The following is a 144,179-nucleotide window of genomic DNA, read 5'->3' as shown; positions in this document are numbered from 1 at the left end:
CGTACATTACCCTGTTTCGTGAGGTCTGCTCCATTCAGGAGGTTTGGTTGTATTAATTATCTATATTTTTGTACTATTTGTGGTTTTGGGAGGAGTTCTCCATCTCACCTCTCACGCCACCATCTTGAATTTCTATCATGAAACAGTTTTAATATGATTTTAATGTTATTGTTGATTAATTTTATCATCTGAGTCATTTCTGCATCTGTTTCTATTTATTGATTTTTATCCTCATTGTGGGTCTTATTTTTCTGCTTCTTTGCAAGCAGACACTATGAATTTTACCTTGTTGGATACCAGATATTCTTAACATTCTTGAGTTTTTCTTATAAAAGTTATGAGGAAATTTTATCCCTTTGAGACCTGATTTTAGGCTTTATTAGGCAGGAAAAGTTTAGCCTTTGGTCCAGGACTAATTCTGTCCCACTTCTAAGGCATTACCCTTTTAAGTACTTTAACTAATACCTATGTATTTTTCTATTCTGGCTTGTAAAAGCAAACTCTCGACTCTGTGACTTTCAGATATTGTTCTACTAGCTCCTTTCCATTGATTCTTTTCCAGTGTTGGGTAATTTCCTCACACATATGCAATCCTCAGTACTCAGCTGAACACTAAAGGAGAGTAGGTCCCAGAATATATCTCTGTGCAACTCTCTCTGATACTCTATCATGTGAATTATAGCTGCCTTGATATCCTGCAATTTCTCAGTTTTGTTTCTTCAACTCAGAAATACCTCCAGGTTCTGTCTGCATTTACATTTCCTGCTTATATCCCATCAGAGGCAGCAATATGGAAAATCAAAGGCTCATCTAATTTGTTTATATTCCCTCAGAGATTAGTCTTTTGCTGCCTGTTATCCAGTGTAAAAATTGTCATTCTATATGTTTTTTTCCATTTTCAAAATTGTTTGAGGCAGAAAAACATATCTGGTTCCTGCTACTCCACCAAGCCTGAAAGCTAGAAGTGTGAGTACTATTTTACACCGAGATGTTTTTGAGATTTCTCTGTAGAGGATCAATTATCTTTGAGGACTGTTGGAAAACAATAGTTGTGTGATGGTAGAGTCTCTGCTAAAAACCAGAGCCACCTACACCTGCTTACCACAGTACAAGCTAAAACTTTAATATTATTTCATTAACACAGTATACTAGATTTGTGTCCTCAAATCTTAAAATTTAATCTCAAAAGAATATTTAATGTAAGAATTCAAGTGCTTTCACTCACAAGAGAATATTTTAAATAACAGACAAATATTTTGCAAATTTTGAAATCAACAGTTTCTGCCAATTATATCATCTATCAACAAAGCAGAATTATCCACTGATCTCCTGAAACTGATCATTTCAATGACTATTGATTGAAAAACCCATCTGTTTTTATTTTTTTTAAATAATAGCCTCAGTTTTTAATTTAAAAATATATTTATATGTTAGATATGATTGTATGTATATATAATTACATGAAATTTCATATTCAGCATTTTGACAAGTCACAGTAAATACAACCTTAGAAAGTAAAGAATTTTACAATGCTACAAATAATTATGCAAACTTTGAATAACTGGATTACAGAAAATATAAATATATCAGCTTACTTATAAAAATCTTTTTTTCAAAGCCAGACTTCAGGAGCTTGGAAAAGACTGCCTTTTCCAAAATATCTATACAGTGACCACAGATCCTTTGTGGGAAAAGGCATAAGTATAAATAAGAAAATAAAATTAAAATTTTACTTCACATTTGTATACTCAAGCACAGTCCATATATCTTATAGAACATTTATTTTTTCTTTCGTATTTATATTAGTATTCAGTAAATGTCCTTACTTGAAAGTTGAGGTCCCATACAAGAATCCTAAAGCCAAATGGGAAATGGGGCATTGCATGACAGTTCTGAATTCACTTATTTGGTGCACTTCTAAACAAGCATTCTGTTTTTTAAAAATAAGGAAGAGTATGGATCATTTAGCAAATAGCAATTGTATTCTACAAGACATACACTATGAGTATACTGAATATACTTGAGAGTTTATTTTGAAAACTGGCAATTCTCTTGCCCTGCTTTCCCTTTATAGTATCTTTAATTAAATCCTTTCACTCTCATATACAAAATCATCAATATTACATTGCACATCTTTATGTATTTCAGAGAAGCAAGTGAGTCTTCCCCACTTAAACATTGTCCTGTCCAACCTTATACCTAACTGCCTCGTGAGATGGATTCAATTCAATCTCAACAATTTTTTTTGCATGCCTACTTTTGCACAAGGTGCTTGACATTAATCAGACACGCTATCTTCCCTGGCAAATAATAATTGCAAAAATTCCTTGATCATACAGAGTATGCAACACACTATTAAGTGCTTTACTTTCATTAACTGCTTAATTCTCACAACTACTTCCATTATACAGATAAGGAAAGTGAAGCATCACAAAAAAAATGTAAGCAATTGACTAAGTTACATAGCTTGTGAGAGGTGTAAGTCTTCAATCCAAGCTGACTGCCTCTTGACCACTATGCATTCTGCACTCCCCCAGTAGAGACAGACCCACAGATACAAAAAAACTATGCCATAATGATATTCAATTTCCCAAAACACAGTAAAGGAAATTTCCATGAAAGCATCAAGGACTGTGTGATTCATTTCATCTAGGAACACTAAGAAAGCTTTACGTAAGAGATAATATTTGAGCTGAATAGTAAAGGCTGAGACTATCAGCAGAGAGGGAAAAAAAAGACCTTCCAAGCCAAAAATCTGTCTTGAGGTGATTGCCACAGAACCATCCTGTTCTGGTGGTTCTTGGACTCCAGGGTGCATAAGAATCACATTTGAGATTCTTCACAACCATGAAGATTCCTTAACATACACTCAGGCATTTTTCACTTTTCACTTTTCTAATTTGGGGGAATTAGAATCTCCAAAAGAGAGGAGAGAGAGAGGCCAGGGCAAAAAAAATATTTGTAGAAATAATGGCTGAAAATTTTACCAAAGTTGGTAAAATTATAAACCTACAGATTCAAGAATTCACCCAGCAAGTGTTAAATGATAGCCAACAAAGTCTGTCCTTATTGAGCCCTGAAAAGTTGAATCTGAAAATCCATATTTTTAATAAGTATTCAAAATGATTCAAATGCAGGTAATTTCAGTACTATGCTGAGAAACACACATCGAGTTGATTTTTCATCCCAGCATCTATCTTCCCACTTCCTCCTTCCTGAAGGCTGGAACCTCTCATCATCCTCCTCACCCCAAGCAGGAAATTCTAAAACTAATTCCAAACTCCAGCAGGTAGAATCTAAGAAACACCAATCCAATACTCAGGATTCAGTATCCATCACCCTCATTTCTGGTCCAGCCCTAATCTTATATTTGGAATCAAATAACTAGAGTACTCCCTTGTTTCCTTTTTCTGTCCCTTTAACTGCTTCAGACCAGTCTTTTCACAGGTATCAAATACTGAAAAGGCTCACCTCGTTTAAAGGTCTACATATTGAGTCAACTGGAATCCTTTATTCCGTAAAAACACTTAGAACAGCAACATCTCCAAAACCAGAGCCCTGAATATGTATTCTTACTAAGGTCCTTCCTATGAACTGGAGTTCTGGTCCTGACCTCTGCCCAGGGGTTGGAATCCATGGTACCAAATGAGTTTTGACACCAAAAGTCTCCTAGCTTGTATATCCAAGCATCAGCTGCTTCCTGATTGCCAAGCTATGCTCCACCTGTCAGCTAAGATGCCATCATTCATTCATCCATTCAATACACAGCTATACTCTACACCTGGCCCTGTTCCCCATCATCTCCCCTAACCATGGGGAAATTTGATATACCCCTATTAACTATGGGGCAAAAGTTTCATTTCTTTCACATTTTTAGTAAATTGGAGAAGGTAGTATACAAAAAGACAAAAGTAACCCTCGACAGAGACAAGCCAAGGATTACATAGAGCTTTTGGAGCTTTCAATAAATTAGGCAATATTTCCCTCCAATAAGAAAAGCCATTTTATACATGTAAAATATAAAATTCTAAGCTTTCACTGTCTCATTCAGGTATTAAGCAGGCTCCTTCAAAACCATGACATTTATACATAATTTCCTAACTGTGGCATAAATTAGGGCAGCATTCAAAGAAATAAGAACCGAGCAAGTTATAAAAAATGACTGATTCACTGCCAGATTTTAAAAGCCAAAAATATAAAAATATGTAAATGTAAAAATAGTTTAAATTATTAAAGTAATATAGTCAGAGAAATGGGAAAATAAATACAAGTTCAACACGCACACCAATATTGGTATTTTGAGGCATAGTGCTCCTGTTTTTGTGATATGTTTGCTAAAGCTGAATTTCAGTCAAGACCAAAACATGATTGATCTTTCTTACCACAGAGAAGGGCCATCCTCAAATGTATAATTTATCAATTTTTTTAATAAGTAGAAAGGGGAAGATTCTCCAAGGCTCTTAGAACTCTCCACCACATCAAGGATGCAACAGGAAACCCAAACTGGAAAGGGAGAAGACTTTCAAGGGAAGATGTAAGGAGAGAGCTGCTGAAATGCTGGGTGTCCCACTGATACTCAAGGCGGATGCACTGGGAATAGCTGCCCAGCTACCTGAAGCTTGACAGTGAGGAAGCAGGCCCCAACTTCAACAGAATTACTAAGAGTCTACTATGTGCCCCCGAGCTGGGGTGTGATGGCCTGGAGTCTGACATTCTCCTGAGGAAATCTAGACGGCAAGTCAGAGGAGCCAGTGCTGCCTGCAACTTGGCTGGAACTTTCATTTTCTTTCCTTATTTTATCTCACCAGTGACACTCCCCTTTTTAACTCAGCCAGATTTTTATATCCCTTTCTCTTCCTAGCTTCAGTTATTTTTAATCTTAAAGTTCTACAGATTCCCCATATCATATTTTAAATGTCAGTGTACCTTTATGTGCACATTTTTCTTGAAAAGGTTTTATGGGTCTCATCATGCTCCCAGAATAGTATGATTTCAGTCCTAGTTTTGGAAATTCCAGTAATAAACTCTCTTAAAATCCATTTCACAGAGGAAGAAATGTAACAGAAGCCTAAAGGACACCTCCCTAAATGTAGCAATTGAGTTTCCATAACAGAGACCAATTACAAGTTAATCTTTACAAGTAAGTCTACTGCATAGAGCTATTTACCTATTTAGAAGCAATTGTCACCCTGTTATCTACATGGCCAAACGTTGAACTCTGTGCAAGTGGTCACTTTTCTACTACCAAATGCTCATCTGGGTTAAAAATGCCTGTGACAATAGAAATTATACAGCTTTTAAATCTGATTTGATATATCAAGAATACGTGGAATCAAATAAACCAAAGATTCTTAATAAGAGCCTATATCTAAAGACTTTTCAGTACATATTTATTCATTCAATCTACATTTTGTTCAAATGCACTATGGTTCATGTTTAATTTCCCTTTCTTCTCTGAGAAGTTATAAAATTTAGCAAAAAATTAACAATTTAAAAGTCAGCAGAAATGAAATAACAATGAATTTAGCAGTCGGCTCAGCATATAGAAGAAATTATTAGAAAGGCAAAGATAACCACAAAATACCAAGGCCTTGAACTGTGGAAGAATACAGGTCAGTTTAATAAATACATTACAAAAGGGGATTTGAAATAGCATACAAGCCTATTCTAACAGGCCCTGAATAAGGACAGCACACAGACCAGATTCACTAGTCATTAATGGCATTCAATTATTCCCACAGCATCCAAACGAGACAATTTAATGCTTCATGATCAACTCATGGATTGAACTGTGCATCAGGGGAAATAAATGTAGTTATTTATGCTTTATTGATTGTTCATATTTTAAGTAAACAAGTTGAAATAACCCTCAACAGGTTTTCATCCTGCATTAAGACAATATGTAAAGTATCTGACAAAGAGCACTAGGCCCACAATTGATTAACAAATGATAATTTGCACTTTAACAAGATTCTGGGGCAGCCTGTATTATATACACACTGGAATTTAAGAGGCTTTGCTATAAGGAATGGTGAGGCAATAAGGTAGGGACACTTGCATCTCCCGCTACCTTGCAGAGCTGAGCTGCCATACAAGAAATAGGATACATGAGGAGCTGACCTGCCAAATATTGCACTGGTAGGGCTCTAATCAAGATAGTTTTTAAATATTATTCTTCAATTTCTCTCCCAAGGCAAAGAAACATTGGGCCACAGGATCTGAGGGGTGATTTCATTCGATGGAAGTAACATTCATGTTCATGTATCATTTCTACCCTATAAATATTTGGCAAGCACAGGCATTCATTCATCACTTCAGCAAAGGTTTATTGAATATTTATTTCATGTCAGACAAAATACCATATCCAATAGAACTAAAGCTATTGTTTAGATAAACTTGTTGGGGGAGGCTTTATTTCAATCAACTAGTGATGCCGGGGTTCTTGTTTGCGGAGCCGAAGAATGAGCTTCGCAAACAGTCAAGGTAGGTGAGCGAGGTACAGGCTTTTATTTAGAGATAAAGTGAAAGGACAGAGCTCCCGGCTCATGCCAGGAGGAGACAAGAGAGTCCGTCATTGGTGCGTGGTCTAGGGAGTTTTATAGGCAGTTGAGGATATTTTGAGAACATGAAAAAATTTAGGAGTGGGGACTTTTTAAGTGGTTCCTGAATATTAAAAATTAACTTAACTATAAGGAATTTCCTGCCTTGATTTCTCTCTGGGACACGGCACCTTGGCCTGGGAGCATATCAAAAGGCTGCCTGGCCAGCCCCAAGGTGGGCTGAGGTATTGTCTACTTGCTAAAGAATCTTGCCTCTTGAACTTCCTGGGTGTTAAAATGCAATCTTATCTTTAATATGGAATTCTTCCTGCCTTTTACCATGCCGTCTACAGCTGGGTCTGCATGCTAAGTCAGTTGCTCAGTTTGCAAAATCACCTCATCAGATCTGAAGGAGGAAAGACAGCACATAGGCCTGGGCCTTTTAGTATGCTAAAGTGAATCTTACACATGGTTACAAATGATTAGCAAATAAAACATGTGCTACTCTTCTTTATCTGAGGAACATTGACTGATTTCACTGAAGAATGATTCTAGAGCTCAATATTTAACATAGAGTTTTAGCGGGGAGGGGTTTCCTTGCATGTAGTTACATTGCTCTGACTACAGATATCCTGCCCTGCCCCCTCCGGAGGCTCTCACTCTACTCTGACTACTTCCATGGTCCCTGTCTCACTAGCATTGTCAGAAATCAAGGTAAATTACCCAAATGGTTGTATAATTGATCCTACAAGAAATAATAAAACCATACCAAAAAAATAAGGGAACCAAGCCTGTTTCCTTGCACTTATTATCATATTTTACAGGGTATTGAAAATATAAATTACTTAATTTTTTGGAAAATGTTTTGCTTTGAAAGCTGATAAAGTAATTGCAAGTGTTTCTGTAAGAGACAATTGCTAAGCAAGTTGGAGTCTTTATAAAATCATAAACAAAATAACTAGGTCCTTTCATTTATATGAATTATAAAATAATAGCATTCCTTGTATTTTATAAAATGTAAGTCAGGAATATTTTTATATTTGTACTCAGGAAATTACTAACGATAGATACATTAACAAATCTAAAATACAAAGCCCTGCTGAAAATATACAACAATATAATAAATGACACAGAAGGTACAGATTATTCATATAAGGCTAATTCTCATTCTAATCTTAAATGTAAATATTTGCTAATGGTTGTCATTCCTTCAGGTTATTAGAGATTTGATTTTTTGCATTTTTCTGGTACAATATGAATAATCTTCACAGAGCACTCTATGTACTTCCACAAAGGAATGACATACCTGCAAAATACTGACTGTAAGAAAATAGTAATTTATCCTCCATTTGCCCCATGGTCCCAAGCACATAAACTGGTGAGAATTATGCCTGGGGCTTGCTGGGCTTACCCCGCCTTATCTCTAAACATCCCGACCCAAAGCAACAGGCAGAGCGGATCCGCCACAATAAAAGACACCACGCTGCTGCCCTCTCTCCGTCTCTGTGTCTCTGTCTGTCTCTCTGCTGCTCTCTGCCTGTCTCTGTCTCTGTCTCTGTCTCTCTCTCTCTCTCTCTCTCTCTCTCTCTGCTGCTCTCTCTCTGCTCTCTGCTCTCTGTCCCGCTGCTCCCTCTCTCTCTCTCTCTCTCTCTCTCTCTCTTTCTCCATCCCCCCTCCCTCTGGGGCAGCCACTCTCTCTTTCAGATAATAAAGTCTCTTGCATGAGCCGTTTCTCCTGAGTCATTCTGGGTAAGGAGGGTCGCAGTGAGATACCCTTTCACTGGCTCCGTTTCTGTAAATAAGAATTATGTCCTCTGGATTCACAGGTTTTCAGTCTCCCCACTGATAGGCCTGATTACAGGCTAAGACAACAAAAGAGGATACCATCAATTTTTAAATTAAGTTTGTAAAGGAAGAACTAAATGTAAGTAAACATCTTTGAAACATAGATTTTTTAAATGTATATTTAAATAAAACAGATACAAGAGGCTTCAGCAGTGCATATAAAATGGACCCCAAACCCATAGAATAAAAATCAGGCAACATGCTGGGATAAGATGTGAATGATATCACAAAAGAAATTCTGCACCAAAACTTCTTCTGCTGGCTGCCATAATTCTCCCTCCTCTCTCCCTGATCCCTCAACCTCAAACCTTGAAGGAAGGTCTCTTTTTTATGTGCAGAATTATATATAAAAGACTTTTGGTAATCTGTACAAATTATCAGGGACGAACAGACATGCAGCACAATTTCATTCATCAACATTCATCAACTAACTGGCATGAATTTACCTCTTTGATACCTTGGAAATAAAAAATGAGAGCAGAAAAATGAAGGTTAAAAACATGGGATACCAATTCTCTACAGTCTCTTTCAGAAAATAGGAGCAGAGGAAATACTTCCTAACTCATTCTATAAGGCTAGCATTTCCCTAAAACCAGGGAAAGACATCACAAGAGAAGAAAACTACAGACCATATATCTCATGAATGTAAATGCAAAAATCCTCAACAAAAAAATGACGAAATTAAATCCAACAAAGTTTAAAAAAGAATTATACTCCATGACAAAGTAGAATTTATCCCAAGTTTGCAAGATAGGTTCATCAATTAATTATAACCCATCATACTAAATAATAATAAATAATACTTTATTTAATAATACTAAATAATAATAAATTATACTAAATAATAATAAATCATAATCCAACAGACTAAAATAGAAAAATCACATGACCATTATCAATAGATGCAGAAAATGCATTTGACAAAATCCAACATCCATTCATGAAAAAAACTCAGCAAACTAGGAATAGAAAGGAACTTTCTGAACTTGATAAAAAATATTCACAAAAAAACCTATAGCTAACATCATACTTAATTCTAAGAAACTTCTCCACTAAACTTTCTTACTAAGATCAGGTATACATAGGAACCTCCTCAACTTGATAAAAAATAGTCACAAAAAAATCTGTAACACCATACCTAATGCTAAGAAACTTCTCCACTAAACTTTCTTACTAAGATCAGGTACGAGATAAGGATGTCCCTGCTCACCAACTTTTAGCCCTTGCTAATGCAATCAGGCAAGAAAAGGAAATAAAAGGTATACAGATTGGGAAAGAAGTAATAAAACTGTCTTTACTCAGAGAAAATGTAACTGTTTATGTAAAATCCAAAAGAATCAAAAGAACTCCTAGAATGAATAGCAATTATAGCAAAGTTTGAGGATACAAGTCAATAATACAAAAGTCACAAAAGTCAATCACTTTACTATATACCAGTAATGAAAAAGTAGAATTTGAAATAAAAATCAATACATTTGCATTAGCACACAAAATTATGAAATACTTAGGTATAAATCTAACAAAGCATGTTCAAGATCTGTATAAGGAAAACCACAAATCTCTGATGAACAAAAACAAAGAACTAAATAAGTGGTGAGATATTTCATGTTCATGGATAGGAAGAAGGTAACATGAAGATATTCCATGTTCATGATAGGAAGAGTCAATATTATCAAGATGTTAGTTCTTCTCAACTTCATCTATAGATTTGAAACAATTCTAATCAAAACCCCAGCCAATTATTTTGTGGTCTTAGACAGATTCTAAAGTTTATATGGAAAGGCAAAAGACCAGAAGTAGCCAATACATTATTGAAGGAGAAGAATAATGTCAGAGGGTATAGAACATTACCCAATTTCAAGAATTACTATAAAACTACAGTAATCAAGACAGCATGGTATTGGCAAAAGAATAGACAAATGGATCAGTGGAACAGAATAGAGGGCCCAGAAATAGAACCACATAAATGTAGTTAACCAAACTTCAATAAAGGTCAAAAGCAATGCAATGGAGTGAAGATAGTCTTTTCAACAAATGGTGCTAGAACAAGTGGACATCCACATGCAAAATAACGAATCCAGACACAGACCTTACACCCTTCACAAAATTTAACTCATAGTGGATCACAGACTTAAATTTAAAATGCAAAACTATAAAATTCCCAGATGATAACATAGGAGAAAACCTAGATGACCTTGGGGATGGTAATCAGTTTTTTGTTACAACAACATACGCATGATCCATGAAAGAAATAAGTGACAGGCTGGACTTCATTAAAACTGAAAACTTCTACTCTGCAAAATACTGTCAAGACAATGAAAAAGCAAGCCATACAGGAGAAGAAAACATTCATCAAAGACTCATCTGATAAAAGACTGTTATCTAAAATATGCAAAGAACCCTTAAAATCAACCAAAAGAAAACAAACAACCCAACTTAAAAATGGGCCACAGGCACCTCACCGAAGAACATATGAGGATGACAAATAAACATATGAAGAAATGTTCCACATTGTATAGCACTTGGAAATGCAAATTAAAACAAGATACTATTACAGAACTATTAGAATGGCCAAAATCCAGAACACTGACACCACCAAAACTGGTGAAGTTGTGAAGCAACAAGAACTCTCATTCATTGATGATAAGAATACAAAATAGTACACCCACATTGGAAGACATTCTGGCTGTTTCCTATAAAACTAAACATACTCTTACCATATGATCCAGCAATTGTGCTCCTTGGTATCTACTGAAAGGAAATGAAAACTTGTGTCCACTCAAAAACCTATGCATGGTTGTTTACAGTATCTTTTTTCACAATTGCCAAAACTTGGAAGCAACCCATATGTCCTTCAGTAAGTGAATGGATAAATAAACTGTGGTCCATCAAGACAACTGAATATTAGTTATTGCTAAAAAGAAATTAAATCAAGCCATGAAAAAATATGGAAGAACCTTAAATGCACATTACTAAATGAAAGAAACCAATCTGAAAAGCCTATATATTACATGATTTCTATGTTACTGTATGCAACATTCTGGAAAAGGCAAAAATATGGAGACAGTAAAAAGATTAGTGGTTAACAAGGGTGGTGGTAGGGGATGGATGAATACACATTTTCAGGGCAGCAAAAATACTCTGCATGATATAATGATGCATGCATATCATTAGACAGTTGTCCAAACCCATAGGATGTACAATACTAAGAGTGAACCATGTTAACTATGGATTTTGGGTAATAATGACATGTCAATGTATATTCACCAATTTTTTAAAAAAAAAGAAAAAAATGAGTAATCAAGCAAGGAAATAAACTCAATCTACCCAGTGAGCTGAACAGAGACTGGGAGAAGTGGGTGTGGTACCAGAAACTGGATAAAAGGAAGTTACAAGGAGGTATATAGTATAACAACTACTCTCATAATTGAAATATTTCAAACACTTCATAATTTTTTAAATATCATCCATGCTCCATGTCACAGAAGACCCCCATGTTTTTCAACCATATTCTCTTTGGAGTTTAGGAACTTTGATATGGTAAAATAACATTTTCAAATATTCAATTATGTATTTTTCAGTCCTGGTTATTCATTTTATCCCATGATCCTTTTCTCACTCAAACAGAATTCCTATTATTTCAAGGCAAGGATTTCATCATAGAAAATAATAAAAAGGAATGGAATCATAGCTTTAGGGCTTCAAAATAACTTTCTGAAATTCATGGCAGAAAGAACAGTTTTGACAGCAAAGACTTTTTGAGGTTTCAAAAATTGAAATTTTTAGATACAAAACTCAAAACTGTATTGGATTCAGATACAACATTCATGCTACACTAACAAATTTTGAAAAAATAGAGACCACTGAAACACCACATTTCAAACTATGTAAGCACTCTTTTGAAAGATGGAATAGGGAAATCAGAAGTTGCCTAAAAAATACCTTTAACTTGCTCAGTCACTTCTAAGACAGTTTTTGTAGGAAGAGGCCCTGTATCTTAACCCCACTACTGGATTGTTTGAAATTGCAATGAATAAAGGATCTCAACAGAGAGAATTATATAGCCCTAGAAATTAAATAGAAATTCTGGAAATGAAAAGTACAATCAATAAAAGAAATAACTCAAAATATAATTTTTAAAAAAGGTATACAAATCAACTAATATTTCCAGAGGACCAATCATGTGTAAAACTTGATGCCAAATACTACAGCAGGCCAAAGCAAAACCCTTTGCTAGAATAGCTCATGGTCTAGTGCCATGGTTCCCAAACAGCAAGTAGTGGATTCCTGGGTACATAGACCTAGCATTAAGTCAACTAAGTTATACTTGTCAACAAATAATTAATCAACTAAGTATAATGAGTCAACTGAGTCATCACATCACATTTTGTTCAAATATAGGATGCTATTATGAGAACTGAAATGCAGAATTCTTAAATGCAGTAATGTCACTATATATCTTATCAAGAATAAAAACTATAAGCACAAATGTATGATATATGGGACCATGACATTCTTTATAGTAAAAGGAGATACTTCAAAACAGGAACTCTATAAAATTGAATATAAACTATTTTAGAGAACAATTTGAAAATATCAAATTTTCAATGTAATGAACTTCCAAAATTTTCACTTCTAGGAGTTTGTTCTTCAAATATACACACTTGACTAGAATACGGACATTCATTAAATATTCTTTGTAATAGTATACTTCAAGAAAAAGGTTGAAATCCATCAGATGGTAAGGGAAGAAAGTGGACTAGAGAATTTCTCCCAGATATATCAATCAGCGTCTGCTGAAGGGCCCAGTCAAGGACCTCAACCCTCAGCCAAGGCAATGAGTCCTCGATATCCCTGCCCAACATCATTTGGTCACTGTTATGAGCAGTGACAACTATGTATTTCCCTTTCTCCCCTTTCATGAGTGGTTGTATTGTAGTTATCTTTGTTTTTCTCACCAATGTAATTTGAGTGTACTGGGGGAAGATAACTTGCCTTGTGGTTTATAGGACATTGAATATCCTATAAATGGTAACAACACATTTGGGTCCATAGAGAGGACTGTGGGATTTGAACGGGATGTAGTGGCTGAATGAGACCATGGAGTTCTCTCTCTCTCTTCAGGAGAATGGGTGTTCCTTAATGGCAGGAAGAGTGTGTATGGATGAATATTAAGTAGCTGGAGAAGTTTAGGCTACCTGATATCAATTCTCAACCTCTCCATTATTAACAAACCCAGATTTTTTAAATTACATTATGGAACCACCCTTGCATCTAGGAACCAGGTAACATTGTTCTGGGTGATGAGATGTAAGCAGAAGTTGTAGGGTAGGGCTTTGTAAAAGACCCCTTTAAAGAAGACAAAATTAAGAGGGCACCTGTAATTTTACAATGCTCTGGGTTGATCAGCCATCTTGCAATCTCTGGGCTACCACAGAAAGCTGAGAAAGCCACAGAGACTTCATCCCTCACATTCTTGAACCCCAAAACCACTTCCAACAACTATCTACACCTAGACTCTTTGTTATATGACAAAAAATAAAACCCTTCTCTAGTACAGGCCCTTTTTATTTCTTATCAATTACTGAATAAAATCCCTAACTAATTCAGCTACTCTTTGGACACCATCTTCCTTCCAAACCAGCCCCCATACAGGCTTTCTTTTCTATCTAGTTTCAGCTTTTCCCATTTCCTGTATCTTTCCCAATCTCTCTATGTATCTACTTTTGCTTAAGCAGAATCAATTAAGTCTCCAACATTGTGTTTCACTCAAAAATGAGTCTGTTCTTAGTATCTATCTTACATAAATACTTCATGGATATTTATATGCAAATTGCTAATATTTAGTCAATACTTACTATATTCCAGGTCTCAAACATTATTCTAAGAGTTTTATTGTATTTTCACATTAATCATTACATCAGTCCTGAGTTTGTCCCTATAAAGTACAAAGGATAAGTCAATTTGACCAAGATTACACAACTAGTAGTGATGGAGCCAATATTTGGAACTGGAAAAATCTGGACCTGTGTGTGTGTGTGCGTGTGTGTTAGTGTGTGTGTGTACATGTGCATGTGTGTGCACTGGACACTTTGATACTCAGTGTAGAGGGTTTATTCCTTCTGTCATTATAGCTGAACTGTGAAGCTTTGTGCTGCCAAATCACAAATATTACATAAAATGGAAACTCTAGAGAAGAGTAAATGTAAATCCCATCCCTTCCAGCCAAGAGAGGAAGGATTGAAATAAAGTCAGTTGCTTAGGTTCTGTTTACACTTACCCTCAGGGCCACATCTTGGAGTAGGAAGCATAGAAACATGTAGGTGTGGGTGATCTTAAAAAGAGCAGGAATTAACAAACTGTTCTAGTCTAAGCCTCAGAGATTCTCCAGGTCTTAAAGACACTGTTTCTCAATTCTGGTCATGCTTCAGAAATACCTAAAGAGATTTTTTAAAATACTGACACCCTGGGTGACCCCCAGCATCTGCTCAGTATCATTTGACCACTGATTTCTAAATTATGCAGTTCTGCTGGATATCCACAACCACCTTGCTAGGAAAGGTCCTGCAATCAACTCGGCAGCTTATTCTAAAGGTATGACATAGGTGGGTCAGGGATGGGATTTAGCCTGCATCTGAGGGCCAGATGCCCAGGTGGTCTGCATGTAGAGTATAAGGGGACCAGAAACCAGGAGGCAGAGGTCCTGAGAATATGGCAGTAGGGGCACAAAGAGCTATTTGGGATTGATACAAAAAGACCACATAGTGTAGACACAGGACCTCAGGACTACAAACAGAGGCTTTGCTTTGGGTGTTCTCCACTTTCAGCCTGATGGAGACTCAGGAAGATTCATTTTTAAATAAATAAATATCTTTCATTTTCTTGGCACATCTGAATTATAGTGTGAAAATCTCAACCCCTTCCCAGAAGCATCTAAAAGAATACATGCCAATATGTTACAGAAGTAGGGCTTTGGACAACTGGGACCTGAGAGCTGCTCTATTACAACTACCTCCTATGAGCACCGGCATCTGAAAGTCTGCCTTTCTTCCTGTTAAAGTAGATGAAACATCTGTGCTCCTTTCACCTGCAATCCTGCTTCTTGGGCCCTAGACGTCATCCCCTCTCATTACTCAAACACATAAAATTTCCCTTATTCCTCCTATATCAGTAATTTTTCTGTCTATCCTGGATCATTCTTATCAACATACTGAATGCTGTTATTTTTCCTGCCTTAAAAACAAACATTAAAAACACTGTTGTGTGCCCTCTTCTCCCTTCAGTTACCATACATTTCTCTATATTCCTTACAGAAAATCTCCTTGAAGTTTGCCATACTTAGGAGACAGGGACCATGGGTGTAGTCAGAGTAGGGTGAGGCCCTCTGGAAAAAGCAAGGCAGGATATTTACAGTCAGAGCAATGTAACTACATGCAAGGAAACCCCCTAACAAAAGCCTGTGTTAAACATTAAGCTCTAGAGTCATTCTTCAGTGAGATCAGTTAATATTTCCCAGATAAAGGAAAGAAGCCCATGTTTATATTATTTGTTTGTAATCATGTGTGAGATTCACTTTAGCATGCTACAAGGCCCAGGCCTATGTGCTGTCTTTCCTCCTTCAGACCTGATGGGGTGATTTGCAAACTGGGCAACTCATTTAGCATGCAGGCCCAGATGTAAACAACATAGTAAAAGGCAGGAAAGATTCCATCTTAAAGATAAGATTGCATTTTAACACCCAGGAAGTTATGAAGTAAGATTCTTAACTTACTCTAGCAAACAGACACCTTGGGGGCTGAGCAGGCAGTGTTTGATACGCTCCCAGACCAAGACACCAGTAACTCAGAGAGAAATCAGAGCAGGAAGTTCCTTGTGTTAAGTTAATTCTAAATATTCAGGGACCACTTAACAAGTCCACACCCCTAAGCCCTTTATCACATTCCCAAAAATCCTCAAAATCCTCAACTGTCTATAAAATCCCTAGAAAACCCATAACTACAGGCTCTCTTATCCCCTCCTGGAGTGAGCTGGGAGCTCTGTCCTCCCACTGTATCTCTAACTAAAAGCCTCTGCCTGGCTCTCCTACCTTGGGTGTTCACTAAGTTCATTCTTTGACTCCACAAACAAGAACCCTGGCATCACTTACTGTTTCCAATTAATCTCTTCCTACACTCTATTTAATCACTACAGTCTGGGTCTCACCCACATCGCTTCACCAAATCTGCTTCTGTTACGTTACAAGTGGCCAGTACATTACTAAAACCAGGTCAGTGTTCAGTCCTCGTGCACCCTGACCTGTCAGCAGCATTTGTCTTAGGCCATTCCCTCCTCCTGGTAAGAATTTTTTCACTTGCCTTTCAAGACAGGACCCCCTTTCTTCTGTTTTCCTTCTCCCTCACAGGCCAGCTCCTCAGTCTCCTTTGTTTGTTGCTCTTTTTCAACCTCTTCAATCCATTTCCAGGTATTGGAATGCTCAGGGCCCAGCCCTCAGTCTTACTCTCCTCTCAATCTACACTTATTCTCTAAATCATCTTAGCCAGTGTCATGGCTTTAAATACAATGCCAACTTCATATCTCCACCTGACACATATATTTAAGCAATACAGTACCATTATCTCCATCTGGATGTCTAATGGACACCTCAGGCTGAAATTCCTGATCTTTCCCCTAAAGCCTGCTGGACTTGCATCTTCCCCCTTTCAGTTAATGGCAGCACCATACTGTAGTAGTTCAGGCCAAAAATATTAGTATCATGTTTGATACCTCACTTTCTCTCACATCCCACATCTCACCTACCTGGAAATTCTGTTGGCTGTCTCTTCAAAACACTGGTATATTCCAAATCCAGACACTTCTTACCACCTTCACTGTTACCACCCTGATTTTGGCCACTAGCATCTCTCACCTGGATGTTAGCAATAAATCTTCTAACCACTCTTTCTGCTTCTACTCATGTTCCCTACACTCTATTCTCAGCATAAATATAAGCACAGTACTCCTTTTAAACCTTATTTGAACACATCACTTACCTCCTCAAACCTCCCAATGGTTCCATGTTTCTCTCAGAAAAAACAGTCATGGTCACTGTAAGAACCCCCCAGGCTGCCCACCACCTTCCTCGTTCATCCCTGCTGTCACTCCTCTACTTAACCTCCCAGTCTCCCACTCATTCACTCTTCTGGAGCCGGAGCCAAGCTGACCTCATCACAGTTAATAAAGGTCATTTTTAAGGCCTTCACAGGTCCTGCTGCATTTCCCACCACCTCTGCTTCCTCAGATGTTTGGCACAGCTGTCATTTCTGCTCTTCTCCCTGCTAGCCACATACTCATCCTTGCGTCTCTTTTAAATCTTAGCTCAACTGTCAGTTCATCGGTGAGGGAACGCCTGACCAACTCATTTAAATTGTAACCTCTCCACCTGCCTTTGGGTTCCCAACTCTCCTTAGTTTGTTCTATTTTCTTCCAAAACCATCATCACTCCAAACAGCTTATATAATTTATTTACTATTTTATGTTCTATTATCTATCTGCCCCAATTACAAAGCTTTACAAAGTGAGGAATTTTTGTCAGTTATGTTCATGATGCACACACAGCTTCAGAACAGTGCCTGAAATATAGGAGGCACTCAACAAATATTTCTGAGTAAATTAATGATACACTTGAGAGTTATATAGGTTGACCTTTAAATTATGTAACACTTTTATAGTAATTTGTTTTGAACAAGATATTTTGATATCTTGTTGGAAACAACTATCAGAATATGAGTAATATTCCAGGCATAACAGTATATCTAGCAAGCCATTTCAACCTCTCTCAGCCCCAAATACCCCCCTGGAAAAGTGGAAATTATAATTCTTACTGTATGCATTTTCCTAGCCAGGGAAAGAAACAGTTCCGTGTAATAGACTAGAAAGTTAGCTCCAGTATTGTTGTATTGTGAATTGGGCATAGGCTTACCGCACCATGAATTTATGAGGCAAACACCTATTAAATGTTATGTAAATCCCTAGGCTCTCTGGCTACTTTTCCACCTCCAGCTATTCTAAATTCATAGCAAAAATAAAAACTATAAAGACCCTTGCTCAGATTCCTTCCTGCAAAATCTGAACAGTATTTCTTTCTGAAAAAAAAATCCTTTTATAATCAATTAGAAAACAATTAGACACAGTACATCAATTTAACACCCAAAGATTCAAACACTTCTCTGTTTCACTCACTTGTAACATCTAAATGGATGGTAGACTGTGTTGTTTTCAAAGCATGTTCCAGTCCCCAAATAGATTTTTCAAGGCCAAAATTTCCACATTTTTGTTAACGATAGGTATTATTTCATTTTGTTTTTTATATTACCTTCTATGTGAACCACTGTTGCCAAAACATCAAAAATACCTTTAAAGTTGCAACTCAGGAAAGTTTGAGAAACAATTCCTTCAACTGACCCTCAAAAATAAATTTAACACCACAAGCAGGAATTATCCATTTAAAGCAAAACATGAAATATGATAGATATAAAACCATAGGTCATGAAAACACCATGCTAATAAGAGTATTATCAGTCCTTTATATCAAAGTGCTGCTTGGGGAAACATAAGTAAAATACAATATACATAATATTGGTTTAAATAATCAAGAGAAAAAAATAGAAAAAGAAAATAAAACAATATGATAAATACAAAACAGAACCAGATTGAATAAGCTTATTTTACTTTCAGGAGCACTATATTTTGAAAGGTGGTGATGATTCTGGTATCTCTTTATTAAAAAAATCTCTTTCCCAAAATGAAAAAGCCTTAGTACGCAATGTCTTTATACTTAAGGCAAAAAATCTACTTATTAAATATATTCATATTCAAAACACTCAATTCACAACTACTCAATTACATTAAAATAATTTCCCAATATATTTTAAACAGATATGCCACTTGTAGAAAATTTATTGAGAGCTCTATTTTTCATATATACAGAAACACAGTAACTAGTGTTAATGTTTCCAATAAAATTAGACAGAGTATAAGGGGGGAAATAAAACTGTTGATTCTGAGTACCGTAGTGCCCCCTTATCTGCAGGGAATACGTCCCAAGATCCCTAGTGGATGCTTGAAACTGCAGATAGTACTGAACCCCATATATCTAGGTTGCTTTCCTATACATACATATCTATGAAAAAGTTTAATTTATCAATCAGGCACAGTAAGAGATTAACAACAATAACTAATAAAATAGCACAATTTTAATAATATACTGGAATAGAAGTTATGTGAATACGGTCTCTCAAAATATCTCATTGTATTGTACTCACCTGTCTTCTTGTGATGGTGTGAGATAGTAAGATGCCTATGTGATGAGATGAAGTGACGTGAATGACAGAGGCACTGTGATGTAGCATTAGATACTATTGATCCTCTGAAGATACATCTGAAGGAGAATAATCTGCTTCCAGACCATGGTTGACCCTGCGTATCTGAAACCTAGAAACTGAAACTGTGGAGAGTGAGGAACACATATACTTGGAAAAATAAAGACTTTGATGGAGAGACTGGGATTATTTTCTTAGGAGAACATTATTTTGTGCTTTCAAAATAAATCAAGAATTCAAAATTTTGAGCTTGAGCTCATGTAAATAAAACATCATAACACAATTAGATGGCAGATTCTTTCACTTAACATGAATGAACTAGAATGAATGAAAAATGTCTCTGCTACTACCCTGAAGGTACCCCCTGTCCCAGAACCAGTGAGATCATCTGATAATCCCAGTCAGATGATGTTGTCCTCCTGCTCAGAATCATGCAACAGCTTCCCATTCTTACAATAGACATCTAAACTCTTTACTGTGGCCAGGCTGTAAGGCTCTACATGAACTGGACCCTACCTCCTGCTCTTAGCTCACCACTTGGCTGTGCTGCACCACACAGCCTTCTGTATGTCTACCAAACATGCCAAGTACGTTCCTGACCTGCATAGTCATACCTGTTCTCCCTTCCTCCAGGTAACTGTCCTGAAATAGTTTTTGCCTGATTACTTTTTGGATTTAAATCTCAATTCAAAGCCTCATCAGAGTAATTTCCCTAAACATTTACTCACATGTTTTGGGGCACCTATTATGTGGTGTTCCAGGTACTGCAGGAACCTACAGCTCAGAATAAGACAGACTAGCTACCTTCCCTGATGAAGCTTGGGGCAGATCTACAATAAAACAAAAATACTGGGCAGTGTCTGGGTAGAATGTAAATACCACAAGTACCCTACAGCAAAACTAATGGAAGTAGTTATCTGGACCCAACAGACATTGCACAGGCAACATTCGCAAAGCAACATTTTCAGATAAGGATAAAGTGTGCCAGTAGTTAGTTCTTTTCTATATCCTATAATTTAAAGAATAGAGAATGATTTCTCAAGCAGTACTTCCTGGGTTCAAATTCCTCCTCTACCATTTACCTTGTGTGATCTTGGGCAAGTTACTGAACCTCTCTATGCTTGTTTTCTCATATATTAATTAGAAATCTTAGTAATATACCTCATAAGTTATTATAAAGAATAAATGAGTTAAATATATCTAAGTCTTCTAGAGTAATATCTAACACATAAGAAACTGTGTAAGGCTGTGTTCAAGATGTAAAACTTATCTAATTTCCAAGTTTTCCATGAAGCTTATCAACTCATTTCTAGTAGTACATGATCAACATACAACTGCTTTGTGTGAGGCTGCCTTACCATCCACTAGCTCCCATGTAGTAATCTTAAACTTCTACAAAATAATGATGCAGTCAGAAGTTGGGAATTTGGGTGGGTGGAGTCATATAAACCCACCCTGAATATTCAGAGTAATCATCTTTACTCCTAGCCGTTTTCCTCCAAATTTATTTCAATCCTTCATATGTAGTTCAATATCAATTCTTTTTGTCTCTGTTCAGCAGAAAATGGACAATTAGCACCACTTTCTGCTTAAAAGATTTTCTTATATTTGAAAACATTATTAAACTGTTCTCAGTCTTTGGTTTGATAAGAAAAACATAGTTTCCAGTAATTGTGCATATCACAAGATGGAATCATCGAAGAGGACCAAGTACTATTCAGCAGCTGCATTTTGGTATTTTTAATGCATGCACAGTCTACTGGCTTACCATATCCAGGCCACTGCTTACAAAAATCAACCAATCAGACCAAAGACCCAAATGTAAACAACAACAACATAAATAATATAATTGTTCTGTGCACACATTTTTTTTCTTCATGCTAAATGTCTTTTGTGTTACAGCTGAAAGACTCTTTAAAGTGAGTCTTCATATTTTATCACATTGAACTAAGAGGAAAACAACAGTGTCAAGTGTTGAGGGATAAAATTTAAAAAGAAGTAGCTAATTTTATAACTAGTAAATGATACTATGGTGATATTATCAAATCAAACTGATATTGGGGTAAATAGACCCAAAAGAACTCCTCTCTGCTAATGTTTACTATTATCTCTGTAGATCCAGGCTCTCAGAGCAATTACAGTTTTATTCTTAACCCACAAAAGAAGAATATTATTATTACACTTAAAATCATCTAAATACATTTTAAAGCTGCATAAACATAAAAAGAGAAGAATAAAAACTACAAGAATAACATGGAAACCCCAGAAGTCAGGCTAGAAGCAGCCTTGCTCCCCAGGCCTTCACCACCCAGGACCAACTTCCAGTTAAAGGAGATTCTTTTCAATTCAGTTTGCTTTACTAATTTTTACCTTAGCTTGGATTACTGTGGGAATTTTTGGTTTGTTGTTGTTTCAGGGGTGGAGAGATAATAAGCAATATAGTCAAACAAAACAAAGAAGCAAGAAGCTCACTACTTGGGCCCATTTGTTATTCCACAATGCATTGCTAAGAAATAACAGAATTAGGTCTCATGTTTTGCTTCCAACTTTGCTTTTAAGAAAATAATCTTCAAACAAAGAATGGATAAACTTTTTAAGAACACACAAAGACTCCAAATAGCCAAAGCAATATTAAGAAAGAAGAACAAAGCGGGAAGCATCACATTCCAATTTCAAACTCTGTCACAAAGCTATAGTAATTAAAACAGCATGAAATTGACATAAAAATAGACCCATAGATGAATGCAACAGACTAGAGAGCCCAGAAATAAACTCATGCATATATGATCGATTAATTTACAACTAAAAATCCAAGAATATACAATGCAGAAAAGCATTCTCTTCAATATATGGTGTTGGGAAAACTGGATAGCCACCTACAGAAGAATGAACTTGACTACTACCTTAAACCATACACAAAAATAACTCAAAGTAGATTAATGACAATCATAAGACCTAAAACCATAGTACTCCTAGAGGAAAATATAGTGGAAGCTCCTTGACATAGGTCTTGGTGATGACTTTTTGAATCTGACACCAAAAGAAAAAGCAACAAGAGCCAAAAAAAAACAAGGGGACTACATAAAACTAAAAATCTCCTGCACAGCAGAGGAAACCATCAACAAAATAAAAAGGCAACCTAGCCAAGATATGGAAGCAACCTAAGTGTCCATAAATAGATGAATGGATAAAGAAGATGTGGTACATATATACAATGGAATATTATTCAGCCATAAAAAGAAAAGAAATCCTCCCATTTGCAACAACACGGATGGACCTAGAGGGTATTATGCTCAGTGAAATAAGCCAGGCAGAGAAAGACAAATACCATATGATTTCACTTATTTGTGGAATATAAAAACAAAGCAAAACAGAACAAAATAGCAGCAGACTCATAGACACTGAGAAGTGACTAGTGATTACCAAAGGGGAGCGGTTGGGGTGGCAGGGGAGTGTGAAGGAAAGAAAGGGGCACAATAATTCACAATCACAATATAAGTTGGTCACAGGGATGGTAGTACAGCATGCAGGATACAGTTCATGATTCTGTAACATCTTTCTACATTGACAGATAATAAACACACTAGAGGGAGTGAGGATTTAATAATATAACTGCTGAACCATTGTGTTGCATATTTGAAACCAACATAAGATTGTATACTAATGATACTTCAATAAAAAATGTAAAAAAAAAGATTGTGTATCAATGATACTTCAATAAAAAAATAACAGAGTAAAGAAGCAACCCATGGAATGGGAGAAAATATTTGCCAATCACATATCTGACAAGGAGTTAATATCCAAAATACAGAAGAACTCATACAACTCAAAAGCATAAAGAACAAACAATCCAATTTAAAAATGGATGGAAGATCTAAGTAGACATTTTTCCAAAGAAGACATACAGATGGCCAACAGGTACATGAAAAGATGTTCAAATCATTGATCATCAGAGAAAAGCAAACCAAGACCAGAATAAGATATCACCTCACAACTGTTAGAATGGTTATTGTCAAAAAGATAAGAAATAACAAGCATTGATTAGAATGTGGGAAAAAGGAAACCCCTGTACACTGTTGGTGGAAATGCAAATTGGTGTAGCTACTATGAAGGTTCCTGAGAAAATTTAAAATAAAATGGCCATATGATCCAGCAGTTCTACCTCTGGGTATTTATTTGAAGATAAAGAAAACACTAACTGAGGAGGGATTAAAGATGGCGACATGAGAGGAGAGACAGAGGCTTATTCCTAAAACTGTATACAATTAGGAAATATAGTTGGCGCAACTAGTCCTGAGAGAGCAACAGGAAAGAGGACGGCGCCAGACTGCATACACCTGGAGAAAAGAGCAGACCATACGGAACAGGGTAACATACCAAAGCTGTGGCTCAGCAGGACCCAAGCCCTTCCCCCAACCCAGCTCACCAGCAGGGGCAAGAGAAATGGAGCAGGGAGGGAGTGAAAGACCTGGGACTGCTGAATACCTAGCTCAGGAGATCTGCACTGGGAGCACAAACCTATATTTCAGGATGCTTTCATGATACTCACATGATTACTGGGTTAGAAAGCTAATACAGGCAGAATTCCTGGAGAGACTGAGATTCCAGCCACTTGTGGAAAGCAGGGATCCATATCTGGCTGCTCTGGGACAAAAGCTTATACCTGCATGCTCGGCCCACTGGTTCAGGCAGTGGAGAAAGGCACAGCAGCCGGGAATCAGGGAACAGCTCTTTCCTCCCCCAAGGCATCAATACTGCTCCCCTGCAACCCCTGACATTGCTTCAGGGGCTGAGCAGCTCCAGAGTTGAGATTCTAGACAGTGGAGGGTGCCATATACAAACATGTAACGCCAAAGGAACCTGGCCCACAGTAAAATTAATATAATTCCAGAGAAAGATTTAAATTATATGGACCTTACAACTCTTCCTGAAAGGGAGTTCAAAATAAAAATCATCAACATGCTAATGGAGGTATGGAAAGATATCCAAGAACTCAGGAATGAATTCAGGTCAGAGATCCAATCACTGAAGAGCACGATGGAGGGTATTAAAAGCAGGTTGGACACAGTGGAGGAGATGATAAAAGAAATAGAAACTAGAGAAGAGGAATATAAAGAAGCTGAGGCACAGAGAGAAAAAAGGATCTCTAAGAATGAAAGAATATTGAGAGAACTGTGTGACCAATCCAAACAGAACAATATTCACATTATAGGGATAGCAGAAGAAGAAGAGAGAGAGAAAGGGATAGAAAGTGTCTTTGAGGAGGTAGTTGCTGAAAACTTCTCCAGTCTGGGGAAGGAGATAGTCTCTGAGGCCATGGAAATCCACAGATCTCCCAACACAAGGGACCCAAGGAAGACAACACCAAGACATATAGTAATAAAATTGGCAAAGATCAAGGATAAGGACAGACCATTAAAAGCAGCAAGAGGAAGAAATAAGATCACATACAAAGGAAAGTCCATCAGGCTAACATCAGACTTCTCAGCAGAAACCTTACAGGCCAGAAGGGAGTGGCATGATGTATTTAATGCCATGAAGCAGAAGGGCCTGGAACCAATATTACTTTATCTGGCAAGATTATCATTTAAATTTGAAGGAGGGATTAAACAATTTCCAGATAAGCAAAAGCTGAGAGAATTTACCTCCCACAAACCATCTCTACAGTCTGTTTTGGAGGGACAGCTATAGATGGAAGTGTTCCTAAGGTTGAACAGCTGTCACTGGAGGTAATAACCACAGTAAAGAAAGTAGAACAGCTAATTACTAAGCAAATGCAAAATTAAATTAACTATCCCCAAAGTCAATCAAGGGATAGACAAAGAATACAGAATATGATACCTAATATATAAAGAATGGAGGAGGAAGAAAAAAGAGGAGAAAAAGAAATGTGTTTGTAACAGCAACTTAAGTGAGTTAAGTTACACTCTTAGATAGTAAGGAAATTAATCTTGAACCTTTGGTAACCACAAATCTAAAGCCTGCAATGGCAATAAGTACATAACTATCAATAATCAACCTAAATGTAAATGGACTGAATGCACCAATCAAAAGACATAGAGTCACTGAATGGATAAAAAAACAAGATCCATCTATATACTGCCTGCTAGAGACTTAGTTTAAACCCAAAGACATACACAGACTAAAAGTAAAGGGATGGAAAAAGATATTTCATGCAACTAACAGAGAGAAAAAAGCAGGAGTTGCAGTACTTGTATCAGACAAAATAGACTTCAAAACACAGAAAGTAACAAGAGACAAAGAAGGACATTACCTAATGATAAAGGGGTCAATCCAAAAGAAGATATAACCACTATAAATATCTATGCTTCCAACACAGGAGCACCCACATATGTGAAACAAATACTAACAGAATTAAAAGAGGAAATGCAATGCAATGCATTCATTCTAGGAGACTTCAACATTCTACTCACTCTGAAGGACAGATCAACCAGACAGAAGATAAGTAAGGAGACAGAGGCACTGAACAACACAATAGAACAGATGGACCTAACAGACATCTACAGAACTCTACACCTAAAAGAAACAGAATACACATTCATCTGAAGTGCACATGGAACAGCTTCAAGAATAGACCATATACCGAGCCACAAAAAGAGCCACAGTAAATTCAAAAATATTGAAATTGTACCAACCAGTTTCTCAGATTACAAAGCTATGAAACTAGAAATAAATTACACAAAGAAAATGAAAAAGCACACAAACACATGGAGGCTTCACATCATGCTCCTAAATAACTCATGGATCAATGACCAAATAAAAACTGAGATCAAGCAATATATGGAGACAAATGACAACAATAATTCAACACAGCAAAATCTGTGGGACGCAGCCAAGGCTGTGCTAAGAGGAAAGTATATTGCAATACAGGCCTACCTCAAGAAAGAAGAACAATCCCATATAAGCAGTCTAAACTCACAATTAATGAAACTAGAAAAAGAACAACAAATGAGGCCCAAAGTCAGTAGAAGGCAGGACATAATAAAAATTAGAGCAGAAATAAATAAAATTGAGAAAGAATCAATGAAAGCAAGAGCTGGTTCCTTGAGAAAATAAACAAAATAGATAAACCCCTAGCCAGATTTATCAAGAAAAAAAGAGAATCTACACACATAAACAGAATCAGAAATGAGAAAGGAAAAATAACTATAGAAACCATAGAAATATAAAGAACTATGAGAGAATACTATGAAAAATTATATGTTAACAAACTGGATAACCTAGAAGAAATGGACAACTTCCTAGAAAAATACAACCTTCCAAGACTGACCAAGGAATAAACAGAAAATCTGAACAGACCAATTACCAGCAACGAAATTGAACTGGTAATCAAAAACCTACCTAAGAACAAAACTCCAGGACCAGATGGCTTCACTGCTGAATTTTATCAAACATTTAGTGAAGACCTAATACCCATTCTCCTTAAAGTTTTCCAAAAAATAAAAGAGGAGGGAATACTCCCAAACTCATTCTATGAGGCCAGCATCACTCTAATACCAAAAGCAGACAAAGACACCACAAAAAAAGAAAATTACAGACCAATATCCCTGATGAACATAAATGCAAAAATACTCAACAAAATATTAGCAAACTGAATTCAAAAATACATCAAAAAGATCATCCATCATGATCAAGATGGATTTATGCCACGGATGCAAGGACGGTACAACATCTGAAAATCCATCAACATCATCCACCACATTAACAGAAAGAAGCCCAAAAACCACATGATCATGTCCATAGATGCTGAAAAAGCATTTGAGAAAATTCAACATCCATTCATGATAAAAACTCTCAACAAAAGGGGTATAGAGGGCAAGTACCTCAACATAATAAAGGCCATATATGACAAACCCACAGCCAACATTATACTTAACAGCGAGAAGCAGAAAGCTTTTCCTTTAAGATCGGGAACAAGACAAGGATACCCAATCTCCCCACTTTTATTCAACATAGTACTGGAGGTCCTAGCCATGGCAATCAGACAGCACAAAGAAATACAAGGCATCCAGATTGGCAAGGAAGAAGTTAAACTGTCCCTGTTTGCAGATGACATTATATTGTACATAAAAAACCCTAAAGAATCCTCTCCAAAACTACTAGGTCTAATATCTGAATTCAACAAAGTTGTAGGATACAAAATTAATACACAGAAATCTGTGGCATTCCTATACACTAACAATGAACTAGTAGAGAGAGAAATCAGGAAAACAATTCCATTCATAATTGCCTCAAAAAGAATAAAATACCTAGGAATAAACCTAACCAAGGAAGTGAAAGACCTATACTCTGAAAACTACAAGACACTCACGAGATAAATTAAAGAAGATACCAATAAATGGAAAAACATCCCATGCTCATGGATAGGAAGAATTAATATTGTCAAAATGGCCATCCTACCTAAAGCAATCTATAGATTCAATGCAATTCCTATCTAAATACCAACAGCATTCTTCAATGAACTAGAGAAAATCATCCTAAAATTCATATGGAACCACAAAAGACCTCGAATAGCCAAAGCAATCCTGAAAAGGAAGAATAAAGCAGGGGGAATTACACTCCCCAACTTCCAGCTCTACTACAAAGCCACAGTAATCAAGACAATTTGGTACTGGCACAAGAACAGACCCATAGACCAGTGGAACAGACTAGAGAGCCCTGATATAAACCCAAGCATATATGGTCAATTAATACATGATAAAGTAGCCATGGACATACAATGAGGAAATGACAGCCTCTTCAACAGCTGGTGTTGGCAAAACTGAACAGGTACATGCAAGGGAATGAAACTGGATTATAGTTTAACCCCATACACAAAAGTAAACTCGAAATGGATTTAAGACTTGAATGTAAGTCATGAAACCATAAAACTCTTAGAAGACAACATAGGCAAACATCTCCTGAATATAAGCCTGGGCAAATTCTTCCTGAACCCATCTCCTCGAGAAAGGGCAACAAAAGCAAAAATGAACTCATGGGACTACATCAAACTAAAAAGTTTTTGTACAGCAAAGGACATCATCAACAAAACAAAAAGGCATCCTACAATATAGGAGAATATATTTGTAAATGACATATCCAACAAGGGGTTAACATCCAAAATATATAAAGAACTTACACACCTCAGCACCCAAAAAGCAAATAACCCAATTAACAAATGGGCAGAGGATATGCAGAGGTGGTTCTCCAAAGAAGAAATTCAGATGGCCAACAGACACATGAAAAGATGCTCCACATCACTAATCATTAAGGAAACGCAAATTAGAACCATAATGAGATATCACCTCACACCAGTACAGATGGCCAGCATCGAAAAGACTAAGAACAACAAATGTTGGCGAGGATGCGGAGAAAGGGGAACCCTCCTACACTGCTGGTGGGAGTGTAAGCTAGTTCAACCATTGTGGAAAGCAATATGGAGGTTCCTCAAAAAACTAAAAATAGCAATACTATTTGACCCCAAGGAATCTCACTCCTTGGAATATACCCAAAGAATACAACTTCTCAGATTCAAAAAGACATATGCACCCCTATGTTCATCACAGCACTTTTTACAATATCCAAGATATGGAAGCAACCTAAGTGTCCATCTGTAGATGAATGGATAAAGAAGATGTGGTACATATATACAATGGAATACTATTCAGCCATAAGAAAGAAACAAATCCTACCATTTGCAACAACATGGATGGAGCTGGAGGACATTATGCTCAATGAAATAAGCCAGGCGGAGAAAGACAAGTACCAAATGATTTCCCTCCTTTGTGGAGTATAACAATGAAGCAAAACTGAAGGAACAAAATGGCAGCAGACTCACAGACTCCAAGAATGAACTAGCAGTTACCAAAGGGGAGGGGTGTGGGAGGGCGGGTGGGGAGAGAGGGAGAAGGGGACTGAGAGGTATTATGTTTAGTACACATGGTGTGGGGGATCACTGGGAGAACAGTGTATCACAGAGAAGGGACATAGTGGATCTCTGGCAACTTGCTGCACTGATGGACAGTGACTACATTGGGGTATGGATGGGGACTTGATAATATGGGTAAATGTAGTAACCACATTGTTTTTTCATGTGAAACCTTCATAAGAGTGTATATCAATCATATCTTAATAAAAAAATTATTTTTAAACCTATAAAAAAAAAAAAGAAAACACTAACTATGAAAGATAATATGCATTCCCACGTTCACTGCAGCACTATTTGTAATAGCCAAGATGTGGAAACAACCTAAGTGTCCATCAGTGGATAAAGAAATTGTGGTGTGTGTGTGTGTGTGATATTATTCAGCCATAAAAAATTATGAAATCCTGCATTTGTAACAAGGGTGGACCTCATACTGAGTGGATTAAGTCAGACAGAGAAAGCAAATATGCTGTGCTGTATCTTATTTTTAAAAATTTAATAAATACATAGAACAGGTTAGTGGTTGCCAGAGGTGGGAGATGGAAAGTGGGAGAAATGAATGAATGGAGTCAAATGTTTAAATAAATAATTTAAAAAATGCAGAAGTTCCAAAATGTATTTCAAACCTATTTCAGGGTTGTAAAAGATAGATAATAATTAGCTTGCTATTATATTTCTATTCATTTATTAATTCCTCACGTAAGGTCACATGGCATATTGTAGCAAAAAGAGAGGGGGTTGGTATCAGGTGATGGGGTTTAGGCCGACACTCCCCCTCACTTATGGTTTTCCCAAGTGTAAGATGAGACAAGTAGCTCAGCATGAAGCTCCCTTAGCTCTTCAAACAATCTAATGTAAGACATTTCTTAGAAGTGTGAGTTTTAATAAGGTGCCCCTGTTGAAAAAAATTCATTTCTGTTTTCAGAATCTTTGTAAATATAAGGGTCTTTAAATAATTAGAACTTGCTAAACTTAAACATAATGCATGGACTTGCTAGTTACATTCCCTCACTCTGATGTTAGACAGTGTCCACTTATAGACAACTGCTGAGTCTAACAGGGAGTAATTTCAATTCTTACATGATTAAAAAAAAATGGACTGATATCCAAAAGTGGTGGGATAAGCGTTGAAAAGCTCCTTTCAGGTTCGTTTGGCTTTTTTGCTTATGTTAAGTTCGAGTGGATCTAACCAGGATGAATCTTATTCCTGAATAATAAGCAGACTTCCTACTACAATGCAGTCCAAACGTCAGCATTTAAGACATTATAGTGAATAAAGAGATGGCAGAAGACTAAAGGTTAGCAAGCAAATGTTGCATTTTCCAAATATATTTTCTGAAAACTAAAGACTTCTGTTTACTTCAACCACTGGCAAAATATTTCAACAAATCATTAATAGGGCATGTAAATATTTAAGTGTTAACCAAGCAGAAGCCAGCCTGGCCTTATGAAACATAAATCATGCAAGTTAACCTAGTGTCCTTATCTGATAGCCAGGCTTTCAGAAAATGTTTTATTTGGGTTGCAGCAAAGCAACTGAAATTTTTACTGATATACTTATAAAATAAATGGAGAGATGTAATCTGGAAAATATTTTAAATGAGTTAGTTAACAGTTGGGTGAATAATGAGAACCAAAGAGTATACAGTTAGGTGAATAATGAGAACCAAAGAATATAGCTAATAGGTCAAATTCAATCACAATAAATAATCTATTTTAATGCTTTCCCCAAACCTTGGATGAAAACTTTAACTATGTGCTCATAAATTTACAAATAAACAGAAATTAGAGAAATAATATGCTAAAGAGCATAATCAAGATTCAGAATGTGCAGTAGCCTATGCTAATAAACACATTAGGAGGATTAAATATGTTTAAAGGAAAAATCCAAAATACTACCTAGATTCCAAAATTCAAGTACACAAACGGAAAATTAGGGAACTGTGCCTTGAGCAGTTTCTTCCAATTCTGCTGAGATCCTTGCACACAACCTCAGGGAAATAGCAACTTTTTAATAACCCAGAGAGGTAAAAAGAGAGCACTCTAGATCTTTAACAAGATGCATGCAAATGACCAAAAGCAAATTATGCCCTTCATGCTGAGGAGTCAGCAAGAAACTTTGCTTAACCAGGGCAAGGAGCCTGAGGAAAGGAGTAATGAGAAAAGAGAAGTTAGACTGGAGGACGGAACTGATGGTAATAGTCAAAGTATTCAGGCAGGAAGCAGATAAACAGCAAGAGACTTGAGAAGAAGGGACCCAATCATCTCAATACCATTTTAAGTTTATGATTCTTCTTGCTGCTCTTTGTCTTAGAGACTGCATGGAAGAATGGTGGCTGAATCACGCTAAAAAGGTGAGCATTACCACCCAGGCAGAGACTGGGCCGTCTTAGTAAAGGTGAAAACATAAGGCAGACCCCTGTCATATTTGAAGAGGCATGAATAATTCTTCTCCCTACTGCCCTGTGGGGCTGGCCACTTCCAAAAAAGAAAACAAAAACTTTTAATAGAAAAAGTGGACTACAAAGCATTGTGCAAGGCATTGTGGAGGAAACAAATATAAACAAAACACCAACTCTGCTTTAGAAGCCAAAAATGTAATAGAGAGGTTTTCATGTACTCTGAATCCAAGGTGGTATCTACTGTGTTCAATAACACAGTACTAGAGACGTTCAGAAGATAGCAAGGCTCCTTCCACCTGGGCTTACGAGGAAACCTTTCTGGAAGAAATGGCATTTAGCAGAGCTAAAGTTAGTAGACCAGCCTACCCCTGGATATGAGATAGCCTATAACTTGGATAATGCTTGAACCCCTCAAAATACACAAAAAGAATATGTCTATAGCTTGATTTTCTCCTGTTTGCCCTCCAGATCCTCCCCCATGCTCCTCCGCCCTGGTCTCTTCCCTGAAGGGCTGGTCTGTGTGGACTACAGCAAGCTTCCAGCTGGATTCCGTCCACCGGAGGCACCAGCAGGACACCAGAAGCCAGAAGGAGAATGAGGTTCGGGTCTTCCTTGTTCCGGCTTCCTCCCTGCCAGCCACCCCGATTATCTGTGTCTCCCAAAAGGCAGCTCCCGTCAGGGACCCCACACAGTTTCACCAGGTTCAGCATGAGGTTCAGGCACAGGCCACTCTCTCCTCTCACCCCTTTTGCCTAGGAGGGCAAAGACTCCCAGCTGCTATCAGCCCAGAAGAGCTGCACTATTTCTGCACTGGTCTTCACTAAGCCCTGCCTACAGCTCTGTCAACTGCCCTTCATTAAGCTCTGCTCAGTCACCTAGTCTGAGTGTGCCATCTCTCGCTCAGCAAGACCATGCCACATTCAGTTCCTTTTTGGGTGTCACAGTCATACAGCTAAGCTGAAGACCTTTATCAAGGCTTGAAATATGAGCCTTTGCGTGTGAATGAGATATCAGAGATTTAGATATTAGAATTAGATATTAGAAATTTAAGACCCCAATCTGACTATATAAGACTTCTTAGGAGGGAGGTGAATTAGGCAGTTTGCCGAAGAAGGCACAAGGTTTTGTCATTTCTCACAGCATGCCTAATTTTGTATATGCATTTTCAGAATCAGAGGACAGATGTGAAATGTACCGCCTCAGTAAGACAAACAGCCCCTAACTTTGCACCATTGAACCAAGTTGAAGACAAATTCGGAACCGTTGCTCATCAACGCCCAAGGATGACCCCCATTACCCCTGTATCTGCCACCACAACCTGCTCCACTGACTCCCTGCTGCTCACAGTCCCAGAGGAGGCCTCCAACAACCAAACCAAAGCATAGGCCTCAGATAGGAGGAATGAAATAACGTAGGCTTGTAAATTTGGGCAATCTGCTGCTTGCTTTAGTAAAATGTCGCAAAGACAGCCTCAACATTAGTGGTAACACCATTCCTTAGTTCAGGTAGATTTGTGTTTATTGTATTTTACTTCTCTCCTCTTTTCCACTCCATGTGGCCGCACCTTGTGTCTCTCAGCAAAAACTCAAAGCTGTGCCTGCAGGAGACACCGCTGGAATTTGGAGAGAGCACACAAAGCTCACATCACTGCACAGCACTGCCAATGATTCACAATTTAGGATTAGACCCTCTTCTACCATTTCCATCTCAGAGGCATTTTCAATGGTTGTGTCTTTCCAGATCCAGCCTCCCATCAGTCTGCAGAATCTCCACCCTCCTCCCATCCCTTTCATCTCCCCAACTTTCCTCCCTAGATTGCTTAGCTCTGAACCCCCCAAATTTTTGTTTATTTCTTAGCAGAGAAATTTAGCAACCTTTGTGTTTCACTGAACTCCTGAGGGCCTCTTCTTGGTAACAAAACATCTATTAGTGTAGGTTCTCAAATAAAGTTCTCCTCTTGTAATAAAACCCTCCGTATTGGCTTAGAAAGTAATACACTGTTTTCTCTCTACCACAGCTATAAACATGTTTTGAAAATGGAATGGATTTTAATGTGCGTGCTTCAAGAATTTCTAATCACTTTCTGCTAACAGACACCATCACTGTCTAAACCACAGGTTTACAGAAAAAAATGGATTAAAGACACTTTTGGAGACTACCTCCCTACAATAATGACTTTTAATTTTAGGTCTTAAAAAAATACCTAACTCATACCTCTGTACTTCTGCCCTTTCACAGCACAAGGCAAAGGCCAGAGTTGTTTCACATGACAACGTGACCCTGGCTGATAGGCACAATCAAGACTTTAGAGCTGCAGACTTTAAAGCTCCTGGTGTAGCTTTCTATACAAAGTGGGTGCCTGACAAATATTGCTCACTGAGTGATTCAGGCTTAGTGATCCAGAACTTGCAGAAGCAACCAGTTGAAAAGGAAATTGTGTCTGAGTTGCAGATTAACAGGAAATGTGCAAGCAGATTCTGACTAGGGAAAATTTGTTCTAGAACAAATAAATGCAGTTTTCACTTTCTGATTTTTAATTTTCAAACTAGTGCTCTGTGTGGGCTGAACTGTTCCCCCAAAATTTAAATGTTGAAATCCCAACTCCCAATACTTCAGAAGCTAACTGTTTTTAGAAATAAGAGTCTTTAAAGAGGTAATTAAGTCAACATGAAGTCATTAGCATGGACCTAATCCAGTATGACTGGTGTCCTTACATGAAAAGGAGACTGGGACACAGACCTGCACAGAGGAAATAGCATGTGAGGGCAGAGGGAGAAGGAGCCACCTACAAGCCAAGGAGAAAAAGCCAACTCTGCCAACACCCTGACATCAGCCTTTCAGCCTCCACAATTGTGAGGAAATTATTCTCGCTGCTTAAATCACCCACTTTGTGGTATTTGTCACAGCAGCCCTAGCAAACTCATTATATCCTCCCATAACAAGTAACATAGCTCTTAACATCTAGGGGAGGGGAATTTACAGAACTCTCTAAAATCCTAATGAAAGTCTCTAGAATCTCTTTCCCTAAAATCTGCTCATAAGCGCAAAACCAACTTTTTGCATATAATCTCAAGGGATTCATAAACCCCTCTGATCCCAGACCCATGGTTAAGATTCCCTGTGGTTAGTATCAAACACCCTTGAGGAATATACATGAAAACTTTGCTGGACTAGAGCTGAGAGATCTCCCAGTGCTTTCCTTAAATCTCCAGTGACTGGCAGGAGAGGTATCATTACCTTCACAACCTAATGATAAATAACACATTAATTAAATGACTAATTATATAACATTACAAAATTTCACACAGAAAAGTAAGGGAGACCAAGGAAACCAACTTTGAGTATACCCTTGATTCAAAATTATAGTAGAATAATTGTGAATAAATGAAAGAAAAATTTAATGAGCAAGTCAAATATGTTTAAATGTTTCTCCAATATATCATTCAGGAAAATTTTGATAATTATGATCAGGATTTAAAAAGAAACAGGAAGAAAACATTCCAGCAGAATTAAAATAAAAGAAGAAAATGTATTCATTTTGAGCTAAAGTATTATATGACTGATTCAGTAAAGTAGCTTCAGATGAACAGAAGGGAAGGAACTCCGACCTCCCATGGCTGGAAGTATTGGAGCAGGGGCTAGACAACCAGTTGTTAGGAGAGATTGTGGGGAAAATTTCATTTGAAATTCTCTTAGAAGAGATTCTGATGGTGGGTAGTATTTTCAACCATACGCCCTCTAACAGCTACACTTCCCTAGTAGGGGAAATGATAAATGCAAATAAAACACTCCTGCAGAGTGTACTGTGTCATAAGAGGACAAACTGGGAGAGGAATTCAGAGTGCTACCTTTTGTAGGTGAATTTCTGACTATTAGTTCCCCGAGCTCCTTTCCTCTATTACTCAGCCAGTAATATAATCTGTGTTAACCACAGGTGAAAGGGCAACATAATTACTTGAAGGTTACATCTCAGGGCAGAGGAGAAGGTGGGTTGACAATAGAAAATAAACGTGTTGCCTCACAGCACAGGCCAGCCAAGAAAGCAACTGAAAATCTACATCAACATTAGAGGGAGGAGAGGAAACAAGGGTGAGAGCGCCTTGGCCAGTCATCAAAATAGGATGCATTTCCACACCCCTGCCTGTGTGTGACTGGAGACCTGCAACACCAAAGGACAGTTGTTCCGGATTTTTCCATTTTCTGTGAAATATTTATTGCTGACATTTAGTTTTAAGCTTCACTTTGTAAGAGAGTCTATTCCAGATTATTTTTAACACATATGCTATAAACCACTAAGAATTAGAAGATATCCTCCTTAAAGAAAATGAAATTTTCCCCACAAAAATCTAGGTCCCTGTAATAATTTGAATATTTTTAGACCAAAAACATTTAAGTCCTTACCACTAGATTAATTCCCACATTAAAAAGGCATTTATTTTTATTCTAAAATAGCAATTTTGGAGATAAATGTTACTTATAAGTTCCTACTAAATACCATAGAGTTTTCTTTCCTTTATTATTTTCCAGAAGTGGGAAGATATTTGTTAGTGGACTAATTAAACATGCAGTTAATAAGAGCTAACATTTATTGAGCCAGATAATGTGCTAAGCACTTTACATTCATTACCACATTTGTTCTTCACAACTCTATGAATATTAGAAACTCCATTTTATGTATGAGAGAACTAGAGCACAAAGCAATTAAGTAATTTACCCAGGACTCTATACCAAATTAAGTGGTAAACCTAGAATTCTCCCTCAGAATATCTGACTCCAAAGCCCGTGCCCATTGTGATGTTTTGCTTAATTCTCCCTGTTCTTGGGTTTGTTTTGTTTTTGTTTTCAGGAAGTGAGGCTCCAGGCACATATGGAATTTTTGAATAACCCTAATGAGCAGCTTTGAGGTGGAGAAATTCGTTATAGATAAGCAATATGCCCCCTAAAGATATACATAGAATAGAAAAAAGGGGATAGCTTTTATAGTACGAGATTCCCGTTACTTTGGGATCAGGCATCCTATTTTTTCAGCCTTCCTCAAGTACTAGCCACCTAGCTCCACTGCGCTCCTCACAGCGCGGCACCCGGGCAACCACCTCCATTGCCAGCACTGCAGAAGCTGCCCGGCCCATTTCTCACTGGCGGGTTACTGTGATACCATTACAAACTTAGAGGTATCTCAACTTCTCCACGATAACAAGGTAGTTCTCAGCTGCCTTCTTCGCTGCCCGCCCATCAGTCTAGGTGACACCATTCAGCGACAGCGAGCTCATCCCACTGCTTTGAGACCACACCGCTCATTTGACTTATGATCCTGATTCTTCACAGCATCCACCTCAAAGTACATATTCTGATCTCACAGTGGTCCCGCTGTACCCACGGGGTATGAGTTTAAAGACCCCTGGTCGCCTGAAACCGCGGATAGTATTGAGCCACACACACACTACGTTGTTTCCTACACACACACACACACACAAACACACCTATGATAAAGTTTGTAAGTTAGGCGCTGTGATTAGCAATAACCAATAAAATAACAATCTCTTGTAAATAAAAGTTATGTGAATGTGGCTTCTTCTCTCTCTCAAAATACCTCACTGCGTCCTACTCACCCCTTCCGGGACGACACCAAATGATAAAATGCCTCGGTGAGGTGATGCGATAGGGAGAATGACGTGACATTAGTTAGGCTGCTATTGACCTTCTGACGATTCGTCAAAAGGAGAATTATTTGCTTCCAGACTGCGGTTGACGACAAGTAACTAAAACTGTGGAAAATGAAACTGTGGATAAGAGGGACTATTGTATTTTTCATCCATGCATTGAACAAACCTTTAAGTATGTTTCTATCTTGAAGTTCTTCTTTACACCCTATTCCCAGGGGTCTTGAGGTCCAGCATAAAAATCCACTCCAACACTACATTTGCTTATGGGTTATTATGGTCCTGATACATAACTGTATGTTTAACTTGGCTCCTTCAATTATTTCTCAGATTGTTTTTTCGGCCTGTTCCTGAACCCATGCTCATATGCTTTCTCTCACTGTAGCCTATTGCAAAGTCCATTACCACATTCCAATTCTTATGAGATTATTGAACGAGTGTTTCTACTACACAGATTTCTAGTAGAATTAACCCATATAAATAAGCATGCAAACCAGTAAACTCTTGGCAAAATTAAAATTAAAATATCCAGTATATCCAGAAGGTGCCCTAGAGAAACCCAAAAACAGAGAAAACAACTGAACCTTTTCATATAAAAAATGGATACTGTCATTCATTCTAGACAATAACATTTTATTGGACATGTTGAAAAATGACATATGCTAGTTTTTCTAAAGGAAGCCTTCAGACTTTTTCCATTGTTTTGAGAAGTATATTTTAATGAGAGAAAAACTTTGTTAACCTAGGTTAGCCACTGAAGTCCAGAAATATGGCAGTCAGAGACAAAATGGGAACAGAAAGAATTATGGGCCAGTTAAGCAGTCATATAAAAATTTTCACACAATGATATAAAACACAATTGCAAAATGACAGACATTCTAAATCATCTTGCCTGAGTGCTCTGAGTTGCATGCAGCACTTAAATCCATGTTCCGTCACCAGTATGCCTTTTGCAAGCAGTGGCTAATACCTTCCATAAATTGTCGGGTACTCAGGCATATATGTGATGGCAACTGGCAAGAAGGGAAAAGTAAATATATTCATCAAGTCTACAAATCTGAGGTAAAGAGCAACAACAGCCTTATGCTGAGGCTCACTGAACATGAAGACATATTTCTCAATACCTCTGAATCTTACAATTACAAATTTATCAAGTGTAGTGTTATGATTTTCCAGTTGCTCAGGTCAAAAATTTTGGACTTGTATCTTTTATTTATCTCTTTTTTTCACACCCCCACATCCAATTCACCAGTAAATCCTTGGTCTCCACTTTCAAATCATATGTTGAATCCATTTCTCCTCACCTGCACCACTACCCATCCCCACCCCATTACAATTCACTCCCATCTCTTATCCAGATCAGTGTAATAACCTCCTTCCTAAATACTCTGCTTCCACTCTTACACCTGACAATCTGTTCTCAACTGAGCAGCCAGAACAGTCCTTTTAAACATGAGAAAGATGATGCCACTTTTTGTTCATAACTTTGAACAGCTTCCCATCCCATTCACAAGACCTACCATGACCTGTGCTGTCCCACATAACCTAACTTACCACCCTCTTCTGCATCGTAATTTCTCTTCTTTTATTACTCTCTTTCTTACTCCAGTCAAGCCACAATGGCCTTCTTACTATTCCTCCAAGACATTTAACTCCTTCCCACCTGTATCAGAGTTCTCCAGAGAACTAATAGGACATATATAGATATATATGAGGAGATTTATTATAGAAATTGCCTCATGTCATGAAGGTTATGAAGTTTCACAATCCGCTGTCTGAGGAACAGAGCACCAGGAAAGCCAGTGTCGGAAGACCTGAGAATGGGAAGCTAACGGTGTAAGTCCTCATCAGAGTCTGAAGGCTGAGAACCAGGAGCACTGATGTCTGAGGGCAGAAGACAGAGAGCCAACCTCAAGCAAAAAGCACAGTTGACCTTTCTTTATCGTTTTGTTCTATTCAGGCCTTCAGCAGATTGGATGATACACCCATTGGTGAGGGCAATCTTCGTTATTCAGTCTACTGATTCAGATGCTGATCTCTTTCAGAAACACCCTCACAGACACACCCAGAAATAATGTTTTACCCACTCTTTGGACATCTTTTAGCTCAGTCAAGTTGACACATAAAATGAACCATCATGCTACCTGACAGCATTTGCGGAAGATCTTGTCTCTACCTACAATTCAATTTCCCCAGATATTTTCAGGGCTTGCTCACTCCCACTTCCTTTTAGTCTAAGTTCTAATATCAACAAATCAAAATTACAGCTCACTTCAATCAGTCTATATAAAATAGCAGGTCACTCCCCCCAGTACTTCCTATCCCCTTTATGCTGATTGATGCTTCTCTATACTAATAAAGAATTACTGATATACTAATTACCATATTTCCTATATGTCTATATATTTTTCTCCCTCCCTCCACTACAAAATTAGCTCCATGAATGTAGAGACTTGCTTTATTCTAGATCCTCTAATCTTGAACCTAGAATCACACACAGAACATAGTACGATCTCAATAAATATTTGTTCAATTCATGAAAAATTTACTCATTAATAAGGGTATGATTTAAATCATTTATGACACTGTCTCTTTGTGATATCAGCTAACATCATTTCTTTTTGAAAAGGAATTCTCACCATTTTTAAATTTCTTTCTTCAGGAAACTACTGTGTAAGTTTTAGATTTTATTTTATCTATGTAATCTTGAAGTTATAAAGGACTTGAAAGTTTCTGTAGTTTAATTGTGTCTTCCCAAAACAGCATATCCCATCTTTGACATGTTTGATTGGAAAATTCTTTTTTGTGTTGAACTATAACTTGTCTATTTTTAACATTCATTCTTTAAACTTGTTCACTTGTGTCTTTACATGTTCAGAAAGAGGTTCTTAAAAAAAAAGAAACTTGAAACAAGGGCCCTAAAGTAGGATATAAGAACTTAAAGAAAAAAACGCTTCAGTTAAGGATATTATTTCCATGGTAATGTGTCACACATGACTTGTTTAGTATTGAGTGATGTTTGCATTGTTCTCTGAGTAAATGCCACCATATTAGAAAAAGGCCATTACAGTAGGAGATTTACATTCGAAATATCTGCCTTCTTACCAGTGGAGCCATATGAAAAATAACCTGGAATAACACAGAACTCTGAGAAATACTGCAAACAACAAAAAAGAAAAGATTCCTCTAGAAAAGCAGGATTAAACATGACAGGGAATTATTTTAAGGACAAAGATTTTCACTTATAAATAAGTCCTATATTTCTACAAATCTTAATATGTCTGGTGTATGTGTTATTTTATTATAATGAAGATTTTCTTTGAAGTACTATTATTTAAAAAGATATTTTTAAGGAAAAGCATTGTTTTAAGAATCATGTGCATCCTTGGTTAGCCACTTCAAGGAAAAGCTAAGAGTTTTCCATCTCTCACACCAGGATAGAACCCACATGAATGCATGCCTTCCTCCAATGATTAACTTTTTTAACATCTCATTTTGGAATAATTATTGATTCACAAAAATTTGCAAAAATAGTACAGAAAGATTGTTACCTTTCACTCATCTTCCTAAGTGGTTACATCTTACATAATTATGGTTCAATAGCAAAACTAGGAATTGGACATTGTGCATGAGTTACAATGTGAAAGATACAATGTGCAAGTTTAGTTCTGCATCATTTAATGGCATGTTTAGATTTGTGTAACTAGCAACACATTTCAAGAGGTTTTATAACTGGGACCATACAATATGTAACCTTTGAGATCACCTTTTTTTTTCAGTCAGCATTATGCAATTTTGCTTACAGGTTAGTTTCTTTCTGAAGGGGAAACAGGAGCATCTTACTGTTTTGTGTTTTGGGAATTTTTAACAAGACATTTGACAAAATATTTCATATTATTTTAACTACTCGCACAGGAAAATGTGATCTAGGTGAAACGACTACTTGGGTGAATTTGCAATAATTGAAAAATAACATCCCATCCAGAATGGTGTCCACAGTGTTCACTGGAATCTATGTGAATACACAGCCAGATTTGTGCACTGCACAGCCTGTGCAACTAAACACAGAGGCACTGAATTGTTTCTTCAGTTATAAATTTAAAGGGTTTTTACCATGATCAAAAGTTTGGCATCAAGCTAGAGGGAGTCTCTAATGAAATACTCTAGTTTCCAGCATTTGGCTCTTTCTTGCCTAACTTTTTTAAGTCAATTATTTGGATGAAAACATAAAAAACATTTTTAATGAATTTTCATAAGGACAGCACTGAGTAGCTAGTAAATCAAAAAAAAATCAAGATCCAAAAAGATTTGCATAGGCTTGAGTCATAGGTATGTAGCAATCAAGATGAAATTAGTAGTAAGTGTGGTATTTTGTATGCTGGTTTTCAAAAAATTGAGAAAACCCAGTTTGGCAGCAGTTCTTATGAAAAATACCTGAGGGTTTTAGTTGGCTTCAAGTTCAATATGAGATAGAAGCATAATGGGCTTTACAAAAGAGCTAATGCAATTGTAATAGTATTAATGAAAGCATATCGTGCAGGACTGAGTTGTTTACAGTAGCGTTGTAGTCTTCACTGGTCAGACTCCTCATGAAGTACCAGATGACATGATACACTAAATGTATGGAAAAGCACAAAATCAGGCTGACACAAAATTGCAGTCAATGATAACTTCACAGTTTGTGCTTTGAACAAGCTGTATACCATTATCTCCTTAACTTTTATCTTTACATCAACTAAATCACCACTTAACCTAAAAGTATTTTAAGAGGCAACTTTATTTCACTGACATGAATGGAAATCCAGCACGACTTCCCAAAACTAAAAAGTAACCATTTAAAAAAGATGAAAATGAAACTGTAATTAAATTTTAGCTCGTTAATTTCCTGCCAAAGTTCAGAGTTTGACACCTGTTCTCTCTTATAAAAAGTTACATTATGAAGTATATTAGTTATTGAATATATACTGCCATCACACTGAGATTTTTTCTTTGCTAATCAGAGGATTGTAAAAGTTCAAAAATCCGTGATTTGATGTTATCTAGGGCCATGACCCTTGGGTAATACTAAAATTTTCTCACTTACAAGTAGTATGTGCTTCCACTTTGGGAAGCTGAATTAAAATTAACAGTGTAGTGGAGTATAACAGTCTGGAGATTTAATCTGGAGAAGATTAGAAACACTACACAGCTTCTTACTCAAAAATATCTTCCCTGAATACTTAGAAAATTGTCTGAATATATGTGTCTGTTTGGTAATGGTGCTATCCCCTACCATGATTACTCTGCTCCTGACAATATCTATCACTGAGCTATGTCTCATGGAACAGAAGAGTATGTGTCCATGAAAGAACATAGGGGGAGGAGACGGGAGGGACACGGAGAAATAAAAATATGAAAAAGAAGATCCGTGACTTCCAGTCTGGTGATCCTCCTCCCTTGACTCCTCAGTTCTTGTTAGCATTAATAAGTGTTCTGAAGAGTCTGACACATCTTTGAAATTCATTGTCCTCAAATGCCCCAAAACAATTCATTTTCCAATATAAAGTAATATTTGCTCTATTATAATCCAAGAAGGATGTAGAATTTCTACATAACAAAATGTCCTAACTTCACAAATCCTTAACAGATTCATTAAGCTCCTAAATCTTCTCAGCTTAAAGTTCTATCACTTTGCAAGTTCAAAGGCTGAATTTTAAATAATCCTAATTGTCTAGTGGTCAATAGGTAAATCAAAATGCACAAAATATATGAAAACAACCCATCATGATTCTCAGGGAAGGCTTTATTTCACATTAAATATTCAGCACTAACACAGTATCATACACATAGTAAGTGTTCAATATGAATTATTAATTAACTTTTCAGTATCTTGTAAGGAACAGCAGTAGTTTGATTGAAAACAAGCCCAGGAAGGAAAAAAAAAAACATTTATTCAATGTCTAATAGCACTTAAGTAATCGGCACAAGGTCACAGAGTTAATAAGTATCAGGGTAGCAATTAAACCCAATCTGGTAATTCCCAGGGGCTAGAGGTAGTGGGCAAAATGGGGAGATGTCAGTCAAACCACACGAACTTCCAGAAAGAAGATGAATGAATTCTAGAAATTTAATGCAGAGCATGGTGACTATAGTTAACAATGCCATATTACATATTTGAAAGCTGCTGAGAGAGTAGATCTTAAATATTCTCACCACAAAACAAAACAAAAAAGATAACTATGTGATGTGTTACAGTAACTAATCTTATTGTGATAATCATTTTTCAATATATAAATTCATCAAATCATCACACTGTGCACCTTAAGCTTATTGTTATATGCCCACTATATCTTAATAAAGCTGGGAAAAGTACACTTGAAAAAAAAAGCTGAGGTGGCAACAGTCATCTGAGACTCAGCCATAACACGATTTATCCTAACAGTAAAAATCCTCATAGAATAACTTTATGATCAGATATCATCAAATTAGATTCCCAGCTTTCAGATTTCCAAACTTAGCTACCACATGTTTTTAAAGATCTAGCACCCCTAATAAGGAGAGCAGAGCAGTGTCTAACAGTTGTTTGTGTGAATGATTATGGATAAATATAATCCATAATATGAAAATTGTTGGCAATATCTACTGAAAATTCCTTAAGTAAGTTGTAATGGATATGCAAAAATATGAAAATACATTAGTATTCCAATGAATATTAACTTCTAGTGTTTTCATAGAAATATTGAAACAAGTACAGAACAATTATAATTAATAAGTATGATATGCTTTCTTGTACTTGCAAATTTCTTAACTAACATATACCACAAACCACATACAATACTGAACCTTTCAAATATTTCAAAGAAACCAGAAGCTATATTTAGGAAAACTACATGATAGGTGGAAAATTAAGTAGAAGTCAGGTTAAAATATGTTTTCTAAGAGATTAACTTCTTCCATACACATAACTGAGACTAGATATTCTGTGCTAGTAATAGGTTGTAACAAGAAAAAAAATAACATTTTTATTGTAGACAAGATCTAACCTCTCTAAACCATGAAGAAAGAAATACACATATTCTCTCTAGAATGATGTTATGAAATAACAGAGAAAAAAAAAGGTAAACTTTTCAAAAATAGTTGCCAGGCTATGCTTTCATGATTTTATTATTTCTGGTATTATGTTTATAAAGTATTTAAATGAGCTACCAAGAGCAATAAAGAATTGCTTGTCCATCCTTTCTGCAGCCACAGAGATAATGGATGAGAGATTATGTACCATCTCCTTTATCAGATCAGCAGTATTGAAAGCCAATAAAAATATTCATCACAGGATGCTGGAAAGGTTCACAAAAGAAGAGAGGAGTAAGGGAAACCTGAAACCATTTTCACATCTAAATCAACAAATATTAGTTATAAATCTAGTGAATCTCAATTGATAAGTGCTATTGAAAATATAAAAACTTTATGTGACACATAATCTCTGTACTCAATAATTTAAAATACAGAGAAGTTTTTAAAAACACATAAAAAATGAGTGAGCAATGCAAGCATGCAACTAATATCAAGTGTAAATATTGTGTTAGTGACCGTAAGCAAAGATCAGTGAACAAAACAGATACTAACTTCTTCTTGACAAAGAGAATTACCTCAAGACTTTATTTTGGTTTATCATGCACCAAAGATGAAAGAATTCCGAAAGACAGAGTAGAAATCTGTGAGGAATGATTTCAACAGAAGATAGACAAAGTCTTTGGACTCATCACTTCCTACAGGTGGTAGCCAGGAAGAGGTACAGAAGCACTTATCCTAAGCTGACTGATGGTCCAGAGCTTGGCAGACAACCGAAAACCTCAAGGAAAATAACTCCAAAATAGTATTAAACACATGCAAATTAAAGCCTGTGGATGAAATTGGGGTTGGAATAAGTAAGTAACAATAAGAATCAGGGGGGAGAGTACCAAATGTTATGGAAGTTTATATATCCTGTTTAAATACACTGTAAGAAATATCTCCCTTGCTATTTAACATTGCTGTTTACTGTGGTGTTTCATATTTTAAAGAAAAAGTTAATGTGTAATTTTAAGTAAAACACCAGATGAATGGGACTAAAATACCAGCTACTAGCAAGACAACTTGGTTTATTCAAGAAAAATCTTCAAAACTTTAAATGCTAGTACTGCAAAGCAAGAAGCTAAAATATGGCCACATGTACAAGACATAAATATTTGAGCGTAGACATCATATTAAAAAGATGGTTGACCTGTGTTTTATTTTTGCTAACATTTATCACCACAGTTTAATCCAACAAAGATTTAGTGAGCCCCCATTATGGGCTAGGCATTGTGACAGACACTGGGGCGGAGATGAATTCAGGAACACAGTGCTACCTCTCAATCCTCCTGCGTCGGATTTCTTCCCATGATGTTCCACACCCTCCTCGTTCCATCTCATTCCACCTAGGCTGAATTTTAACCCAATAGCAATTAACCTCATAAAAAGCATCTAGAGATGCTCATGTCATTTTGGATTTGACCCAGATATTTTCCAATTTCAGTGTAACAAGCCAAGTAACTAAATTATAACACTCAGGCTACTGCATAGTTCTACTTCCGTTTTGCATTTTTCAGAACTAGCCATCCTTTTCAAGTTTCCTTCTCTTAACTTCTCTTTCTCTTTCTCTCTCTGCCTTTCTCTCTCACGCACACATATACCTCAAACACACATACAACCTTAATCTACATTTCATCTTTTAGACTTCAACCATTCTGAACTAATTAGCTAACAACTTGAATGATTATAATTCCAACATTTCCACTGGTCGTGAATTATTTAAAACTTAAAATCATAATATATAAAACAGAGTGTTAGGGATCAGTTGAGACAATCCATTGATTTTACAGGTAAAAGAAGCCAAGGAACTTGTGCACATTCATGCAGCCAGCCATTGGCAGTCAATCTGTCCCCAGCTCTTGTTTTTCTTATCCCAATACTCTTTCCATTAGCTACAATGCCTCTCTATATACCTCTTTGTATATTTATATCCTCATGGGTTCCTCATTCTTAGAATCATTTCTGAAAACAGTGGCACATTTCCTAAAAACCATATGAAATGTTACGATACCAATTACTTTATGGTAACACTTCTTATAGAGAAACCAACAATACCATCAGACTTGAAACATATCATCTTGAATGACTTCTGTTTCCCAAAGATAAAGCTTATTTATTTTGCAAACAGCTTTTAACAGCAAAGTTCCTTTCTTCCAAATATCCCAAAAGTAGTGTGGCTGCAGTCTAGCACACTGTACACTGATGCTACCATCTGCAGTGCTTTCAGCCCAGAAATCTTAACCCATAAAAAATTATATCTGAAATGTTTGGATGAGAATGACAGGGATAAATTAACCACTCAACATAAAAAGCAAACCTTTTGAAATACTAGGAAAACAAGTATACTTTCTAAGTATGCAATATATTCACATTCTCCAATACACAAATGATCAAAATTCCACTCAATAAACACTTATTGAATATATACCTTTTATGTGTTATATTATGAATATTGAAGTTAAGCCCATGCATCAATAGTCATCTACTATATGCAGTTTAAGCATCCATTCAAAATTGATAAATAAGGAAGCAAAAAAAAAAAGTAAAGCCAAGATAAAAATAAAAGTTAGCACTTAGACAAAAAAAATTTTTTTTTGAGAGGGCATCTCTCATATTTATTGATCAAATGGTTGTTAACAACAATAAAATTCTGTATAGGGGACTCAATGCTCAATGCACAATCATTAATCCACCCCAAGCCTAATTCTCGTCAGTCTCCAATCTTCTAAAGCATGACGAACAAGTTCTTACATGGTGAACAAATTCTTACATAGTGAATAAGTTCTTACATGGTGAACAGTACAAGGGCAGTTATCACAGAAACTTTCGGTTTTGATCACGCATTATGAACTATAAACAATCAGGTCAAATATGAATATTTGTTTGATTTTTATACTTGATTTATATGTGAATCCCACATTTCTCCCTTATTATTATTATTTTTTTTTTTTAATAAAATGCTGAAGTGGTAGGTAGATGCAAGATAAAGGTAGAAAACATAGTTTAGTGTTGTAAGAGAGCAAATGTAGATGATCAGGTGTGTGCCTGTAGACTATGTGTTAATCCAAGCTATAAATATCCACAGATTAGACAAAATTTTTAAAAGTATTTTTTAACTACTAAATAACTTAGTAAAAATCAAGAGCATAAATACACAAAATAAGAGATAACAAGGACCAAATAACCATATAAATAGATGAAAAAAATTTAATCCCAAAACACACTTTGCATAATTATAAATAAACAAATTTTAAACTTGAATGAAATGGAAAATTTTCTAGTAAATTACAATTTAACACAACCAACAAAAATGTAAAACTCTAAACAAGCCAATTTCCATTTAAAAAAATAGGAAAAAAATACAAAAGAGCCTAATTAAGAGCACGAGATCCAAATATTTCAGAGGAGAATTCTACCAAATATTTTAAGATCATACAACTTCAAGCTACTAAAACTGTTTCAGAGGATATATAGGGATAATATTAATGTCTAAATTTACAAATTTACACAGGAAAAACTACAACAGACAAATCTCACTTATCATTATAAATGTAAAAACATTTTAAATAATGTGTTAGCAAATGAAACCCAGTAGTACACTAAAAGGAAAACACAGGATGACTAAGTGAGTTTGGTACCAGGAATGCAAAAATTTGTCAATACTAGAAAATTCTCTAATAGCTCAAAGGAGAGAAAAATCATACAATTATCCCCACAGGTGCTGAAAAGGCATTTAGCAAAACTTAACAGCAATTCTGGGTTTTAAAAAAGAAGAAAATAATTAATAAAACAAGACTCACAGGATTCTTCCTTAACAACTAATATATCAACAGTAAATAACACTAACTTATGGTTGCGTATGTACATAAGATGTTTAAGTACTTCTGCAAGTATTTTTTTCATTTGATATTAACAAAAATCCCAGATATCATTTTACTTTACAGAATTAGAGAAGTTTAATGTTATACTGGACAAGTCACACTGCTAATTCATGCTAGAGCCAGAAGTTAACGATACATATTTTGCCTGCCTGCTTACCTTTCTTTCTCTCTCTCTTTCTCTCTCTCTCTCTCTCTTCCTCCCTTCCTCCTTTCCTTCTCTCCTTCTTTCTTTCATGTTCTTTCTATTAAAATGTGCTGCTTTTCCATAACAGCATATGGAGTAAGGGCTATTAAAATTTCTAAACCAACTCAAAATTCTGACACAAGGAATTTGATGACCCTATTAGTTAGATTCCTGAGATACTACAGAATAAGTTTCATGATGGAGATGCAATAATCATTTTTTAAAATCTAATAGAGAGGAAATAGCTCTGAATTGAGTCAGGCAAAATACAAAACTCTTACTGGATGTGGACTCATTTCTGCTGATTTACTGTGAGAAACAACATACTCAAAAGGTAGTGAAATTTAACTTGAGCAGCCTTGAAGCCCTACTTAGGAAACAGAGCATTTGGGGGCACAGGTGGTACATCTCCTTTTGCTTCTGTTGAAGATCATGATTTTGGAAATGAAAACTGAACAGCAGCTACATAGATGTTGTACAAAGATAAGGTTTGTTAATTCATAAGCCCTACTATGCCAGTCTAGTGGAGAGCATTTAGATGGGAGAGAAATAAAGAGGTTACTACAGGTTCCCATTTAGAAGAAGGGGTAACCCTTTCCTGTCACAGGTTACAAATTCAGCACAAAGGCAAGAGAGAGCAGTGATGGAGAATTTCAATTATCTGGATTATCTGCTAAAAGTCAAATCCTTTAAAAGAATACCCTGTTTCAAAAATTCCCCTGCCTCCTTCTCTCCCTCTCCCCCGCCATTTCTTGCCTTTCTGATATCCTCATAAACAAAATTGAAGAAATATGTTAAATTGCTATTAACATTCTATTCTGGACTAGTTTGTGATATAGATATGACATAAATTAAGGTAGGAAAGGACCTCTTCATTTTGGAATAAAGAATAGCAGAGGATAGAAATACTGAACACAGTCAAACATAGTCAAACTGTAGATCTAAAATGTATTGAGAAAGAAAAGGAGAGAAAAATACTATGATCTCAAAGTTTTAAACACAAACATTACAGAAGTGACATAAAACCTTAAAATATTTCTAGAAAGGTTTAAGCCCAGATTTGGCTGAAATTGCGTGAAACATGATAACAAGTGGGATGATTCCAGCTAATTCCAGGGAAGCAATAAACAAGGCATGTTAATGGATAATAAAGGAAAGGCAGAAAGATTCACTAAGAGATATCATTTTCATCTTCTCCAAGTAGTCCTTATGATACATTACCCCTTAAGCTTATCTGAACTGTTCAGATAACAACTGCAAATTCTGAACAAATTCTGGAGAGCCAGTGAGGCAGGACTAAGTAGTCCTTTCCAATGGGGAGCAAACACCAGGTATTTCATTTCACCCATAAATATTTTAGAAGATATTCCTACAAGAAAAGTATTTTTTTAATTTAAAAAATCATTGAAACCCTTTTTAAAATTAAAAATAACATTTTTAATATTATCAAACATCTAGTCAATGTTCAAATGTCTCCAATTGTTTAATTACTGTTTTATTTAGAGATGATTTATATCAATCAAGAACTAAGCCAGGCCCACATGTTGCATTCAGTTGACAAATCTCTTTAATTCACACACTCCCTCTCCCTCTTTTTTTCCTTGCATTTTTTTAATTGAAGAAACAAGATTGTTATTTCTATAGAGTTTTCCACATTCTAGCTTCTGCTGATTGTATTCTACTGATGTTAGTCAACATATTACTCCATCTCCTTTATTTTCTGTAAGTGGGTAGCTAGATATAGAGATCTAGTCAGATTCAAGTGAATATTTTGTCAAGAATATGTCATAGCTGCTGTGTACTTCTACAAGGAGGTACATATTTGGTTGTCCATATTTTTTTTGTTTATGTGTTGCTGACCTAACTCTCCCTTTAAAATGTTTTTAGCAGCTATTGTTGATCTTTGCCTAGATCTGTTTTTTATTAGAAATTAGAAAATGATGAATATTCTAATATTTGATTTCTTCTTTCTTTATTACCTAGCAAAACATCCCCTCATCATTTATATGACTACCCTGGGGATCTTTGTACAGGAAAGAAAGATGCAAGTCTGATAGTTTCCCTTTATTTCCCAGGATTCAGGAAAATGAGTTGGTTCTATAACAGTCTCTAAAGATGATCAATGAGGCTTTTATATTTAAGTATCACTATGAAGTCATTAAGTTTAACATATTTGATGTACTTTAATCCAGTACAGTTATTATTCCATGTCTGGGGAAAGATCTTTAATTTGGCTTTGTGTCATTTTTTGTCATAACTTACAGGAGTTGGTAGCTTCCTCATTCTCTGGTATCACAAGATCTTTCAGACTCCTCTTGCACATTTTCTGCCCTTGACCTGGAAACACTCATTTTGGCAAAAAACTCTGGTTTCTTTTTATGGGGAAAAAAATGTAAAGACCATAGCTTGAGTACTATGAGGTATTATCTTAGCAGACAGGGCTAAGAAATACTTGTTTTAAGAAAAATATGTCATAAGCCCATTTAGTATTTCCAATCCAAATTTAGGATAAGATGCTTTTACTTAATTTTTGTTTATACTTTTATATGTCTCTTCTCTTATGCTAAAAACATTGGTTTCTAACAGGATTAACATAATCACTTATTAATTAATTTTTAATATTGTTAATATTATTAACACTGTAACTAAAAAAACAATTAAATATTTCTTTACAGTTCTTATTCTCCTTAGTTTATAGTCACTAGAGTTGTACAAATTATTATGTTTTAAAGTCACTTGAAATATCTACTCTGTGTAGTTAACCTACAACTCAATTTGTTTCATTTTGCTCCCAATAGGAACCGATTTTTATTTTGGATTAACTTATTATATAGTTACGTAAAACATGTACATTCTTCTAAAGCCAAATCTAAAAAAAAAAGTACGTTCTAAAAAGTGCAGCTTCCATTTCTCCTCCTTCACTCCATCCCTTCCATAATGAATGCAGTTCTCAAATGGAAACATAGTGTCCCCTAGAGGACATCTGACAATGTCTGGTTGTCAACTAAGTAGGTTCACCAGCGGCATCTGCAGATGGAGTCTAGGGAGGCGGCTAACACTCCTTCTACGCACACATTAGTCCTGTAACAAACTATTATTCAGTCCAAAGTTTCAGTAGCATTGCTGTTAAGAAACTCTGCTCCATAAGAACACTCATTCCTTTTGCTTTTGTGCTATTCTATTTTCCTAATACAAGCCCCCCAACCAATTACTTCTATAGATAAACAGTAAGCATAACATAAACAGTTTCCGCCTTGGCTTCGTAACTTAATGTTCTACCCTGCAGCTCATTTCAAAACAATGTATAGATATATTCTTTATTCTTTTATACAGGGACATAAGACTTCAGTGGATGCATAATAGTTTATTCAACTATTTTTTATTCATAGATATTTGACTTGAGTCTTTTCCCATTGAAAAAAGTTCTGCAATGAAATCTTTGTGTGTACATCCTTTTTGTACCTTTATGATGTCCATATATTTGAGATGAATTCCTAGAAATGAGGTTGCTGTGTCAAAGAGAAAATGCAAATATAACTCTACTAGATATTGCCAATTCCCTGCCATAGACACTTTTGGGATAACTTGGGTGTGTGAATCTACTTTTTCAATGGTGAATTTTATAAAATCTAAACCAGATCAAGAATTTCCAATCAGAAGTTAATGTCATAATTGAGACATGCTATAACTACAAAATACACTAAATTTTGAGAATTTCAAATGAAGAAAAGAACACAAAATATTCTGTTAATGCTTTTGTACATTGTTTACATTGTTTACATGTTGAAATGGTAATGTTGGGATATACTTGCTTAAATAAAGTGTTATTAAAGTTAATTTCACTTGCTTCTTTTCTTTTACTTTTAAATGTGGCTCATAGGTATCATATCTCACATTATATTTCTATTAGACATAGAGTATTTCAGAAAAGGAATAACCATGACTGTTGGGTGACAACTCTCCATGGATCTCATGTTTCTGTAGGTCTTGTAAGTAAAGCAGTGCATTCCTTTGTTACAAAACATCTTTTCAAACATATTTGTATAAGGAACCTTGGAAAATGAAGATAACATCTCATTGTGGAGCAAAGGGAAGGCATACTTGTTGTCCATTATAAAAGATTAAGATTTCCTAAACTCAGGGTTTTCTTGTAATTTAATCCACTCTGTATACAGATGTCACCTGGCACTGGGGTCAGAAAATTAGCACAAATATGCTGACACTCTGACTATTGCTAGTGCACTAGTAAGTAATAAACTTATATTTTTTTATGAGTAATAAACTATTCTTCATCCCTGACCCAAAGCCTTTTACCAGCATCTATGAAACTCTGGCATGCTAACTTGTTAGCTTATAAGAAGGGTAAAATCTCAGACATTCTACAGTTCTTGACAGTGACTATACCAGTCATATATTGCTATGTAACTAACTGCTCTAAATTTTAGTAGCTTTAAACAATAACAATTAAAGATAGACACATACATCAATGGAATGGAATAAAGATTCCAGAAACAGAACTACACAAATAAGATCAAATGACATTTTAGTAAGGTACAAAGGCAATTCAATGGAGTAAAGATAACCTTTTCAATGATGGTGTTGGAACAAATGATTATGCATATACCAAAAAATGAACACACACCAATACCTCACACCTTAAATAAAAGTTAACTTAATATAGAACATAGACATAATTTTAAATTAAGCCTATAAAACTTTTAGGAGTAAACATAGGAGAAAGTCATCATGACCCTGGGTAAGGCCAACGGTTTCTAGTATGATACCAAAAGCACAATTCATAAAAGAAAAAAATGATAAATGTAGCTTCATAAAAATTACAAATATTTGTTGTGTGAAAGACAGGTTAAAATAAATAGTAAACTGAGAGCATATGTAAATAACTTATCTCATAAAAGGTTGTGTCCAGAATATATAAAGAATTCTCAAGGCTCAAAAGTAAGAAAACAAACAAGCTAATTATTTTTAAGTGAGGAAATATTTGAGCAGATAAACAATCTACATGAAAAAGTATGAAAAACCAAATGACTAATACAAATGGAAAATTTTTTTAAATAAGATGTAAATATCACTGATAAGCAATGACAAGTTGCTCAATCCTATTTATAGTCAGGGAATTACAAATTAAAACAATAATAAAATATATTTTTCCCCAAAAATTGAAAAAAAAGAAATATTGATAATATCACATGATAGTGAGGGAATGAGGGAGTGGACTCTCGCATTCTCTTGGTTGCAGTATAATTGGTACAAATTATTTAGCAAGTAATTTGGTAATACTTGTTACAGTTCTAAACAAGCATATCGTCTGGGTCAACATTTCATCTTCTAGCAATTTAGTCCATGAAAATAGAAGCATGAGAGTGTAAAGATGTACATAGCTGGCTTTCTGTGTTATAAGCTACATTGAAAAATTGATAACAATCTAAATATCCGTAAAGGAATGGCTAAATAAACTACAACATAACCATACCATTGAATATTAGGCAGTCAGTAAAAACTAAGACAGATCTGTAATACTGATTTGTTAGCATAAAAAGCAAATTGCACATCAGTAAGTACAGAATGATTCTAGTCTTAAAAATATAAATGTGGCTACCGCTCAGTATAGATTTCTTGCATGTATTTAAAAAAAGGTTGGAAATAAACAATATAAGTCTTTAGGAGAAGATGAATTTTGATGAGTGGGTGGTATGGAACATTCACTTGGCGACTTTAGATAATATTTTTAGAGTAGTGGAATTATAGATGATTCTTCTTTTTGTTGTTTTCTAGCATTTTTCTGAAACAGAGAATACATGCTGGAGTAAGGTCCTGGAGGAGACTGGAGAAGAAAGAATTGAGAGCATAAATAGAATTAGCCAGTTCAGACATGACAGACACCTCATTCTCTGGAAGTACAGGGAAAGAGGCAAGCACTGGGGATGGGGGTGGGATGCAGACCAGTGGAGTGCAGGCTGCAGGGATGGGAGAAATGGGACTGAGGCATTTTGTCTGACAGCCATGGTTTCTCAGTAAGAGAGTGGGTGGGACACAGGCTTCAGTGGCCAAGGTTTGGAATAGTCAAAGAGGGAAGGAGGAAGCCTGTTCACCAAAGACAAAAGAGGAAACATGCCCCGTGAGGTTTATTTTCTAGGCCCAGATGGAGCAGCCTAAATACAAGATAGGCTGGGACTACAGTCTTGTTTCTGGCCAGAAAGAGGAGAATGGCTTTTGGTGGACTGCCGTCAGTGACTGCCTTAGATTTTTCTCTGAAACCAAATCCCTGTTTCCACTCTTCCCCACATCTGTATTCTAGTTGACACTCATCCATACTCACTTTTCACAGGTTTCTTTTTTTCTGTAAGTTGCATAGACTTATTGAAGCTGAAAGGAACCTTAGAAATAACTCTCATTCAATTTCCTCATTTTGTGGATGAGAAAATGCTGAATCACAGAGATAAATGCTTTTCTAATGTGGCAGAGCTTATAAATGGTGGATTTGAACTGACCTAGGTCAGTGCCATTTCCATGATGCCAGAAAAATCCTGTGTGACCGTGACAAAAGGAAAGGGACAGTATATCTGTGATCGTTACAAATCAGTATCACAAAATTGAAGACATGCCTTGTGCTTTGGAAATTAAACATTGTATCTATTAACAAAAATTACTCCTGTTGAAGGTGATAGCATGATATAAATACATATTGCAATTAATTTTATAAGAAATGCATAAAATCAGTGAGTGCAGATGATGAACGATTTGAATTGGTGTATATTTGTAATACCAGGAGTTTCTCTGAATCCTAAACGTTGCACCACATTCAAGAACTGCAAAACACCATCTAAGGCTATGCCATCCATGGTTTGGGAAGGATTGCAGTGCCCTCTGCAGCTTCAGGAGAAATAAACAGTTATGGAGGAAAAACAGTAATTTAAGCAATAACATGGAAGTCTGTGCAATTATCATGCCTCAGAAATTCACTTTACCTTCTTGAACTGAATGAGTTATTTATACAAAGATTAAGCAAAGTGTGCTATATCATGTACCTATTATATGAAAAGATATGCATTATAGAAAAAGGTACACATGTGCATATCCATAGATTAATTTTGAAGATAACACTCTAGGAAATGTCAAAGTGCCTTTGGAGAGACAAACTAGCACCATGGGGATCAGATACAGTAAGAAAATTTAATTTTCACTGTGATTCTTTTTGTACTACTTAAATTTTTTCACCACATACATGTATTAATCTGTCTCATAAGAAAACAAGTAATCAATGAAAAATTTAATTACCTTTTAGAGAAATGGTATGCATACAAATTTTAAGCCTCTCTCTCTCCAGAATCCCATAACTTCAGACAAGTTGTTTCATCTGTTAAAATCAAAACAGAACCAAAATGGAATCAAAATACATCTGCACATGTCACCAAATGGAGACTTGACTGCAGTTTTGGCTCTCCCAGAAACAAACAGAATCTTAAACTAGTCAATAAGGAAGTGTCTAATCAGCACTAGTTAGGTAATCCACCTAATAGATCCCCTGTTATTCCTGAAAGGAAAATGACTTTTCAATAACCAACCTGTTTTTTAGCCTAGTAAAATTTCCTTGTCCCCACTTCCTTATGCCAATAAAAATCTTTCATTTTGTACATCTCTTCAGGACTCCTTTCAATCTGCTAGATTGGAAACGGCCTGGTTCAAATTAATTTTTGCTCAAATAAACTCTTAAAAATTTTAACATGCCTTACGTTTTTCTCTTAACAAACTTCTTTGCCTTCCCTGACCTCTCAATTTAAATTAAAACACAGCTTCCTTAATTCTGTATTAGCCTATTAGATATAGACTAGAATCTTCACAATTAAGTCACAAAAAAAAATAGTCTATACTAGTTCACAGCGGGTTAAGCAAATCAAATCTTAATTGGGTAGAATATTTTATCTACAGTTCTTACCTATTATTTTCACAAGGTTGAGAGAAATGAACTAATATTCACTGATTAGGATATTAATAATCATGAAATAGTATACAATGAAAAGTAGGTCTATTTTCTACCACAGTCCTCCCCTCCAAAGGAAATCAAGCATGTTCCATGTATCTTCCTAGAAATTATGTCAGTTAGTATTTATTGTGCGAGTGAATAAGCAATTATTGTAATTGAATGATTATTCCAAATTTCTTTCTAAGTACAAGGAGTAAACAAAACTAAGTTGCTAACCTCATAAAGTGACACTCTAGTGGTAAGAGACAGATAACATAAATAGGTATAAATACACAATACATATTATGCCTGAAAGTTACAAGTAATACGCTATTTTCTACAGAGGAAGTGACATCTGAGCAGATACCAGAATTAAATGGAACAAGGAAAACATGGGTACCTGGGGTAAGAGCCTACCAGGCAGAGAACAGCCAGTGCAAAGGCCTTCAGAGGGATTCTGTCTGGTATCAAAAAACTGCCAAGAGGCCAGTGTGGCTGGAGTGGAGAGAGCCAAAGGGAGAGTGGTAGGGGGTAAGGCCAGAAGGGTTACCAGGAACAAGGTCATGTAAGCTTGGGAGAGAACTGAGACTATAACTTTAATTCTGAGAAAAATCAGGGTATAGCATGTCACTGGGGGTCTTGAGGGAGGATTAATATGACCTAACTTGTATTCTTACAGGATCACTCATATTGCTGTGTTGAGAATAGCCTGGCAGTGGAAGTGGGCAAAGGTAGACACACAGAGATGAGTTCGGATTAAAGATGGCATTTGGGACCAGATGGATAGCAGAAGTCTTGAATATTCCCAAAGTAGTCTTACAGAAATTCAGGCACATTGAATGTAGACTTTGAGAGAAAAGAAGTCAAGCATCATAAGTTCAATTTTTGTAGCCTGGATATCTTAAAGGGTGAACTTGCCCTCAACTAAGATGCAGAAAACTGGACGGAGGGGTTTTGAAGGGAAGGTCGTGAACTTGGCATTAGACACTTTAAGATATATCCAAGATGGTAGGAATTATGGCATATGTTCGCTGATGAGACTGGTTTATAGGAGCAGGGGAAATAATGACACCAGACAGAGAAGACTGTGTAGGAAGCAGCAGGATCTAGTGCACACGTGGAGAAATTTTCAGAGTGGAGGACAGACAGTAGTTCTTCTAGTTACAATCTGGAAGACAGGGTGAGTCGGCAGAGAAGTAGCTGGGTAGAGAGGGTGGCAGGAGTTAATGCAAAGTTTCTAATGGCTGCTTCAATTTTCGTAGTGAAACAGAAAACAAAGTCTTGTTTGAAGGGATTAGTGAATCCCTTTTCACTCCCTTGCTTAAAACTTTCTGTAGGCTTCCCCTCACCATTAGAATAACATCCAAACATTTTATCACGGCCTGGAAGACCCCACAGGACCTGGCCCCACATACCTCTCTCCATTACATAAATGCTCCAGCCACAGGGGACTTCCTTCTGTGCCTCCAACAGGTGACATGCTCACACAAGCCTTGGTTCTTTGACTGGTAAGCTCTTTCTCCTACCCTCCTAAGTCTGGCTAATTCTTATCCTACAGGTCCTGTGTCAAAGTTCGCCTCCCTAGGCCCTTCTTAAACATCCCATCTAAAGGGGTCCCTCTTCTCATCATAAGTTATTTTACTTACATGTTCATTCTGTATTTGCTGCTTCTTCCCCACAAGTGTTTCACAAGGAACTAACACGCCTACCTTACCACTCTCTCTCCCCTGACCTGGCTTTACTTTTCATCTCAGTACTCATCACCACCTCATACGGGTGATCTGTGCATAACTCATCTCCCCTAAAAGAATAATAGCTCTGTGAGAGCGAGTGCTTTTCTGCTCTATTCGCTGTGTGACTCCTTAGCCTAGAACCACATCTGACACATAGCAGGTGCTCAGTGAATGCTTTTGAGGAATTTATTTGGAAAACTAAATGAAACAAATAAATGTATAGCATATAACAGAGTGCCTGGAACATAGTAAATCTTCAGTAAATGTCAGCTGTTCTGCTGGTGACACCAAAGACAACCGTGGCACGGATCACGGCACAGCTAGGGAAGCTCATCCTCCTCTGTGTTCTCGCGCTGATCCCCCCTTCAGGCGGGCAGCGACTTTCTTTCACTGATTACGTGTCCCCTCTTCCTCTTCCTAAAGGCCCCTTCCTTTCAGCTAAGTATATGCAATATTTGCCCACCATTTAAAAACAAAACACTTTTCTTAACCCTGTATTGCCTTATTTGGGTAAAGTCAAGTATCTTCACAGTATAGCCACAGAAAAAGAGTAGTCTATTTTAGCTTACAGCTGGTTAACTAAAGCAAGTCTTGAATGAGCAAACTCCTTGTTATTCACTGTTTTTGTCTATTAACTAAGTTTTTAAAATTAAAACTATCTAATATTTGCATGGCCCAATTATTAGTAATTATAAAACAGTATATAATGAAAGGTAGATAGATCTGTTATCTAACTCAGTCATCCGTCTCCCAGGAAACTAGGTGTATTCTGTGTATCTTCCCAGAAGTTACGTGGGAATATCCAGACATATGAAAAACCATTGAAAATTTCAAATAGAACCATACTGTTCTGCACCTTGAGTTTCTTTCAGTTAATGAAATATCTTGGATGGCTTTCTAAAGTACATATAAAGAACTACATCATGCTTTTTACTGTCTACTGGTTTCATTGTATTAATAAAATGTCATTGGTTTAACTAGTACCATATTTACAGCTATACATAAATTCTTAAAAGCAGAATTGCTGGCACAGGTGCCTTCAGTTCTTTATTGATGTTACAAAATTGCCTTCCAAAGTAGTTTTATTAAATCAGTAGTGTTTTACTTCACTAAATAATGAACAATTATTAGTAACTGAGGGCATATTTTTGGTGAGGGTAAAGAGAGAAATTTCTGACGCTCCTTAAATCACCCAAGAAAAGAACTGGAATCTCTCCTAAAGAAACTGTTAATATCTCATTCTGATACATATTTAAAACAAAGGAAAACCAAGCATTGTTTCTGTGAAAGATTTAGAATCACTTTTCCATTTTTTAGTAATAACAGTTTCACCTCGTTTCTAAAAGAGTTTTTACTGTCTTCAGTAATTCTTTTCCTAAGTCATCCTCTTAGGAACTCACAGCAACGGAAATAGGGATTTAAAGTAAGAGGAAAAACCTAAAACTCAAGAGTTTCTAAGGAGCTCAACAAGATGCTTATGTCTCTGGACCGGGCAGTGACTTGCAAGTCTTGTAGTTCGAGGTTTTTTGAAACTGTTAATGTGATTCTTTCGGTACCGTAGTTCTCGTTTGCTGGTGAAAAAAAAAATTCTCTGCCTTGTTTTTTCTAGTTTGCAAACTCTTGAAGAGTGGGGTGGAGGCCTTTGTTTATAAATGTCTGCCTGTACTTCAGTGGCCTTTAGGAGGTAACAGCTATTTCTGTTACTGATGCCGGGGTTCTTGTTTGCGGAGCCGAAGAATGAGCTTCACAGCCAAGGTAGGAGAGCAAGATAGAGGCTTTTATTTAGAGATAAAGTGAAAGGACAGAGCTCCCGGCTCACGCCAGGAGGGGACAAGAGAGTCCGTCGTTGGTGCGTGGTCTAGGGAGTTTTATAGGCAGTTGAGGATATTTCTAGAATATGAAAAAACTAAGGGGTGGGGACTTGTTAAGTGGTTCCTGAATATTAAAAATTAACTTAGCTGTAAGGAATTTCCTGCCTTGATTTCTCTCTGGGACACCGGCGCCTTGGTCTGGGAGCATATCAAAAGGCTGCCTGCCCAGCCCCCAAGGTGGGTTGAGGTATTGTCTACTTGCTAAAGAATCTTGCCTCTTGAACTTCCTGGGTGTTAAAATGCAATTTTATCTTCAAGATGGAATTCTTCCTGCCCTTTACAATGCCGTTTACAGCTGGGTCTGCATGCTAAGTTAGTTGCTCAGTTTGCAAAATCACCTTGTCAGGTCTGAAGGAGGAATGACAGCACACAGGCCTGGGCCTTGATTAGCATAATAAAACATGTGCTACTCTTCATCTGGGGAACATTAACTGATCTCACTGAAGAATGATTCCAGAGCTCAATGTTTAACATAGAGTTTTAGTAGGTGGGTTTACTTGCATGTAGTTACATTGCTCTGACTGCAAATATCCCGTCCAGCCCCCTCCGGAGGCTCTTACTCTACTCTGACTACATCCATGGTCCCCGTCTCATTACCACCTGGAGGGTCGCTGGACGCGCGCTTCCCTGATCCTCTTCGCGACATCCTACCCAATTCTCCCCTTTAAACCTTCCCTCCACCTTCATCGGTGGACGCGCCGCCCGCCTCGCGACCCCCGCGCCGCGACGGAAGTGGAACGGCCCACGACGTCACGAGGCGGTGGCTCAATCAGACGCGGCGTTTGAGAAATTTTAAACTTAAAGGCGGGGCGGCCAGTGCGTTCGGAAGCGGCGCCGCGGAGTCTTCGCCCGTTCCCCGGGCTCTGGCCTGGCAGGATGGCCGAGGAAAGGGCCGTGGCGGTGTGTGTGCGGGTCCGGCCGCTCAACAGCAGGTAAGTGGGCTAAACGCACACCCAGGTCCCTGCAGCCGCCGAGCTGCAGCCTCGCTCCGTTGCGAGGAACGCGGCCTCTTGCCCGCTTCGTGCCGCGGTTCCTCTCTCGACAGGGACGCGGAAGGACAGGGCCTAGCAGATACTTTCCAGCTGCAGGGTTCTCCTAAGTCTGTAACGCAGACCCACGGCGTTCAGGCCGAAGCTGCTGCGCCGCGCTGCCTTCCCCAGCTGCGCCTACCGCCCCTCCCCACCGCACCCCACCCCAACCACTCCCTAGAGAAGTCGGGTCCGGAGAGCTTTACTGGCACTTCCCACGCTTGGTCATTTCACACTGAAGTCTCTCTACTCCTAATACTCCTTGGGAGCAAGGACTACTCTTGTTTTGTTGCATTGTATTCAGTCGACACCAAAGATTTTTTATAAATGGCCGAATTCAGATTTCAGAATGTTGAATGACATTTATCAATATATTTTTTTTCTGCTACAATGTACTGTTCTAAATGAATACTACCATCGTTCACCTGTGAACTTTAACATTCTGGGAGGGGAGTAAGCTAAATAAAAACTATAGAATGTTAAGTGGCGATACGGGAGTGATAAATGCTGTACAGTCAAAGCAGGAAGGGAAAGAAATGAAGTCTAGTCTCCAGTCCTGTCCCCAGGATGCTAACATATTTTGTGTTTGAGAAGCATTTGTTAAGTAGTACTGGGGGTTTAATAAATGAGAATATCAAGATAAGAAATTTACTTTTTTATGGCACTCATTAATGCACTAGAAGACAGCTGCTTAAAGAAACCATTACGATACATCGTGGCAAGTGTTGAAGTGTTGTGATTAGGCAGGTAGGGAATGTTTGTTTAGAGGAGTCATTAGCCCTTCAATGAGATGACAGTTTTGGGGAGGGGCAGAGCTGCTGTCCGGAAACTCCTGACACTTTTAAGCTACTTAATGGAAAGGTTAAGTCAGAGTATTCCAGACAGAAGGGTTGAATCTGTTATCTAGGGAGGGGCCTTCAGGTAGTTGATAACATAACGGAGTTTGGGGTATATAGGAATTCAGGAGAAAATAAGGCTAAAGAGAAAAATAAACACGATCCAGGTCTGTTGCGGTATATTAAGGACTCGAGATAGTTTTTAAAGGTTCTGAGCAAGAGGGACATACTCAGAGTTGCATTTGGAATGTATCTTTTCAAGACTAGGTAGAAGGGTGGGAGTGAAGAGCTTGCAAGGAAACTCCCTGAGAGGGCAAGTCACTGAAGCCCCTTTTGAAGGTGTTGACCCCTCAAAGGTGGTCGCATTTTTCTTATATATGATAGAAGTCATTACCATCTTTTAAAATATTCTTTACAAGATGAAATCTTTTAAATTATCTTTCACATAACATGACTTCTATGACCAGTTATAATAAAATGCAGTGTTTTTATTCTTTTAGAGAAGAAGCTCTTGGAGAAGATACTCAAGCTTACTGGAAAACTGACAATAATGCTATTTATCAAGTTGATGGGAGTAAATCCTTCAGTTTTGGTAAGCTTAAAATCATATCAAATGTTAACCTGTTATCCTTTTCCTATTAAGAGTACAAAAGCCTCATCACTAATACTGTATTTGTCCTTAAAGATCAAGCCTTCTGTTAACTGCTTCAGTGGAAACTAAAAAGTTGTTCATCCGTCATGTAGGATAAGTAAGATTATAAATTGATATTTATATGGTAATAATCATAGTGTCATCACTAAAATAAGCATTTTTTGTTATTTATTAGTGTATTTAGGGCCTAAAACTCCATAAGCCCAAAATATGCTGTTTAATGTCATCTTAAAGATCTTTCAGTTTAGTATATTGTTTCTACAATTATTTTCAAGAAAACTCTTTAAAGAATATATAGTGAAGGTATTCCTACATTGTCGGCTCTAATACAGCAGAGACCTAACCCAGCTTTTCTGAAACTAGTCATACGGTGGGTAGAAAGGCTTTAAACAAGTAATTACACTTAGGATGACATAAGCTTTGTGGGATGATAGCAGGGCATCTGACTAATCTGGATGTCTGAAATGGTACCATTTATACTGGTAACTACCGGCTGAGCGATAGCTAGCTCTGACAAAAGGACTTGAAGGTCCTAAAGGCTGGCTGGCTTTTTTGTGTATAGGCATACCTTGGAGATACTGGCGGATTCAATTCCAGACTCTTGCAATAAAGCAAATATCACAATTAAACAAGTCAAATGAATTTTTTAGTTTCCCAATGCATATGAAAGTTGTTTATGCTGTACTGTGATCTATAGAGTGTGCAATAGCATTAATGTCTAAGAAAAACATGTATTTACCTTAATTTAATAAAACTTTATTGCTAAAAAATGCTAACCATCATCTGAGCTTTTAGTGAATCATAATTACTGATGACAGATCATGATAACAAATATAATGTTTAAAAAGTTTGAAATATTGTCAGAATTACCAAAATGTGACAGAGATACAAAGTGAACAAATGCTACTGGAAAAATGGCCTGCTTAACACAGGGTTACCACAAACCTTATTTGTAAGAAACACAGTATCTGTGAAGTGCAATAAGCAAAGTGCTATAAAATAAGGTATTGATTTAACATGTGTGTAGTGCTGACAATGTGCCAGACACTGTTCTAAGTGCCTCATATATATTAACTCTTAATCTTCCTAATAAGGCTGTGTGGTAGGTGTTATTCAGTAGGAAGATGATTCCTGATAAAGGACAATTTGATTGTATTAATTAATTTTTAAAAAGGTAAAACAGTCTGTGCCAAGATTATAAAACTAAGACTAAGGAATACACAAGCTTTCAGTCTCAAGTGCTATAGGTTCTCAGTAACTATAAAAGCCCATAGAGGATTGGGGCTCATTCACCTGTCTGAAGCAGATGGCATTAGGATTTAAATCATCCTGCCATCTCTCCTTGCTCTGAAATGCCTCCTAAACAGCCTTCAGATGGCACTCTAGTTTTCCGCATAGTATTGTGGACAGGGCAGATGTGTGGTTGCGGTACAAGCAATGTTATCACTGACCTTCTCATTGTAAGTCTGTGTAGTTCCCTCCTGATAAACAAATCCATTTCTTGTGAGCTTTTTTAATGTGAGACCACCCCTGACAGTGTGGTCCATTTTTAAGGTGCTAACAGAAGCAGAGAACCATATCCTAGACTAGGGAATTCCTCAGTGCAAGTGCCTCCTTAAACCCAGCCTTAACAGCCAAGCAAACTGGTCATTCACAGTAACACTCAGCTGTGTTCAGTACTTTTCTTCGAATGTCTACAAGTTCTTGATTTATCTTGAGCTAGTCCTTCTTGCTAGATATGTTATAAAAAAAAATTTCACAAATAGTAATAGTTCACATTTTCTAAGTGTTAACCATATGCTCCCAATGATTCTATGAGGAAGATAGGGAACTGAGGCCCAAAGACATTACCATCTTGCCCAAAGTCCCAGAGCTTGTAAGTGGCAGAACCAGGATTTGCAAGCAGCCTGATTCCAGACCCCGTATTTGGCCACTACATTCTACTGCCTCTTGAGAGCACATAGCATAGTTGACTTGTATTTTTTCTATGTCAGGACCAACACATTTTACCTTATAGAGAAGTGTGTCTTTAGAGGACAAATAAGTTGAAAATACTATCTTAAATATTTTATCATACCACATCCTGATAATTTTTCTTTGGGCAACTACTAATTAGGAATGAAAACACAGTTGATTTGTTTGGTTTAACTTCTGTGTGTGTTTTGTTTTTTTCAGATCGTGTCTTTCATAGTAATGAAACTACTAAAAATGTGTATGAAGAAATAGCAGTACCAATCATAGATTCTGCCATACAAGGCTACAATGGTTTGTATTCACTCCAGAAGCCTTTCAGTCTTTGGTGTCTGTTTAACAAATATTGATAGTTTTACAAACTGTATATTAATTTTTAATCTCTGGGGCTATGTTTTGTTTTTGCAGGTACTATTTTTGCCTATGGGCAGACTGCTTCAGGAAAAACATACACTATGATGGGTTCAGAAGATTATTTGGGAGTTATACCCAGAGCAATTCATGACATTTTCCAGAAAATTAAGAAGGTGAATAACTTATTAAATTTCTAGTACATACAGGTAAAAGTAATCATAGGATAGCAATCTTTGTGTTCTCTTCAATGATCAAAGGATGCAGATGTACAGTTATCTCTTCATCACCCATGGGGAAAGAAGAAAGGCATAGCATAGATTCACTTTTTCCACAAGCTTACTTTGTAGAGCTTAAAGCTCTTTCATTCTTTCCCTTGAATCCTGAAATTAGCAATTGCTCACCAAAAAGTGGGCAATAAGGAACAGGAAAATCTTATCAGAATGATTAGCTTCTTGTTGTCTTTACTCATCTGTCAGTGATTAATAAGGAGCAGTTAAAAAGTAGATGTAGGTTAAAAAAAGAGAAACAGACGTCCAGAATAGCAACCTAACTTGTTAAAAGTTGGTTTTAAATTAGTTTTTCCATCATTATTATAATGCTTTTTAATCTTCTTATTTGAACATCTGTTGGTAGAGTTTGATTTTGAGCTCAGAGTTGGACTGGGTGCTCTTCTAATTCCATGATACTATACTTTTAATTGTTTCAGAAACTGCTTTTATATTACTGTGTTTATTTTTGTCAATATAGAATAATAGGGGTTTTTTTGTTTTTTGTTCATTTTAGAGAGATAAATTTTCAAGAGATATTTTAATGTTTAATGTTCATATATAACATTCAGTATTAGGTTTTCATAATTGGATAATCTCTAATGTTTTTACATACATTTTTCCTTCTAGTTTCCTGATAGGGAATTTCTCTTACGTGTGTCTTACATGGAAATATACAATGAAACCATTACAGACTTACTCTGTGACACTCAAAAAATGAAGCCTTTAATAATTCGGGAAGACTTCAATGTGAGTAACAGAGTTGAGGTGTCTCTAAAACTAGACTTACTTACTGAGGTTATTATTAAACATTTACCTTTAATTTCTGTATTTTTAAAGTGTCTTCTATTTCTATGGTTTGTTTTTATTTTCTTGAGTGCTTGTAGAGATCATCTTTTAAGTGACATGTAAAGTTTTTAAATATTGACAGTTGTAACGTTTTGGTGTAAGTGCCTAAGAAGAGCAAGATGAGGGCATCAAGTTAGAATTTGATGTGCTTTGGTATAAGAATTAAATTGTAAATATCATACATAGGTTACTTGCTATTTTCATATAGAATAATAGTCTCCATTTTCCACTTATAACTTTCACAAGTGAATATTCTGTAATAGTTTGCACCTTCTTTTTGAGATTCAAACTTAAGGTGACTTCTAATTCTCTATCCTTCCCATAATTAAACTTGTTTCAGAGGAATGTGTATGTGGCTGATCTCACAGAAGAAGTTGTTTATACATCCGAAATGGTTTTGAAGTGGATCACAAAGGGAGAAAGTAAGACTGTATACTATATTTCTTTAAAACGCTCATAAAAAAACATTCAGTTGAATGTATTTAGGCTTCAAATCACACTTTGCACTTTTAAGCTAAAATGAAAGAATGTTTTTGTTTGGATTTTAATATATGCAGCTAAAATTGACTTTTTTTTACAGAGAACAGACATTATGGAATTACAAAAATGAATCAAAGAAGCAGTCGTTCTCATACCATTTTTAGGATGGTAGGTAATTCTCTATTTGTTTTTTCCAATTAAGAATGCACTAATTTTTCAACAAGTTGCCTTTTTTGTCCAGATTTTGGAAAGTAGAGAGAAAGGTGAACCTTCTAATTGTGAAGGATCTGTCAAGGTGTCCCATTTGGTGAGTATTGATGAACTGTGATAATGTACCATGTGAGCCAAAGCAAAATTTAATTTGGCTGCTGAATATTTGGTTTTGAAAGAACCGTTAAGTGAACTAAATAGACAAAAACATCTAAAATTGGTAGCTTAACTAGTTTTGTTAGTAGCATGAGATTACTAGCTGAAATGTAGGAAGATTCCTGTTCTGTTCTGGCTGCCAGCTCCTAAACTTTAGATTTGAGGCTTTTCCTAACCAGTAATGAATGACAGTTTTTTGTGGGGGGTTTGGAGAAGGGGTAGAGGAGGGAAGTTTCCATACATGTTTAAGAGTTAAAGTAATCTTGAATTTGGTTTTTTTTTTTTTTCCTTAGTCTCAGACAATAGAATTGAGATTTGTGAGGTCAATAAAAACCTAGGTGAGATGGTTAAAAAAATCATATTCAAGTTCATTCTTAAGTATAATAAGAACATATATTTTATATTATAAACACATTGTTTTAGATTGTAAATCCCTTGAAGGGAGGAGTGCTACCTCATTCCTGGTTATAGCCCTAATACATTGTACTTACTTAGTATTCAGTACCTATTGGTTGAATAAGTGAACATAAGCATTATGCAAACATTCCTTTTTTCCACATAAGTAAAGCTTCCATTTTCTTCTCACTGCACTATATAATTTCTGTCTCTTTTTTTTCATGCTTCCTTCCTATTGCTTACTATTGTTTATTTATTCTCTGTCTTCAGGGCCTAAATTCTTAGCTTTATGTGGGATATGACTTAAGATTACTCTATTTGATTTGAAAACTGCAAGGAAAAATGTATTAAATCTCTAATAAGTAAATTCACTTAGATTTTGAAAAACAAGAGTCTTAACTATCTAATTCTAGCTTGCTTCAATTGTTCTACTGTACAAGAATGAAATTTATCTTAGTTCATTCTTGCTAAATGATGAATTTAGCAAGACCAGTCTTGCTTTAACAACAAAAACACAAAACTTAATTTCTGTTTGTGTTCCAAACCTGGCCTGTTATAGTTCCCTACAATTTTAATGTTTCTCTTAATACTCTTGACATATTCAGTGACCCATTGGGTGGTGACTTTTCTCATTCTTCAATGCTTTATCATCTAGGGACCATAGATACCATCTGGTCCAACCCTCCAGCCTTCCCACTTAACTCTCAATATCTTCTTAGAAAGATGTCTTCCCAAAGAAGTCATTTTTTGGCTCATTGGAGATAAAAATATCTAGGTTCTCTTAGCTCTGTTCCTTCTCTATTCCTTCTGTGGCATCTTTTCTCCTACACTTTTAACAAAAACACAGGAGAGTTCTGTGGCCTTTCTTACCTCCCATGCTTGCCCTCAGACATTCTGTTATTTCTGTGTTGACGGCCAAGTATTTATCTAAAATCTCTCAGTTGTGATTTATGTTTTCCTAAGAGTATTATAATTCTATGTCCCTCTGCTATCTCAAACTTCAGTATGTTTAAAGTCGAATTGGTTTCTTCCTGTCATAGTGAGCATTCCTTTATTCCAGTAGTACCAGTGTCATCCTGTTCACTGGAGCTGAACCCCAGTCAGTCTCACTCACCATCATCCGCCTTCCCTTTTGTCTGGTCATCGCCATTTGTTAATGATCCTGCTTTTCAGCATTCTCAAGAGCGTCAGGCTTCTGTAGGGTCTCATCTCTCTTAAAGTACTGTATCATTGTGGACCTGGCCTCCTATTGGTCTTTAACTTAGGAACTTCCAGATGTACTCTGAAACCTATTCCATACATGGAGGGCAGGGAGAGGGCAAAGAAGGAGGCAGGCCACTCCAGGTTGGTCGGTGCAGGTTTCATAAGCAAGGGAACTTACATGTGAGTCTTGTCTTGGGCAGCCATAGGACAAGTAGATCTCACCCACCTACCAAATTCTAAGTTTTATAGAAGCCTTTACTGGGTTCAGTCACCTATGCAGTCCAGATGGTCTCAAAACCACATCACTACCTCCAGTTTATATCCTTGAGGCAGTCTCTGGGAGTGGGGAAAGCAGGCAGAACCCACATTCTAAGGATAAGGGGTAGGGTGAGGAGCCTCTGATTGCCAGGGTCCAGCTCCCAGGTCCACTGGGGGCTGCTTCTCTTCGAGAACATTCCCCAACAATTCCTTGGTGCTGGTCTTCCTTTCTTCAGTCTGCTATGCAGATTTCTAGTGTTACCAAGCTCTGCTTTTGTTGTATCACTTCCTTGGACAAGATCTGGCCGCTGTTAACCAATCTTAACTTTACTTCTTTCTACTCCACGTGAGCTCCTCTCTTACGGATAGATTGGGCCTCTTACTCTTTGAACACTAGGACTTGTTCACCCCTTTATATCTTAATTCATGCTGTCTTCATCACCACTTTGCCCTCTTACTATATATCTAGGTCATCTGTAGTAAATACTATATAGGAAAGATCAGACGTTAAGTATATTTTAGAGAAAGAATTATCTGAGATAGGACTATAAAGGTGTATGTAGTTACCTGCCCATCTCTGAAAGTGTCCATGGAGAGAAACAGTTTAAATCTCTGTGTGTCAATGCACTGAGAATATTTATGGAGCTGTTGGCAAGTTCTGAGCACAGTACTGGTTGTACATCCACTCCACTGCTTGGTCTCTCCACTTCTCCATCCCTTGCCCAAGCTGCCACCATCTCTCGCCTCCCTTCTGGGCTTCCGGTTGTCACTCTTGCCCCTCTCTACTCCTTTCTTCACACAGGGGCCACAGTTGATCTTTTCAAAAGTTGAATCAAGATATGTCAATCTCTAGCTTAAAGTCCTCTAATGGCTTCCCATTTTATTTTGAAAATTCAGGGTTCTTACCCTTGCTTACAAAACCCCGCATAATGTGACCCCTACTACTTCTCTTACCCTGTTATGTCCCATCTTCACCTTACCAACTCTATGCTGTCCTTTTTATTTTTTGAGCACACCAAGCTCATTCCTGCTTTGTGACTGGGTGTACTGGCCATTCTTTCTATCTGCAAATGGTTCCCAAGTCTTTGCATGGCTGGCTCTCTCTTCTCTGTCATTCCAAATCCTCACTTAATGGAAGGCCTTCCCCTCCACCCAACCCAAATAACCTGCTCTGTGCCTTCCTCTTCCCTCTTCCAGGACTCTGTATAAATTATCTGTATTACACCTACCATCATCTGTTTCTTATCTGGTTGTCTTTTTGTCTCCACCAACTTCATCCTCTCCTCATCCCATGCCCTGAAGAATACAAGCTCGATGAGAGCAGGGACCTTATTTGTCTGGTTCACTGCCATATCCCAATCATCTAACACACTGCTTGGAGCATGACAAGCAGTCACCTCTTTTCAGCAATATGAAATGAAAGAGAGGGCCAGGCTCAGTGTATTCAGAGACACAAATGACTAACTCAACACAATAATCTTAAATATGAAAATTTCTGGGTGCACCGTTGAAAGAGCAGTTCATTCAAGGTGTGGGAGAGAAAGGATAAAGTTGGCAGAACTACTCTGAGAAGGTAACATTTGCCTTTGGTCCTGAATAAAGAGGAGGGTGGACTGGAACATTTGAACTAACTAAAAAATGAGAATGACAAAGGTGGCGGCTAGCACCGCAGACGTACATAAGGGTGAGGGCATGGTGAGTAGTTCAGCCAGAGGTCAGAGCACGTAATGTGTAGACATAAGGCTGGAGCAGCAGCAGTGCCAGGTGATGAAGAACAGGATCCCCATCCTGTACAATTTTGAACTTGGTATAGGATGTGGAGAACTTATTCTTGCCACATTATGGAAGATATATGACAAAGAAAGAACAAGGTATAGATATGAGTTTGATTCAGGAAAGGGAAGGCCTAACCAGTGGGGTGAGAGACAAGCATACACACACATTATTCAGATAAACCATGTGTTAAAAATGTATTCTCAGTAGTTTGGCTTTTATTATTTCAAGTTAACCTTCCTAAAGGTTATTCCTGCCTATCTTACAGAATTTGGTTGATCTTGCAGGCAGTGAAAGAGCTGCTCAAACTGGCACTGAAGGTAATGAAAACTCATGGAATACATTGGTTTGAATGTCTTCCTGTTCTTTTACAGAATGAAAAGTGTCACCATGCATACCATGCATAGAAACCCCTAGAGTATTGATAATAGTTCTGTGACTAAAATCTTTAGCACAAAAAGCAGCTTCTGCATCTGGCTAATTATCCACTTTCGGCTCCTTTGGCAACATTAAAAAACAAACTGTGGAAACCACCTACATTTTCATAATTGGTGAGGAAAGGCAATGGGGTCCAAAATTAATATGCAGACATGAATAACTCTCATCTCATAATATAAACAACAACCAATTCGAATATTTTGTGTACAAAAAGACTCCATTTTCACTAATGACTTAAAAAATATAATACCTAGAAAGGAATTCAACAAAAATTATACAAGACCAAAGCAAAACTTTAAAACAGACCTAAAAGACATAACCAAATACTTGAACAAATAGAAAAGCACACTTCGATGGGAAGGTTCAAACTCACAAGATGTCAAGCCTCCTTGTGTTAATTTCCTGTAGCCTGACATAGACACTCAGCTGAGCATGGCCTGTACCCACTGAACCAGTGAGTCCTCACACCTCTGAACAAGAAATAAATGCTTATTGTTAAGCAGCCAAATGACAGCAGTAACTGGATAATACACCTATGAAAACAGCTGTTCAAAATTATTTGGTGCAATAGATTGAAAACCTACCTATCCCTCAACAGAGTGCTGGGTAAATAAATTCTGATATATCCATACAATGGAATTCTTTGCTACAGAAAACAATGAAAAAGATATGATATATAGCAAATTGCCAAGTGAAAAAAAAGCAAGGTGCAAAATAGTGTATAAGGTATGTTATTTGTGTAAAAGGGATAGATGAATATGTGTATGTGTGTGTATGTATGCACACACACACACATGTATTTATGTGGACTTGTATTTCTAAAACTCAAGAAGAGTAAGGACTAATAAAAGTGGTTTCCTTGTAGGACAAGAGCTGGTTGAATGGAGCATAAAAAATAGGAGAGCTTTTCCCATGTATTTTTTTTTTTTGATTGAGCCATGTAAGCATGTTAACAATGTAAAGATAAGAACTTTTTGCTTGAGAGCCTATAGGAATTAATTTTGTTGTAAATCTATAGTTGCCTATATTTGGAGGTTAGAAAAAATGGATTTGAACTGAGAGGGGCTTTTTCAAAAAACAGGCTCTTCCTCTTCCTCTTAGTTATCTTTCTCTTTTTTGCTATTTCAGGTGATAAACTTTCTGATTCACTTGGCTCATAGAACAGGTGGGAGAAGTAGGGAGAGAGCTCCTTCTACCAGTGGTATTAAAGATGGGCTCAGGTCTAATCTAAAGCATAGACTTTAGCATCTGATCCTTTAATTTCTAATATCTCTCGTAACTTACTGATACATAAGTTCATCAACTAATACAAGAGTCAGTTTTAGTTTCCATATTTGTTTAATAAATGCAGGTATGCGGCTTAAAGAAGGCTGTAATATAAATCGAAGCTTATTTATATTGGGACAAGTGATCAAGAAACTTAGTGATGGACAAGTTGGGTAAGTTTATCCCGTTGTACATTTACCTATTAATGCTTATGTTTTTCATTAGGTTGAAAGTTGTAATTTTTCGGTGACACTCAAGTAACTACTAATTTCTTCCATATATTCAAGAGCTTTTGTGATTCTGTGAGCATGCATAGCTTCTTAAACATATGGCTGTGACCTACTAAATTTACTCTTGTATTTAAAAAATTTTTCAGTTTTGATCTCTCATGTAACCTGTAAAGAATTAATTTTTAAAATTGTAGCTAATTTAAGGTTCTGCATTTAAAACCAACCAGTTTTGTTATGTAAAAATTCTTACTCTTTTTCTTCCCAAACTCATTTATCACTAAGTGGTTTCATAAATTATCGAGATAGCAAATTAACACGAATTCTTCAGAATTCATTGGGAGGAAATGCAAAAACCCGTATTATCTGCACAATTACTCCAGTGTCTTTTGATGAAACTCTTACTACTCTGCAGGTGAGTTTGATTTTTATCTTAGCTTAATATGGAGGGAAATCACCTTTCAAAAGAAAAAAATGATGTACTGAAATTAGGTAGTTTTTTTAGTTGATGTGTTGTCTACTAAATGGCATTCCTTAATTGTCCTAAGTTTCAATCATTCACATCCCACCTCTTGCTGTATCCAACACTATTACTGAAATTGACTTGATATTTTTCTTTAAATAACTCACCTTTTTTACTAAATTTATTGTAAAAGGAAACTTCAAATCAGTTCCATAAATAGAAAACTAGTATCACTTGCAAAAAATAGAAGGTAACCAAAAAAGTGTGTGTGTGTGTATTGTTTTTAACAAGATAATTCTTAAATTCCTCATAGCTGATTGTGCCTGCCCTTGCTTTCAGCCTAAGGACTTCATTTTCTGGGGTTTTTGTTTGTTTTTTTAAAGGAGAAATGTCAGTGTAATAACTAAGTGAAGGATTCAGTGTTATTTAATGGGCACCTTCATAGACCCACTTAAATTTACCTCTGATGTTCAGACTCTTAAGAAACATTTTTAAATAGCTACTGAGCACTGGACCCAAGGTAGAGTGAGAGAAACAAAGATAGAAAATAGAGTTCCTGACTTCACAGAATTTATGGTTTTATAGGGAACATAGTCCTGTCTTCCAACATGATTGCCTTCTATTAACAGCTAGTGAGTAGGATAGAGCTTGAAGGAAGGAGCAATGCTCTTGACTGGAGGCAAAGCTTCAGAGTAGCGGGAGAATTTGTACTGGACTTTGAGGGATAGATGGAATTCCAGTAAGCCTGTGTGTGTAGGTTCTTTGATGGCCCCTGTCTTTGAGATATTTCTTTGACTGCCCTGAAGACTGGCAGCCAGGGTAAGTTAGACATAGAATGTTCACTGTGTTCAAAAGTATTAAACTACCTGGGAAGAATACTGATTTTTCTTCACAGAATTCATTATAAGAAACCTAAATATTATTAAATTTTTTTAATGTTGAACACTTAACACTTGTATTTTTTCCCAGTTTGCCAGCACTGCTAAATATATGAAGAATACTCCTTATGTTAATGAGGTATCAAGTGATGAAGCTCTCCTGAAAAGGTATAGGAAAGAAATAACGGATCTTAAAAAACAATTAGAGGAGGTATGTATGAACCATGTATTTCAGTAAAAAATAGGGACAGGTTTAGAATTGAGATCTGCCCAAATGCCCAGCTACTCTTAATTCATCAATAGCTGAGTTCTACAACCTAAATTTTAAAGTTTTCAATGAAGAAGAAATCAACTCATAGAAATGTTATTTTAATTAACTGTAAACTGAAAGAGTTGGTTTCTTGAAATTATTTTAGATCTTTTTTCATTTCCAAAGGGAAAAATTTGAGATTTTCAAATGGGCCTAGTAGAGATACTTTTTAAAAATTGTCACAAATACATAGGGACTTAGGTTAAAAAGTAAGACCATGTATAGTTTTTCTGTATTTTCACATTGTCTTGAATTCCTCATCTGACCTAAGATAGCAATCTAATAAGATTGCATAATTACTTGTCATTGTAATTTGTTTTAACTATCATGAGCCTCTTACATTTTATTGATCTTTTTAAAAATGAGCTAAAATATCAAGTGGTAGTCTTATGAGAATACCTCTTCCTTTGCTGTAGTATTCAAGTCTGCTTTTATGACTTCCTGTGCATATATGTACTTTTAGACAATTAACAGAATTGCTTCAACAGCACTGCTATACTCTTATATGGCACGTAGAATAGTGACATGAGAATAAATGTATTCTCATTATAAGTTTAAGACATTGATTATGGTAACTGCATATTGGTGTTCTGCAGGGAGGGTATATTTTATTTCAATAAAGTTTAAATTCTCATAGTTCATGTTCATATTTAATATTACATTCTATAGGTTTCTTTAGAGACTCGGGCCCAGGCAATGGAAAAAGACCAATTGGCCCAACTTTTGGAAGAAAAAGATTTGCTTCAAAAAGTACAGATTGAGAAAATTCAAAACTTGACACGAATGCTGGTGACGTCTTCTTCCCTCACATCACAACAGGAATTAAAGGTAAAATTTTAAAGATAATAGCCTAAACTTAAATAGAGAGAATAGAATTAATATTCTTATATGATTTTCTTTTATAGTTATACATTTCTAATGCTTTGGTATAATATATTCAAGAAACCCAGAACATTTTGTGTGTTTGCCTATATGTCAACAACACCTAAGAAGTTCATTAAAAATATAGGTCTCTGATTCCCACATGAAGAGATACTAATTCAAGAAGTATAGAGTATAGTCAAGGAATGTATTTGCAATATGCTTCTTAAGATACTCTAATGAAATTGATTAGGTGATTGGGAACCACAGATACTTAGTCTGTGTGGGAATATCTTCTATTTAAAGGAAGAGAAAGAATTATTAATCTCTGGAAAACTGATCAGGAGTATAAATCAACATAGTGATCAAAATTCTGGCTTTCAGTTTGTATGCTTTTTATTTTCACTAGAGTCAGGTTTTTTTAATCCAACACATATTTTTTGGGTATAATGGTGTGTCATGGTTAATAGAATGGCCTCTGGAGCTTGATTGTTCCAGGATTTGAATCCTGGTTCTGTCATTTCCTAATTCTTGACCGTGGACAATTTCTTAAATACACTTTGCTACTGTGTCCTTATCTGTGGAATAGCTTGATCCCCCACCTCATAGGATTGTTGTGTGAATTAAGTGAAATGATAGATAGAATGTGTATAACAGTATACTTTCTGCATAGAAAATCCTCAAAATGTATGCTATTAAGACATAATGTTCAAGTCACCATACTAAGTACACAGAAGACACTTAAGAACTATTTGCTGACTGAGTGATGAGTAGGAGGTAGCCCAGTAGGGAAATAGGCCAAGAGAAGGTATAGAGAAGTGTTTCAGCAAGAGATCTACATGCACAAAAGCTTGGAGTTGTGAAAAAACAATACAGTATATTCCTTGGATTGAAAATGTTAAAGAGGCATGGGCATTTTAAACCACAGTGAAAGATTTGAGCACTGCATTATGCTAAAGACAAGGAAAAGCCTTGTGTACACATGATTGGAATTGCATTTTAGGAAAAGGTGTAGCTGCTGTGTGATCAGCTTGGTTGGGTCTCTACAGATTGTGGCTCTGGAGATGGAAAAAAATTGGAAAAAACTGGAGACATATTTGGGAGGTAGACTCACAGGAGTCTGCTTGTTTAGGTGTGGGGTAGGAGGGGCACGAAAGGGGAAATGGAGGTATCCAGAACGACTTGCAAGCATTGCTAGGTTTGCCTGGCCACTGGCAGGAGTGTTCACTGAGCTGAGGGACACTTAATGAAGGGCAGTGGAGCTGCTCAGGGTTTCTCATTTGAGACATTGCCAGTTTAAGGTGTCATGCAGTTAAAAATGCTAATATATGAAAATCAGGTGAAAGATCTGAGATGGAGATAGCAGTTTGGACACTAACTACTACAAGTCCAAAATAAAGTCATGGGAATGGGTGATCTTGCTCTGGGAACATACTGAGAACGAAAAGAATAGAGGGCCAAAGACAAAACCCCAAGAACAACTTTTCAGATAAAGGCAGGAGAGAATTCCTAAAGGAGTCCAGGTTTAGCTCTCGAGTTAAGAAACCAGATGAATGTGACAACTAAGGGAAGGGAATATTTCCAAGAGGTAGTGGTCAGTGGTGTCACATTCTGCTAAGAAGTTAAATAAGATGAATATAGACAAAAATTCTTTGGATTTAGAAACAAGAAGCTCGTTTACTAAAGCAATTTGGATTATGTGGTGGGAGTGAAAAGCTGCCTTGCAGTGGGTTGAGATGACCCAAAGGGATGGGATCTTGAATATAGCAGAAGGGGTTAGCCTCAGATATAAGAAGAATCCTTTATAGATCAGCTTATCTATAAAAAGGATGCAGTAATAGGATTGTAGAGGGGATCAAATAGATGAGGTAATGCTTCTACCTGGTAGAGGGGCAAGAGACAAATGGTAGCTATGAAATGGAAAAACACAAGCAGAGGAAGAGAAGCCAGCAAAGCAGAGTTAGTGATGAGGACAGCTGGCTGGGTGGGATCAGAGTCAGGAAATGAAGAAGGAGTACATGATGAGAGAGAAGGCAATATAAAAACAAAAAGAAAATGGTAGCTACAGAGAAGCAAGGAGTCAAGAGTTTGTTTGAAAAAACTCAAAAGGATACAACAAAAGACATGATCGGTAGAACAAAAAGGCATTCTACAGTATGGAAGAATATATTAATAAATGACATATTCGATAAGGGGTTGACATCCTAATATACAAAGAGTTCACACACCTCAACAAACAAAAAGCAAATAATCCAATTAAAAAATGGGCAGAGGATCTGAACAGACACTTCTCCAAAGAAGAAATTCAGATGGCCAGCAGACCCATGAAAAGATGCTCCACATTGCTAATCATCAGAGAATGCAAATTAAAACCACAATGAGATATGATCTCACACCAGTTAGGATGGCCATCATCCAAAAGACAAACAACAACAAATGCTGGCGAGGATGTGGAGAAAGAGGTACCCTCCTACACTGCTGGTGGGAGTGTAAACTAGTTCAACCATTGTGGAAAGCAGTATGGAGGTTCCTCAAAAAACTAAAAATAGAAATACCATTTGACCCAAGAATTCCACCTAGGAATTTACCCTAAGAATGCAGGAGCCCAGTTTGAAAAAGACATACGCTCCCCTATGTTTATCACAGCACTATTTACAATAGCCAAGAAATGGAAGCAACCTAAGTGTCCATCAGTAAATGAATGGATAAAGAAGAGGTGGTACATATACACAATGGAATATTATTCAGCCATAAGAAAACAAATCCTACCATTTGCAACAACATGGATGGAGCTAGAGGGTATTACGCTCAGTGAAATAAGCCAAGCGGAGAAAAACAAATACCAAATGATTTCAATCATCTGTGGAGTATAAAAACAGCAAAAACTGAAGGAACAAAAGAGCAGCAGACTCACAGAACCCAAGAATGGACTAACAGTTACCAGAGGGAAAGGGACTGGGGAGTGTGGGTGGGAAGGGAGGGATAAGAGGCAATACGATTAGCACACATAATGTAGGGGGGGCATGGGGAAGGCAGTATAGCGCAGAGAAGACAAGTAGTGACTGTACAGCATCTTACTGCGCTGATGGACAGTGACTGTAATGGGGTATGTGGTGGGGACTTGATAATGGGAGGACTCTAGTAACCAGTGTTGCTCATGTAATTGTATATTGATGATAACAAAATTAAAAAATCTAATCAAAATAAATAAATCAATCAATCAAAAGGAAACAGGCTTGAGCTGAGTAAAGCTGAGGGGAAAGAGCTAGTGAAGGTGACATGAACAGGTGACTGAGGAAGCAAGGCCCCAGCAGAGGAAGGAGCACAGCTGGGGGCATCAGCTTCACCCTGCTAAAGGGGATTGGCATTGTGAAGGGCCCCGCGAAAGAAGCTTTACTTGCTGAAGGAAACTGGGATGAGCTACCTGGGATTCTGCCGCCTGTCTGTTCCTTCCCACTTGGGGCTGGCCAACCTCTATTTTGGTAGCTATGGTGGTGACAGCTGCTCTGTATAACACCAGATTAAACTAGGTTTAATAAGAATTCTATCAAGTCAGTGGTTTTAAAAAATGGAAACTAGTTCCCTTGTTTTATAATGTTTGACCCCAGATCTACATGAAATACTTTGGATTTTTTCCTCTTTAGGCCAAAAGAAAACGAAGAGTCACTTGGTGCCCTGGCAAAATTAACAAAATGAAAACCTCAAACTATGTAAATGAATTTGATGTGCCCTCGAATATAACAACAAAAATGCATAAGACAGTAGGAGAAATTGATGAATGTGAGTGCTGTTTCTATTCCTGTTAATTATAAAAGCATCCCTTAAAGAGAGATGTTATTTATAACTCAGTTAATGTAATAAACACATTTAGTAAAATGTATTTTAGATGTGAATACAATGGAGATGCTAAAAATAAGTAAATTCAAGAAAGTGAACTTTCATGAAGTTCTCTATTCTTTCCATATCTCAAGAATGATGCACTGTGAGTGAAGCACATGAGTTCTAATTGTTATTCAGTTTAGTATTCACATAGCATCTGCCTTAACCATTGCTAACCTTGAAAGGGTGGCATTTATACAGGAATCTTTCAAAACTATGTCTCCAACATTAAAAGTATTTTTTTAGGAGCATTTTAGGAAACTTTGTTAACATGTTTACAGATAAATTTCTTTTTCCTCTAATTATAGCTCTCTGTTCAGAGTCTGATGTTTTCAGTAATACTCTTGATACGTTAACTGAGATAGAGTGGAATCCAGCAACAAAGCTACTAAGTCAGGTAAATTAAATGTATTTTGCACAACATTATCCTTTAATCTTTCTTTAAATTAATTTGTTTACTGTTTACTGTTTAATTGTTATGTGTTTACTGTTGTAGCAAACACACCACTAGCTGTGACTACTTCAGTTGCAGTTTTGGTTCTAATTAAGACTTCCCCCACTTGTTCTACTCCTAGTTGATAACTGCAGCATCCAAGAGGGCAGCTAAAAATTTCATAAAGCAAGTGTATGATAATAATAGGTAAACCTTTGCTTCTGGCTCTTTACCAACAGATCTTGTATCTGTGATTTTTTTTTTTTTTTAAGTTTCTCTGTTTTGCCCCAAGCAATTCCATGAGGGTAAAAAAGAGCCAATTTTAAAAGTGTCAAAATTCTCCAGCATATAGTAGACGAATGATCCATCAGGGAGGGGTAATATTGCCAAATAATACTGAAAAATAAAAGTAAATGTATTAAATATGGTCTTAACAAAATCTTTAAGAAATAATATAATGAATACTTTGGTAAATATAGATCCAGTGTTTCCTTTCTAGGCTGCTAAGGTTTAAGAAATGTAGTTTTAAAAATGTATTTGTTAAGGAAAATTTCATTTTAATTCTGGAATTAAAATTTCATTTTAATTTTGCAGTGATTTTTTGGAATTAAATTAGTTAACTATTATAATTATTATAATTAGTTAAATATTATAGGTAAAGTACTTTCATGTCTCTAGAAGTTTGTTGGTTTTAGAAAACCCCTTGTGTTAGTTTTTTAACTCATAGCTTATGTCTTTTCTCATAATAGTATACAATGCAGAAACAAGCCCCTTTTAAGTATGGTAAAATGTTAGCAGCCATTAGAGTTTGAGAAGTCAAAAAAATAATACTTCTGTTCTTCGTAAATTCAGAGCCATCTGAGAAATAAAACAGCAGTCAGACAGGTGGAGAATTAAATTATGAGTTTTATTGCTAAGGAGCTTATGGATCTGTGTTCAGAAGGACTTTGCAGTATACGCCCTGCCTCTGCTACTGCCAACTCCTGACAACTTTTCTAGTCAGGCAGAGACAGAACATCTGCTTATGTGATTTTTTTTTCTACTCCTTTCAAAATAGTCTTCTATTCTAAGTTAGCTAGTTTACCAAAATGAACAATCTTTATTTTACTCTGGATCAAGCTAGAGCATTAAAAAGATAATGAAGATGAGGACGGCCTAAACTACCAAATGACTCAGGATTAAATTAATTATTGAATAAATCCAAATTTTAGTTAAGGAAACTATGTAATTGAATTCTGACTTGAAACTCTGGTTTTGTTTACAATAGGAAAATTTAGAAAGTGAGTTGAATGCACTTCGTGCTAACTATGATAATCTGGTATTAGACTATGAACAACTAAGAAGAGAAAATGCAGAAATGGAATTGAAATTAAAAGAAAAGAATGATTTGGATGAATTTGAGGCTCTAGAAAGAAAAACAGAAAAAGATCAAGAGGTAAGAGGTAATGGAAGCATGAAACTAAAATCAAACCACACTTTTAAAAGAAATGTCATTATTCTAGACATATATATTTCTAAGGGTGATGTAGTAAGGATCCAGCCATTTTCATATGTATACACAGGTACAGAATTCAATAAATTATTTATTTATATTGTTTTAAAAATTGTTAAATCATCTGTTTCACTTGTATTTATACACAAGAAGAAAGAATTAAAAACATCTTTGGAAAGATTTGGTGAATCTGCCTATTGATTTGTTCTGAAGAAATTACTTATAATTTGTAACTATCAATATTTAATTTATAAGCATACCAGAAATGCTACTTAGAACCTAGCCATTTCCAATGTGAATTTTACTGTTTAGCTGAACGTTGTATGTATGGATACCTTTTATGGATTTTATTTTCTTTAGAAAGTATATTCCTAAATAGTTAGGACATTATTAGAATTGCTGGGGAAGCTGATTTTGCACATTTCTTTTCCCATATGAGAGAGTTACTGTGACAATTAGTAAAACTACTGCTAAATAATTTTAAGGAATTTTTAGGAATGAAACAGATCCCTTCCATTTTATAACTATATAATATTAGGCGGCATGATGATAGAACCTAATCTAGAAACCATCAGACTTCGGGGATTCTGAAATTATCCAGAGGTTCAAAAGGTTTCTTAGTGCGGAGAGTCCTTAAGCTAGAGTTAAACACAGTGAAATTGTTCTGCAGACTTTTTGAATGCACATTTATTTTTCTGGAACAAGAATCCATAGCTGTTTTCAGATTTGTGAAATGATCCATGTACCTCCCCCCAAAAAAAGAGCCAGGGTTTTGATGTAGCTAAAAATATGTGTTAATTCACAGCTCTGGTTTCTGTGTGATTAGCCCAAAGGAGCACAGTCCTTTCACCTCAATCTCACTGTTTAGTTTCTCATAGTCTTTTCCTTCGTGAAAGGAAAAAAGAATTCTGTTGCAAAACTATTGGGTCCTTTCTACCTATAAATTAAAGTTACTACTACTTTTCATAGGTATTATATATTGAAAAGTCTGTACTAACAAAGTTTCATTTAACTCATTTTAAAATTTGCATATTAACAAAATGAGAAACGTCATGAAAAGAACAGTGCACTTCAATCATTAAAAGTGGGTTTCATTGAGAGGGTGATCTAGTGTTGTGGTTAAGGGCATGGTCTCTGGAGCCAAACTATCTGGTTTAAAGCCCCAGTTTTGCTCCTTTCTAACTGCAGATTTGAGCCTGGCTTGAATTGGCAAGTCCTTGAGTAAGTCATTGAATCTCTCAGGACTTAATTTACTGTCTATCTCCACCCTTCAGGTTAGGGTAAAATTTCATTTGAAATCTGCAGTATTTTCTTAGGTAGTAACAGATTAACTTTTTGGCATATCACACATTGTCTTTTTATGCTCAGCATCTTAAACGATACATCAATAGGAGGGCTTGCACAGACCTTTACAGAAGTCACTTAATCTTTTTCTGATGATGAGAGTTAATACCTGAAATGCTGTGTCAAATGAAAAGTCAGAGAGTTTTCTTTCTAAATGTTTTCAGAATTTGATTATTTAGTTCTTCCTTACTTGTAAAATAACATCCTTACTGGTAATTGTGATTTTCTTGCACAAAAGTTAGAAACAAGCAAAGTTAGTTTCTTGCACAAAAGTTAGAAACAGGGAAGAAAAATAAAGGATGGAACCAGTTTAAGTCAAAATTACTACAAATGTCTAAAACTTTGCTGAGCTATTGGGTAGCCAATAACCACATGTGCCAATTGAGCCCATGAAATGGGGCCAGTCTGAATTGACTGAAGTGTGAAAAAAGAATATAAAATATTTATTTTTTATATTGATTACATGACAAAATGACATTTTTGATAGATTAGGTTGAAATTAATTCTACTTGTTATTTTTTACTTTTGTTTTTAATGTGGCTACTCAAAAATTTTTAATTACAAATTTGACTCACATTTTATTTCTGTTGAATGATGCTGACCTAAAATAAGAATGTCAACACTCACACTAAACTGAAGTCTGAAACAAGTTAGGACTGAATTAAATATCCAGAGAGTATTAATGTATAAATAAGATGCTATTTACGTAAGTCCCTATGTTCTACTAGAATTTACTTTTACTTTTAAGGACTCATCTGATTATGAAAATTAAGTAATTCTAAGGGAAATTTTGTTTATCTTTAGGAAATTTTAGTTGTTTTGAACACAAGTGTGTTGTTAGTATTCAAATTTATTTGATGCTACTTTGGATAGAAAGGAAAATTTAATAGAAATATTTGTATCTTTAAGTATTCTTTATACTTTTAGACAGTTGACCAATATAAAGCAATGGCATCATTGCTATAAATCTTTCCAATATTTCCTGTAGAATAAACCAACAAGGTAATAGTTGAGAATCCCACACATTATCTGTAGCTTTGATGAACAGCAATAATACTGTAAGGACACCACGTGAAACTACGCTAATCCAAACCTAAAGTCCAAATCACAGCTCATTAAAAAGTGTGCCAATTGTAAAGCTAGGTGAATATTTTATGTGAAGAAAAGAAATCTTATAAAAGTAAATACATTTCTGCACTCGCCTTACCCAAAATAAAAATCTATTGAAAGTGTTTTTTAAGTTTGATTACTACTTTATCTCTTCCAAATGGTACATATTAATTTGCTATGATGTTGTTACTGCTTTATTAACAGATGACATAACTACTGAGTTATGCTGAGATTTTTTTTTTCCTTCCTGTTTCTGGTTTTGTGGGGCTTTGGGAATTCTTCATTTCATTGGTTGGTTTGGAGGTTTTTGTTTTTGTCTTTTAATAATGAGATGCTCTGTTTCAGTAGCTTGAACAGATGATCTCTCAGTCCCTTCTTTACTGTGCTGGGTGATTCTGAGGATTAGTGCATTTTTTTTTTTTTTTTTTGCTTTATTAACTATTGGTTTGCTCTGTTGCCTGTTCACATGCTCTTACAGATGCAACTAATACATGAAATTTCCAACTTAAAGAATTTAGTTAAGCATGCAGAAGTGTATAATCAAGATCTTGAGGTGAGCATTTATGTTGGTATTTCTACTGATAAAGAACTAGAACAATAAAATATAAAATATACATAATTTCAGAAGGGATATTTTTTAAATACTAATTTTGTTTTATTTAACTGTGTACCAGTTTAAACTCTTAAATAGTAAGTTCTTTTTAATCCCTTATAACTTAAATTCAATTAAGTTCTGTTTTACTTTCCTTTGATTCTTCAGAATGAATTAAGTTCAAAAGTAGAGTTGCTTAACAAAAAGGAAGACCAGATTAAGAAGCTACAGAAACACCTAGACTCTCAGAAGTCAGAAAATATGAAAGTGGACTTGTGCTCATTGGTAAAAATCAGGTTTATTTTGTTGTATAATCATCATCATAGTAAATGTGTATATTGAGTCTACTATGTTCTGGGCATTGATATAATTATTTTATATATAGTATATTATTTAGTCCTATCAATAACCCTGTTAGAGAGGGTCATAGCAAATTGAAGTATCATTCTTTAAGTGAATGTAACTTAGGGATGAGCTTCCATTAAAAATAAGTAATTAAAAAATATTTTTACTTTTTTCAACTGTTTTATACAAATTGCATGTCAAATTGTATAGTCAATATCTTCAGGTAAGCACTTATATTGATATTGATTTCATTGATCATTTCATTAATAAATATTAATGAATTCTCATTATAATTTAAATAACTTTTACCAGTTTGCCAAGTATTTTTCAGAAACCTATAGCTCTAGATGGTGTTAGTTGGTATAGATTATTGCATTAAATAACATTGAATCTCATGGTGAAATTTTGTTCTTATTTGCTTTCAATCCACCTGATTATTTCAAGAAAATAGTTTGACTCCAGTTTTTAATACCCTTTTTAAAAAGGCAACAGTTTCTAGCTAGAAATTTTTAATATTAGTTTCTGTTGCTTTTTCATTTGAGTTCCTTAGAGGATTTTTTGTTACCTTCAATTAGTATTCTTCTGTTGTCTTCTACTGGGAAAAAAGGCACTTTCATATAATCCTGAAGTATCTATTGATAGAGTGGCAAGCAGAATTACCCACTTTTTAAGAATTGTTTATTTCTCTTTATTCATTCATTTGATTCATTCAGTCCTTCATTTATGCATTACTGTTTTGCCGAGGGCATATGGTTGAATTTCTGTAAGCTAAAGGCATGATAAAATGGGACTTCTCTCTAAAACTGAGACTGGATCTTTTCCTGTGTTCATCATTCATTTGCATTTTCTCTTCTGTGAGTTGCCAGTTACATCTTCTCTCTTTTGCTACTGGATTGTCTTTTTCTTTTCAATTAGTGATTTTGTATCTGTAATTATAACTATCAACTAACTGTCATGTTTTGGAGAAAATAACTTAAAAATATATAGGAATGTAACCTTAACAGGCCACCTGAACAACTGTTTCAACCTTTTTAAAACAGTAACATTTCTTAAACTACGGTACTTCTATACAATGCTTTTATAATTTGGAAAAATATAGTCAGATTTTTTAAAACATGTTTACTATGAAAAACATCCTTTCTTTTCATCTATCCTAAAAATACATTTGGTAATTAGTATACACTCACTATTTTTTATTTGTTAGGAATAACATCTATGTATACCTTCTCTGAAGCCTTTTCCAACTTTAACAAAGTTAGAGTTCACTAAATCCTTTTTGTCATGTGTATAGGAAAACACTGAAGACTTCAAACAAATAAAACAGACTCTGCTTGATACTGAAACTGTAATTCTTGATGCCAAGAAAGAATCAGCCTTTCTTAGAAGTGAAAATCAGGAGCTGAAAGAGAAAATGGTAGGTGATTTTTGTAATATTCATAACAAAATAGTTGTAATAAAAGTACATTTTTTTGTGAATTTGCAATGCTTTCCCCAATAGGAAGAACTTGCAAGTACATGCAAGCAAATGAAAAATGATATTCAGTTATATCAAAACCAGTTGGAGACCAAAAAAAAAATGCAAGTTGATCTGGAGAAAGAATTACAATCCTCTTTTAATGAAATAACAAAACTCACCTCTCTTATAGATGGCAAAGTTCCAAAAGGTACTTTATAATTTCATGCTTTACCCCTTTGCAGATCTGACTCACTCTAGAAATGTAACTGCATTCCATTGATTAAAAATCTTTTTTTCTTTGATATTTTTAATAGCCCAATATTAAGTTTCAATATCATTTAGTATCAGTATTTATAAATGCTTCCATGGACTTCAAATCATAAAGGTTTAAGAATTATTTTTCAAATAAGTTATACCTGATCTTTAAAAATATTAATCAAGAACTACTAATAATTAAAATATCAGCTACTAACAATTATTAACCAACAGTGTCTCTTTATTTAATAAATGTTATATAATCTAATTAATCTGAACTTCCTATATGAGTACATTGTCCCAATACCTACTAGTTGTTTTAATTTACTGAAAATTTCCTAGATTTTCTCTGTAATTTGGAATTGGAAAGAAAGATTACTGATCTCCAGAAAGAGCTGAATAAAGAAGTCGAAGAAAATGAAGCTTTACGTAAAGAAGTTAATTTGCTCTCAGAATTGAAATGTTTACCCTTAGAAGTAGAAATGCTGAGGAAAGAGGTACACACGTTTTTAAGCAAATAACTCTTGTTTTGAAATATAAACTTCTGCAATAGTGCCTTAAATATTTGCCATAGTATATTTTAAAGTAGCAGGCAAGAGACTATAAACGTTCCACTCAGCTTGTTAGGAATAGAAATGAATACTGTGCCTCTTCTAATTTGTTTTTATACTACTAGATGAGAAAAAAATGTATTTCCAAACTATATTTAGCAGTGTATACTTACTAACATGCTCCACACATCAGCTATTTCTGTCGTCCTCAACTATGGCATTTAAGTAGCATTCTGTGGCCTACTCTTAGTCTTTATCTGACTTTGTTTTGTTCTAGTCATATCACGATACTGAGGAAAAGAGTAGTGGGATAAAGTGGGTGGCACTGATAAAGTTTTAGAGGTCAGCATGAATCCTGGAGGCTAGTGAGCAATTCTGCGAGCTCATCTGCCAGCCTTGCCTTTCTACCTTTCTAAAAGAAAAATGACAAGAATTTGAGTGCTTACCATCACAGTGAAGAACTTAATATATGGCAAACATCATGCTAAAGAACTCTAGCAACATTATGTTATTTAATCATCACTTTTTAAAGTAGATGCTCGTGTTTAGCCCAACAAAAAGTTAACTAAGAGCTGAGCTGCATAGGTCTGCCTCCTATCCTAAGCCTGTGATTGTAGCAATTCTGCTGTATGACGCTTGCTTCCTTTGTCTCTCCTTTAGCTCTTCTTTTTTCCACCTCCTACCTTATCTTTCATAATGATTAAACTGTTTAGAAGCTGGATATGGTTTGTTTAAATTAGTTATTTAAATATGTTAAATAAACCTTAATTATTTAAATTATTCATGGATTAAGTTCTTGGAAATAAGCTACATTCAAAACCTTTAGAAAGAAAATATAGGGCAAATTCTAAGAAAAACCATGAAATGCCTGACACCACAAATTTAGAAAACACTTTAAAATGATAGATAAGGAAATAAAGATGGTATTTACCCTGATGTGGATGCTAAGTGTTCTCCATGAAATCTTTACTAGAATTCAGAGAGATTAGTAAATAAAATTTTGAAGGTAAAGTTAAACAGGATATATAATATATTGTTACAGAGATGTGATAATAAAAATATTTCCCTTCCAGTCAATCCTTGCTTAATTTCAATGCAGAGAAATAGATTTTTTCCTAAAAATTGCTTCAGTAAATCATACATTGCTAACATAGCTAAATTTTATTTCTTTTCCATAGATACATGATAAATCTGAAGAGCTCTGTATAATAACATCAGAAAAAGATCAATTATTTTCTGAAGTAGTTCATAAGAAGAATAGAATTCAAGATTTACTTGAAGAAATTGGGAAAACTAAAAACGAACTAGCAACTATGCATTTGAATTATGAAAGTGCTAATCAAGAAATCCAAGATTTTAAAAATCAACATACTGAATTTGAGCAGAAGTATAAGATGGCCCTTGAGGAGAATGCAAGAATGAACCAGGAAATAGGAAATCTCTCTAAAGCTCAAAAACTTGGTTTAAGCTTGGATGCTTTGCACACAGAGGTTGGTACCTGACATTCCCTAAGGAAATGATCTATAGTCTTCTAGGGTTTAGCTTCCATATATATGCCATAGAATGCTCTTCTTTTCACATTTACTTTTTCTTATTTTAAAGCTTTCTCACAAAACCGAAGAACTTAAGCAGAAAACAACTGAGAGTCAAGAAAGATTAAATGAAGTGGAAGAGCTGAAGGAACAATTAGAAAGTAGAGATTCTAGGCTACAAACCATAGAAAGGGAGAAAACAGTGATTACTGCGAAACTTCAACAAACCTTAGTTGAAGTAAGAACCTTAACCCAAGAAAAAGGTGACCTAACACAACTCCAGGAGAACCTACAAACCGAGAGGGACCAACTCAGAAGGGACATTCAGGACACTGTAAATATGGTGAGGCTTTGACTGATTCAACTTGAAAATTCAGAGCCTCTTTAAAAACATTATAGGAGCCATCATTTATTATTTATAATCAAGTAGTAACTGTAAAATAATTTTCATTCCGTCACAGTACTCTAATGGAAATTGTTTTCTATTTATCTCTGACAAAGAACATAGATACCCAAGAACAATTACGAACTGCTCTTGAGTCTTTGAAACAATACCAAGAAACAATTGACACACTAAAAATGAAAATTTCTGAGGAAAGTTCCATGAATTTGCATACAGAGGAAACCTTAGGAGAAAATAAGGATGAATTTCAGGAAAAGGTAAAGGGTGTTTCTTTTCAGTTTTCATATACTTGTGTGTGAGCTTTCTCCCTAACCTGAAACACCTAAGTACATATAATGGTACTCTCAGTCTTACTTATTATTCACCATGGTAATAACTAACAATAACTTACAAGCTTAACCCTAATGTCTTTGAAATAACTTCAAATGTAACTGTCTGTAATCAATTTGAAAAGGCAAAGGCAAAAAAAATTAGTTCAGACTTTGACCTGATACTTTCTGAGGCCTGATACTTATTTTAACCATCTTTAAGAGCCCCTGTGAATTCTAAGAAAGTAAGAAAGATTGTGTGCTTATTATTAATTATGGATTAAAATATGTTTCATACTGAATTTTGTGTACTAAACTTGTTTAGATTTCACAGTAAAATCAGTGCATGTTTTGTATATTTATGTCTGTTTCTAGGGCTCGGGCTGTATTTTTGCCCTTTGGTGCTTAAATCTCACCTTAATTCATTTTAGATGGTGCAGTTTGTTTTGTCCTCAGAACTTAGGAGAATAACTGCTTTATTACTTAATTGTGTAATTAAGTAATAAATTACTTAATTGTGACTGATTACTTAATTGTGTACTAGAAAGGTTAGGATCCTAATGATGGCTTTTTAAAAAGGAGATGTATTCATCTAAGGGACTGCCATCACAATGTATCACAGACAGAGTGGCTTAAACAGTAGAAATACACTTTCTCTCAGTTGTGGATGCTAGAAGTCCAAGTTTAAGGTGCTGGAAAATCTGGTTTCTGGAGAAGCCTTGCTTCTTGGATTGCAGATGTTATCTTCCTTCTGTGTCCTCACGTGGCCTTTCTTCTGTATGCAAGCTGAGAAAGAGCTCTGGTGTCTCTTCTTAAAGGATTAGGGCCCCAGCTTTATGGAGTCATTTAACCATAATTATCCTCCTTAAATGTCCCAACTCTAAATAGACTCACACTGGGAGTTTGGGCTTCAACATGAATTTTGGGAGAACACAGTTCCATCTATAATGGGGGATTGCCTGTAATTTTATACAATGGATTCATTTACCATACTTTTCTTCTTTTCAAAAATACCTTTAATATACATTATTAACAGAGTTTTTTATACTATCTTTCATTTTTATTATACTTAATGTTATTTACTACTAGGAATAAACATGTATGTTTATTTTTGTTTTCTATTTTTAATTGTAGTAAAATATATGTAGCATGAAATTTTCCATCTTTACCATGTTTAAGTAAACAGTTCAGTAGTGTTAAGTACATGCACATTGCTGTGGCACCGATCTCCAGAATTTTTGATCTTGCAAAACTAAAACTCTATACCCATGAAACAACTCCTCGTTCCTCCCTTCCCCCAACCCCTAGCAACCACCATTCTACCTCCTGTCTCTATTAATTTTACTACTCAAGGTACCTCACCTAATACAGGATTGTGTGTATTTTACCTTTTTTTGTGATTGGCTTATTTCATTTAGCATAATATCATGAAGGTTCATCCATGTTGTAGCATACATCAGGAATTCCTTCCTTTTTAAAGCTGAATAATGTTCCCCTGTATATGTGTGCCACATTTTGTTTACCCATTCACCTATCAGTGGACACTAGATTGCTTCCACCTTTTGGCTATTGGAAATAAGGCTACTTGAACACGGGTGTACAAATATCTCTTGAGACTTTGCTTTCAATTATTTTGGCTATATATCCAAAAGTGAAATTCCTGGATCATGTGATAATTCTATTTTTTATTTTTTGAAGAACTTAATGCTGTTTTCTGTAGTGGTTGCACCATTTTACATTCATACCAACAGTGCACAAGGATTCCAATGCCCAAATCCTCACCATAACGTATTGTTTTCTGGTGTTTTGATAGTAGCCATTCTAATGAGTAGGAGGCCATATGTCATGATTTTGATTTGACTTTCTCTAATAATTAGTAATGTTGAGCATCTTTTTATGTGCTTGAGGCCTATTTGTATATCTTCTTTACAGAAATATCTGTTAAAGTCTTGCCCACTTTTAAATTGGGTTGCTTATATCTTATTGATGAAGGAGTTATTTATATATCATGGACATGACAGTAGTTTGACTTGCAAATATTCTCGCCCATTCCATAGATTGCCTTTTCAGTCTATTACTTACGTACTTTGATGAACAGAAGTTTTTAATTTTGATATAGTCCAGTTTATCTATTTCACTTTTGCTGCCTGTGGTTTTGGTATCATATCCAAGAAATCATTGTCCTATGTCATGAAACTTCTCCCCTATGCTTCTTCTAAAAGTCTTATCATTTTAGCTCTTACAGTTACATCTTTGGTCCATTTTTGGTTAATTTTTTTAAATTCATTTATTGTCATTAATCTACAATTACATGAAGAACATTATGGTTACTAGACTCCCCCCTTCACCAAGTCCTCCCTGACAAACCCCATTACAGTCACTGTCCATCAGCACAGTAAGATGCTGTAGACTCACTATTTGTCTTCTCTGTGTTGCACATCCCTCCCTATGCCCCCCTACACATTATACATGCTAATTGTAAGGCCCCCTTTCTTTTTCCCCGCCCTTATCCCTCCCTTCCCACCCAGCCTCCCCAGTCCCTTTCCCTTTGGTAACCATTAGTCCATTCTTGGGTTCTGTGATTCTTCTGCTGTTTTGTTCCTTCAGTTGTTCTTTGTTCTTATACTCCACATATGAGTGAAATCATTTGGGACTTGTCTTTCTCCGCCTGGCTTATTTCACTGAGCGTAATACCCTCTAGCTCCATCCATGTTGTTGCAACTGGTAGGATCTGTTTTTTTCTTATGGCTGAGTAGTATTCCATTGAGTATATGTACCACATCTTCTTTATCCATTCATCTATTGATGGACATTTAGGTTGCTTCCATTTCGTGGCTATTGTAAATAGTGCTGCAGTAAACATAGGGGTCCACCTGTCTTTTTCAAACTGGAGTGCTGCATTCTTAACGGTAAATTCCTAGAAGTGGAATTCCTGGTTCAAATGGTATTTCTATTTTGATCTTTTTGAGGAACCTCCATACTGCTTTCCACAATGGTTGAACTAATTTGCATTCCCACCAGCAGTATAGGAGGGTTCCCCTTACTCTGCAACCTCACCAACATTTGTTGTTGTTTGTCTTTTGGATGGTGACGATCCTTACTGGTGTGAGGTGATATCTCATTGTGGTTTTAATTTGCATTCCTGATGACAAGCGATGTGGAGCATCTTTTCATGTGTCTGTTGGCCATCTGAATTTCTTCTTTGGAGAACTGTCTGTTCAGCTCCTCTGCCCATTTTTTAATTGGGTTATTTGCTTTTTGTTGGTTGAGGTGCATGAGCTCTTTATATATTTTGGATGTCAACCCGTTATCAGATCTGTCATTTATGAAAGTATTCTCCCATACTGTAGGGTACCTTTTTGTTCTATTGATGGTGTCCTTTGCTGTACAGAAGCTTTTCAGCTTGACTTAGTCCCACTTGTTCATTTTTGCTTTTGTTTCCCTTGCCCAGGGAGATATGTTCATGAAAAAGTTGCTCATGTTTTATGTCCAAGAGATTTTTGCCTATGTTTTTTTCTAAGAGTTTTATGGCTTCATGATTTATATTCAGGTCTTTGATCCATTTCGAATTTACTTTTGTGTATGGGGTTAGACAGTGATCCAGTTTCATTCTCTTACATGTAGCTGTCCAGTTTTGCCAGCACCATCTGTTGAAGAGATTGTTGTTTCCCCATTGTATGTCCATGGCTCCTTTATCATATATTAATTGACCATAAATGTTTGAGTTAATATCTGGGGTCTCTATTCTGTTCTGTTCCACTGGTCTGTGGCTCTGTTCTTGTGCCAGTACCAAACTGTCTTGATTACTGTGGCTTTGTAGTAGAGCTTGAAGTTGGGGAGCGAGATCCACCCAACTTTATTCTTCCTTCTCAGGATTGCTTTGGCTATTCGGGGTCTTTGGTGTTTCCATATGAATTTTTGAACTATTTGTTCTAGTTCATTGAAGAATGCTGATGGTAATTTGATAGGGATAGCATCGAATCTGTATATTGCTTTGGGCAGGATGGCCATTTTGATGATATTAAGTTAATTCTTCCTAGCCAAGGGCATGGGATGAGTTTCCATTTGTTAGTGTCCTCTTTAATTTCTCTTAAGAGTGTCTTATAGTTTTCACGGTATAGGTCTTTCACTTCCTTGGTAAGGTTTATTACTAAGTATTTTATTATTTTTGATGCAATTGTGAATGGAATTGTTTTCCTGATTTGTCTTTCTATTAGTTCATTGCTAGTGTATAGGAAAGCCACAGATTTCTGTGTGTTAATTTTGTATCCTGCAACTTTGCTGTATTCCAAAATCAGTTCTAGTAGTTTTGGAGTAGAATCTTTAGGATTTTTTATGTACAATATCATGTCATCTGCAAATAGTGACAGTTTGACTTCTTCATTACCAATCTGGATTCCTTGTATTTCTTTGTTTTGTCTAATAGCTGTGGCTAGGACCTCCAGTACTATGTTGAATAACAGTGGGGAGAGTGGGCATCCCTGTCTTGTTCCCGATCTCAGAGGAAAAGCTTTCAGCTTTTCACTGTTCAGTATGATGTTGGCTGTGGGTTTATCATATATGGCCTTTATTATGTTGAGGTACCTGCCCTCTATACCCATTTTGTTGAGAGTTTTTATCATGAATGGATGTTGAATTTTGTCAAATGCTTTTTCAGCATCTATGGAGATGATCATGTGGTTTTTGTCCTTCTGTTTGTTGATGTGGTGGATGATGTTGGTGGATTTTCGGATGTTGTACCATCCTTGCATCCCTGGGATGAATCCCACTTGGCCATGGTGTATGATCCTTTTGATATATTTTTGAATTCGGTTTGCTAATATTTTATTGAGTATTTTTGCATCTACGTTCATCAGGGATATTGGTCTGTAATTTTTTTTTTTTGGTGGGGTCTTTGCCTGGTTTTGGTATTAGGGTGATGTTGGCTTCATAGAATGAGTTTGGGAGAATTCCCTCCTCTTCTATTTTTTGGAAAACTTTAAGGAGAATGGGAATTATATCTTCTCTGTATGTCTGATAAAATTCCAAGGTAGATCCATCTGGCCTGGAGGTTTTGTTCTTGGGTAGTTTTTTGATTACCGCTTCAGTTTCTTTGCTGGTAATTGATTTGTTTAGATTTTGTGTTTCTTCCTTGGTCAGTCTTGGAAGGTTGTATTTTTCTAGGACGTTGTCCATTTCTTCTATGTTTTCCATCTTCTTAGCATATAGGTTTTCATAGTAGTCTCCAATAATTCTTTGTATTTCTGTGGGGTCCATCGTCATGTTCCCTTTCTCGTTTCTGATTCTGTTGATGTGTGTTGATTCTCTTTTTCTCTTAATAAGTCTGGCTAGAGGCTTATCTATTTTGTTTATTTTTTCAAAGAACCAGCTCTTGGTTTCATTGATTTTTTTCTATTGTTTTATTCTCCTCAATTTTGTTTATTTCTTCTCTGATCTTTATTATGTCCCTCCTTCTGCTGGCCTTAGGCCTCATTTGTTCCTTTTCCAATTTTGATAATTGTGACGTTAGACTATTCATTTGGGTTTGTACTTCCTTCTTTAAATATGCCTGGATTGCTGTATACTTTCCTCTTAAGACTGCTTTCGCTGTGTCTCACAGAAGTTGGGCCTTTGTGTTGTTGCTGTCATTTATTTCCATATATTGCTGAATCTCCATTTTAATTTGGTCGTTGATCCATTGACTATTTAGGAGCATGTTGTTAAGCCTCCATGTGTTTGTGAGCCTTTTTGCTTTCTTTGTACAATTTATTTCTAGTTTTATACCTTTGTGGTCTGAAAAGTTGGTTGGTAGAATTTCAATGTTTTTGAATTTACTGAGGCTCTTTTTGTGGCTGGAGAATATTCCATGTGCACTTGAGGAAAATGTGTATCCTGTTGCTTTTTTATGTAGAGTTCTATAGATGTCTATTAGGTCCATCTGTTCTAGTGTGTGGTTCAGTGCCTCTGTGTCCTTACTTAATTTCTGTCTGGTGGATCTGTCCTTTGGAGTGAAAGGTGTGTTGAAGTTTCCTAAAATGAATGCATTGCATTCTATTTCCTCCTTTAGTTCTGTTAGTATTTGTTTCACATATGCTGGTGCTCCTGTGTTGGGTGCATATATATTTATAATGTTTATATTCTCTTGTTGGACTGAGCCCTTTATCCTTATATAATGTCCTTCTTTATCTCTTGTTACTTCCTTTGTTTTGAAGTCTATTTTGTCTGATACTAGTACTGCAACACCTGCTTTTTTCTCCTTGTTGTTTGCATGAAATATCTTTTTCCATCCTTTGACTTTTAGTCTGTGCATGTCTTTGGGTTTAAGGTGAGTCTCTTGTAAGCAGCATATAGATGGGTCTTGTTTTTTTATCCATTCAGTGACTCTGTGTCTTTTGAGTGGTGCATTCAGTCCATTTACATTTAGGGTGATTATCGATAGGTATGTACTTATTGCCATTTCAGGCTTTAGATTCGTGGTTACCAAAGGTTCCAGGTTACTTTCCTTACTATCTAAGGTCTAACTTAAGTCACTTAGTATGCTGTTACCAACACAATCTAAAGGTTCTTTTCTATTTCTCCTTCTTTTTCTTCCTCCTTCATTCTTCATATATTAGGTATCAGATTCTGTACTTTTTGTCTTTCCCTTGATTGACTTTGAGGATAGTTAATTTAATTTTGCATTTGCTTCGTAATTAGCTGTTCTACTTTCTTTACTGTGGTTATTACCTCCAGTGACAGCTGTTCAACCTTAGGAACACTTCCATCTATAGCAGTCCCTCCAAAATAGACTGTAGAGATGGGTTGTGGGAGGTAAATTCTCTCAGCTTTTGCTTATCTGGAAATTGTTTAATCCCTCCTTCAAATTTAAATGATAATCTCGCCGGATAAAGTAATATTGGTTCCAGGCCCTTCTGCTTCATGGCATTAAATACATCATGCCACTCCCTTCTGGCCTGTAAGGTTTCTGCTGAGAAGTCTGATGTTAGCCTGATGTGCTTTCCTTTGTATGTGATCTTATTTCTCTCTCTGGCTGCTTTTAACAATCTGTCCTTATCCTTGATCTTTCCCATTTTAATTACTATGTGTCTTGCTGTTGTCTTCCTTGGGTCCCTTGTGTAGGGGGATCTGTGGATCTCCATGGCCTGAGAGACTATCTCCTTCCCCAAATTGGGGAAGTTTTCAGCAACTACCTCCTCAAAGACACTTTCTATCCCTTTCTCTCTCTCTTCTTCTTCTTCTGGTATCCCTAAAATGCAAATATTGTTCCGCTTGAATTGGTCACACAGTTCTCTCAATATTCTTTCTTACTTAGAGATCCTTTTTCTCTCTGTGCCTCAGCTTCTTTGTATTCATCTTCTCTAGTTTCTATTTCATTTATTGTCTCCTCCCCCTGTATCCAGCCTGCTTTTAATACCCTCCATCGTGCTCTTCAACGACTGGATCTCCAACCTGAATTCATTCCTGAGTTCTTGGATATCTTTCCGTACCTCCATTAGAATGTTGATGATTTTTATTTTGAACTCCCTTTCAGGAAGAGTCACGAGGTCCATATCATTTAAATCTTTCTCAGAAGTTGTATTAATAATTTTACTCTGGACAAGGTTCCTTTGGTGTTTCATGTTTGTATATGGCGCCCTCTAGTGTCCAGATGCTGTAGTCTCTGGAGCTGCTCAGCCCCTGAAGCAATGTCGGGGGTTGCAGGGGAGCGGTACTGGTGCCTGGGGGTAGGAAAGAGCTGTTCCCGGCCTCCTGGCTGCTGTGCCTGTCTCCACTGCCTGAGCCAGTGGGCTGGTCACGCAGGTATAAGTTTTTGTCCCAGAGCAGCCGGATATGGATCCCTGCTTTCCACAAGCAGCAGGAATCCCAGTCTCCCCAGGCACTCTGCCTGTGTTAACTTTCCAAACCGATAGTCATGCGAGTCTCATGAAAACACCATGAAATATAGGTTTGTGCTCCCAGAGCAGATCTCCGGAGCTAGGTATTCAGCAGTCCCAAGCCTTCCACTCCCTCCCTGCTCTATTTCTCTTCCTCCCACCAGTGAGCTGGGGTGGGGGAAGGGCTCGGGTCCCAGGAAGCCACAGCTCTGGTACGTTACCCTGTTCCGTATGGTCTGCTCTTTTCTCCAGGTGTGTGCAGTCTGGCGCCATCCTCTTTCCTGTTGCTCTCTCAGGATTAGTTTCGCCAATTAAATTTTCTAATTGTATCCAGTTTTAGGAGGAAGCCGCTGTCTCTCTCCCACTGCCATCTTTCCATTTTTGGTTAATTTTTGTATGTGTTGTAAAGTTAGGGCCTAACTTCATTCTTCTGCATGAGATACCCAGTTTTCCCAATACTATTTGTTGAGGACACTGCCCATTCCCCATTGAATAATCTTGGCATACTAGTCAAAGGTCATTTGACCATAAATGTTTCTGGGTTCTCTATCCCATTGGTCTACGTGTCTGTCTTTGTACCAGTACTACACTGTTTTGATTACTGTAACTTTGTAGTAACTTTGTAAATCAGGAAGACCTCCAACTTTCTTCTTTTCAAGATGGTTTTGGCTCTGTGGAGTCCCTTGAGTCTCCATATGAATTTTAGTGTAGATTTTGCATTTATTTGCATCTGTGAAAAATGCCTTTAGAATTTTATAAGGATTGCATTAAATTTATAGATCTCTTTGGTTAGTATTAGAATCTTAAAATAATAAGTATTCCAATCCATGAACACAAGATGTCTTTCTATTTATTTGCATCTTTAATTTATTTCAGATGCATTTTGTAGTTTTCAAGTCTTTACCTTCTTGTTTAAGTTTATTCCTTAGTGTTTCATTTGTTCTGATGCTATTGTAAAAGGATTTTTTTCTCAATTTCGTCTTTTACTAGTTCGTTGTTAATGTATATAAATGATATTGTTTTACACAGTCATATGATTTTTTTAAAGCGGACATTATGTACTGCAGAAAAATCTCCACAATGTATTATTAAGTAAAAACAAATGTATACTACAGAATAATTCAGTAAGATTTAACTTATATAAATAAATCTCTATATACACTTATATATTATTACTCCACATAATGAGGTGGTTCTTCTCCCATTTTCTCGGGGATGCAATAGTCCTGCCTTGGAAAAGGAGCTTTCTCTTCCTTTCTCCCTATACTTCATCTCTTCTCTCATAGAAAAACATTTTTCACTTGCTCTATATCTTGTGTTCTCAGCTTATCTATTACTTGGATCAACCATGAAGCAAAGGAACTTGACCTTAATTTGAAATTTTTAACTTTCACTTTAGAGGGGAAGGTTTTTTTAAATAAATTTTTGAAAATAAGATGCAGTGATCAATAGTTGCTTTTAAACAAACGCAAAATACAATCATAGGGCTGCATGAGAAATGGGCAGTAACAGAGGCATGAGGGAAAAGGACAATTATACTCACTGAAACCAGCTGGTTTTAAGTTCATGCAAGAATCATCTACGTTGATAAAAGGTCTGACTAGGGATTCTTGGGGGCCATTCTTTCCATTAGGGTTTCTGAAATCTGGGATGGAAGGCTGAAATCAGCTTGGTCTTGTGATGTCATGCTCATGCTGAAATCACTCATGTGGATAACAGAGTGGGTCTGGGAATTCCCAGGGGCTCATGTGGGCACCAGAGTGCTACCTTAGTAGGTCTGTCATGAATCCCCTAGGATTGCCCATTATCAGTCCTGCTTGATATGTCTCTCTCTGGAAATACAGTTTCTCTGGTGTCTCAATGGAAAATTTTAACCTTATAATTAGGAATCTAATTCTCATATAAAGGATATAATTGTTTTTCTTTATTTAAATAAATAATCAGATGTATTAGATATTGCCCATGACCATGTTAGCTGAAATGCTTTCTAGAATGAGTTCAGTTTTGAAAGGTACCGTGGGTATCATTACAGAATACTTTTGTCTCAGTCTGCTTTGTGTTGGTGTATATTCCTATATTTAGGAGTAAGAGGCAAGATTCTGAATTACAGTATCTCAAGTCCCAATGACTACACATTCCCCATGCAGCTTAATTTCTCATGTAATTTGCTCTGTGCTCATTATTGTTAGAAACTCATGCATATTGCCAACAAAAAAAAAGGGTAGTTAAAGTATGGTTTGCCTGTATCCACTCTAAGGAATCAAGCAACCACTGAAAATAATAATTTGATGATTACATAACAGCATGGGAAATGCATATGATCTAAATGGAAATGAAGAGCTAAAAAGAATCCTATAAATATAAATTAATCATAATTGCTATGTTTAAAAAAACATCTTAGTGGAAAAATCTCTAGAAGGAATATTCCAGAATTCTAATAGGGTTGTGTGAAGTTTGTGACATTGGATGATTTTTTTTCTCTTTAATTTTTTTTTCTTTTTTCTAATGTAATTTTATGTTATTATAAAAACTTTTTAAAACATATGTGGCCAATATAGAGCTGAATGTGTTTACTGGGCTAGGGCAAGACTATACACTGATACTGTAATCTCCTGCCAACAATTATGATGTCAGTCTTTGTCTCCCCTCATCAAAGAGTTCGTACAATTGATTACCTTTGGCTAAGACTTATTTATGGATAAATATTATATAACATGCTTTTCTTAAGTATATAGAAAGGATATATTTAAAAAGATTAATTAAACTGCTATAATACGAAATACATTTATCAAAATTATTTTGCCCTCACATATAATAAAATGTCAGTCTTTTGTGCATATAACTGCCTCTGAAAACAAACATTTGTTGATATTGGAAATGAGGGAATGATTTCCCATTTTTACAGACAAAAAATTAAGTGTAGAGTTCAAGGTGGTTTACTCTCTCATAAAGTTAGGGTAACCCATCAAACATGAAGCTTACTGTTAATTATCTGTAGCTGTTCAGATAGTTCTTAAAATTGAACAGGCACAAGAGCTCAAATTCTGGAGCCAGATCATTTGGGTTCAAAAACCTTGGCTGTACCTCTCTGAGTGACCTTGTGCAAGTCACCTATCCTCTCAGAGACTTAATTTCCTTGTCTGTCAAATAGAGATAATAACAGTACCTACCTACAAAGGCAATAGTGAAGGTTTCGTGTGTCAATAGATGAAAATAGTGCTGGACCCATAATAAGTAATATCAGTATTGGCGATTTTTATTATTATTAAAGTTGTTATTAACTAAGGAATTCTCCTTTAATGTATTTATATTTTAGATGGTTGACGTAGATAAAAAACAGAATTTGGAAGCCAAAAGAACCCAATTGTTGATTGCAAATGTTGAGGATAATGAACTAGTTGAGGAACAGAAGAAGATAATTTCTTTAATACAGGAGAAAAATGAACTGCAAGAAATGCTAGAGACTGTCACAGCAGAAAAGGAGCAACTAAAGACTGACCTAATGGAAAACATTGAAATGGTAGGATTTAGCATGGTATACTTGGCAATGTGTTTTTATCTTTGTATGTTTAGATGTTTATAACTTTTTGAGTTCTAATTTACATGCAATAAATGTATCTGATGCAAGTGTATAGTCAGGTGACTTTTGACAGATGTCTCTATTTTGTATTCTCCACCGCAGTTAAGATATAAAACATTTCCATTCCTGCAGAAAGCTCCCTCATTTCCCAACCCAGTCAGTCCTCTGCCCCCTATAGTCACTGTCCTGTTGTTTTTCACCTTAGGTCATTTTGTCTCTTCTAGAACTTTATACAAATAGAATTGTACAGCATGTGCTCTTTTGTGTCTTATTTATTCTGCCCTCCTTTTTATTGTTGTGTAGTATTCCATTGTACACACATAAGCCACAGTGTGTTTAGCCTCTCTCCTGTTGATAGAAAGTTATCTCCATTATTTTGCTATTTTGAATAAAACTGCTGTAAACATTCTTCTAGAAATCCTTTTATGAACACATAATTTTTATTTCTCTAGAGTGAGTATCTGAATGGAATTGCTGGGCCTTAGAGAGGTGTATATTTAACTTAATAAGAATTTTCTAGATTGATTTCCAAAGTAGATGTACCATTTTACATTCTCAGCAAATTAAGAGAATTCTGATGGCTCCACATCTTCAACATTTCATATTATTGGTGTTTTTAATTTTAGTTTTTCTTTGGGTATGTACTTCATCATCAGAAATCATCATAGCATTAAAAAAGCAGATTCTTGGCATCTGTGATTAAAGACTCACTTTCTTTTTAAACTAGTCTTTTCCAATACAGTTTGTCATAATTTCTTCATTCTTGGACTGAGGTAAATGCTGATTATTTTTACCTGATTTCATAAATGTAAGCTAGTATCATTTATTTTAATCTCAACTTTTTAAAAATTTCTAGACCATTGAAAACCAGGAAGAATTAAGAATTCTTGGTGATGAACTTAAAAAGCAGCAAGAGATAGTTGCCCAAGGAAAGAACCTTACCAGAAAAAAAGAGGAGGAGCTTTCTAGGACCTGTGAGAAACTGGCAGAAGTTGAAGAAAAGCTAAAGGAAAAGGTGAATTTTTAAAGTTATCCTCCAAGCCATATTTCCTGAGTACACCTTTTTTTGTGTGTAATAAATTTTGATTTCAGTAGATCTAAATTCCAGAAATAGCACATACCCGCAAGTGAACAGATTTTAATGCTAATATTTTGGACAGTTTCAGCTCATACTGAGATCTTAACTAATAAACTTTACAAGGATTATATTATCCTAGTCTTTAGAAGAAAGTGGGGGCCCTTGATTCATCTAATCATGATATATTCATTCATCAAATACCTCTTGAGCTCTACCATGGGCCAGGTACTGTTCTAGGCACTGGAGATACATTAGTCAATAAAACAAAGATCCTGCCCTTGTAGAAATGTATTAGTCACTCTCTATAATATAAGATTTATTACAGTTACCATCTCTTTGATGTTTGCAGTTTCCCAAATCATTTCTTTCGTAGAAGTAAGGTGCTATTGTAATATTTGTTTAAGAGCTAAAACTTGTAACAATTATTCTACCCAAGTAATTCTAAAGTGCATCCACTGAGATCTTTCTATTTATTCTAAGGACAGTGTCTTATTTAATATAAATAATATATTGTGGCTTCTTTTGTGCTTCTGTGGAGTCTTTTTCCCCAGTATGTGTTCTCTTAATTCTCATTCCTTTCACTATGATGTAACTGAATTTATTGAAGTCTGATGTCTATTTCTTAGTCCGCCTAAGGAACTGAAGTCAATAGGCTTATGTAAAAGTTAAGGCCTTAATGTTGGTTTGGGCCACCTCATAAGGACCTTATTGGAAGTAAAAGTAATTTATCCAAAAAATTTTTATGAAACGAGGAATTATAGTTAATTTGGCAGCTAAACTTCTATATTTAATTAGTTTCTTTTGCTATTTTTCTCATTTTCACTTTACCTCCTTGGTTAACCTGGTGGCACTATTTTAGTTTCCTAGGGCTTCTTTATCAAATTATCAAAACTTGGTGGCTTAAAAACAACAGAAATTTATTCTGTCACATTTCTGCATACTAAAAGTCCAAAATCTATGTGTTAACAGCACCATGCTCCTTCTTCAGGCTCTAGGGAAGAATCGGTCCCTGCCTCTAGCTATCCTTGGTTCCCAGCTCACCTTGGTGGTCCTTGTCTTATAGCTGCATCACTCCAGTCTCTGCCTCCATCTTCACATGAACTTCTCTGTGTTGCTGTGTACCCTTTTCTGTCTCTTACAACGACACTCTTAATGGATTTAAAGCTCACCTTAACCGAGAATTTCTTCTCAACCCTTAACTGATTACATTGCAAAAACCCTATTTCCAAATAAGGTCATATTCTGAGGTTCTGGGTAGACTTGAATTTTGGATAGAACACTATTCAACCCACTACACTATGCCTGCAACATTACTTTATTTTTAATACTATTTTGTCTGTTTACCTTGGAGTAGTAGGCAGGGCTGTGATAATGATTTACTCAGTTTGGCAAAGTACGTTTTACATATGAATTTTAAGAGAATCAAAATAGTAATTTTAAGTTTTATTTCTTAAGAGCCAACAACTCCAAGAGAAAGAGCTACAACTTCTTAGTGTACATGAAGAGATGAGTGAGATGCAGAAAAAGATGAATGAAATGGAGAATTTAAAGAATGAATTGAGAAACCAAGAATTAACATTGGAACAAATAGAAATGGAGAGGCTAGATTTGGCCCAGAAACTTCATGAAAATTATGAGGAAATGAAATCCATAACCAAAGAAAGAAATGACCTAAAAGAATTACAGGGGTCATTTGAAATAGAGATAAATAAACTTAAAAGATACATAAGAGAAATTGAAGTTACAGTAAGTTATACCCTTTTCTTTCGTGTATTAAATGTTTCTTTAAAACTGAACCAATTGCGGTGGTAGGGGTGGGGGTGGGAGGTAAGGTTGGGAATATGTTATAATATTCTTAAACTTTCACTTGCTCACAAAGGGTCTAGAAACAAAAAAAGAGCTAAAAATTGCTCACTTGCATCTAAAAGAACACCAAGAAATTATTGATGAACTAAAAAAAGACATTTCTGAGAAGACAGCTCAAATAATAAATATTCAGAAGGACTTAGAAAAACCCAATATTGAGATACAGGAAAAGGTTTGTCTTGTGTTCCTTCCCTCCTTTTTCCCTTCCTCCTTTGTCCCTTCCTTTCTCCTTTGAAGGAAAGAGAAACAGTAAGTACTGACTTAGTGGCAGTTCATTCATTTAGTGCATAGTAGTTGTTGAGTGCCTAATATGGCAGGCACAGTCCTGGATTATAAAAATAAAAAGGGATAACGAGGACAAACTCTCTGTGATCATAGAGCATATTTTATAATAGAAAGAGGTAACTGATAAATAAGCCAACAAATTAACAAGGTAATTTGAGATACTGGCAAATGCTATGGAGAAAATGTAACATTGGGATAACTGGACCAACCTGTGCTAAAAGCCTGCTGCATGCCAGGCACTGAGACTACAGGTATGAATAAGACATTGCTCTTTTTGCCCAATATAAGCATATAAAAAAATCCCTCAATTCCAGTGTGATAAATGTGAAATATATGGGCAAAGTTACAGGAAACCAATAATGATCATGGGAAAAGTTAATCTGTATATATAAAAAATACTGAGAAATAACATTGGAACTCATCTGAGATTGGGCACCATTCATTTATTGGAACATAATCTGCTCAACTGTGATTTTTCTCCTTTGGCATTTGGAACTAGTGTAGAAATGAAGTAACATGCAACTGACTGAATGAAGTTTGTTGGTAAAGTGTAATGATTAGTTCACTTTGGAGAAAAAGTAAATTATGACAATATGACTAACAAGTCTTGAGTAACATTGGTAGGAAATGAGAAAATTAATCGGATTTGTGATCCACAGTAGGCCATGAGGATTCAAGATCCCTTTCATTGCTATGGAAAGTATCCTCATCTTTTCCCTTTTAAAATAAGGATGATCTCCAGGTAGTAACATTGGTATTTTATGATTATCATAAGATCCCAGTGCTTCATGAGGGACAGGAGCCACTTGTTAATGTAACAGAAGTCAGCGATACTCAGGAAACACTGTGTGAACCGGAGCTATTAGAAAAACAATCCAAAACCAAGGAATCAGCATCAGCAAACATAGAAACAGAGAGGCTCAGGCTGACTGAAAACCTTCAGGAAAGTCGTGGAGAAATGAAATCTCTAGCTAAGGAAGGAGACAACCATAAAGTGATAAAAGGAGCACTTCAAGTTGAATGTGACCTGCTGAAAGAAGACATTAAAGAAACTTCGGATAAAGTAAGTTTCATCCTTTCCTCCTATTTAGTAAGTGTTTAGTAAGAATCAAGTCTTTGAGGAAAGAGGCCTTTGTGTTATGTAATGTCTCTTAGTTATGAAATGACTGGAAACAGAACTGAAAATTGCTCATAAATACTACTAAACTGGAAAATGTTTCAGAGAACTGTTTTAAATACAACTCTCAAAATGACTTAGAAAAAGCAATGGAAAGGACAAAGCCAATTTTTTTTTTCTTTCCATCTTTAAACCTGTTCCTTCAATGTCTAACAAGGCACTACCTTCTTCTCCAATACTCCTGTCAGAAATCTGGGAACCATCCTACTAGTATCCCTTTCTCCCTGTTCACTCTCTAATCCTAGTGCCAAACCTTGTTGATTTTAAAGTGTGTGTACATGAAATTCTCCCACTTTTCTCTCCATGTTGCAAACACCCTAATCCAAGTCACCATTATTTCTTTCCCTGGCTTTCTGCAGGAGCCTCCTAACTCGTTTCCCACATTCATTCGTATACTTCTCTAATTCATTCCCGTTCTGAGCCCAAGTGATCATTTCTTCTTACAACTCTTTAATAGCTGTTGTTACTCCTGAAATAGAGACCAGAAGTCCTCACATGACCTATGAGGCCCTGGATCTCCACCCTGCAGGTCTCTAGCTTTATTGTAACTTCTCTTCCTCCTGCTTGTTGTGCTCCAGCAGCTCTAGTCCACTACCCTTCCTCATCTCCCAGCTCTCAAGTTCTGGTCTCTCTGCCTGCAGTATTTACATTACCCCCCTTTGCCTAACTAATGTGCTTATCCTTCAGATCTCCACTGAAGCTTTCTCTCCCCAAGGAAGCCTCCCTCACCACTCACAGTAGGTTAGGCTTGCCACTAATACCCTGGGAGAACCCCACACCCGTATGATATGGCATAATGCCAGTCTTTCTCCCTAAAGTGTGTATTTCAAAAAGGAAGAGGTCATTTGAGTCTCATTTGCCATTTTATCTCCAACCTCTCATAGGATACTAACAACAGAATGAGCCCTCAGTAAATGGGTGTTAAGTACCTGAATAGTGGGTGGAAGATTGCTCTGTAAATGAGGCAGATGCATCCTGACTTACTTGTTTTAGAAAGTATCCTGATTTCTTTTCCTCTAAAATAAAATAAGGTATCTTTGGATATCAGCTGAATTATTTCATGATTCTCTTAAGATCCAAGAGGCTGAAAACAAGCAAGAACAGTCATTCAGTATGAAAGAAAAAGACAAAGAGACTGAGAAAATAATGAGTGAGGGGGCACAATTGAAGGGGCAGCTCAAAGCCCAAGAGGCATCTCTGCTAGGACTGGGGATGGAGGAGCTCAAGCTGTCTGGAAGGCTTCAGGAAAGTCATGGTGAAGTGGAGTTTGCAGCTGAAGAGGGAGATGGCCTACGGAGGCTACATGTTCTTCAGTCTGGGAGCAACCAACTCCAAGAAGGCACGTCAGGAATCACAGCTAACGTAGGTGTCTCTTTTCCCCCCTCACCGTGTGTGTGTGTGTGTAGCTTTTTAATGTTTAGTAAGCAAATATTTTTGTAAAAACTAAACCGTTGGGAAAAGAAGTTAGAATGTAATGGTTATAATGTTTCTATGAGTTTCTTACGATTTTCCCTCCTAATAAAGCACCTAGAAACTGAAGAGGAACTTAAAGTTGCTTGCTGTCAAGAAGAACAAGAAGAAACTATTCGTAAGCTGAGAGTGAACCTTTCAGAGAGGCAAGCTGAACTACCAGGCTTTCAAAAGGAACTAGAAATAACCAATGATGAATTACAGAATAAGGTGAACTGGGGGTGAAGGAAAGTTTATTCATTGAGCCAGAAAGTCCAAGTTGTAGCTATTTATCCTGCAGACATTAGCACAACTGTACAAAGATATGTGTGGAAGGATATTCATTTTAGCAAATTACAGAACAAAATAAGGCAAACAAAAAAGAAAGGAAAAATTCTGTTAATAGGGGACTGGTTAAGTAAGGGGTACTAGGCCACAGATGAAGAATGAGGTAGAGCTAATGGTGCTGGTTTGAAAGTATATCCTCTTAGGGAAAGGGTAAGTGGTAGAGTAGCAACTTCAAGGATGAAAACTGGAAGGTGTAAGGAGGGAGGATAATTTTTACCTCTTACCCTCTATCTTTCTACATACTATTTGAATTGAATCTACAAACTATTTGAATATCTGAATATATTGCTTTTCTTTCTCTATCTCTAATAATAAAGGACCTGGAAAAACAACAGGAACTAAAAATTGCTCACATACATCTGAAAGAACACCAAGAAACTATTGATAAACTCAGAGAAATTGTTTCAGAGAAAACAGATGAAATATCAAATATGCAAACAGATTTAGGAAACACAAATACTGCCTTAAAAGCACAGGTATTTTTTAAGTTGTTATCTAGATAACTGAAAGTTTGAATCACATCTTTTGTGTAGTGTATCAGGATATGAATAACCCTAAATTGATGAAGAGTAAAGATTTGCCTACTTAATCTAGTAGAAACTATTATTTAGCTTTTTATCAATATATTTCTTTATTTATTTTATGATTATCTCAAGATCCAAGAACTTAAGGAGAAAGAACATCAACTTCTTAAGGTAAAAAATGATCTCAGGGAAAATATGTATCAAACAGAGCAACTGAAGAAGCAATTACAGGCCCAGAATTCAATCCTGGAAACTGTAGAAACAGAGAAGTTAAGATTGGCTCAGAAACTTCATGAAAATCTTGAAGAAATAAAATTTGTTACTGAGGAAAGAGATGGCCTAAGAAGAATGGAGGAAACCATCAAAATGGAGCAAGACCAGCTGAAAGAATGCCTCAGAGAAACCAAAGCTAAAGTAAGTTACACTCATTCCTCTTCTAGTAAGTGTGTTTTTCTGACAGCAGTGAACCATCCTTTGACATTAGTGTGAGAGAGCTGATACAACCTTTTATGTAGGTAATTTGGATTTTTTCTTGAAAATCTTTCTTTATGGACTTTACCCCACATGTGTACTTAATCAGTTGTTAAGGTAAAAAAAGAATACACACACACACACACACACACCCCACACAAGGTTGTTCTTTATAGCAATTTGTAATAAAAAAATGGAAAACAATCTAAATGTCTGTCAGAAGAAAATGGGGTAAATATAAGCAATATATCAGAATACTATGCAACATGTAAAAAAAAAAAAGAAAGAAAGAAAGAAAATTTAATGTCCTTATTTGGAAGCCCAAAATGACTCTCAGAGGGAAAAGCAAGCTGTAGAGTAGTGAGTAGTATGTGTATAATGTGTTTGCTTCTACAAAGTAGTAGTAGACTATGGGGAGGTGAAGACGGGGGAAAGGAAAGCTTTTAACTGGCTAACGACAAAGATGTAAGGTAAGAAGTAATAGTTTTATTGGATTATTTTTACTAAGAAAATATGTCACTTTCATAATTTAAAAAACTAGCTAACATTGAGAAATGTCACTTTTTTTAAAAATTTCTCAATGATAAAGGATCTGGAAAAACAAGAGAATCTAAGAATTGCACACTTACATCTAAAAGAGCACCAGGAAATTATCGATAAACTCAAAGAAATTATTTCTGAGAAGAAAGATGAAATAGCAAATATGCAAATGGATTTAGAAAATTCAAATGCTAAATTACAAGAAAAGGTACAGGGTTGGGGGGCTTGTTTGATTGGATATCTGATTTATTTATGCCTAAAATCCTTTGAAGTTGTAAAATGGTTGAGCAACATTTTCTTGGCAGTTTTTACTAATGCTGAACATATACCTGCCTACGGTCCAACGTTTCTGCTCCTTGGATATGTACCTAAGAGAAAAGAATGCATACTACCACATAAAAATACATACAAGAATGTTCATAGCAGCTTTTATCATAATAGCAAAAAACTGAAAATAACCCAAGTGCTCATCAGAAGGAGAATGGATAAATGCATTGTAATTTATAAGTTGAGAAGCAGGCAAAACCCATCTATGAAGATGAAAGTCTGAGTAGTGGTTAGCACTAGGAAGGGGCACACAGGAACCTTATGGGGTACTAAAAATGTTCTATATTTTAATCTGGGTTGTAATTGCATAGATGTATATATGTCAAGAATAATTGAGCTATACACTTGATATCAGTGCATTTATGTGTATTATATTGCAAAAGAAAAGAAATTCTATAGAATTTTACAAATAGTAATAAGTGTGATATGGGAAAACTATTATCTTAATAAACTTATAAGCTATTCTTTATCCTTCCCTTAAAAGCCATCTCTATACTAACATGTTATTTTATGATTATCTTAAGATCCAAGAACTTAAGGCAAGTGAGCATCAAGTTTTCAAGTTAAAAGAGGATGTTGGTGAGGCACAGAAAAAAATGTCTGAAGTAGAGCGATTGAAGAAACAACTGAAGGCCCAAAGTTTAACTCTGGATAAAATAGAAATGGAGAACTTAAATTTGGCTCAGAAACTTCATGAAAACCTTGAAGAATTGAAATCTGTAATGGAAGAGAGAGATAATCTCAGAAGAGTAGAAGAGACTCTCAGGCTGGAGAGAGACCGACTCAAGGCAAACCTGCAAGCAGCCGTAGCCAGGGTGAGGTGTGCTCTTCTTCCTGTCCAGTAATCACGTGTGTCATACAAGAAGCTTCCATCTTTGAAAATAAATGATACTGTTGGTGAAAATGTAATGTAACAACCTTATAGGGAGATAGTTTGACAGATTCTTATTAGAAATGTATCAATATATACATCTGCTATGACAACTCCACTTACAGGAATTTATCCTACCAATACAGTTACACAGTTGGGCAGAAATACAGTAGTGTTCATTGCAGTGTTATTTGTGGTAAACAAAATCAAGAAGCAATCCAAGTGTCTGCCAAAAAGGTACAGGCTAAGTAGGATTCATCTCTACAATGGAATACTCAGCCTAAGAATGGGACATCTTTATGTGATCTTGATTTAGAAAGATGTCCAGGTAGAATGAAAGGACAAAGGTGAATAGCAGTATTAAACAGTTGCAGGCTAGGATGGGTGAGGCAAAGGACAGGAACATTTACTTTATATCCTTCTGTCCTGTTCTAATTTGGGGGTGGTGTGATAGTTGTCTTTTCTATGAGCCTGCATTATTTTAAGATTTTATTTAAGTAGTTCATCATTAAGAAAAGGTAATGTGCCTTTATAATATCATAATATTTACTTCCTAATAATTAAAGGATCTGGAAACACAACAGGAACTAAAAATTGCTCATGTGCATTTGAAAGAACACCAAGAAACTATTGATAGATTCAGAGAGAAGGTTTCACAAAAGACAACTGAGATTTCAAATATTCAAAAGGATTTAAATAAATCAAAAGATGAATTACAGGAAAAGGTACGTGTTGTTTCATTCTTTTGGGAATAACTGTGTCCAAAATGGTGAAATGAGGAAGCAATACAGATATATAGATGTGTGGATATAAAAATATATATAGACATATAACAAATTGACACTATTTTTCTTCTTTGAAGTAATTGTTTACATTCTAACTTGTTTTGTAATTATCTCAAGATCCAAGAACTTCAGAAAAAAGAGCTTCAACTTCTTAAAATGAAAGAAGATGTCAATAAAAGTCATAAAAAAATGCATGACATGGAACAATTGAAGCAGCAATTTGAGGCCCAAAATTTATCTATGCAAAGTGCGGAAGTGGAGAACTTTTACTTGACTAAGAAACTTCATGATAGCCTTGAAGAAATAAGAATTTTAGCAAAAGAAAGTGATGAGCTAAGGAGGATAAAAGAGTCTCTCAAAATGGAAAGAGACCAATTCAGAGAAACCTTAAGAGAAATGATAGCTAGAGTGAGTTCAGAATCTTCCCGTCTAATAACTATAAGAATCAAGCTTTTTTTTTTAAGTATCATTGATATACACTCTTACGAAGGTTTCATAAGAAAAACAATGTGGTTACTACATTCACCCTTATTGAGTGCCCCACCCCCCCATATCCCATTGCAGTCACTGTCCCTCAGTGTAGTAAGATGCCACAGAGTCCCTACTTGTTTTCTCTGTGCTACACTGTCTTTCCCCGTAACCCCCAACACACCATGTATACTAATCATGATACCCCTCAATCTCCTTCTCCCTCCCTCCCAACCCCTCCCCTTTGGTAACCCCTAGTCCCTTCTTGGAGTCTGTGAGTCTGCTGCTATTTTCTTCCTTCAGTTTTGCTTCATTGTTATAAGAATCAAGCTTTTTTGAAAAGATTAACAATGAGGTTTATTTGTTTTTCTTTTGGAAATTCCACAAACAGTAAAGGTTAGCAGGAAAACGGTTATGATAATTTTTCACACAAGTAAGAAATAGTTTTAAAAGAAGCCAAAATGTTTTTCAAAAAGTACCATTTTATTTTTAAGAAAATATTTGTTAAACTATTTTAACATAATTTTTAAAGGGTTTTTAAAACCAAGAAATAGCATTCTCAATGGAGAAATATCAAAGATTAGATTTATAAAAGATTAAATACCCCATTTCTCTGCCTCTGCATGGTAGCATTTTAGACCTGGGTTCTTGTTGGTGAAGTTAGAAGAGAAAAAGTCAAGATAAATATAAATATAAGAAAGGCAATGTAAATATTGAAAAGGTAGTATGACTTTATAGATATTCAGAGTCCTATATCTTTAAAAACCTAATTAAGTCCTCTAAAAAGTAACATAAAATTCAGACAAATAAATTGTATGGAATCTATAAAAATCAATTTTTCTTTCTCATATTTCAATAATAAAAGAAATAATGAATTGGAAAACTATCATTTCCAGTCTCAATAGAAACTTCAGACACTTGGGAGTCATCTTTATGTGGCTTCTAACTACATTTATAGATTCATTCAACAAATATTTACTAAACAGTCATTCTTCTAGGTACTATAGTAAACAATATAAACAAATAGGTAATGTGTTTTTTTTTGTACTTCTAATCAGTAATACAAAATGTAAATAGGATACGAATTTTCTGTTCCAAGGCGCTGAGAAAAGTATATGACCAGGACCTAGAACACTAGAGATAGTACAGGTGATTGTGCTAGTATATTTAGTTATCATCAATAATTATAATGCAGAGACTTGGAACAGTGGGAACCAGAGAGAAATCTCAAATCTAATTTGCAACTATGAAGGTTACAGAAACAAATACTGTCTCCAAAAATTATGTGGTTCTCCCACATATCTTCCCAATTATGCATTTTTCTGTTTTTAACATTGTTTTTGAGTTACAGGTGGAATACTTAATTCCATTATTAAAAATGCTGTAAAACTGTAGTTGAAAAAGTACATGATTAGACATTATACTTGAACAAAGTTATAGCTGAATTCTTATGTATTTCTTTGTATCAAAGCAGGACCAACAGAGCCACAAAGAGGTAACAAAATATAAAAAAAAATTACTATGTGATGAAAAACACCACCTTCAAGAAAGCCTTAGAGAAAAGTGCTTTAGGATACAAGTAAGTGTCCCCTGTTAAAATTACAAATAAGTATTGGTACCCTTCCAAAGGTCTACAATGGAATCAAAGGAACCTCCGTGGAATGAAGAGATAGTACTTAATGTTTTTCTAAGCTTTATAATCTGGTACAGGTATGTATGTGTGTGTGCATATATACATCCATGGACACACAAACAAAAGAGTAGGGGTTTATGATTTTAAGCCCTCACTGGACAGGTGATGTTTGAGCAAATACCTGAAAGAGCTAACAGATTAGGCCATGTAAGTACCTGGGGTAAAGAGCAGTATAGGCAGAGGGAACAGGAACAGCAAGTACGAATCTCCTGAGACAGAGCCTGCTTGGTAGGTTCCACAAACATCAAATATTGGAAAAGCTTATAGGAAATGGGGTCAGAGAGTTAATGGGGAAGACACAGTCTGTGAGGCCTTAAAAGGACTTTGAGTTTTACTCTGAGTGAAATGGAGACAGATTTTTGTCCACAAGAGAGACATGACCTGACTTAACATTTTAAAGGGATGACTCCGATTGTTGTGTTAAAAACAGGTGTAGTGGAAGCAGGAAGATCATTTGAAGGGTTAATTTAATAACCCAGGCAAAGATGAGGGTATCAGTGAAAGTAGTGAGAAGTGTTTGGATTCAGAATATATACTGAGAGTAAAGCCAGCAGGATTTACTGTCACCACTATTAGAATGCAAGATCCATAAGGATTTTTTTGTGTTGTTTGAGGCTATCACTTAGCACATTACAGACAGAAGTCAGCATTCAATATGTATTTATCAAAAGTACAAATGATCGACTCTACAGTGCTGCTCCATACCATAATTTGTTTCATCCTAAGACCAAAGGCAGGAATCCCCTCTCTGGTGTCCCAGATTAATGAACACCTAGCTTTTCTTTAAATTACTTTTAAAAAGAGAAAGCCTCATTATTATAAAAAGCCCTTGTTTTATTGGTTAGCACCCTGAGTTAAGTGTGGTGTTAATGACTGTAGCAACTTGAACTTAACTTGTTCTTTCACCTATACTCTGACCAGTGTGCCACCTACCTGGTCTCTAGTCATATGAGCTTATGGATTCAGGCTTACTGAGTGTCTGCCACATGCCGTGTGCTATACTGGGTGCTTTATTGCATCAGAGAGGTTTTATTGCTCTGTTTATAAATGAACTGAGGCTGAGAGAAGAAGTTCATTAGTTGCCCAAGGTCACATAGCTAATAAGATGGTAGAATCAGGACTTGAAGCCAAGTCTAAGTTTAAAACTTAGATATAGAAGCCCTTTTATTTGTATGATTGTATTTACTTTAAGGGATAATGTCTATTTATTTTATAGATTACATAGCTACAGATATTATGTAATATTTGATCCCCTAGAAAACTTTATAGTAATTATTGTAGTCTTCTTTTTGAAGTTGGGAAAATGGCCCAATGATTTCCCCAGTCAGGAAGTGGCAAAGCTAAAACATGACCTCTTAACTATGATAGAACTCTCAGATTCTAGGCAGATAATATAAATGCGTGAAGCAGATACACCAAGATAGCAAATAGCTAGTTTGATTCTTAGTCACTTGTTTTATCTGCTAACTCCTAAAGCCTATTATAAGCCAGAAGTCAGGCTTGAGCTACAATTACATACAAGACTGAATTCACTCCAGTTTCCCTTGACTTTGTAAATGCTTGTTCAAATCATGGATGTTCAAAAGACTGAAAGTATCAAAATAATAACAATGGTTGTTTCTGGTTTTCTTTGTTATATTTCTTTAACTTTCTTCAAATTTCCACAATAATTATATATTCTATACTAAAATCAACAATAACAATTTCCTTTTGTTTTTAAACACAAAGGTCTGTATTTCTGCCATACAAAAAGTGTTAAAGCATATGTTTTGTTACAATTCTAGGGCTAGGACTATTTATTGTTAAATTAGAATAAATTATTAAATTGAATGAATTCTGATTTTCTTTAGGAGCTGCTGAAGAGATACGCAGAGATGGATAATAGTTACGAATGCTTAAATAAACTATCCTTTGACTTGGAGAAGGAAATTGAAACCCAAAAAGAGCTTTCAATTAGAATAAAAACAAACCTTTCACTTCCATATCCACAAGCCAAACAGATTCAAAAACTTCTCAGTGCAAACCAAAGATGTTCCATGGAATTCCACAGAGTCATGCAGAAACTTAAGGTACCATCTTTTTTAAGTAATATGGTTATAAATATTACTAAATATTTTCCATTAGGAATAGGGAGTTTAAGTCCTACTTTGGGAATTGGCATATTTGCTGTTTAGTGGATTTACTACTGAATTTTTAAAGATTATTTGAGTCTGAGAATAGTATGTGCAAGATCCTCAATGTATCTAGGACCTATTCATTCAGCAAAACCTGAGCTCAGTCCATGGGCCTAGACACTGTATCAGGGTGCTTGGAAAACAGGTATAAATAACATCTCAAATATCTTGTAGTCTAGTGGGTGAGGCAGAACTATAAACGCGTAATAAGTGCAGTGGTATGTAAGAATGTGCAACTTGTGTGATATAGCAAATGAAGAGTCACAGACAGTAAGACTAGTGGAAGCCTGACTGAAGCAAGAAAGCTTGATGTGGAGCCACCGGACAGTTATTCTAAGTGGCAACAGGAGCAACAGATTACGTTTGATGTTTCACTACAAAGAAGTGCATCCGCGGGGGATAAGCTTAGTGGCAGGCAGGAGACCAAAGGCAGGTGCAGTGGTCCAGGTGAGATAATTGGGGGTGACGGTACTATTAGAGATTCACGGGGATGGGGAGGATGAAAGAAATACTTAGCAACTTAAAAATGTGGGTCCATGGGATTGTCTGATAGGGGAGGTAAGGGAGAGATGTTAAGACTGCATCCAGGATTTGAGCTTAGCCAGATTTGTGGTCAGTGGTACCATTATCTGGCATGAAGAAAAAAGGAAGAGGAGCAAGACAGATGAGGTAGGAGAAGCAATCTGGTGCTTAGTTTGAGATGTTTTGAATGGAAATACATATGACAGAACATCCAAGAAGAGAAACCAAGTAGGCATTTAATTGTGAATCTGAGGTTTGTCAGAAGTAAAGTCAGAACTAAAAGTAAAGATTTGGGATTCAAATAGATGATAGATAATGCAACATGTGCGAGTAAGGTCACCCAGAATGCATAATAGAGGAATAAGACCCTTGGGATAAGAAGACAACTGTGAAAAAGATAATTTTTCCAGAAACAGCAGCAGAAAAGAGCAACATGGGTTTGAGGTTGAAAAAGTCAGACAGGAGAAAACCAAGCAAACGGGCTATGGCTCAAGTCAGTGGAGGAGAGCACGTCACAGATGAAGTGGTCAGGAGTGGCAAGTACTTCAGACAGCCAGGATACAGGCTGAAGAGATCCCCCCAGTGTGTCGATAATAGAGCTCATTGGAGACCTTTGTCTGAGCAGTTTAGTTTGAGTAGTTAGGGAAGAGGCCAAATTATAAGAGGTTAAGTCAGAGCAGTGTAAGCTGAGGAAGTTAAGGAGTTGTGTATCTGCCCTACCTAAGTAGACAGCCCCTCAGACCCTGATATTCCTCCACAAATCCTGGCAGTCCTATAGCCAGAGCTTATTCATGAGATCCGTGAAACATATGGAATTCAAATTATTTTCACCTTAAAGCCAAACACTAAATATGCTTGAGAAGTAAATCTTGAGGCATCATGCACCCTTACTTGTTACCCAGTCAAGCTGGGCAGGAGAGGATGTTGAAGGTGCATCTTAGGTGTTCAGTGGGAAACCTGGATGATTGGTGATATAATTAACTAAAAAGAGAATAATAGAGAAAGGTAGGTTTTGGGGAATGGATCTACGTACATTTTAAACCTATTGAATTTGAAGTAATTGCAGGACATCATGAGGCATATCCCACAGGAAGTCAGAAACGAAAAAGAGTTCTGGTATTATTTTCTCAAGTTCTGAGAGGAGTAAGTTGGTGGAAGAGAGGTTCTTTTCCTCTTCCCCACTTATCAGAGGATATAGATAAAGATAAGCCAGAGATGCCATCCCACCTCTCAGTCTCAGGAATTTAAAACTTCATTTAAATGTGGTAAAACTTTCATTTTTCAATTTGTTTAATGTTTTTCCACAAGTATGTGTTAAACCATGTTACAAAGATAAAGGAAGAACAACATGGATCCATCAATAAATTTGAAATGGTTTTTGTTGACGAAGTGGAAAAGCAAAATGAACTGCTAATAAAAATACAACACCTTCAACAAGATTGTGATGTACCATCCAGCGAATTAAGGGACCTCAAACTAAGCCAACGTATGGATCTACATATTGCGGTATAATTTGTTTTAAATTATTTTAACTAGATTTTAAGCCTTACCTTTTCATATGCTTAGAGCAATTTTCATTTACCAAAAATTCAGAATTGGTTGCAGAATAACAGCTGGCCTGATATAAGGAGTGTCAAGTAATGGACTAACCCCTGCTCAGAACCCTACAGCTACAGAAAATAGATTTAGTATCAGCAAGTGGGAATTTATGGGACCCTGGAATAAGTTTCCTAATGCCTTCTAAAACTTCATAGAACTTCATAGATCTGCAACTGGAAGTCAGAGACATTTTTATTGCAACAACTCCACCTGGATGGAGTGTCCGGCTCTCCTCCAGCAGTGTGAGGCTGGCATCCATTCCCAACACAAGTGTAACGCCTGCTGCATGCACAGAAAAGCTACATTCAGAAGCACTTTACATATTGTGATTATTTCTCACAGATTTATAGTATTCACAGGTTTTAATTCTAACAGGCAGACATTGTAGACACGCCTCTGTCACACAGCCTGTACCCAAAATGTTACTATTCAAATAAATAAATAAATATTTAGGATATTTATTTAGAATAAAGTGTTACATTAGAATTATATTTCCAATATAATTAGAATAAATTAGAATTATACTTACTTCTAAACATTAAGAATGAGAGTTCAGTAAGGTATTTTCCCACTTTTATGACATTTGTATGGTAGGTAAAAACTTTATCCCAATGTTCACCTGACTCGATGCTTATTTTTTACAGGAAATTCTCAAAGATTTTTCAGAAAGTGACTTCCGCAGCATAAAGAATGAATTTCAAGAAGTACTGAGTAATAGGAAAGAAATGACCCAGTTTTTGGAAGAGTGGTTAAATACTCACTTTGATACAGAAAAGCTTAAAAATGGCGTCCAGAAAGAAAACGATAGGATTTGTCAAGTGAATAACTTCTATAACAACAAAATAATCGTAAGTAGTAATTTTTTGTGCTACCTCATTCTTTTTTTGTTTAGTTTTTCTACCTCATTCTCAAAAGGACTTAGAGAAAATTAATTTTAAGTGTTTTTTAAAGATTTTATTTGTATATGTGTTGTGAAAAAAATTGACTATAAAAAAATTCTTCCTCTAACATCAAGCTTCCTTAGGATAATTAAATATATCAGTTTATACTTGTAAAGAAGATAACAGTCTTGGTGTATAATAATCAGCTTCCACTGTGTAATCTTAAATTCTCTTGCCAATCTCCTGTTTTCTCACTTTTTACTCCTTCTGTATGAATTGAGCCTTTTCCCCAAAGAGCCTCACACAAGGTGTGAAATGGACCTGGTTTCAAGGGCTGCAGGTAATAGCTACTTTAGTGAGGCCTCTTGTGTTTTTCATTTCAGTGGTATTATATGTGCTGATCTTTCAACTTTGAGATTCAAAAATCTGGTTTGTATCATTGTTCTCAAGGTGATCAGCCCTAGTGGACAGATTCATAAGAACCAGCATTGTTTAAGATCAGTTTATTAATTTGTTTTACTTTCCACTGCTCAAAATATTCATTCAGCTTTCCAAAGTAACCCTGACCCCAAATACCTGGTAGAATATGCAGTAATCAGAGAATTTCTTGTTAGAGATGCAATTGGAGCAAATACTATAGCTTCTAAGATTGGTTTTATATTTCATATGTTTGGGTAGTTCTTTCCTGACATTTTAATTTCTTCCAGAAACTATACTTAAATCATACTGAAATATAGATAATGTTTTTCAAAAATATTTTCCTGTAGATAGTTTAATGCCATTTGTTGAATACCCAGAGCTAGGAAAGTAGTAAACAAGTGGTTTAAAAAAGAAAAAAGGCCACAGTCAATAGAGGAAAACATAAAGCCAATGTTTGGCTAAGATAATCTCCATATAATTAGTATTTTTCTTGTAATATTGGGAGCCCAGTTGTGATTAGAAATCAGGGGTTTCTACTGTGGGGACCAGCATGAATATGTGGTTTCTCCCAACCAGCTGAGAGTAGGACCTGATAACTTTGTATGGTGTGAGGTCAGTAGTCCAGAGCCAAGGAGAGTCCAGTGTGCCAGCAAGAGCACAGCTAACTTAGATATGAGTCTGATAGAAGGGACATAAAGCCGTGAAGAAAGTTAGAGATAAGACCAATAAGGCATTCATGATGAGAGCAAAAGGTACACCTCATAGGAATTAGGAGGTAAAAAGATGTGAGTGATTTCAGAGTTAGTTAGCCTTTGATGTTAAAAGAGGGTGTTGAGACTGGTATTCCCTGCAAGAAATACACAATTTTCAGATTAATTACCAAAAGTCAGTGAATTCTTTTCCATATAAACTGAGGTTTGGAATGAAACAGGAAAATAGATTGTCATTAAGTTTACTGGACATACAAGATATGGAAGCAATCTGTAGATGAATGGATAAAGAAGATGTGGTATATATACACAATGGAATATTATTCAGCCATAAGAAGAAAATAAATCTTACCATTTGCAACAACATGGATGGAGCTAGACGGTATTATGCTCAGTGAAATAAGCCAGTCAGAGAAGGACAAGTACCAAATAATTTCACTCATTTGTGGAATATAACAACTAAGCAAAACTGAAGGAACAAAACAGCAGCAGACTCACAGACTCCAAGAAAGAACTAGGGGTTACCAAAGGGGAAGGGTGGGGAAGGGTGGGAGGGGAGGAAAGGAGAAGGGGATTGAGGGGCATTATGATTGGCACACATGGTGTGGGTGGGGTCACGGGGAAGGCAGAGTAGCACAGCGAAGGCAAGTAGTGAGACTGTAGCATCTTATTACACTGACGGGCATTGACTGCAATGGGATGGGGGGAGCTTGATAATATGGGTGAATGTAGTAACCACAGTGTTGCTCATGTGAAACCTTCATGAGAGTGTATATCAATGATACCTTAAAAAAATACAATTATACTCTTAAAAAAAAGTTTACTGGGCATACTCTGCAATTAAATGTCAGTTAACGTTTATGTATGACATTATATATGTTGTACCATATATAATGACTTTAACCTGCACAATTCTTCAGATTCCTCTAATGTGAGTGCTGATCTAATAATCTGAGAATATCATCTTGCAAATCAATATGAATCCTTTACAATACTTACTCTTTTTGTACCATCAACATGCAACATCTGAAATGTCAGAACTGATACAAACCACAAAGAATATTAAGGTTCTTTTAAAGTGCTGTTTTAGAAAATATTGAATAATGAATTTCAGCATATGTCTTGTCCTGGAATTGTAGTATTTTTCATAGTTTTTTAAAAGTATGTTGTTCATCTTAAAGCTATAATGGTGTTTTTACTATTCTATAGGCTATAATGAATGAATCGACAGAGTTTGAGGAAAGAAATGCTACCACAGCCAAAGAATGGGAACATGACCTAAAATCAGTAAAAGAGAAAAATGAAAACCTATTTAAAAACTACCAAATGTTGAAGATCCCCCCAACATCTGATGTCCTTGTGAATCCTACTACACCAGATAATAAGAATCTTCATGTTACATCAAGAGCTACACAATTGACCACAGAGGTATGTAGTTTCTTATATGATGTTTTTCAATTTGTAGTCTCATGCACAGAGTTAGAGGTGCATTTTACATAATATTTCAGAGCAAAATTACAGTATTGAATGTGTTAAGGTACATGGACCATTTCTGTCTGATGGGATGGTTTTTTAAATATAGTTCTATTGTGGCTATCACTCAACTAATTATAAAGCTATACATTATATAAGATCTTCCTTTTGGATTATAAAACAGAAATATTCATGATTAGCAGATATATACATCAGTTAAGATTACCATACATTATAAGTTTCCTAAATCATGTAACTATTGAACTATAATCTGTCTATATGGAGAAGTAGAGTGAAAGAGCAATACAGCCTTTCTGTAATTATCATCAGTGTCTTTAATACTGATTAAAGTTACAATCAAAACAAAAATGGAAGAGGCTGAAAATATAACACATTTCTTATGCAGTTAACCTGTATCCAAGAATCAGTATGTTATTTGAATAATCCAGTTGATTTATTAACTATGCTTACTTGAGGATTTATAAAGCAAACATGTTATTTTATTTTATTATGTTATGTTATTTTATTTTGTTAGCATACAAAATGACTTAGTGGAGAACCTAAGAGTAAATTATAATTTGTCATTTTTACCAAAATAAATACTTAAAACATCAATCACTATTTTAATAATAACTACCAGTGGAAACTAGAAGATCACTAGGGTACAGTTTATTTGTTTGCTGATCACCACATACCTCAGTCAGCTGCTGGAGATAAAATAGCAGAAATATGAACCCCATCTACCAAAGCAATAAGATAAAGAATTAGAACGAAATTCCATATTCAAAAAACCCCAGGAAATGCCCAAGCAGAAAATAAATAATAATGCTGTTAGTTTGATAATTATGTCAAATTAGATTAGCATAGAGTAGTTTGGTAAATGATATAGGAGTAGGCAGATACAACAGTGAAACTGAATAGAGTTGAACAGTATACCCAAATAAGTATGAGAATTTAGTTATATGAAAATGCTAGCAGTTGACTGAGTGGAGAAGAGATGATTTATTTAATGTTTGATTCAGAATAATCAGCTAGCTATCTGGAAAAAATAAGTCTAGATTTCTACCTCACTCATTAAACAAAAATAAATTCTGGTTGGGCCAAGAAGAAACACATTTTCCAGGAAAACCTATATGTGTGTGTATGTGAATAATCTTATAAATATGAATTAATTCATATATTTAAATTCAGGTATTTTAGTACTTGCAAAAAACTGGAAACAACTGAAATGCTTATTAGGTGATGGGTTAAACCAATTTATAGTACCTACCTATGAAAAAAAAGGTGAGTGACCTACAGGTGTTGATAATGGAAAGATCTGGAAAACATTTTGTCAAGTTTAAAAAAACTATAGTATGTTCCTATTGTATGTATGACTGACTGTTTTATAAATTGTATTCACATATGCTTTAATACACATAGGAAATTTCTGGAAGGATATCCAAAGAGTTTAGTGCTCATTGCTTCAGCAACAGCTGGGGTTTTGAGGTGGGGAACGTACTCTTCACTATATGCCTTTGAATTTTTCCACATACTTGTACTTTTAAATTTCAAAACTATGTAATAAAAATAAAGGTAAAGCTATGTTACATGTGTTACTTTAAGTAGTCAATTAACAAATATTCTTTCTTTAAGTAGTATCAAATGTGAGTGCCTATTTAATATGCTTAGTACTGTGCTAGGCAGTAAGTAAAATGAACACTAAGCCTTATAATATAAAATTTGGGCATTTTTTAATCCAAAAAATCATCAACTTCTAAACAAAAAAAACAATACATGTGCAAATGGAGTGACTTTGGCTTCTTTTTTATCCTTTATTAATACAATCTAAAAAGTTAATACCTTATAGGATCAATTTGTCTTAAACTTACATGCTTTGATTCTTTGGGTGGCAGATCTTATATATACATACTTTTTCTAATAGAGAATTCAAGAGCTTGAAACTTTACTACAGGAAGCTAAAGAAAGTGCTGTGCATAAGGAAGGCAAGATTAAAAAGATGCACAAAGAACTTGAGATGACTAATGATATAATAGCAAAACTTCAAGCACAAGTCAATGAATCAAATAAATGCCTTGAGGAAACAAAAGAAACCATCCAAATACTTCAGGTAACTTAAACTCACTTTATAAATAAGAGGGTGTTTTTTATCTGTTAAATATGGTAGATAATTTGGGACTCTAATCTTTATATCAACTTCCTATTACCTATGTCTGTCTGAAGTTTAATTCTCAAGCTTTAAAAAAGCAAGTGACAACTCAGAAATGAAATGCAGGAGTATATTTTTATCCAAAGTAGTTTATTTTAATCTTTGTCAAAAAAAAAAGATTTTTAAAAGATATACATTTTGTATATTCCTTACATTAAAAAAAATTACTTAATATTTAACACTATTCCTCTAGGATTCCCTATTTGGATGGGTTTATTTTTGTATTGAGTATCTAATAATATACTATTTTATAGTCATGGTACGGAGATAAAAGAGAAATGAATAATTTATTCAGTGATAATAAAAAATGAGCTATCAAGCCACAAAAAGACATAGAGGAACCTTAAATGAATATTGCTAATTAAAAGAAGCTGATCTGAAAAGTCTACATACTATATGATTCCAACTATGTGACATTCTGGAAGGGCAAAACTAGAGACAGTATTAAGATCAGTGATTGCCAATGTTTCAGGGGGCGGGAGGGCTGAGTAGGTGGAGCACAGGGGATTTTTTTAGGGCAGGCAAACTATTCTGTATGATACAGTAATGATGGGCACATTTCATTATACGTTTGTCAAAACCCACAGAATGTATAATACAAATAATAAACCCTAATGTAAACTATGAGCTTTGCTTAATAATGTATCAATGTTGGTTCATCATTTGTAAGAAATATACCACACTAATGTGGGATTTTAAAGATAGGGGAAACTGGGAGAGGGAGGGGAGAGACAAGGGTATGTAGGGAGTCTGTGTACAGTCTACTCAATTATTCTATAACTAAAACTACTCTAAAAAAATCTGTTCATTGACAAAGATTTATATGTAAGTATATATATATTTATATATAAATTCTTTTCTCTGAGTGGAAAGTAGATATATTTATATCACTGGATTGCACCATCTTCGACAAAATAATACTGTATGATTCTTTGTGCCTTGAATTCTATTGTAGTTTGGTATGTATATTGCTGTTTTGACATGTTTTTGTTTCATTTTCCTGATTTACCTTTGTCTACCCATTTCATTATTGTCAGCCTTTATTTTTTGTTTGGTTTAGGTATTTCATTTTTAATAGGGAAAACAATTTGTTTTAATAAACAAAAATCATGTGTTCTCTACATATTAGCTTCCAATTGCTTTAGTATACTTCACATCAAATACCTATTTGCTACTGGTTTTTAAGGTTAAAATAAGTGTCCTTCCTGCTTTTCATATATTTGGGTTTTGCTGTTTTAGAATATTCTTAACCAGTCAAGGTGGTTAACAACTCTAGAAATGCTCTAAAATTATTTTGTTTTTCTATTCTCTTAAAAATTTAGAACAAAGCTGCTTTAGGAGCTAAGCCTTATAAAGAAGAAATTGAAGATCTCAAAATGAAGCTGGTGAAAGTAGACCTAGAGAAGATTAAAAATGCCAAGGAGTTTGAGAAGGAGTGAGTTATGTCTTTACCTTAACTGAACATGACTTGAATAGCTTACATTTCCTTCCTGAATTATATAAACTTCTTTGCATTAGTTAACTTTTTAAATATATGAAAATTTTATTACTGCTTTTCTAAAAAGTACAAATATCCACAGATTTTAAATTTATTAAATTCTCATTACGTATACAAAGATTTTAAAAATAAGCACAATTCTGATCAATTACCAACACACTATGTCTTTGGATGCTTCTTGCTCAGTCACATGTGAACAGCTTAAAAATGGCCTTTTTGCGCTTGAAAATGAATGTTAAGAACCTGTGTGGGTGTATGTATTTAGCAGTTTGACTAAGGTTTCTATTGGTTCTCTTTATTTCGTTTGTTCTTCCTGTTGTGTTTTTGTGTAAAGGTTGTATTTCCTTTTAAATTATAGTACCTAGTACCTAAGAGCATATCCTCTTTTTATTGATTTATTTATATATAATACTACACATAATAGCATACCTAAAGTTCCTGTGGCATAGCATAATGAGAAGAACATTAAACAGGAAGTCAGGGAAACTGAATTAAAAATATAGTGTTACCCATGAACCCATGGTTTATTAATATATCACTTGGGCAAGCTATTTAGTCTCTCTGAGCCTTGTATTCATAATCACCAAAAGGATCAGGGTGTATTAGAGGATTTCTTAACATCTCTTCTGGCTCTTACCACTTATTATTCTTCCTATAAGTCTTTAACAAGTATTTAATATCTAATTTCATCCAAAAAGTAGCACTCTGAATCTTCATGCATTCTAACCAGGCTTCCATTAATAAGGCTACTGGTTTTAGTGAAATTTAAACCTGTTAAGTTCTTCACTATAAAAAGAAATTTTAGTTACAGAATAGAATCAGCAAATACTTCAGTCTCTAAGAAAGGCAGAAAATCTCATAATTTATCATTGTTTACTAATGCTTAAAAAAACAATTCATAGAATGTCTCATTCGATTGGGGAACAGTGAGCAGAACCTGACCTTTGATTGTATCACCTTAGCCCAGAAGTGCAGATGGGGCTTGCTATCCTGACAAAGTAGAAAAAGAAGCTGCTTTTCACTTTTATTTTATGCTCTGGTAATTTTCTTTTCTAGGTCCTCATGTAACAGCTCAATTATTTGTTTTATGGCATCCCTGACTATAATTTTGTTCAATATTCAGTTAATAGGTATTGGGCTTCCAGAAATTTAAAAAGAACTGGTTTCTCAATGTTAAAAAATTGCCCCTGCAACAAACAGAATACTTCCTATGTCATGGTTTTATAGCTATAAAGTGCATGATATGCAGCAGGGTGGACATAGTACCACTAGGGTTTATCTATTGTTATTATTTATCAGTGTTATGTTAATGTGACATCTATTAGAAAAATTTTGACAGCAATTATATTTCATATTCTATTAAAAATTAGTTACTGGGCTTTTACATATTTCTGTTGTTGTTCTTATAGAATTACTTCTACAAAAGCCACTGTAGAAAATCAAAAAGAAGTTATAAGGTTATTGAGAGAAAATCTTAGGAGAAGTCAGCAGGCCCAAGATACCTCAAGTAAGTAGAAAATGCTGATTTCTTCAGATCTTTTCCATTTTACTTCCCAATGTCATTACACATTTTAAAGACTGCTATGATATATGTGACAGTCAAGAATAAACCTATGTTAATCACTAATTTAGAAAACTATTTTTAAAATGAATTCATTGGGATCATATTTATCATGTGACATCTCCTTTATTTACTATTATTTCAACTGTTTATCCATTAAAGGTTCTTGAAAAATAGGAATTTCACCTTTGTATTATATTATCATATCTTAGCATATTAATGAAGATAACTTCAGTACTATAAAAGAATGATATAACTATCAAGGAAGAAGTACCCTTCCCAATAAAAATACAAACACAAGTCTGAATAGATTTTAACTATATGCACAGTAAAAATATAATCAGTGCACAGTAAAAATAAGTATTATCTTAGTTGTTCTTAATACTGAAAATACAGACTTGATGCTTACTTGCAGATTCTGAAATTTCTCTTAAGTACATATTTTAAATCTAATGATCAAATTTCTGTATATACATTCCTCAAACTACCCTTTTTTCATATGTCTATATCTCTTATGTTTCACTGGAAAAGAGAAAGTGCTGAGCAGTACTTGGGACAACTTTGGCAGTAGAACAAGCATTGAAGTAAAAGTCAGGGAGAGGTCTCTAAACTGACTGCCCTCACTTAATGGCCATGTGAAATCATGGGGGCACCTGACCTTCTTAAAAGAATTAAACTAAAAGTTGTGGGTGAAAGCACATTGAAAATTCTAAATGTCAGGCAGATGTAAGATGATATTTGTATGCATTATTGTCCACTCATTGAAAAAAAGTTAGAAACACCGTTACTGATGTTGTTTAGTACATGTTTAACTTGAATGTCCCTAGCATCTATACAGAATAATCGCAGCTCCTACCTCTCTACCCAAAGCCCTCCCCATGGTAACCACCAGTCACTTCTCAGTGTCCATGAATCTACTGCTGTTTTGTTCATTCTGTTTTGCTTTGTTTTTAGATTCCACAAATAAGTGAAATCATATGGTATTTGTCTTTCTGCACCAGGCTTATTTCAGTTAGCATAAAATTCTCTAGGTGCATCCATTGTTGCAAATGGCAGGATTTCTTTGTGGCTTTTTTGGCTGAATAATATTCCATTACATATATGTACCACATTTTTATTCATTCATCTGCTGATGGGCACTTAGGTTGCTTCCATATCTTGGCTATTGTAAATGTAGTTAATATACATAGGGGTGCATATATCTTTTCAGAACAGGAATTTTGCTTTCTTCAGGTAAATTCCTAGAAATGGAATTCCTGGGTTGAATAGTATTTCTATTTTAAGTTTTTTTTGAGGAACCTCCATTCTGTTTTCCACAGTGACTGCACCAATTTATATTCCCACCAACAGTGTAGGAGGGTTCCTTATCCTTACCAGCACTTGTTATTTCTTGTCTTTTGGATAGTGGCCATTCTAACTGGTATGAGGTAATACCTCATTGTGGTTTTGATTTGCATTTCCCTGATGATTAACGTGTCCACTGGCCATCTGTATTTCTTTGGAAAAATGTCTGTTCCAGTCCTCCACCTATTTTTAAGTCAGTTTGGATTTTTTTTTTTTGGTGTTGAGGCATACGAGTTCTTTATGTATTTTGGATGTTAATAACCTCTTATCAGATAAATTATTTATGAATATATTCTTCCATACTGTAGATGGCCTTTTTGTTCTGCTGATAGTGTCCTTTGCTTTTTAGTTTGATGTAATCCCACTTGTTCATTTCTCATTTTGTTTCTTTGTCTGAGGAGATGTGACTAGAAAAAATTACTCATGCTAATGTTCAAGAGATTTTTGCCTGTTTTGTTCTATGAGTTTTATGGTTTCATATATTACATTTAGGTCTTTAATCCATTTTGAGTTTGCTTTTGTGTATGGAGTTACATAGTAATTCAGTTTCATTCTCTTGCATGTAGCTGTCCAGTTTTCCCAACACCACTTATTGAAGAGACTGTCTTTTTCCCATTGTATATTCATGGCTCCATTATTTTATATTAATTGACCATATATGCATGGGTTTATTCTGAGCTCTCTATTCTGTTCCATTGATCTATGAGTTTGTTTTTGTGCCAATACCATACTATTTTGATTACTGTAACTTTGCTAGTATAACTCCCAGCTTTTTTCTTCTTTCTCAGGATTGCTTTGGTTATTCATGGTCTTGTGGGATCCCATATGAATTTTAGAATGATTTGCTCTAGCTCATTGAAACATGCTGTTTGTATTTTGATAGGAGTTCATTGAATTTGTAAATTTCTTTGGTCAGTATGGCCATTTTGTCCTAATTCTTCCTATCCATGAGCACAGGATAGATTTCCATTTATTTGTAACTTCTTTAATTTCTCTCATGAGTGTCTTACAATTTTCAGAGTACAGGTCTTTCCCCTCCTTGGTTAGGTGTATTCCTAGGTATTTTATTCTTTTTGATTCAATTTTAAATGGAATTGTTTTCCTGATTTCTCCTTCTGCTAGTTCATTGTTAGTGTATAGGAATGCAACAGATTTCTGTGTATTAATTTTGTATTCTACAACTTTGCTGAATCCAATTATTAGTTCTAATAGTTTTTTGGTAGAGTCTTTGGAGTTTTCCGTATATAGTACCATATCATCTACAAATAGTGACAGTTTAACATTTTCCTTACCAGTTTGGATACCTTTTATCTCTTTACTTTGTCTGATTTCTGTGGCTAGGACTTCTAGTACTGCGTTCAATAAAAGTGGTGAGAGTGGACATCCTTGTCTTATTTCTCATCTTAGAGAAAAAACTTCCAGCTTTTTGCTATTGAGTGTAATATTAGCTGTATTTTGTCATATATGGCCTTTATTATATTGAGTTACATTCCCTCTATACCCATTTTGTTGAGAGTTTTTATCATGAATGGATGTTGAATTTTGTCAAATGCTCTTTCAGCATCTATTGAGGTAATCTTATGATTTTTATACTTGTTGTTAATGTTGTGCTATCACATTGATTTAGGAATATCATACCATCCTTGCATCCCTGGTATAAATCCCACTTGGTCATGATGAATGATCCTTTTAATGTATTTTTTAGTTTGGTTTCCTAATATTTTGTTGAGGATTTTTACATCTCTTCATCAGGGATATTGTTCTATAATATTCTTTTCTTGTAGTGTCTTTGTTTTGATTTCTGGTTTTTTGTAGTTTCTCTCTCTTCATTTCTCCCTCTCTTATACTCTTGTTATTTGGTGGTTTTCTTCAGTGTTTTGATTGGATATCTTTTTTAAAATTTTTGTGTATCTCTTATAGGCTTTAAGTTTGTGGTTACCATAACATTTGTGGGTAGTTTCCTAACTATGTAACAGTCTACATTAAGTTGATGGTTGCTCTATTTCAAGCACAATCTAAAAGTACTTCTTTTTTATTCTTCTTCCTCCTCCACACTTTTATTTATAGCCCTTGACTGATTTTGTGTATAGTTGGTTTTACTACTTTTGTTTTGTTTTATTTTCATACTTGCTTGGTAAGTAGTTGGTCTACTGTCTTTACTGTGGGTTTATTTTCACTGCTGAAAACCATGTAGGTGTAAGAACATTTCCATCTACAAAAGTTCCTTTAACATATCCTGTAAGGCCAGTTTAGTGGTGGTAAATTCCTTCAGCCTTTGTTCATCTGGGAAATGTTTAATCTCTTCTTCAGTCTTGAATGACAACCTTGCTGGGTAGAGGATTCTTGGCTGAAGGTCCTTCTGTTTCAATACATTAAATATTTCATGCCACTCTCTTCTGGCCTATAAAGTTTCTTCTGAGAAGTCTGCTAATAGATCACGGGGTTTCCCTTATAGTAATCTTTTTTTTCCTCTCTAGCTGCTCTCAATAATCTCTCTTTATCCTTAATCTTTGGCATTTTAATTATTATATGTCTTGATCTTGTCTTCCTGGGGTTCCTTTTTTTAGGAGCTCTCTGTATTTCCATGACCTGAGTGTCTATTTCCTTCCCCAAATTGGGGAAGTTTTCAACAATTATTTCCTCAAAGAGACTTTCTACCCCTTTGTCTCTTTCTTCTCCTACTGGTACTCCTATTATGCATATATTGTGTCATTTGGATTGGTCACACAGCTCTAAGCATTCTTTCATTCCTTGATATTCGTTTTTTTCTCTGTTCCTCAGTTTTGTTGTGTTCTCTAATTTCCATTGCATTGTCTCTTCTACTTACAGCAATCTGTTATTCATTCTCTCTATTGTATGTTTCATTTCAGTTACTGTATTCTTCAGCTCTGAGTGGCTATTTTTCAACTCTTCCTCCCTGAGATCTTCAGTACTTTTCTGCAGATCAGTGAGCATCTTTATGACTATTACTTCAAAATCTTTATCAAGAAGATTGGTGATCTCCATTTCATTTAGCCCTCTTTCTGCTGTCTTATCCTGTAGTTTTGTTTGGAACATATTCCTCTGCCTCCTCATTTTGTCAGGGCTTCTGCGTTTCTTCCTTTGTATTGGATGGATCTGCTGTGCTTCCTGGTTTACAGAGTAATGGCTTTATGAAGATGGCATCCTGTGCTCAAGACCCTTTACTGTCTATTGCCTGGTTCTCCTTTGTTGTGGAGCCCCAGTTGCTGTTGGTGGGCTATGGGCAGGCTGCCTTTCTGCCTGTCTGCCAGCAGTGGCTCATCTCTGTCAGCAGAGGGTGACAGCTCGCTTCAGCCGGCCCTTTGAGAGCTGAACAGTGAGGCTTCTGCTGGGATTGTTGGGAGAATGACCACCTTCTGTCTGCCCTGCACTGATGGCTGTGCTGCTGGTATGATGGGGTAGGCCAGGGAGGTGCACAGGGGAGCAGGTGTGGGGCTGGACCACTAGCAAGGAGGAAGGAGTACTCAGAACTGGCTCCCACAGGCGCCTCCCCAGTTAGGCTGAGAGGGCTTAGAAAGCTGGGAAAGCCTCCTCCACCTGCCAGACATCAAAGTCTGACTCCTGCTGGGCCAAGCAGGACAGGTGGGTGGGCAAGTGTGTGCACAGGGAAGCACCTCTGGCTGAGCCACCAGTGAGGGAAATGGACTGCTTGGGACTGGCAGGTGCCCAACCAGTTGGGTTGATGGAGGGCTGGGAAACCTCTTCTACCTGCCATTTCTCCTGCAAACAGAGCTCTAACTGTCGCCCTTCTGGCACCCTTCCTACTGCTGGTAAATCTTTCAAACTGCCACCTCTTTTGGGTCTCAGCGGGACCAATGGAACATGCCTGTCCTCTGCAAGTGGCAGGAGTCTCAGCCTCCCAGAGTGCTCCAACTCTCCCTGGTGTCCAGCGCTATCAATCACCAAAGCCCAATGAATGTGGACTTGTGTTCCCAGATTCCCAGAGCAGATCTCCAGAGCCAGGTGTGCAGAGTTTCTGAGTACTTATACCCTCTCTGTTCTTTCCTCTTCCTCCTGCCTGTGGGCTTGGATCGGGGGAGGGCTTGGGTCCTGCACAGTCACGGCTCTGCCTCTTTACCCTTTTCTGTGTGGTCTTCTCTTCTTCCCCAGGTGAAGTTCTTCAGTAGATGGTCCATTCTGCAGCCTTCAGGTCATTTTCAGGGATAGTTGTATTTGCTGTAGTTGCCTCCTTGGTGTGAGTGTGGGAGGGGGTTTCCGCCTTGCCTTCCTACTCTGCCATCTTGCCATCTTTTTTTTCCTCTCTCCATCTCCTTACATTACTTTTACACACATAGTGTCAAATACTTAATAATATGTGCTTAAATATCATTGTAATACTTACTTAGTTAGCAAATATTGTGTTGAATACTCAGAGTGCACTGAATAATGGGGAGGACCTCACACACACATCTGTGTTATAAGAAACTCTCCAGGTAAATCCACTGGTAGAGAGGCTAGATGAGTGATGGACAACTAACTGCGGAGGATTGCCACTGCTGCAAGCATGGTGAAAGATCTTAGCAGTACGATGGCCATGGAATTGCTAGGTATAGAGAAGCAGGAAGATTCTAGAAATATTTGGAATTTATGATCAAACAGGAAATGGGAGGTGAAGTAGAAGGAAGAAGTCAAGGATGACTTCCAGGGAAATGATGGTTGAAAAGTTGGTTTTTGTCTTTTATAGTGACTTATTTTACTTAGTAATGTTTCCTTCATTACTTTGGTGATAATTAAAATTTGGTGATAATAAAAATTGTCATCTATTTGTGTATTTGCCCTCAGTGGTATCACAACATACTGATTCTCAGCCTTCACATAAACCCTTAACCTGTGGGGGTGGCAGCGGCATTGTACAAAGCACAAAAGCTCTTATTTTGAAAAGTGAATATATACGGCTAGAAAAGGAAATTTCTAAGTTAAAGCAGCAAAATGAACAGCTAATAAAGGAAAAGAATGATCTATTAAGGTAAGAGCTGCTTACATGAAATTATGCTTATGGCTGTTACATGTGGGAGGAAATGATGTGTACGTATATATTTTTTGCAGTTGGCAACCATTCACACTTACAGGGAAATAAATTTTTAGAGCTGATGTCATAAGCATCTTTTTTAAAAGGAATGAAAATGTGGTACTCCATTCCAGATGTTTGCTATCTATCAACTAACCTATTTTTAACAAAGCCAAGAACCAGGGAGTAAGCAAAGATCTCTCAGGTGGCTCCTTAAATATTCAAGACCATAGGCCAAGTCAATGAGGCTTTTCTCAAAGGAGGACCCTTCAGTCCATTATGGTAGTCTGTTTACTTTTACTGTATAAACAGTTCTAACCAATTTATTTGGCTTCTACCAAAGATTAGAATCATGTGCCAAGCACTCTACTAATGATAAGCACTCTAAAAAAGAAGAAAATTATAGATTAAACAAATAACTATACAAATAATTCTTTACAATGAATAGTATTAAACAAAGTAAATAAAAAATAGGATACTATGAAAAAGTATAACACAGTGAGCAAACCTTGTCTAGATGTAATGGGAGGGGTCATTATGAAAAAACTAATATATAAAAGTAGATCTGAAAAATGGGTAGAAGTTAGGCCAGATGAAAGGGGAGACAAGTAGGCCTAGGCAGAGGGAACAACACGTGCACAGGTTTTGAGCCCATCAGGAAGAATAACCAGTTGGTGAAACTGAAAGACATCCTGTATGTCCAGAACATAGAGATTTAGACAGAGTAAGGTACAAAATGAGATGCCAGAGGTGAGTACTCCTGATTACACAGACCCTTAGAGGTTATTCTGAGGAAGTTTGGTTGTATTCTAAATGTAATGGTTACCTCCAGTGGAGGATTTTAAGCCAGCACTGATGAGATCAGACTGCATCTCTGGCTGCTAGAACAGTGTAGGGGAACCCAGTTTAGGGATCTGTTTGTTGTAATCCAGGCAAAAGACAGTCTGGCATGGACTAGAATGGCACCAGTGGAGATAAAAATAAGGAGATAAATTTGAGAGATAAGAGGTTTTTATCAAAAGCCTTGGCTGGCTAATAAAATAGAGAGGAGCAGGGCCTGTAGGATTGCTTACCAGGTTTCTCTCTGGAGGAACTAGGTATGTGCTGGTGGCATTTCTTGTAAGAAACAAGACTAATCCAGGAAAGCATGATATAAATCTTTTAAAATAACAAAAGAACATTAAGGGTTCATCTATCTAGAAGACCAACTTATTAAATTATTGCCACAATTTGTCAATAGGTAAGCCAGCTGGATGATATCTCATTCATTTGAAAACATCACATTGTAAGCTTTCTTTTCAAGACTCCATGGAGATTTACTACAATTATTCAATTTATATTGACCTCCTTTAATTTTCTGATCTGTGAAACTACTCCAAACAAGGAGCATTAGGGTAAAATTAAAATATAAGTATGATAAAATGGTAAATTATATTTTACCACAACTTAAAATTGTTTTATGTAAATGTGAATACATTTCAGGAGTTGAGCAGTCTTACAGTCTTTTTTTCCCCCTCCACACTTAAGCAATAATCATCATCTTTCCAATGAGGTCCAAATGTGGAAGGAGAGAACCCTTAAAAGAGAGGCTTACAAAGAAGTAACTTCTGAGAATTCTCCAAAGTCTCCTAAAGTGACTGGAACAGCTTCTAAAAAGAGACAATATGAGTCTTCTCAATGCAAAGAATGGAATTTACAAGACCCTGTACCAAAGGAGTCACCAAAATCTTGGTTTTTTGATAGCCGATCAAAGTCCTTACCAGCGCCTCATCCAGTTCGCTATTTTGATAACTCAGGTTTAGGCCTTTGCCCAGGTAAGTAAATATACTGATTATTTGGAAATTATTCTTAATAATAATAAAGGTTAGAACTTATCTTTAATTTGTGGCCCCAAAAAGCAAGTTTAGACAAGAATATGTAGTTGAGCAAGCTGTAGTGCACAGCTTTCGTTTGCTATCCCTGTTTGAGAAAGTTTCTCCAAACCACAGCACTGAAGTGGAATCACTTTTTACCCTAAATTGTTAGGACTGAAGTTTATTCTCCTCAGTTCTTGTCCCCGCTGCAACAAAAAATTGAAAGGAAGAGACACAGTAGCAAAGCAGAATGAAAGTTATTTGAATACACTCCAAGGGAGGAGCAGACCACAGTCAAGGTAGACAAAGGCAAGAAAGGGAAGCTCATTGAACTCCTGCTTGGCGTTGAGCAGGTCTCTTGCCAACTCTTAAAGCCAGGGTCACTTGGCATCCACTGTCTGCTTGAATCTGCATGCCATGGGAACTGAGTCCTACTACCCCAGGATTTGGGGGAGCCACAGAGCACTAGATGGAGTGAGATTATGTTCTGAGAACTTCTCAAAGCAAAGAAGGGAGATTTTCAGGCAGGCTACTAAGGAACTCAATTGCTCAGCCTGAGTCCTCTCAGGGTCCCCCAGGCGACAGAAACTTGCAAGCCCAAATTAGAGCTCTCAGTAGGCCCTCCCTGCCTATCTGGAATAGAACAAAAAGAGTAAAGAAAGGGGAATGTGGGCAACTCAAGAGAGAAGGCACATGTAAGGGTTCAGTGTCTGGGGTCTTATACAGCTTTTTTGATAGGAGTCAGCATAAGGCATGATGTATACAGGTAATTTATAATTTCTTTGAAGTTTTGTCTTAAGAATAGGGTTATTTAGGTGACTGTTGGCCTGTATCTCAGTATTCTTCATCCACATAGGTTTATTTACATTTAAGAGATCTGTCTCCTGTCCTGGTTACAAAGTTACTTAATTAAAGGGCTGGAAGAAGAGAAAGAACAGCATGTAGATTAAGTAAAAAATAAACTGGGGGGAGGGGCTCAAGATGGCAATGTGAATAGGGAGGGCGGCAGAAATCTCCTCCCAAAACCATATATATTTTTGAAAAGGCAACAAGTACAACTATTCCTAAAAGAGAGACCAGAAGATATAGTACAACAGCCACGCTACATCTACATCTACAAGAACTCAGCAAACATCTCACAAAAAGGGTAAGATACAAAGCCGCGGCCCAGCAGGACCCGAGCACTCACCCACCCCAGCTCACCAACAGGAGGAAAAGAATCAGAGTGGGGAGGGAGTGGAAGCACAGGACTGCTAAATGACCAGCCCTAGTAATCTGCACCAGGAGCACAGACACACATTGCATGGTGTACTGGATATTAGAGAAATGGAAAAGTAAAATCCTAGATGGAGACTGTGAGCAGGTCCCCACAGCCTATACCCCTGGGACAAAAGAAGAACAGGCGCTTTTTAAAACTCTTAAAGGGACAAAGGCTTAACAGCTGGACAAAATCGTCCCAGCACACTCAGCTCAACAGGCTGGGAATCTTAAGGCATTTCAGGCGCCCTAACCCCCTGGGGGTAACGCAGCCCCGAAGTCCCTCACTACAAAAAGCCTGCCATTCATTCCCCCTGGCTGGCGCAGCAAGCAAAATGGCTCACCTGCCACAGCTGAAGAGCAGCCGGAGAACAGCCCCACCCACAGCAACAACACAGAGTCTCCTCCCAGCGCGCAGCTAACCAAGAAAGACCCAGAGGCTGCCACCAATGCACAACTGTCCGGTACAGACAGAGGAAGCCAGAGCAAGGTCCAGAAGGCACAAAGGGGCGCCATTCTTGCAGGAGAACACACCCGGCAGGTCTGCGACTCCCCCACAGGGCTCTAGGCTGTCCTGAGGGCTGCCCTGCCCACGGTGGCTCAGGAGATTATCCCAGAGACTGCTCCCTGTGTGCGGTTAATCGACACAGGCAGCGGAGAAGGGTAAGGCAACCAGCAAGCAGGAAGGGACTTTGTTCTCCCAGCTGATACATGCACCACCTGCCAGCGACCAATTCGCCATGGCAGAAGAATCTGGTCCAGTCAAAAATGACTCAGACAACACCAGAGAGAGGGCCTGGTGACATAAATATAACCAATCTTCCTGAAAAAGAATTCAAAATAAAAGTCATAACCATGCTGATGGACTGCAGAGAAATATGCAAGAGTTAAGGGATGAAGTCCGGAAGGAGATAACAGAAATGAAACAATCAATAGAAGGTGTTAAGAGCAGACTGGACAAGGTGCAACAGACTGTTAATGGAATAGAAATCAGAGAACAGGAATACAGAGAAGATGAGGCAGAGAGAGATAAGAGGATCTCTAGGAATGAAAGAATATTAAGAGAACTGTGTGACCAATCCAGATGGAACATCGCATTATAAGGGTACCAGAAGAAGAAGAGAGAAGAAGGGATAGAAAGTGTCTTTGAAGAAATAATTGCTGAAAACTTCCCCAAGCTGGGGAAGGAAACAGTTTCTCAGACCATGGAAGCCCACAGATCTCCCAACATAAGGGACCAAAGGAGGACAACACCAAGACATATAATAGTTAAAATAGCAAAGATCAAAAACAAAGACAGAGTATTAAAGGCAGCCAGAGAGAGAAAAAAGATAACCTACAAAGGAAAACCCATCAGGCTATCATCAGACTTCTCAACAGAAACCTTGCAGGCCAAAAGAGAACAGCATGATATACTTAATGCAATGAAACAGAAGGGCCTTGAACCAAGAATACTGTATCCAGCATGATTATCATTTAAATTTGAAGGAGGGATTGAACAATTTCCAGATAAGCAAAAGTTGAGGGAATTTGCGTCCCACAAACCACCTCAACAGAATATTTTAAAGGGACTGCTCTAGATGGAAGCACTCCTAAGGCTAAATAGATGTCACCAGAGAAAATAAAATCACAGCAAAGAAAGTAGACCAACCAAATGCTAACTAAAGGCAAAACATAAAATCAACTATCCACAAAAGCAGTCAAAGGAAACACAAAAGAGTACAGAATAAAACACCTAACATATAAAGAGTGGAGGAGGAAGAATAAGAAGGGAGAGACATAAAGAATCATCAGACTGTGTTTATAATAGCTTAATAAGTGTGTTAAGTTAGTTAGATAGTAAAGAAGCTACCCTTGAACCTTTGGTAACCACGAATCTAAAGCCTGCAATGGCAATAAGTACATATCTTTCAGTAGTCACCCCAAATGTAAATGGACTGAATGCACCAATCAAAAGACACAGAGTAATAGAATGGATAAAAAAGCAAGACCCATCTATATGCTGCTTACAAGAAATGCACCAAAAACCCAAAGACATGCACAGACTTAAAGTCATGGGATGGAAAAAGATATTTCATGCAAACAACAGGGAGAAAAAAGCAGGTGTTGCAGTACTAGTATCAGACAAAATAGACTTCAAAACAAAGGAAGTAACAAGAGATAAAGAAGGACATTACGTAATGATAAAGGGGTCAGTCCAACAAGAGGATATAACCATTATAAATATATATGCACCCAACACAGGAGCACCAGTATATGTGAAACAAATACTAACAGAACTAAAGGAGGAAATAGAATGCAATGCATTCATTTTAGGAGACTTCAACACACCATTCACTCCAAAGGACAGATCCACCAGACAGAAAATAAGTAAGGACACAGAGGCACTGAACAACACACTAGAACAGATGGACCTAATAGACATCTACAGAACTCTTCACCCAAAAGCAGCAGGATACACATTCTTCTCAAGTGCACATGGAACATTTTCCCGAATAGACCACATACTAGGCCACAAAAAGAGCCTCAGTAAATTCAAAAAGATTGAAATTCTACCAACCAACTTCTCAGATCACGAAGCTATAAAACTAGAAACAAATGACAACAACAGCACAATGCCCCAACTTCTGTGGGACACAGAAAGGCAGTTCAGAGAGCAAAGTATATAGCAATCCAGGCCTATTTAAAGAAGGAAGAACAATCCCGAATGAATAGTCTAGTCACAATTATTGAAACTGGAAAAAGAACAAATGAGGCCCAAAGTCAGCAGAAGGATGGACATAATAAAGATCAGAGAAGAAATAAGTAAAATTGAGAAAAATAAAGCAATAGAAAAAAATCAACAAAACCAAGAGCTGGTTCTTTAAGAAAATAAACAAAATAGATAAGCCCCTAGCCAGACTTATTAAGAGTAAAAAGAGAATCTACACACATAAACAGAATCAGAAATGAGAAAGGAAAAATCACGATTGACCCCACAGAAATACAAAGAATCATTAGAGAATACTATGAAAATCTATATGCTAACAAGCTGGAAAACCTAGAAGAAATGGACAACTTCCTAGAAAAATACAACCTTCCAAGACTGACCAAGGAAGAAACAGAAAATCTAAACAGACCAATTACCAGCAACAAAATTGAATCAGTAATCAAAAAACTACCCAAGAGCTAAACTCCTGGCCAGATGGATTCACCACTGAATTTTATCAGACATATAGAGAAGACATAATACCCATTCTCCTTAAAGTTTTCCAAAAAATAGAAGAGGAGGGAATACTTCCAAACTCATTCTGTGAAGCTAGCATCACTCTAATACCAAAACCAGGCAAAGACCCCAACAAAAAGAAAATTACAGACCAAAAGCCCTGATGAACATAGATGCAAAAATACTCAACAAAATGTTAGCAAACCGAATTCAAAAATACATCAAGAGGATCATACACCATGATTAAGTGGGATTCATCTCAGGGATGCAAGGATGGAGGGGGGCAGTGTCAGGGAGCACCCCCCACGGGGGAGCGCTGCAGGAGGGGCTCTGGAATACTGGGTTTCTCGTATTCGTTCTCACCACTGAGCATTTATCATATGCTCAGGTGTGCATGGTCAGAGCCCTTTGTGATTGTGTACCTGCCTGTCAGAAATACCCTATCATGCAGTTGTAGAAATCTAAAGCAACAAAACTGTACACTAAGAAAGACAGCTGCCAATTATTTAAAGTTCTGATCAAAGGTTCCCAGGGCTTATGAGAGCTCTCCTTTTGACACAGAAAACATGAGGCCACTCTCATCAGATCCACATCAAAAACAGATCAAGTTGGCAGTTTGTAAAGTACTCTTAGGGATACAGTAAGGCTCAAAACAATTTGTAAAACATTTTTGAACTATTCACGTCATTGAATAGTATGTAATAAACATTTAAGGACCTTTCAATAGCTAGCACTTACGTGGAGCTTCTGCTGCATACACACAATTTTAGAAGAGTCTTAAAAACCTGAGAAACTTCTGTCATCACCTTTTTGATTTTATCTGTTAGTGCCAAAGGCACTTGTATAGTATGACTTAATCCAATCACAAATAAAAATGCTTAAATCTTTTTATGAATATATGGATCTCTCTGGCACTATTTTTAAGTGAAATAAATTTTTAAAAGGAGGCTGGAGGAATATTTAAATCAAAAAGTGGCCAATTCAGAATTAAAGAAGTTTCAGCTTGACTTAGTAAAATATCAAAAAATATGTAAGAAAGTTTTAATTAAAAAATTTTAATGTAAGTTTTTATTTTAATTATAAAAGGTAATCTAAATAATCTCACCAGCTTAATTGCCACAACCAGTTTTGCTAGCTTTTCTTTTATGAATGCAAGAATTTGAACATGAACATTTATAAAGAAATAGATGCAGTTGAAGTACTTTCTAGATATTCAGTTTTCCAAAGATGACTCAATATTCTCTAAAATATGTATTTGTTGAACAAAGCATTTTTTCTAAAAATAGGGCAAAAGAAAATCAAACTCAATTCAGGTTTGATTCACTTTGAATCTCAAATTGATGAATTCCAAATAAGACTTTATTACTTGGTTTTATGCACAATGTGGTTTTTCTAATAACTGGTTTTATGAGAAAATGGGGAATAAACTTCCCCAACTCTGATGAAATGAAATATACCTTTTTAATGGCCAAACATGGAGACATAAATGACCACATTGCCATTTTTTGTGCTGCATATCTCTACTATCTAAACATCTCTCCCACTTGCAGCTGTATTTGTGTTTTGTGTATTTTTTTTAAAGACTAATTACTGTTTTTCTTTTCTTTTCTCAGAAGAACAAACTGCTGGAGCAGAGAGTGTGGCTGCTCAGCCCAGTCCTTGGTATACCTCCTCCACAAAAGATGTGCCTGAATGCAAGACTCAGTAGACTTCTCTTCTATTGTTCTTCCTGGGGCCCAGCATTCCTTGTTTGGAAATTTACCGTGTTGATTACTCTGTGTGTGTCTATCCCTGGCAATGATGTCACAGCCCAACTTAATTTCAGTTCAGTTTTCACTTTGCCACTAGAATTGGAAGATGAAGGAAAAAGAGATTAATACATTCCAGTAACTTAGAGTGGTGATAGCAACACCTTATTCATGAATGCATTAATACCTTAGAAGTTGAATTATTTTATTTATTTATACATTTTATAAAAAATTAAAAGTTATTGAAGGAAATTCCAGTCTTTCCATGTATACATAAAATGTATACATTAGTGTTAATGTAAAGTTATTCACATATCTAACTTAGATAATTCCAAAGCATAATACATAAATTAATATAAACTATCATTTAATTAATGAAATTATACAATATTTAGTACCTCAAACATTCAATAAATGTTTAAATAGTAGTTGTGAATCACAACTCTGTGCATCTTAGTTATGGTTTCTTGGTGGGGTGCTCGGAGTATATTTGGCTCTCCTCTCATGTTTGTTGGCTTTCAGAATTTGCTATGAAAATATACACATTTTCTGGATTTATGTTGAGAGAGAGCAAGTGCTGTGACCACTTTGCTTCCTAGTCTTAATAACTACAAAAGTTACTTCTCACGTTTCTGTCATCCACCCACCCCACTCCCTATACAAGCACTGTAAGTTGGTTGGTTTAGACTTTTTCCTCCATTGCACTTCACTCCCAGCTGGAAGGACCTCATAGATTATTTATTTATTCTATCCTTTATTTTAAACATGAGGAAACAGCCAAGAGTTCCTATGAAAGTGAAGTTTTCTAAACCTGGGGTTCCTGCAGATAACTAGGCATCTATGGATGGGCTTCATGTATTCTGTGAAACCTCTGAAATTTTATGCTAAATTTTGTGTGCAGGTTCATTTTTCCAGGATACTTGGGTCCATGCTTGCTTGCATCATATTTTCAGAGGAATCTGTGGCCCTAGAAGAGGTTAAGAACAGTGGTGTAGAGACTATCCAGTATTACTGTTATATTATATCTCTTGAAAAAGCACATAAAAGAGCAAGTTGCATAAGGTTTACAACAGTGTTAGATTTCCAGGCATTCCCTGGTAAGAAGATTCGTTCAAAGGCACAGATTATTATTTGCATCATAGCTATCATTTTGAAGTCTGTGGATTGGGTATTTTCTCTTACCTTAATATACTGTCACAGGAACTCACTAGAGCTAAGGGGAAAGTGGCCCTTACTATAATCCTCTCCTCCAAGCCTGTCCCTTGAGAGTCATTTCTCCTTTCCACCCTTACCCAAACGAAACACTGTAACAGAGCCGCAGGTTTGATTCTTTACAATGTCAGCTCCTCCACTGAATAAAACTAATGGAAGGTAGTGAGTTCACCTGGATGATAAAACTAAGGCCATTAAAAATATAATCAGTCTGCAATGTATATCCAATCCAGTAGAATGTTGCTTAAATACTGAATTTGGAGGTCCATTTCCTTCCTCAGATTTGGGAAGTTTATTTCTTCAAATAAAATGTCCCTTTCTCTCTTCTTCTGGGAGTCCCATGGTGCATATATTTGTCCACTTGCTGATGTTCCATAAGGAGGCTTGCTTCACTTTTTGTATCCTTTTTTCTTTTTGCTTGTCTAACTGGATAATTTCAAATGACCCTTCGTCAGTTTTGCTGATTCTTTCTTCTGCTTGAACCCTTCTGCTGTTGGACCCCTCTAGTGAAGTTTTCAATGCAGTTATTGTATTCTTCGGCTCCAGAATTTCTGTTCAGTTCTTTTTTATAGTTTCTTTCTCTTTGTTAATATTTTCATTTGATTCGTGCATAGTTTTCCTGGTGTGATTTAGTTGTCTGCACTCTCTTGTAGATAGATCATTGAGCTTCTTTGCAATGGTTATTTTTAAATCTTTATGAGGTAATTCATAGATCACTATTTCTTAGGAGTTGGTTTCTGGAGATTTATTTTGTTCCTTTGATTGGTCAACATCTGGGGATTTTTTGTGCCTTCTGACTTTTTGCTGAGTTCTATGGATTTGAAAAATGATCTGCCTCTTCCAATCTTTACAGACTTCTTCACACAGGGAGACCTTCATCAACCAGCCAGTTAGAGCTTCTGGGAGCCTCTGAAATCTTTTTAGGGGATATAACTTCTCTGGGCTTATGTAATTTGCCAACTAGAGAGGTTTGCCAGTTTCTTTTCCAGAAGCCTGTAATCTCTTCCTCTGTCTAGTATCTGCAGGCAGTACTGCAGTTCTATGGCACTGCAGCCGGAAGCCACCCCACTCTCCTTTGTTCTCCTTGACCCCAGGTATCCAAAGTACATCAGCTCCCTGTCAGCACGCTAAGTCAGAGGAGACAGAGACCAGTTTCCAGCAGCCCTCCAAAAGACTGGACCCCAAACACATACTCTACTCCTCTCCTCTCCCACCCCAAGAATGAAGCTGTGAGTCAGATACCTTCTGATTGTACCGAGTGATACCAGCCAGCCTCTGCAGTTCCATCAGCCCCACATTAGTGAGACAGAACCCAGTCTCTCGGGCAGCCCTCCAGAGAGATAGAACTTCGGATGAATTTTCCATTCTTCCCCCTCCCCCTGCTCCCTGCCCACCCCCTGGGGAAACCAGGAAGCAGGGGCTAAGCTGTGCTAGCTTGGGGTGAGGCAGGGGTGGCAGGTAAAGTGAAACAGCCCTTCTTACCCATTTCGGTTCAGCTGTTCCCAGCTTTGTTCTCAGCTAGAGCACTGCAACTTCTTAACTGATTTCTGATATTCTCAAGGTATTCTGGTGCAAATACTGTTAAGCTGGGTGGTGGCGGGTGGGAGTGTTGCTGGGACTTCCTATCTCCCCATCTTGCTGATGTCTCCTCTCAGGATGTTGCTTAACTCTTATGATCTGAGTTTCAACATCGTGATGAATGATTGTGAAGGGACAGTGGTAAAAATCAGCAATAAATCTTGCAAGAATTTTAGAAAGCAGTAATATGGTCGGACAGCACTAAAACAGTCTGAAAAATAAATTCAGGACCAGAAAAGACAAAGTATGTTAATGATATAAGAAACATTTCTGGCAGAATTTATTCAGGAAACTTACTGAGAGGCTGCCCTTCATGCTCAGCAATATTTAATGACCATCTTTTATGTGCCAATCACTGGTGTAAGCACCAAAAGGCACACACACACAGCCTTTGTGGAACTAATATCGTAGTTGGAAAGCAAATAACTCACATGCTTTTAATATGTGCTGATCACAATGTAACAATAAAAAAGACACAGTCCTACCTAGCCTTGAAGAAATTTAGCCCACTGAATACAAATGGGTGAACAAATATTTGCAATACCATGGACTTAGGCTGTTCTAGAGTAAGCATTGTTGTTGAAGATCAATGGAACAAGGGAGGCTGAAGAAAGCTGCATTAAGGAAGAAGTATAGGATTTAGCCTCAACCAGATAACTCATTTTCATAAAAATTCTATTTCAAAATCCTCAAAAGTCAAAGGAAAGGCCTTGTTCTTAAAGCAGGGAATACAGCTGGGGCTGATTACAGCTCATTAGACCCAGCACTAAAAGCTGCACTAGGGCAACTAAGAGACTGTTTTACCAAAAACCTTCTGGGGACACATGCAGAAAATTAGGGCAGGGTTTTAAAAAAAAAGGCAATTTTTGCCATCTATTACAGTTGAATTTCTAATAATCACTAACATTTATTAAGTACAAATGTAACAAATTTTGTGCTGACAGTTTTCCTGCCGAGTCCTCTCCCCTACAACTTCCCTGAGACAGGTGCTACGGTTACCTCCATCTCACAGATAACAAAACAGGTTTGAAAAGTTACGTGACCTTCTCACTTAGCTAGTGAAAGATACGGAACTTACCTTCATCTTTCTGACTCCATAGTCTTTGTTCTTAACCACTGTGACTTTTTACAAATATACGTAAAAAACAAAATTCATCCAAGTAAATTTGAAGATCTAATTGACTTTATTTAGAGATTCATGAATTGGGCAGCATTCCTCCCTAAAGTGGAAAGATGCTCCAAAGGGCTACAGAAAGGGAGAGACTTTTAAAGGCAGAATAAGGAAGTCATAAACAGAAAAAAAGAATTATTCTGGGTGAAGTCACCTGCACTGGGGACAAAAGGGTCTCGTTAGGTGGATTCCTTCAGGGCATGGAGTGGACTCCTGTGACATTGTGTTACTGCTGCTGACCAGAAAATGTCTGACTGACTGTGTTCAGGGGAGGTTGAAACTGCAATTAAGTTAGGTATTAATACCCAGTTTGGTGACTTGGCCTAGCAAAAATGACCCCACGTTAGGTCTGTTTTTCTGGACAACAGTGATGTACAG

General features: G+C 36.3%; 1 protein-coding gene across 6 annotated transcripts; it reads left to right on the top strand.

The window, feature by feature from the left end:
- Positions 1-61,301: 61,301 nt before the first annotated feature.
- Positions 61,302-141,505, top strand: CENPE (centromere protein E). Of its 6 annotated transcripts, XM_057502496.1 has the most exons (48): positions 61,302-61,399; positions 62,832-62,923; positions 65,159-65,248; positions 65,363-65,481; positions 66,205-66,324; positions 66,764-66,845; positions 67,004-67,071; positions 67,145-67,210; positions 71,168-71,219; positions 72,689-72,776; positions 73,116-73,245; positions 74,263-74,382; positions 75,151-75,309; positions 78,987-79,122; positions 79,530-79,618; positions 80,922-81,089; positions 84,079-84,153; positions 84,361-84,477; positions 85,829-85,951; positions 86,036-86,201; positions 86,591-86,745; positions 87,978-88,289; positions 88,402-88,674; positions 88,833-88,991; positions 100,212-100,415; positions 101,332-101,490; positions 103,009-103,299; positions 103,433-103,591; positions 104,480-104,767; positions 105,956-106,243; positions 106,406-106,561; positions 106,996-107,154; positions 107,335-107,616; positions 108,263-108,421; positions 109,065-109,355; positions 109,978-110,136; positions 110,314-110,604; positions 112,139-112,243; positions 114,208-114,426; positions 116,362-116,559; positions 117,297-117,500; positions 119,873-120,091; positions 122,061-122,246; positions 123,668-123,780; positions 125,253-125,350; positions 131,552-131,735; positions 133,305-133,591; positions 139,706-141,505. In XM_057502496.1, the coding sequence occupies exons 1-48, from the start codon at positions 61,344-61,346 to the stop codon at positions 139,798-139,800; spliced, it is 7,809 nt and encodes a 2,602-aa protein (XP_057358479.1). In that variant the 5' UTR covers positions 61,302-61,343; the 3' UTR covers positions 139,801-141,505. The 6 variants fall into 6 exon arrangements, with proteins under 6 accessions (XP_057358479.1, XP_036735109.2, XP_036735108.2 ...); XM_036879214.2 differs by lacking the exon at positions 110,314-110,604 and having other exon boundaries at positions 139,706-141,504; XM_036879213.2 differs by lacking the exon at positions 110,314-110,604 and having other exon boundaries at positions 112,136-112,243; positions 139,706-141,504.
- Positions 141,506-144,179: the final 2,674 nt, after the last annotated feature.

The sequence above is a fragment of the Manis pentadactyla genome, chromosome 5, assembly GCF_030020395.1.
Source record: "Manis pentadactyla isolate mManPen7 chromosome 5, mManPen7.hap1, whole genome shotgun sequence".
NCBI classification, from domain to species: domain Eukaryota; kingdom Metazoa; phylum Chordata; class Mammalia; order Pholidota; family Manidae; genus Manis; species Manis pentadactyla.
This window is presented reverse-complemented; position numbering and strand designations above follow the sequence as displayed.

Coding starts and splice junctions, on each gene's coding strand:
- CENPE (XM_057502496.1), top strand. CDS start 61,344: ATGGCCGAGGAAAGGGCCGTGGCGGTGTGTGTGCGGGTCCGGCCGCTC. Junction 109,356..109,977: donor TGCAAGCAGCCGTAGCCAGG/GTGAGGTGTGCT, acceptor TAATAATTAAAG/GATCTGGAAACACAACAGGA. Junction 110,605..112,138: donor TAAGAGAAATGATAGCTAGA/GTGAGTTCAGAA, acceptor GTATCAAAGCAG/GACCAACAGAGCCACAAAGA.